Raw genomic sequence first — 114,953 nt, 5'->3', positions numbered from 1 at the left:
CAATATTAGCAGTTTCTTCTTAAAATATTCACTACCCTTCCCTGTGAATGTTTCCATTTCCCTGAAATATCAGCATGTTCATTCCCACACTTGAAAATCATAATATGTGGGCTGCCCACTGTGCATAACGACAGTGATATCAGAGCTCAATTTTGTCCTGTAAAGGCAAAAGTATGGTGGCCAGGTGAGCTCACTACACTATAAGGAAACATCATTAATTTTTCATTGAATGTGCAAAATACAACATAACCAAATAAATAAAATCTATTTATTTAGGAAATGGAGTAACACCTGCAAATTGCATGTGGCAGAGCGATACTCGTCAGTGGTGCTGAAAAACAATGAAAAAATGTCTTTTGTGTTTCCTGAAAAATTTTCCATTGTGTTCTTTATAGTTGCGCTGTGTATATTTTAAAACTATGTCTGAAGTACTCTCCCCGGCACAGCGTTTGATCTGATGTAAACACACTGAAGAGGGTTTCTCTGAACCGCTGCTTCTGTTTTTATGTAGTTTTGTGCTCATCTCTCTCTACACAAGCCTTTTTAGAAGTAGGGCTGCTATGCGGTTGTAGTGGTGGTGGTTATTCATATACTGAACTATTTAATGTCTCAGAAAACCTCCAACCAGAGGAACAAACAAATGCTTATGGAAGATGATAACCTCTTATAGAAATAGCTGACCAGTAACATAACAGTGGCAGCACCACATAAGAATGTGCACTCTTGCGTTAAACTGTTTTCCTTTTTAAGTTTTTTTGTCTTGTTTGTTAGAAAACCAAATAAAGAAAAAATGAAATTGTTGTGAACTACATTTGCCCATTTAAAACAAGTTGATCCAAACTGTATGGCTCATTCAAAACACAGACCACAAAAGAAAAATGTCACTGAAATGCAAACTTTGGATTTTAAAACTTTATTCACAATTTATACACTTTCTTTCCATCACATCATATAAACCTACTCTTCAGTGGCTCCATCAGTGCCCAACTTTGGAGCATCACAGTTCAAACCAGTTACCGCTGTATCTGATCCATCCAGGGTTAGCATACAGGATATCTAGTGTAAGCACTTAGTAAATTCAAACATTTTTCTCTCACATCCAAACTTTCGCAGAAACCCAATGATAGTCCTGTGAGCACACGGATACTTCAAAAATGTCCATTTTAACAAGAAATGTGTCTCAAAATAAAAAGAACATCAGTGACTCAATAGAAGCCCGTCTGTGTTTAAAGTTCAATATAATTCAGAAACTTCATCTTGATGCTGGGAGTTTCCTACACTGCAAATATGTTCTATTACTACATCATAATTTAGGTTTATCTATACAGAGTATTTCTTTTCTCATCGTCACTTAGCCCTGGTTTACAATAACACAGCTTTGGAAATTAAAATATTGAAATAAGATAAATAAACTGGATATTTCAGTCATATTTCTGATGCTAATTCATTGATGCCAATGTTAGAGACAAATATTCTTATCACTTTATTTTCCCCTAAATTAATGATTGTGTGGTACTTGAAAGAACAACTGTGCTATGTTAACAGAAATATATGTTTCAGTGTTAAGATGGACATTTTTTTGAGAGTGTGCATCAACACCATGCTGTGCAAAACATGAAGCATGCTTATTTTTCTACTCTTGATTGACAGCACTCACTATTCCCAATCATGGATTGTCTAATTTCTTTTCGCCATCATTACTCTGCTAACAGCAGCTGCAAATCTAACCTGTAAACATAAGGGCAAAGAGAGTGGGACAACTGGATCTGTTTGCCCGTTGCGTTACACATAGATTTCAGCATATTTCTCAAATTCCATATCAAGCAATGTGAAATAAAAAGAAAATAGCTCTTGAATACATTCACTTTTTTCATAGCTTTAAATGTATCCATAGCTACTGTGGGTTTATACAAAGCAGAGGAACAAAATAAGCACATAGTTGATAGACCCCTAAAGACCTGAGAACTACAGTTTAAAAAAAAAAAAAGAAAGAAAGAAAGAAAAGATTTGGCTTGAGAATTATTCTCCACTGTAAAAGTATCACCACTACGAAAAAACAAATCATAATAAAAATATTATGTTAGTGAACTCAACAAAACTTGGTCCCATGTGACAAAGGATTCAATCTGCCACACAGGGAACCTAAAAGCCAGACATATGTCTGTTTGTGTTTTGAATTAAGTCTATGATTTAAAGGGAAAATCCACCTAAAAAAGCTTACACTGTTGGAAAAAAACTGGTGTGATTTTGTTTTATGGTGCTGAAGGTCTGTCCACATCAGTAACATGCTATATGGGGATGAGACTTCCTCAAGGTTCTTGTATACCTGAGATATCCAGAAATTATTATCAAAACAAGGGCCGAGGAGGTGGGGGGTTAGCCCCAACATTTCTGCCCCATAGTACCATTAAAAAACCAGCTTACCTAATCTATGAGGTTTCATTGACCCATCAGGAAGCATTTAAAACCTAAAAGATTAAAACATATTCAGAATTTGAATTGGAGCAATCTTATTCCCAGGGCATCAAATACAGTAATTTTGTCTGAGATGCACATTTTGAATGTAGGACGTTAGTACTGAGACGCACCGGCTAATAGTGAGATGAGTGTTGCTATATGGACTCTTAATTACAAGAGTCCAATTAATATCATTTTTTTCAAGTTGCAGCGTTGTTAAGGGGAATATTTTAATCAAAACGGCCATTTTTTCCTAAAAATAACCAGCTAGTTCTCGTGCCTAAACCCAACCAAGCACCCAGTGAAGGTGAACGTAAAATGACAACAAAACGGACATGAAACACAAACACTGGAAAACCTGTAATTTACATCATCACCACCTTGCCTCCCACATAATAAAGATGAATATCCTGGTCTCTCAGTATCAAATATTACAGTCAGTGCGTCTCCATATTAACACCACAGAACACCTCGCACGGATCAAAGAGGCCAGCAGCCACAGACAGAATGGCGGTGTTTGACACCCTGGGAAGATAATGCATGAGCAAAACATACTGCGGACATCATCGTCACAGTAGAAAGCATTACAGAATCAGTTTGTTACATTTCATTTCATCTTTTTGAAATAAAGTAATATAACATCCCCACTGGATACAAATGACTTGTTTAAAAGGCATTCTGGAAAAATGTAGGGAATTGCCACCTGTAGATGTAGATGACACAGGGTGCGGGAAGATAGGTATTCTAGGAAAAAAAGAGTACAGTTTGGATCTTTACTGCACAAATAACTCCCAGATTGTTGATTTTCAGCAGTGTAAGATTCGCTGTTGGCAGATTTCCTCTTTTAAAAAGTAGCAGCTCTCAAACTCCATACAAAGGCAACCAGTCTTTTGTAATGCGCATCAAACCAGCAAAGATAAACGTTCCTGTGATATTGTAAACATTTTAAAGAGACTAATGTTTTTGTAGAATACCCCCTAACCTCTATTTTACCACTTTACTCAAATTCTCAATCATGAAGACACCACAGATCCACCACTTCACACATGCTGCACTTAAAAAAAAGTATTTGCACTATTCAACACTTTTTAACAGACTGTTATCGTTAATTTGCATTCATCACAGATGTAATGACACACTAGTTTGCCACTAGTTTGAGTTGAAAGTGTCACATCTCTTTTTAAATGCAGGAAGCAGGAGAAGGAAAAATAAAGAGTCCTCTGCTTGCAGTTACCTTCGTCTGACCTTCCAGCTTTTGTTTTCGTAAGCACAAAGAAGCACATTAAAATGAACAAGCATCACAGTTAATGTCATGTCCCGTCACTGAATATTTTTCTGCTTTGTTTCATATCTGAACAAATGTAAACGCAGACAAAGCAGTCCTTTACAAAAAATGCAGAACAAGCCTGGCTCAGATTGATGCTGAGGGGAGAGGAGTTTGATATCCTGCAGGCTGTAACCGTACTGAAGGCCGAGAAGGTTCGGTTCATCGCTGAAGATAACGCCTGCAGGGCAATTGTTCTTTTGTTGTGAGGAAACCAGCTTTCACTGAGCCTCATCTGGTCCAAGGATTTAGGAAATTAAAAGCTTAAAAACAGATGAGAGAATAACATGCTTTAGTTAGTCAACCCCAAAAAAGACACCTGGTGGATGTGATGCTGGATAAAGTTAGTTCATAAAGTATGTAGACACAATCACGTTTTGCACATTTTACTATAATGTACTTTACTGAACTGAAACATGCGTTTAAGAAAGTATTTCAAAAGGTATTCAGACATACAGACATAGATCAGATCACAGGTATAAGCCTATTTTTAAATCTTTAAGCAGGGTTAAGATATATGCCCAAACTGTGTGAAGAACAAGCAGTTCTCTCGTCAAGGAGATGACTAAAAATCACTCTAACAGAGCTTCAGTTGTCCTCTGCACAGATGGACGACAACTCAGATAAAAATTCAACCTCTTTCATTTATCAGGTTTTTACGGTAGGGCAGGTATAAGAATATTCCTTTGAGAGTGAGATCCTGGATTATCTGGGCAGAACTCCAAGGATGATATTAGTTGTAGCTGTCAGGGTCAAGTGGTTGACCGTTTGGTCAGAGTGGACTAGAAACTAATCAATACAATGTCAAAGAAGCTGCCAAATGCAACTTGCCTAACAACAAATTCTAAAAATACTGTGAGTACTGTAGTAGTGAGTACTGGCATTTGTCCAGATTTGGAGCTGAGCATAGTGCTACCTTACAGAAAAACAGATCTGATGCAATTTGGATTTTGTTCACATAATTCTGCAGAAACAGCAAATTGGGTCTTTGTCTTTATCATTAAACGTCCATCCTCATTTATTATAATGAGCAGGGTGGCTATCAACCTGCAGCTTTAGCATCATTGTCAGGGTTTCCTTTAGAGCAATTTGCAATCCCAGCAGTAGTAGCGCAATGTGACCAGACTGCTACCACTGCATTGCCAGCTCATTTTGGCTGCTTTCTAAACATCAACTTCAAGTACTAATAGTTCAGTTGATACCTAATATAGCCCATCTTTTGACAGATGCCACTGTGACGATAAGGGGTTTAAATCTTATGGATGATTGGTGCACATTCTTCTCAACCACTGCCCTTTTTAAAATGATAATTATTTTTAAAGTGTAAAGAAGCTACATAGACTCATTGCACCACATAGCACAAATCAACATTTTCAAAAATAAATAAATAAATGAGATCTAAAAATTACCCAGGCCCAAAAGAATTTTTGTTATCTTCATAGTGATGAGCTGTCAAGTTACTATAACTACTCATTTTGCAAACTTTCCCACTTCCTTTGGGGAAAATTGGATTTGCAGAGTGTAAGCTGCTTGTTAAATTGTCACTTTAACAGCAACAGTACTGAACTACTTTAATACCAACTATTGATCCAGGAATCGAAACTCATTCTGTTGATAAAGCCACTGTGGATTCAATTTAAAATGTAAAAATAGTAAAAAGGCAAACCTACTATGACGTATTTCAGTTCCAGTTTTGGAGGGCACTGAGAACACAAATGTTAAGAGAAAAGAGAATTAAGATTTTGTTTTTTAAAACAATTCAGTAAATAACTTAAAACATACTGCATTTCTTGAATGAGATTTATGGAGCTCTGGCTGCTTTGTAAAGCAAAAAAAACAGTCTGTCATACTCCAGAGAATATTTTTAAAGACTACACCGAGCCTTTTGTGGATACAATACTCGCATGAAACCTGCTTTCCACAGAGCTTAAAGCATTTTCCCTGTTTTTGAATTTAAAATGATTCTGGAAAAAATTTGATATTTAATGAACTGCAACTCAAAGATATCATGATCATGTACCAAATTTAAAATGAGAATAAAAGCAGGTCCTTTTTAGTTCTGCAACTGTGAGAATTATATAAAAAAAAATAGGAATATTTATTTCAAAATAAAGAAAGCCTGCAAGTGTTGAAAATAAGTTTTTTCTCAGAAATAAAATAAAACTTAATAAATTAAGAAAATAACAATTAATTGTGCAATTCATTACATCTAGCACTTGGACTGCAACAGTATTACCAGCATGTGATGTTAGCCATTACCCAGCTGGCAGTTTACATCACTGTAAAAATTGCATCAGCTAGTTTTCAGATACTGCAGCTTTTCTCTGTGCTTGTTCTGCTTTTCCATGACACAAGTACTCAGTTAGGAACAATTCAGTACAATACAGTCCAAAAAAACAACACGGCCATTATAAAGTGTCTAGACATAACACTGTAAAAAAGTGCAGCTTGCAGCAGTGTGAGGTGTTGATGGCATAGTAGAATGCACAGAATTTAAAAGTACTCCTATTATTTTGTAGGTCCCATTAAGAAACCCAAGGAGAATAAAATATTTGGAGAAAAGCACATTATATCCACTAAAAACACAAGCTTTTCATCAGAGAAGTGCAGGTGTTACCACTGCTTTGTTGTATTCACACGTCTCAGTTTCAGGAACTTAAAAGCTAAGTGACTGAATGTATTTCACGGCTTGTAATTGTGACACATTTAACATTTTCTCCGAAAAAGGCATAAATGCAGCGTTTGTCAAAAACAAAACAGAACTTACAAGCGACAGAGAACAAACACAGCACACCGACTAAGCAAGCCGTCACACTGAATAAAGATGTTAATGATTCCAAAATTAGTCATTCTCACCATGATGGTTCTTCAGTGAGCAGAAATGCACTAAAACAAGCTGTAAAGAGGTGTTACAGTAAGAGAATTAGGTCAGGGTACAAATACAAAAACATAAGACCAAAAACAGGAGAGAGCACGATGGCACAGTTACTGCAGACAGAACGTCAGGATAAGATGGCAGCTGTGAGAAGGAAAGATGTGAGACTGGAAAGAAGGAGGATTAATTAAAATCATGTTAGAGAAACAGTTGTCTGATTCATTAGCTTTGCAGTACCTTTCAGGAGCCAGAACAAGAGGCGGCTCTGTCACCAGTCGATGTGCCTCGGAGGAGCCGAGGCCCGCGGGAACCTGTTCATAGTATCATAGGTAGGGATGCTACCAGCACAAGAACACACAAGATACACAAAAAGGAGACAACGTTAACAGCTAAAATTCAACAAATCCATCATCGTTTTGTAAAGCCGCCGGTTTCTCCTCTTCATTTATTTGAAATGGAAGAGGAAAAAAGACGAGCGGCTCACAAGGCAGAGAGCAAAACAGCTGCATCGATATCGACTCAGTTAAACTGGACGGCCAATTAAAGAGGCATTAAGTACAATTACTGCAAATGAGAAATGTAGTATTTCACGAGGCTGTTGCCGTTGTTATTGATAATACCTTCAGATTACCAAAAACTGATGCAAAAATCTTTCCATCTCCTGGACTGTTCCGAACAGCAGAGAAAGGTCATCAGGTTGTAGAATACTTACTGCCCCTTTATTTTTTTAGAGAGCTTTGGCTAGATCTTGGACTTTTAACTGGATAAATAAAGGAAAATGCAGGTTTCATTCCATCTCATATTTGTATTTAAAAGAAATATGAACTGCATCTCATATGAAATGTAGGACAGTGAGGAAAACTGCACAAGCAAAGACCATCTTGAGACTGGACTCATCTGTAATTTAGCTGTTTTGCTCTCTGCCTATAGCTCCTGTTAAGGTTGGCTGGTTGGCCAAATTCATCCTCGTCCAAATGCAACTTAAAAATACATAACATGCAATTAGATGTTTTGTTAGTTTAAGGGAAAACAAATAAAAGGAGCATTTCCAGCATCACACAAAAGCTTGACATGCTTGCCTCTCTCTGAACATAATGATCAGGTGTACATTCATCGGACTTTGGCTGACTCTAAACGAGAGGAAAGAGGAAGATTCTTCACTCCACCAGAACGTGTGCACAGAGAGCATGCCTAGTTAGTAACATATTCCTCAAAAGACACAAAGTAAAAAACTGGCAAAATGAGAAAGTGAAAAGCAATCGCAGCAGTTCCTAACTAAACATGTAACTAAAAACATTAAAGGTGGAGGAAGAAGAAAAACTACATCAACCAACCACAACACTTTAGTATCTTAATAAATAATACTATGTAAAGCACTTGAATACTCCTCCACCTCCAACACTGGTTGTTTTGCATAATAGTTGAGCATTAGAGGCCCGGGTAATTAGATTTTTTTCATCTTACACAAAGCCGGGCTATCCATTTTCCTTTACTTCCAGCCTTTAAATTACACTAGTACCTCTTGCATTGCTCAGTGCTTGCACAGAAGTCATGGCGTTACCATCCTGTTCTCCTCTAATCCTACAGAATCTAGATACTGCAATTCATCACACAATTTGTTGATAATACTCTGCTGGCCTTTTTAGGTTTTCACGTTTTCTGCTGCCATTACTTTTCAATTTTATGACCTCCAGATATTCAATATGTCTACACGTGTACATGCAATGAATCAGCTCCCCTGCAGTCTTGCACTATGCCAGGCCAAGCTCCTCCGGCATGCTTCCACCTCCACCATCACATGCACTTAACAGGATTAATGTAATGTTTACCTTGTCATCATAGGATTAGGAATACCTTGTAAGTGCTCACTATGATAACCATTATTACCAATTTCCATACTGAAAACAAAATATTGTAAAAACAAAAACAAAAACAAAAAAAGAGCGATGAAAAATGTAAGGTAATACGCCATGCTGAAATGCTTGCATACAAATGCTTTCTTTTTTTTTTGAGAAGCTAAACTTTTCAAAGATGTTAGGAAGTACACATATTTGGAGTAGAAACCATGTTGTTGTTATTTACACTATAACTTACAAAAACAGGTGGACTTGTAAGGTAATGATTGCAAGAGCCCTTCATGAAAGGTAAGGGGCACTTTTCAAAAGGTAGCACATGACAAGAAGCCACACCATCCACCCATAAGAGCAATTCCAAGCTTAGAAATGCAAACCAGCACCAAGAATTTAGTAAACAGTTCTATGTACAAGAATCAGAGAAAAGCACAGAGTGAGAGACGTTGAAAAGGAGAGGGAGGTGGATAAAATGTCTTACGTTTTCATGGGAATTGTCTCAGGGCTATAAAGATACACACAAAAGAAAAAAAAACCAGCAACATAACATCATTAAGTTGGTAAAGGAAATGCACCAGATAGTTTCTTGTAATCAGTCAGATTACAAAGTAAGGGATGCCATTGATCATCCGAGACGTTATAGAAAAAACTACTGTATGACTGCAGAGTCAAAGAACGTTAAAAAAATGTGTGTAAAGAAGAAAAATAAACAAACAGATGTGCCAATGCTTCTTTTTAAAGTGCCAAGTGCTTGATAGAGAGTGATGGGGAAAAAATGAAAGTTTAAATAAGGGATGTGGGAAATGGAAATAGTAGAAATGGTTATCACAAAGTGAAATGCCAAGTCCCAGAAACAGAGGAACTACAGAGAGGAGAAAAGGGAGGAAAAGAAAGTCAACTGTAAACTTGTAGAGCCAACGTGACAAACAAGACCCATTCAAAGTTCATTTGACTGCAATAAACCCCAAAAATTCAGCTAAAATATTTATATAAAAAATAAAAACTTGATTCCTTCATATGATTTGCAGCTCAACATGCACAAAGCAGATAGAAAAGACAGAATAGAAATAACAGAAGGATGTCCTGCAACCATTATCAAAATGTGACATATAAACTGTCTTACAGTATGTGGACATTCACAGGGCAGTGTAGATGTTACTTAACTTTACACTGACTAGGTATTTAATATGAAAACTATAAATACATTTAAGGGAAAAGTAGAAGAGCATGTACAAATACTCACTCATCGTAAACATCCTCTGTGTCCATCCTGCGGTAGTACTTGGCCAGTTTTACTGCTAGAATAATGCTCGGGAGCAGGAGGAGAGTGCTGCAGCCCAGGCCCATCCAGAAAGTGTTCTGTTGGAAAGGCAAGTACTTAGGGTGGAAATGATAACCCATCAGGATATAAATTCATAATTATTTTAGCCTTCTGTTATTACTGAGGAAAGATTTCATGCAAAAGTTCAGGCTATGCAAGTAATATAAAATATGTCTTCCCTCAGGACATTATATAAATCAAATGAATAATAGATTAAGATAGACAGTAGTCGCTCCAGTTAGAGCCATTTAAAACTGTCACACTTTTGCTATGCTCATAACCATCCATCAAAACAGTACTGGATGTGACTTTTACAGTGGGAATCAACCTTCTTTACTCAGTTATAGAGTTTTTAACCCAAATATAATCTGTTACAAGTCTGTTTAAACAGGCTCTGTCTTCTAATATTGTTACCATAGAGTCAACCACGAAACTGCAAGCCATGATTTCTGCTGTGTCCACCATGTTGCTGAAGGGCTTGCATGGTGCAACTTCCATAGCCAGCTACAGAGGATATAAACAGGAAATGTCAACACACAACAGATTCAGTAACACTGTACAATTACGTTGCACGTTAAAGTCTGTCTTGGAGATGTAAACAATTGCACAACGTCTCCCTGCAGTGTTCTTGGCAAACAAAAAGAGACTTCTGAGATCAACAGAAAAGCTTCATGATTCAAGCATCTTGTTTTTTTTACTTTCATTCCTTTAGTTAACTAAAGCAGAAACCAACATGCCACAGAGCAAATTCCTCAAATTTATAGAGGTCGTAACTGTTATATTTGACTTTTCTTTATACACTCCAAAACCTTTATGCAACATGCAAAGTTTTGCAATGCAACATTCGCTTCAGGCTAAATTAACACTGTGAGAAATAGACCCACACCTTCAAAGGGAGACAGAATGTTCACATTCCAGCAAGTGAAATATGGTGTTACTGAGAATTATTTCTTGTAATTCCTTCTGAATTTTATTCTTTGTAGTTTGAAACATTTTATTGGAAGACTTGAAGTGATTCCAATGGAATCAATGTGAGTCGACAATATAAAGTCTCAATGTAGACGATTCAAGTAAAAGGCAGATTTAAATGCGATCTGACTACTGTAGAGCCTGAGACCTAAAATGTCTTGTGTGTCCAGCTCTCTAGTGTCGTAGTATCTAAATCTGCCTGAGAAAAGAAAGATTTAATATGAGCTTTACATCATTCCTGAAATAAGACAAAGAATGAGCCGTGTACTATATATCAGATATGATAAACATCATATCTGCTGATTGAAGTTTTCATCGTTTGTGGAAGTGCTATCTAAATCTTGGTGCAGGTTCTTAATGATCAGTAACAGGTTGATATTTGCTTAAAAAAACAAACAAACAAAAAAAGCAAACAAACAAAAAACAAACAAACAACCTTTTTTGCAAAACTGTAATTTTGTTTCCCCTTCTTAGAAAAAATAGCAAATTAGAACACCAAAACTTACAGATGTTTTCACCCATTCAATGTATTGATGAAAGTAGCCAATAATGGTGTTGGTGTACTTTCTGGACTCCTAAGGAAGATTAGGACACAATGTAAGTACAGCATTTTATACAAATCAAGTATAAAAGCAAAGAAAAATAATTCAGCTGTTACCCGATTTATTAAATGCGTAGCGTTCTGCGAGATGAGGAACTGCGCAGCTTTGATGGCATCAAGAACAGCTAAGATTTTGTTCTACGGAGAAGAAACAACGGGTTTCGTTTAGACGATGATGATTAAATTATTTCTGACTTAAACTTGAGGACTATTTTACTTACAGGAAGATCAGAGGCTGTTCTTTCCAGGAACCTCATACTCTGGTTCAGCGCACTCTGTAGAGCACCAAAATTTTAGGTATAAAGGTCAAAGTTCAGAGGTTAATGACATCCGTTCAAAAAATAAGCCAGTGAAACAGAAATGGAAACCAGAATCAACCGACACTTGATGAATAACATCTTTGCATGCTAAAGAGTTCTGTTCCAAAATTAAATATCCACAACGAAAAGAAAAACATGATTCAGTTAGCTTCAAAGGCCAATTAATTGTAACATATGCAACAACTAACCGGTCTTTCCTTTGCTTCCACTAGTGACTAAGTAGATAGGGTTGCTACACAACATTTCTTTTCTTTAAGTGGATATTTCTGACATTTTAGCACAAAACTCTTCACGTATAACACCAGAGTACATGAGTATAATGTACATTTAATAAAAACACACAATGCAGCCTAAAATTGGACTTTTCCCACCTCTTTTTTAAAAAATAAATAAAATTGCTCTAAATGATGTCAGTGTTTGTTAATGTTCCACATAACGAATGGGGACACTTATTACACAAGACGAACGCATTTCTGCTTACCCTTGCTCTAACATACTTCTTGAAGTTGAAAGAGGAAAAAGAACAACATAAAAAAAAGCAGCTGTAAAAATCTGTGTTGAAGAATATCACTGCTCGTCTGAACTGCTTGTAGCTGTAAATAATTGCTGTTATTCAGAAGAGTGGCATAAAACTGAATATTTAATTTGTTTTTCACAGTCATGTCTTAGATGACACATGCCTGAGGGTCAGAATTTCCCATTTAAATTATATTAAATGAATCATATAAATGTCTTATCTCTGTCAAGGTTTATGTAATTCTCTGAAATATATATTTGCAAATGTTAACAGAAAATACTCCTACTTGGTAGCTTTGAGTTTGGGATCCTGACATCTAACACATATCGATATAGTCATTTATAACAAAATAAATCTACAGGGCTCATGTCTTTTAGCTCTGTTGTGGTCCCGAGTAGAGCAGGGCGATATGACCAAAAATATTTATCACGATATACATTTGTAAATTTGCGATAACGATATAACTGACGATATAATTGACACTAAACAAAATACTTTACAACTCCACAACTTTATTAGTGCAAAAAAACCCCAAAACCATCAATGTATTTTCACTTAAACAAGCAGCTGTTTTTTTATGTGCATTAAAGTTATATATAAATTTAACAGTGCAAATGCAAATTCCTCGCTGACAGTTTAACCAAAAGGCATTTCCAGTGGAAATTGGCCGACATATCCTCAGCATAACCATGTATAATATCCACAAAACTTAAAAAGAGGTTATACACACACAATACGGCAATATTATGTTGAAGCACAGTACGTATCACTCCGCGAGGCTCCGCCTATGATAGCCGTAATGCTCCAACAATCCATCAAGCGGTGCGGGTTTGTAGCTTAGCAAAGTCGTACTAAAACATTTGACAGATTTGCGAGCGCTGTGTAGCACATAAAATCATTTCGAGGTCAGTAAACACAACCAGAATTCATACATAAGGCACACGGGATTATAAAGGGCCACTGTCGATTTTCAGAAAAATCAAAGGATTGATTTAAAGTGTGCCAGTTCCACACCACTGAAGCTGCAGTATTTTTACAAACCAATTCTGGTTCATCCGTTTCATTCAACGATCCGCTTTCGCCTTCCTCATTCTCCGTCGCCGCCGGCATGCTTTTTCCCATATGCGTATGAAAACAAAGGCACCGCGCATGCGCATTTTACCCAAATTCTATCGCGATATTTCATTTTCTTGTTGTTGCCCAACATTATACCGGTATTACCGTGAACGGTATGATATGGCCCAGCCCTAGTCCCAAGTAAAATATGGAGCTCAACTAGCCACTGGTTGCTTATGTCTCTGTATTTTGGCACCAGACAAAGTGTTATGTTAGGCGTCAGTAACACAGGCCTAGAGACCAGTTGGCGATCCCCAGTCTGACTGAGTGGTCCTCAAGGTTACTGTATGAAATAGGTTGTAAAAAGGGTGCTGCAACAAACTCCTCCTTGTAAATGGACTGATTCCCATATAGCGCTTTTCTACTCTCCTGGAGTACTCAAAGCGCTCTATTCAACATGGTGCATTCACCCAATCACACAAGCACCGTCTTCTAAGTTTCTTAGTGCGAACATATCGGAGAGCAATTTGGGGTTAGTATCTTATCCAAGAATACTTGGCATACAGACTGGAGGAGCCAGGGATCGAACAATTAACCTTCTGATCAGTAGATGACCTGCTCTACCTCAGTGTTGTGATAGGTTATATCACTAGCAGTCCATGGTACTTTGCATGGATGACACTAAATGGTCCGCAGACACTCATGAGGCTAACCACTAAAAGGTAATGACACTTGAAAAAGTGTGTCACAAATTGGAAATCGAGACTGTATGCCTATCTTGGAAACCAAAATGTTTCAAAAGGCACGACATATACTTTGAAAGCAAATGATGACGTGACCCATTTCACCAAGCGACTGCCAGCAAACTCCAGCAACAATTCACCAACTTGCTGGGGAATGCACATTTTTTCTTACCGACCAGTAGTTACCAACCAGTACACAGTATAGGCCTGTGCAAGTAGGACCTCAGGTTTAAAAAGCCTAAAATCAACTACCCACTGAGGTGGGAAAAGTAAAGACAGTGGACCGAAAGATTTTAAATATTCTTTAGAGCTTAAGAGAACTGAATTTTTTGTTTACGATCATACAATATATACATAGCAAACAATATATATATAGGATGCTGCCACCATAATGACACCCTATTTTTTGTCAAGTAAATATCTTATATCTTATTCCGCTTCTTTCCCCATCCTCTTAATTAATTCATTTTTCTTCATTTTTTTAAAGTTTGGCCACTGTTTAGTTAAAATGAAGATTAGCTTGTAATACTTACTGACTAAAACTAACTTAAATAAACACACACCAATAAATGCATCTAACACATACTTTTATCACTTCTATAATTCACCTGAAAGTCATATCAATTCCTGTCTGAAGGGAGGGGCAGACAAACAACCATGACAACTGAATACACCAACTTAATGCAAATTAAATCAGCAACCACTGGCACATAGTTTTGAAATGATGTAGGACGAATCTTTCCTCAAAGAGAATAACTAAATGAATCTAAGCAGAAAACAGAAATAGCTATCTCAATAGTAAACAGAGAAACACAGTAGGGCATTACCATGGATTGCTCCATTGGGACGATCTGTTGCCTGTGGATCTGCCGCAGAGTGCTAACGTGGCCTTTCAGAGCAGACTGCAGATTACTTTTGGGCTGAAACGCACAAACAACCACACAATCTTGAAATATATTAAGATAAATATATCAAAGGCTTAGATGGAATTGAAGCACATATATTATACATTCTTAATTTTTTCCTTGCCTTTTATATAACAGTACATTAGAATATAGTTCTTTATCCCTTTCATCCAGGAGAGGAATCAAATTATTGAATTTACGGAACAGCTGGGTTTACTTCAGGACAACAAACTTATGGGACCTTTAGATTAAAATCTCTTTAAAAGCCCCTTTCTCTAAAATCAACTAACTACAAACTCCATCTTTCTACAGGACCCTAATGGACTTAGAAATTGAAAGTGAATGAGCATGTTGTGCTGCCCTAAATGCAATGGACGGCAGTCACACATCATTGAGAGCTTTTATTTGTTCAGGCAGAGCCGTTGAAAGAGAGCTTAGAGAGCAAGAACACACGTATTTTCTTTTCATTTTTTGCCATCAAGTGCTCCTGTGGCATTGTAAGTACATAAGCAAATTAAATCAGTGTGCACACAAAAGAAAACACTTTATACAACCACTACTGGGTGCTTGTATAAAAGTCAGATTCTTACCATCAGGTCTGTCTGGGCCTCCAGTTCTCTGGCAAATGAGAGTAGATCCACTACAGTGACCCCCTTATTCACCTAAAGACATCAAAGTAAAAGAGAACAAAATATAAAAAGTAAGGTTGTTTTCCTTTATAGTAGCAAAGTTAAATTAAAGATGTTTTTTTGTCCACTCCTTTTCTTTTAGCTACATTTTCACCTTCATCCTGTAGTTTCTTCTGTAGCAGCTTTTCAACTGCACAGATTCCAGTCAATTAGACCGCTAGAAAGCTATTTAATATAACTTTTTGTCACTTATATTATTTCCAACAGACAGCAGAGAGACATGCTGCACATAAAAATGTGTCAGCTTGACTTTTGCAGGGTGTGTGCGTTGAGTATCAGTCAGTCTTTAAAGCTTTTTTTATTTTATTTTCAGTCACTCTGGGGAAATAATTCTAAGGGAACCTGACGGGTTGTGTTAGACAAGACATGAAATGCCAAGTCCCTGCCTGTTCCTACATCCTCTTTGCCTTGGCAGGATCACCTTTGGATAATTGAGCTGCAGTGGTCCTCGACGAAACCCACTGTTCTGTATCACACTGAAGCTCTTATCAGGCGAAGCATGGCTGCCTGTTGTATGTTAACTGACAGCAGTGGAGGTGCCTCTTAGACTGCGCCCACAGAAGTGAGCTATTTCTGGTAGCACACCATTAAAGCACAGCTGAAATATGTTTGTGTGTAATTATGTAAGAATTTATAACAATTCATTATTATTTGACTCCCCACTCTTTCTACTTGGATTGTGCTTTCTCAGATAAACCGGTGCATCTACAGAACAATTCAGTCTAGTAATCACAAAGAAATACCTTGGTTGTGTAGCTGTTTTACACAAATATTGTGTGTGTCTCCTTCTGTGTATTGCTTCTTGTCTTTGTTGTGTATGCTGGCCTGTCCCTTGCAGGCACACAAAACCACACTACTTCCTGCGTGGTTTTGTGTGCCTGATTATCCAATTATGCCCTTCCCCCTTCATTCATGCATATTTTAAGGGATTTATTTGTGTTGCACATTTTTTTCTTTCCCGCTGATGTGTTTGCTCATTCCAGTATGCTTGTGCTGATGCGTCACCTCCTCCAGGTAGTCTGCGTAGTTGATCTCTGACAGCCCTGCTTCAGAGAAATCCAGGAGGTTCTGCCTTCCCTCTGCCTCCAACAGGATTATGCCTCTCAAGTCGATCTTAAGACTGTCCAGCTGACTGACCACATCCTTTGTGAACTGTTAACACAAAGATATAAAATACTTTTTTGTTTAGTTGTTCTAGAATGTATATATTAAATGTTATTCATGCATATTTTATGTGTATGTTCCAATTTTCTTGACATAACATCAGAAAAAAAGACAATCTGGTAATCTTAGGACTTTGAGTAAATTTCCAGTATTGTGACTGTATAGACATGAAAATAATGAAAGGCTTCCAAAAACACAAAACAAATGTTGGCACACGAGCGACCCAAAATCTTAAAGATGTGGTTTGGATGGAAGTCTACATATACCAGTGATGTTTTCTCTTGATTTTTTTTGTTTTACAGTCCCCAGTCATACATTTCTCTACATAATCCTTTCATTTAACATTAAATAGTAAGAGTACTTTTGCTTGCACTGGACTGTATGCTTTAAGGACTGTTGTCCCAAAAAGCAAAGCCATAGCCGTACCGAGACATATCTTGGCAAGTGTGATTTTCGTGAAGGATGTCGTGAATAGAAATATGTAATTTCACAACCAAAAAAGAAGTTGTTGTTTTGTGGCACTTTAAAGACAACCAGACCAAAAATACTGACAATAAAAGCTGTTCTCAGATGACATGGTTGTATGTTTATGTGTTTCCAATAACACTAGAAATGTCCTGCATGTGATGGGTTGCACAACTTTTATTTAATATAGAAAATTCTACAAAGAGATGAGCTGTGCAACACTCCATACACTGAATCCACATACGCCAATGACACCCCCATTTACTGCCTGAAAATATTAATTTTTTTAAAACTTTTTTTTTGTAATGAATTTTGAAATGTGAATACTTATGATCAATTCAAAGGTATATATCATAGACTATATAATATAATATTTCATGTCACCATTTGGTGTTAAAGTTAGCACCCATGCTGCATACAACCTAGAGCCATGTGAGAAACTGCTGTGCATTTATACAGTGAGATAAATTAGAGTTACTATGGTGATAACAAGCATGTTAGCTTAAATGAGGGAAGCTCTCCTTAGAATAGATGTATATTCACAATAGGGGGGGGGGGCTTTTTAGATTTGCTGCTTATAGCTTGTATGATTGGTAAATTAACAGAATAAAAAGTGTCAGACTTTTAGAAAGTTTTTCAGGCTTTAATGAAGAAAAATGAACAATATCCAGAAGCCGCATGGAACATATCATCTGTTGGTGACAATGAGTCAAGGCAATTGTGCCAAGTGTCAGGAAAGTGCTGAATGTAGAAGTGGCTGGCTTAAATCAATATAATGTCACACAGGCATACACTGACTTAAGGGCTAAAGCATGCTGAAATTATCAGCTGTCAGCATCCCTTTTAGTTTGGGACCTAAGAACTTATAATTAAGGTAATGCAAATGAAGTACTGCATGCGACTCTACAGGAAATAAGGTCCCAGACATCTGCAGTCAAGGACCTTATTTCCTGTAGAGTCGTTTTTAATCCAGCTGTTTTATCATGTTTTGCGAGTGGGAGGGAAGAGAGAAAATGTTACACGTGGACAAAGATTACCCTGACTTTACCCTAATATGTGAGCAACATCAGAGTTATTCTTTTTCAGCTGATTAAAATTTGTCCTATTAAAGGTTAATATCATGTATCTTTATATGAACTAGTAATGTAAAGTGTATAACACTTTAGGAGAAAAAAAGTAGCTATTTTAGTTGCTCAGCTATTATAAGACAGCATCCTATCATAATAATAACTACAACAGAGTACGTAAAGGTTACTAACCACTGTGGTGTTCAGGTAAGAGGAAATATTGAAGACTTTGTCCAGATGCATGGCAGAGTAGATGCCTTGGTTCTTTTTGCAAGTACTAATGAAGACAAGTACACGAAAACAAATACACACAGAAATATCAGAAAGGGGAAATAAAAGAAAGAGAGAGAGAAAGAGAAATATCAATATGTAACTTTCTGTCATAGTAAAAATATTTGCTGCCACCAAGTGAAACTGACTGGAAGTACATGACTAATATGTCCATTTATGAGAGACAGTGTATTATTCACGAAAAGCTTAAAATGTTTGCAAATATATTAAAGCTAAAAATGCCTTGAAAGCATTTAGGTAGCCACATATCTTAGACTTGCTTTATAAAGTGTGAAAACTTGAAAACACATTCTGTTTGAAAATGGTGACGATGAATCTGCCATCCCAGTATACTGAGAATGTGCAGCATCACACTGCAGGAAGATGATGAAAGCTCATGTAATCACTAAGAAAGGGGCTGCAGAAAAGCAGTGCAGACAGCGTAGAAAAAAATGATCCTAATTAGCAAAGCCAGGTTAATAGTAACCCTCTCCTTCTTTCTCATTTGCATTTCCATCAATGGAAACAAGATACTCAGTCACATGCTTGATGTCTGACCCTAAGCCAAATGAAAAACAGCATCATCGATTAATTTTGCAGACTATACTTAGATAAATGGGTTGTCTTGCTGAAAAAAAATCATTCATATTGTTGTAAACTAGTGTATGCATGAAATATAGAGAAGACAGGTGGAGAAGGGTGTGAGAATAATGGCATGACAGTGTCATCTAAATACACAAAAAATCATTTTCTTTGCCTGTATAAGCTCTCTGTTGTCAACTTCAGCTCAGAGTCGTTGTACATGTAGCCAGGGATGAAGTTCTTCCACTCTGGGTTGATCATATATGGAGTATCCACAACCTGGTGAATTAGAGAGCAGGAAACAGGATGTATAATCAATAATTCCTATGGAGAAGCAAAATGAATCCATCAGTAAATTCATTATTATAAATTCAAATTAGAAACAAATGCACATCATCATCCACGATGCAGTTCGTCCTCACTGAGGCGGCAAGAAAGTCGAGAAGAGCAATCATGGAGGCACAGAAGAAAATGCTGAAAATGAATTTCATTTGCAGAAACTTCTATAAATTACTTAAGAGACCCCGCTCCAAATCTGACAAACTTCGTTCTCTTTCATGAGTGCCGATGCACCATAAATTAAGAAAAATGGCAGAATATTTCAGCCTTTTTTTGCCCATTTCTTTATTTGTTTTTTAAACTTGAGGCAAAATTAGATCTTCTGAATTATGGATGGGTTGAGTGCAGATGCATTCAGACTTAACGCACATAACAGCTTGCCCTTGACAACTGGTAGCAAATGCTATTCCAATGAGCCCACCTAAGGGACACCAAGTTTTATGTAGTGTGCTTATACTAACAATTATCTGTGCCAGTGGTTCCCAGACTGTGGGATCTCAGAATTATAACTCGGGGTGGAGTGAAGCTGAATGAAAATGACACATTGGTTCTGCACTGCTAACAATGCATGGACACGTTTTTGAGAGGACTGCCCAGTAAAGCTAAAACAGATTAATCTACACCAAATGTCACAACCACCAAAACAAAAACTAAACACTATGACGAAGCACATGCCGGCCTCAGCTTCACCACAGTGGGTAATGAAGAGAGATCACAGTGTGCTGTGTCTGAAAATATTCACTTCTGAATGTATGAAGCTAAAGTGAGACTGTCACTTTGTTCACTATTTACATTTTTAGTTGTATCACACACAGATACACACGTTGGATTTTTCTATGAATTACAGTCAGTTTTCAAAGAAAAATATATAGAATGTTTCTTTTACTCTTCAAGTAGGACTTTTATTTAATAATATATATTAATCTTTGAAAGCAGGGCCCTTTGTATGCTTTATGTGTGGGATCCACTTTTACACAATCAAAAAACACTCTGTTTACATTTTATCTCCCTTATCATTGCATGACTTGCCTTGAAAAGCTCTTTGGTGTGGAATGGTTCGCACACAAGTTTCTCCATGTTCCCTCCAGCCAGGAAAATGATGGTCACCACTCCCATCAGTACCCAGGAGAAGAGAAAGCTAAATCCAACTCCACTGTGGAGAAGAACAAATAGTCCCTGTGGTACAGCTGATGTCTACAATTCTAACACAGTGAACTGTAGCTTTATAGTGAAACAAGCTGTCTGTCATAGTACAGTTTTAATAACTGTAAAAACTACTAGAACATGTACAGTTATACTACAGTTGTACTTGTAAAATAGCAACATAAACCTGAGTTGTGGCAGCTTTTTACACTTTGCATACTGGACTTACGCCATAAGCATCGTTCCTCCCGTATTGGAGATGCAGCCCCGTGTTGTAGGTGAGGCATGTTTGTCATAGCCCAGCGTGCCGCACAGCAGGCCCAGGTAGTTGAAGGCCAGGACCAGGACCACCATGCAACAAAGAGCAATGCAGCCAATCCACCTGAAGGCAGCAGGCAAAGCGAAACTATTAGAGATCTCACAGAAGGTGGTTTACCAAAATATAAATAAGCACAGTTCCCACTGTGGTTTATATCAACAAACTGTCAAAGCATCCTCGAGAAAGAGAGCTTTGCTCCACTTGCTTATACAGCCAAAAAAGCACATAAGCACAGAAACTAGGATGGGTACAATGAAAATAGAACACAAAGCTTACTAAAAAGGAAAAGAGAAAAAACATAAAGCAAGATAAATGTCAAACATCAGGCATATTGCATTAATATAGTTACCTCGTTTCAGCACATTTACATGATAGTTTCTATTTAATAAAAATGTTTTTTTTACTTTTACCCTTAGAGGTTTTCCTTTTATGCAAAGCACTTATAAATACACAGATATGCTTTGTGAAGTGAAGAAGAATACCTGTAGAAGTCCATTTTGTCAATTTCTGGGTAGTAGTCTTCAATCTTGGCGTGCACATGGTTAATGAAGATGGTGAAGTTGGACAGGCAGCTCTGCACTGGGAATGCCTTGGAAAAGCTGCTGATGTTATTGCCAATGCTATCCACCAAATTTGTTACACCTGAGAGAAATCATTTTTTCAAAACAGAAAAAATGAAGAGTGTAAAGATACTTGAAAAATAAATAAATTCATCAGTTTTACCATTTTAGGAAAAATATTAACCCGGATTTAAATTTAACATTGAATTAGACTACGATATCAACAAATGTTTAAAGTGAAATCTGTGCAATTCAAAAAGGCCCCATTCTTGCTACAAGAAACAAACTTACAGTACATAACAAAATAAACATAAAGAGAAACGCAGAGAGTGCAAGGAGAACACAAAAATCCATTCATTTATATAAGCACTTATTGTAATAACATATATCAAGAGTTATTAACTTTTGTGTTTGATTTCAGAAAAACATCGGTTCAAAAGCCACTTACTCTCAACAACACTTCTGGTCTGTTCAATCACCATATGCGGCGTGTCATTCAAAGAGGAGAAGCCCTGTGAAAGGAGGAAAAACAAGAAGGAACACCAAGTTTCTTTGTCCATTTTGTGGTTTTGGTTGGATTTGAAAAAAAAAATCAGGAACTAAAGATGAACAACTAAACAAGAAAACTGACAAAATACATCAGAAAATAGACTGGAAGACAAAAAAACTCCAATTAATGTGGTTCATGCTCACCCTCTGAACGACAGCGCTGAGGTCTGTTTTCAATACATCGTTCATCTTTTCCAGCTGTGCATTCACATCGGGTAGCTAACAAGTGAAAAACACAGCTTTGATAAGTATTTGCAATAAGAAATTATCAAAATGTAACAATTCCTGATTGCTGTTCAGAAATCTATTTTTTTCACTAGTTCAAATAACTCCTTAAAAAAATAACCTAAACCTTTCTATTGCTGTATTTCACTGTGCAGCACACTGCATGAGAAACAATGGGACAAAACAATTATTTCTAATGCTTAATATAATGCATAATCTTTAGGGTCAATATAGAAAGGTAGATGATTACTTTAAGACAGACGCAGAAAACGTTGAACTTATCCATTAGCCCAAAGTACTTAAGCCTGATTTTTAAGTGTGAACAATTTTATTGCAAACACGTGCCAAAAAGAGCACCACAGTTACAGTTTTGTACCCGTGTGAAATTTGAGCTGATCTGCAGCTGGGACAACGACTGGCGAATGTTGCGGCATAGCTGGGCTGTGGTAGCATCCGAGTCTTCATCATGGCAGTCAGTGTCATTTAGGGTGTGGTTGATGCTGGTCCGGACTTGGCCCAGGTTTAGGCTCAGTTTCCCTGTTCCATCCTGAAGCACCTCCAGAGATGCATTAACGCTCTCCAAGGCCTCCTTGGTTTCTCGCATGGCTGAAATAACGAGACCACAAGCGACATGGCAAGTGAACTGGGTTTAATATATGAGGGAAAAACCAATAAAGGAGAAATGCCCAAAGCAAAGTACCTAAAAAGTAAAAATGAAGAACAGTGGTTTTTGGGACTGTTCTCGCTGCAGTCACATGTTCTTCCAAAATGTAAATAAAGTCAGCTGGATTGTCTTATATCCTCAGAAAAATAAAAATGAAGGTGTTTTTTCACTAGTTATCTTGAAGAAAATTTTTAAATTAAAGGAGTTGTCATGTAGGGCTTTTCGATTAACTCTATTCCCATTGGATACTACTATGTGGTTTGGCTTCAGATGACTCAAAGAATCATGAATACTTTATATGAATCTTTCAGTTCTCTTCTGGAAAATACTGTAACAGTAAATGTGTGATATTAGACAGCCTTTGATTTCACCAGTGAAGAGGAAGTATGGAGCTGTTTTGTTTGTTTTGTTTTGCTTTTTTTAAACAGTGTATTGGTAACACAAATCGGGTAACCAGAACAAGGCAGTGGAGGCCAGAGGAAATCATAATGGTTGACCAGAAATAGCAGAAATACAGCTTAGAAACAGATATAGCATGATTTTTCATGCTTGTGTGCAACCCTGAACCCTGTTATAAAAAGCATTATGTGTAAAATGGGACTACGTAGGAAAAGAAAATTGTTTCATATTAAATAACTGTTTTGCTAAGTGGTAAAGGAACTATTAAGACCCTTTACCTAATTAAAATCACAATCCTACAATGTCAAAAGAACACATTATGCTGCTTGAATCATTGGATCATAATTATTGAAACATTAATGCGTATTTCATTTTAATGTTTCAGCTGGAGGTTATTTAAATTGCTAATATAGTAATAGGTAACTTTAGCTATATTAATAAAACATTATATATTAGTGACTTTATATAGTTAACATCTGCAAAATACTAAGCATTTCAAGTGTTATGTTATGGTATAGAGTACAAAGTACAATGTTTGTTTCAAAATATAATGTAGTTGAAGTAAAAGTCAGCAACAATGAATTATTTAAATAAAGCACAATGATATTAAAACTGTACTTTGTTTCCCAGGCACATACTAAGAAATCCTTACTATCAGCCCAAACTCCACAATCGGTGTATCCCTAGTAAAGCCCAGGCCTGATCCAAGTATATCTTTTGAGTTTCTCATCCAAGCTAATGGGGTCTGACATTTTGAGTGTGTCTGTAGTGTTCTCATATACTAGTGTGAATCTCTAGCATCTAAAATTACACTGTTAACTGCACTGCATGCAACAGAATCGCTTTTGGCGAACATTAAGCAAACAGGAATGCTATGAATAATATGAGCCATTATTAAAGATGTCGCTGTTCAGTAAATGACGCTTTTCCATGCATTTGGGTTCATTGTAAGACAGCAGCCAGTGTTAGTATAGAGTCTGTGAGCAGCCTGCAGAGGATGCTTAAAATTCAACAGGATAAAGAAAACAAAAACACTAGCATCCTTGAACAGAGGCATAAAAGGTGAACAACAGGAAACGGTAAATACACTCTCACATAGTGGCACGATTAGCAACACTGTGAAGCCATAGATGGACGCTTAAGCACCATTTTTAATTGTAGTAGTATATATCTCTTGGTTTTGTATTCCCTTTTTCTATCTTGTTACACTCTGCATTCTCAGTGAATAATAAAAAGCTTTGACAACTTGGCTCAAACCCAACAGAAACCCAAAAGGATATGAATATTAAAAACCCAAATTACAGTACAATCACTGCCATGCCAATGGCCAGACATTTTACCAACTTTACTTTTTTCATGCTTACTGACAGATCTTTCATCTTTTCTTGCTGATGTGGTGCAAGCCTATATATTTGGGTCAAACATCCACACAGTAGGGGTGGGGGAAAAAATCGATACTGTGTAGTATCGTGATAATAATAATAATAATAATAATAATAATAATAATAATAATAATAATGGATACTTTATTGATCCCCATGGGGAAATTACTTGTTTTTCTCTGCATTTGACCCATTCACTCAGTGAAGCAGTGGGCAGCCCACTAAGCAGGCGCCCGGGGAGCAGTGTGTAGGGACGGTACTTTGCTCAGGGGTACCTCAGGGTAGCCGTTAAGTGGATTCGAACCGCCGACCTTCCGATCATGGGGCGACCACTTTACCTACTGAGCTATCCCTGATATTTTGTTTGCTAATAATGTATCGATACAGGGACAGCAGAAATCGATATTTTGTTACAAAAAAAGTTTTTGTGGACTGGAACATGCTCTGACTTCAGAGCATGTTGATCCTTTTTCTGAGCAAGAATCCTGACATTCCTTCGCTGTCCAAATGTGTTTAACTTTTTTTATTGCAGCAATAAACATGACAGTTTGCTTATTTTAATTTAAGACATGTTTTATTTTAATTAAGTTTAAAACTTTTTTATTTAATGTAAAATTATATTTTGTTTTAATTTACTTTCAAATTCTTCATTTGCTGAAGGGGCTGCATAGTTTTCACAAATTGCATAGTTTAGAATAGCTATAATTGTACCAGATGGTTGCATTCAGTTAAGTTGGACTAGACTGTAATACAAACCGTTCAGTTTGTCAACAATAAAACTGACTGAAATGAGAGAATGACTGAGTGCGAGACTTTGTTATTAGATAAAATGAATATTGATAAAGTTTACCTTTATGTACAGAATCTGAATATCGCAAAATATTTTAAAAAATTGCAATAATATCGTATCGTGCGTTAAATATTGTGATAATATCGTATCGTGGGATATATGGTGATTCCCACCTCTACCACACAGCATCTAGTTGTAATTCAGAATTTAAAAAACAAGAGAAAAAGAAAACAAGGTATTCTCATAGTTACATATTCAAATAAAAAAAAAGAAATAAATAATAAAAGTAACATGATTGGTTACACAAACATGTTTTTTATGCTCACATCACACTGGGGTAACACAGTTACAGTATAAAGGGTTTGGGGATTTTGTCAAAACACCATGAACTTAAAACTGCACTAGGCTGGATTTTTTTTAATCATTTCCATTTATATTCATAAATGGAAAGAAAATTGAGAGAATTTATTTGTCCAATTTACCTGGTGACAACAGAAGCAGACATTCACATAAAGGAATAAAGCATGAATCTAAAGTATGGATGCCTTATAGTAAAATTATATGTATGTATGTATGTATGTATGTATGTATGTATATATACTTCCACCCCCACAAGAAAAAAACCTTTCTACTTTCTTCACTCTGTGGTCACCAAAGTAAGATATAGCATAGTGCAGTTTTTATATACTGACTGTTTATTTTTCATCAAAAACTCAAGAACTGTAACTCGGGGCTCAGGTAGGCATCAAGGAAGAAAACAAAGGGGACGAATCACAGTAGCAACAATGGTGTCAAAATTCACAAAGTCAAGGGTCAAAGGACTGTGGGTCAGTTACTAAGTTATCATTACCTTTAATGGCCCTCTCGATTTTCACTTTATAAAAAAAAAAAAAAAAGCATAAAATACAAAGATTAAGGATTAATGAAACTATTATTATATGGTGGAGGACTTATTACTTATAGGAAAATACTGAAACGAGTCCTAAACCTGTATTTCCACCAAAAAAAGGTTATTCACACTTTAAATCACACATTTAAGGGAAAAACATTGTATTCATCACACAACTGGCAGCACTGCAATGTTTGCAGTGAAGCTGTAGCTGGCATTTAGTAGCTTAGAACCTGCAATATTTTGATCTTAGCTAGAGGAGGAAATTAAAAGTGAGCAACTGTACCTCCAGCCATATTGAGAACTTGGTCCAAGGCAGGACGGACCTCCTTATCCAACTGATCATGTATTCTTCCACCCAATAATGGACCTATGTCTGTAGAAAACATCAGCATAGACACGTTAGTCCAAGTCACTCTTGTTCCCAATTTTGTTCTCTAGTAAACTTGTGTTCTAATGGTTTGAGTATACAAGGCATAACTTCTTCCTTTTTTTGTTTTTAATTTAAAAGCTTAAAATCCTGGCTCTGCTTTTGCAAGTCACAACTTCTAGGAAAGAACTGCCTCCAGAAGAAAGTAGCAAGAATACTCAAGAGATGTTTTTTAAAAGTTGCTACTTTGCCTATGGAGCTAGTTAAGTCACAGTTGTGAAAACAAGTAAAGCAGACACATTAAATTCACATAATAAGCATGCTACACAACTGAGTGTATAAACTTAGTGACTTGTCTGTGTCTACCTAATTTACTATTGGAGAAACAGAGAAGAACTACTTACTATCTAGGTCATAGATGACTTTGTTCTTGGCCGTGGCATACTGTGATATTAGGTATTCAATTTGCTGCATAGAGGAAACACAGAGACGAGCAGAGTCTTAGAAATAGCTGCACAAAAGTACTTTATTGGTCTAGACACCAACAAACTACTTCCGTGTTACACAATTTCATTAATCCACTTGAGAATCTGGTTGGAGTTGGTTTCTTCAGCAAATACCACCCATAAGAGTGAGACTGATTGTTGGAGAAATTTCACCGTATGAGAACAATCTTTTCAAAAGCAACTTTGCAGGTGTTGCGTGCACAAAAGGTGAGAAAATTCTCTTTTCCCGTGTGAAAGGATTACACAAAGCCAGCATGACAAGAAACCCCAGTTTCAACAAAGAAAAAAAGAAATAATATGCACACTGATTCACAAGTGTACCCTCAAGGAAAATTCGTAACTGAACCATCTATAATGCTTCACCCCAATTCTTTATGTAACATCGTGTTTCAAATGGAAACTTTCTGCCTCACCATCGGTGTGTCGTTAGCAAAGGTGTGCAGATCCCTCATGTTGCTGTTGACCAGTCTCCGTACGTTCTTCACCTGAGAGCTCAGGTTCTGGTTGGCAGCATACGCACACAGCACTCCAATCCTAATAAAACAGTGGAAACAAGAACACAAACATGTAATCTGCCTGCTGTCGGACATGTCTGAGTGACCCTGCTGCCCCTGTGTCAGTCAAGAGTAAGGCAGGGGCGAGCCATGCAGAGCAGGGTGATGACAAGCCATCAGCAGTAGGGGTCAGTGTGCACCACCACATTCACTTTACTTTGTTTTTGCAACTGCCACTGAGTGCACCTGTAGAGTGCCTTCATTCTTTGAAAGCCAGCATTACATTGGACTATTCTCGTACTCAAGAAAATAAATTTACCTTAAATCCATTTTAATTAACTGTTACATACAATTTCATTCATTTAATGTAAGTGTTGACATGAAAACACAATTTCCTGTTCATCAACAATGTTTTTAATAGGCTAGAATAAGGTAACATAACAGGCATAGAGGTCTTGTGTAAATGCATCTTTACAATACTGTATGTGTGTGTCATATACTGACATGTTCTGCAGTCTCAAGATCTAAACAACTATTATTTCCCCAAGTAATTTAGAAATAGACTCATAGCTATAAACCCAGGTGTCTTATCTTTATAATCTAAGGTCCCTGGGTTGTAAGCATATTCAAATTGAATGTGAAAACACAGAATCGCATAGAGCAGACCATTAAAGTGAATCTCTTGCATACTTCAAACAGACCTGAGTAGCTTACTACAAGGCTTAATTAGCTTGAACAACATCAAGGGAAAGACAGCCCATAATATTAAGCGGTTTCCATGACTCACTCTCATCCCAGCTGAATTTTCTCCTTCAGCACCTCACAGCTACTGCAGCACTACAGTGTGTGCACGTATGTTCTTACTGCTACTGATGTGTGTTATTGAGGTTCGCGCGTGAGCAGCTTAAGGAAAGGCGGTCAAAAAGGAAAAAAAAAAAAAAAAAAAGCTTCTCTACAATTGACTCTAAGGATCAAAAACTCCCAAAGTAGAGTTGTATGACACAGTGAATCCCCTTCATGGAAATGCTTCAGTGGAATAAGCAGCTTTATGAATGATGTAAGATGACTGGCAGAGAGGAGTAACAAAAGAACTGACTCAGAAGCTTCTGGGAAGGTTTAGATCAATGGTGTAGAATCGGGGTGCTGTGACTGACTCTATAAAAAAGGCAGGGGTCTTTATGTGTAAGTATGACAACAGGTTGTACGTATGTGACCACAGTGCACCCAGAGATGGGGTTTCTATTGTCTTACTGCTAATGCATGAAGACATTGCTGGGCGCCGTTCTTCTTTACAGAGCAGTAAAGTACAGCCACTGCTGTAATCACAGTTTCCCTTTGTGCATATAATCTAATTTCTATCCTGGATTATGCTGTGGACATTTTGCAACATTAAGCATTGCAGTGTGTTTGCACACTTAGTGTATGCATAAAATGTTTTCTACTTTCAAAAAATGCAGCGCATTGGAGCACATTTCCTTCCACTTTGTTAAACGTATGTATTTTTCTTAATTTCTGGCATGGAAATGCAGGGGAAAAAATGTCTTCAAATATTGTTACACTTTATTCTGTATGCAGACACATGCTTAAGTTTAGGCAGTCTAAGTCAGTACTTGTCAGATATCACAGCATGTAGCCAGCTAAGAGTCAGCATGTTTAGGATTTTTTTCTGGGGTTTAAGTCAGAGGACTGAAGAGTTAATGATTCAATAACAACCTAGTAAAGTTTGAATATTTATAAGCAAGAGGGACAGTTTCACAGATATGCCACAGATACTTTGAGTGGGCCAGTCAAACACCTTGGTTATTTTCTTTTTTAGACAGTTAGCTGTAAATGTGCTGGTGTTCTTGGGCCAAGAACACCTTTAGCTGTGGTTGAGACTGACTCTAAAATATTTTGGTATACACAGGAGTTCATGTTCAACTCAGTGAATGCAACAAGAGGAACCCAAATCATTATGTGGTATGAGGTATTTGTGCTGATATACTGTGCTTGGTTTTTGCCCAGCGTGGCACTGTGTATTACATTCTTGTCAAAGTCTTGCCATTTGTTCAGATGTAACTTTGCAATCCTTTGCAAACTTGCTACCCTGTTCACAGGATTCCCTCGACATAGGGCTGGGCCATATTATACCGTTCACGGTAATACCGGTATAATGTTAGGCAATGATAGGAAAATGAAATATCGCGATAGAATGGGAGTAAAACACGCATGCGCAGTGCCTTTGTTTTCATACGCACATGGCCGATTGTTGAGTGAAACAGATGAACCAGAATTGGTTTGTAAAAATGGTGCAACTTCAGTGATGTGGAACTGGATTGGTGTTTGTCCGTCAGATACACAACAAAGCACATTTTTTTTGCAGAACATGCAAGCGGCCGTTGTTATTGTCGTATTTGTCGGACTAAGATGCTCTTAAATCTGGGAGTAATCTGGGTCCTAAACTCTGTATGCTTCAGGTCAAACAACACTGCAGCATCACTGAGAGTTAAAACCTGTCTAAATTCTTTCATCTTTAATAAAACGATCAGCATTGCTGCTTTACCAGGTGTAACTATAAAGTTTAACTTCCAGGCATCCATGAAAACAAAAGTTATTACATTTAACAGAGTTAGAAGTTAGCAGGAAGCTAGCGGAAGTTAGCTCGCTAGTCTCGCTAGTTACCTAAGCATGATATTGCATGTTCTGACTGAGAGATTTCTGAAAAAAAAAATCAAACGTACAGCTCTGCTATCACTTCCAACATAAATGAAGACAGGAAACTAAACAGCAGTGACGTTTGTAGGGTTACTGAAGTTGGGCTAGCTGGTATATAATGATGTGCTAGGTGATCGCTAGCGACACAGCTATGTTAGCATAACATAAACAGTGAAGCTGGAGGATGAACACTAACTTTTTTCCACTTATAAAAGTTAAGGGGAAGGTTCCTCATGGTTAGAGACAAATGCAATCGCATGGCAGGATGCTGTAAACGGACCAAACTTCAGTCAGGAGAACAACTGAGATAATCCATCCACAATACCAGGTAAGTCATTAATATACTGCAACAACATGGGAATAGAGCAGCTGCCAGAGATTTCAACATTAATGAATCAATGGTACAGAAGTGGAGGAAGCAAGAAGAATGAGTTTAATAAAGTTTGATTTATCTGACTGCTTTGTTTCGCTTAATGTGCCTTATAATCCCGTGCACCTTATGGTCCGAAACATACGTACTGCACACTGCAGTTTAATGTTGCAAAGCACCTCTTTTTAACTTCAGTGGATATTATACATGGTTATGCTCAGGATATGTCAGCCCATTTGTACTGGAAATGCCTTTTGGTTAAACTTTCAGCAAGGAATTTGCATTTGCACTGTTACATTTTTATAAAGCTTTAATGTACATAAAAACCAGCTTCTTGTTTAAGTGAAAATAAATGGAAGGTTGTCTTTTTGCGCTAGTAATGTTGTGGAGTTGTATTTTGTCTCGCATCCATTATATCGTCAGTTATATCGTTATCGCAAATTTTCAAATATATATCGTGATAAATATTTTTGGCCATATCGCCCTACTCTACCTCAACATATATTTGGTTTGTTTCTAAATCAAAATGAATGTAAATATTCACTTGCTGGCATCTGAAGGAAATTCATAATGAACATCTTTCAAGATAAAAAAGAGCCTTCTAACAGCATTGTCATGGTCTTTAAAGAACAAATGTGTTATAGGATGTGCTGCCCTCGGGAGAAAAATTCGCTGATCTGCATGGCATCAAGCTGCACCATCTCTAGTGGATGTGTGATAATGTTTGCCATAAATAGTGAGTGTGCCAACAGAGTAAACACTGTCACCGTACAAGTGGCGACTTAATGAGAAACTAGGCCAAACAAGTAGGCTGGGACACAGTGAAGTGGAGCCATCCGTAACCAGGGGAAGATTCAAAATGGCCACTTTCACAACAAAAGCCTTTTGTCAAACACTTTCTCTGCCCTCCCTCTGTATCTTTCTCACTCACACTTCATACATTTGCTTTCCTCTTTCACACACAAATTCACAATCCCGCACTTTTCTTTTCTATGCTTGCTTTTGGTTGTCTGCTTGTCTTTATTACTTTACTTATGAAGCCTCTATTCCACACCCTCGCTAAACTATTTCTTTCTCTACACCAGTATTTCTCCATATATCTCCCTTGATGAGGTATTTTTGTTTGACTATGCTTTCTTACTCTATCCCAAAGTGAAACGTAACTACCATTTTCCTACTCCACCCTTTCTCTTCTTTAATCTCCTCCTCGGTCTCCTGTTTTGCCCTCAGTTACCTCTCTCTTTTCCCTCTTTCTCTCTCTCTCTCCCACTTCCTACCTCCTGTCCCTTCCTTTGTCTCTCTCACTCCCTCTCGTAGCTGAACAAAGACTCTTTGAGGAAACAGCCTGGTGCTTTGCAACAAGCTGTGTTGCTGACTGTCCACCATATTTTATGAGAATCATGTTTGAGTTTAGCTTGAGTTTGCTCACGTTCCAGTTTGAGTCTGTTTTTTAAAAAGTGATTAAATTAAATGAGGGTCTAAAGCTGCAAGAAGACAACAAGGCATACACACATTTGTATTTGAATACGAAATGATCAAACAACCATCAAACTTAAAATGACAAGCAGGGCTTGCTAACCCGCTTTCTCACTTACAGCGTCTGTATCCACGAAACATGCCACTAAGGACTCAATCCCCCTGCAGTGTCATCTTCATTTCACCTTCTATTTAGTGGTGTTTATTATATCACATGTGACAGAGAAATATTCCATGGCATTCAGCTGATGATAAGCCAAACTATAAAATTCACTTATGAAAAAAAGATGTGAGCTTTGCATGACAACAAAGAGAAGATCTGAAATTCAAAGCAGATCAAACAGGCATCAGTTCATTATATATATCTCCGATTGAGCTTCTAGCATTTATTCCTATCCTTTAGTCTGTTATCTAAAGTTTTTGTCCATATAAAAGGTTTTCAAAGTTATAAATGCCAGACTCCTCTCTTATGTTACTTATCTACATCATCATATAAAAAGCCCTCAAACCAAGAATAAGCATTTGCCTCCCGGAGGAGCCAGCAACCTTTAGCCAGAGCTGCTTTATTGCTGGTCAGCACAATTTTTAGTTTTGATGACCATATCCTGTTTGCAAATCAGTTATAAGAACATGTGCCTAACATGGTTTAAAATGTTTACAGTTTCTCAGGGATCCTGGATTTGTTTGAATGTTTAGTGTTAGCACTATGTTCACCTAATGCAAATAGACCGGCACTTATATATATATGTATGCTAACTGAGCACTCACAGCCCCTTTTTTTCTACAAGCCCCTAATCACACACATGTACTTTATCTAAGCACCTTTTTATAACATTCAAATTAACACTCAATTCAGTATCTTGCCCACACAGACTGGATGACTGTCCACAGCCACCACAAGACATAGGCTACTGTTCCATCTCTTTACCTTTCTCCTAAGCTCGGTATTTTCATGCAGCCAAATTCAGAAAAAAAATAACTCAAAATTACAGTTTTTCCACTTCTTTTTTTTTTAAGTCAACAGAACAAGTATGAAAGAATAGCAATAATGAAACTTATTCAAACTAATGTAAACTAGCTCTCACTTTGAAGAGAGTCGCTGATTTGTTGCACTGCTAAAATCCTCATGAGATTCATCTTTCAAATCCACGATGTACTAATGTGCCACCAACTGTTTTCTGTAAAGTACTTGGTGACTCCTGTCTATAAAAAGCATCAATATTGTTTTGAAATAGGAATATAACTATTGATTGCTTATTTGCATTTGGAAACTTTAAAAACCTTTGAAAACTGTCTGGCTTGTACCAGACTAGTGTGACGGCTTTAAAATTGACACCCTCATAAAAAGAAATGTTGCATTTCAATGAAGCAGGTGGCCTTTAAAAATACCATTTGTCACCTCATCTGTGCACTTCAGCCATTGATCTTTTGTGCAGCATCATCACATTTCACTGCTATCAGCAACGTCTGAACTGCACAATCAACTCTAGCTATCAACTGTATGGCTGCTTTTTGACTGCAGGGGACAATTCAAACACAGCAGGAGGCAGATTTACCTCCAACAAGCTTGAAAAAGGGCTTTAATTCCTGCTTGAGCAAAAGCCAAATGACACATGAAACTGCCCCATGACAGCAGACGAAGAAGAGCAACAAACTAATGCAGTGCCCCAGAATCTAGGGCACTACTGGGGGCTGGGCAGTGAGTGTTCCATGGTCTGGTGGTTCCATAGCTTTTACAAACTTCAACAATGGCCTGCATTCAGTGTAACTGTAGTTCGGAGGCTGGGACAGTCCCCTTACAGCCCCTTCCTCTTTTAACACTGCCGGAAATGTCTCTTTATTGTCCAGCCTCAGTAAGAAAATGATCATTCTAGTCACTGTAATAACTACAGTGATCATTTTAGTTCACACACATCGATAGACAATGGCAGCGTAATCAGCACATGTGCATAATTAAATATTCTGAGTGCAATATAAAACAGCTACTGTAACTGTCAATCAAAGCCTTATCCAGAATAATCACTATAAGAATAATAATTAATATAAATAATTTTTTAAATTATTATTAAATCTTTATTTTTGTGCCAGTCTGACCTGAATGCAAACGCTAACGAGAAGTGATGCATTTTGGTGCATATGGGACAACAGAGGTGTTGACTGAAAAATGTCGGGCCTAAGCAATTTGTCCTGTCATATACTGTAGGTTATGTAGCAAATCTTATGTAATCTGAAATAATTCATTAGACATTTTATTGTGCCAACAGGTCACTGCCACAGCCAGCAACTGCAACTTTTTCTCATTTTAGCCACTTCGTGATCTCATTACTCCACTTATTTAAATGTATATAAATGTAATAACTGAATTGCTATTGCATTCATTTTAGTACCTACATAAAGCCTTTGGTTTGCCTGTTTTCATTCCATTAAACTGCCCTTTCTCCTTCAAGTGGCTATTGTTATGTATTTTTATTTGCTGTGTTATTACTGTCCTCAGAGCTTGCCAAGTCACATTCTGAGCCCAACTTCCCATTGGAGCATTGTGTCCTGTGAAGAATTTAATCAAGCAATGAATGCTTAAGCTTCCTGGCTTCAAGGCCTTTGCTCCGAGCATGACAGCCCAGTAAAGACAGTGCTATTAGTTCTCAGTTTTCTTCCTACTCATAAGGATGCTGCGCAAGCTGCTGTCAGTTGCATGTGAAGACTGTCTGGACTAGGTTGATGGGAGACAACAGACCATTAATTTCACAGTAAACAGTCCAGGAATGATATGAATACCAAACTCTGAGCCAAACAGCCTCACGGGGTTGTGTAAATAACACAGAAGGTCACTGCAGCACAATAGGATTTTTATTTTTTTAAATCTGTAGAAGGGCCAAAAGACAAAAAAAAAAAAATCTTCTGCAGTGCATGCATTTTTCTGATTAAATTGTCAAACAGTGTAACCATTGATTAATCATTTTTCCGTCCTAAAGCATAGCTTATACTAATATTTGTTTTTCCTTCAGTGACTGAGTTTGCTCAAATATGATGCAAATGACACATTGTTAAGGACACAACCCTGATTACCTGGGCAAGGACTCTGGTTATCTGGATATCTTTGCTTTTAAAAGTTAAATAGTAAAGTTCTCACAGAAGCAGTCTTTCTATAATTTGTCTTCTTAAGGATGTCCAAAACGCTTTAATAGACATCTGTGTTGCTCAGTAAACCATCCCTGGATAGGCTAAGTTTAATTAACCCCCTTCAAGCAAACATTAGTGGTTTGATTTAAAAATAAATATCAGCTGTCCATAACTAAATAACTTGTGATAGCTAATGAAAAAATGAGGAAATTCAGAGAGCAGATTATTTAATCAGCAAATGCTAACTTCATAACACATGAATGCACTTTATGAAGCATTAACCAGTCAAACCTAAGCGTAATTAACTATTATTTGCATATAATTAATCCACTTTGGAGAAGAAGACGAAGTTTAAATCTTTTACACCTTTTCAGAGGTCCTGGTTTTCTCTGAAGTTAGAGGTCAGCTGAATCACACTGATTTGCTTTGATCGTGCCATCCTCAGTTATTTAGCGAGTTCATCCCTAGTAAAATAATTTTAGTTTGAGGTTTAGCGTCCACTGAATGTGAGAAGAATTCAAAGTCATTCAGTGTTTTCACACAAAATCATCATTAATCCCCTTTCAGATGAACTGCAGTGCAGTTTGTAGGAATTGGCAAAGAAAATTAAAGTATTGACAAACAAAATTACAACTCTAGTGTCTATCAAATATCAAATACAGGTGCAGGTAATTGTGTGGATATCATTGCTTTCATGCTACTGTTCTAATGCAACCATCAGTGGCTTGGTGCTTAACAAAGCACACAGGTCTTGGTTTGAATCTGCGGCCACAAACTTCAGCGTGAAGTTTGTGTGTCCTCCTTCCGTCTGTGGATTCTGGCTTCCTCTCACACTCCAATGATATGCATGCTAGGTTAACTGGTCAGTCTAACTTGGCTGGAGGTGTGCATGTGAGTGTGGATGTTTGTTTTTCTCTGTGTGTTAGCCATGGGATGACTCTTTTCCTATCCAGGTGGCATTTAACCACTGGGATAAGCTCCAGTTTTAAGGGATGGGATGAGTTTGTACACTGCTAGTAAAGATGGCCCTTTGTACATATGCTGTATTATCCTGTGAGTTCTTGTACGTTTCAAAAATCAAATGGTTAATGTTCTGCTGATTACGTTGATGACCTTTTTCTTGTTCTTCCCTCCCAAGCTTCTAATAATTTGACATTGTTAATATTGTTAAGCTGCTATCATCAGAACCCTTGTTTCTACACTAAACGAAACTACAAAAAAACTACTAAAAAGCAGTTTATTCTATTTGCACTGTTTCTTCACCACTCACCTTTCTTCACTTTCTATTATGAATCACTTTACATTTAATCATTAGTTACTATTAATAGGGGTCGTCTGATTGTTGGGGTTTTCAATATATTATTGTAGGATCTTTATCTTACACTATAGATACCCTGGAGGTGACTGTTGTTGTGGTTTGGTGCTATCAAAATAAAATTGAATTGAATTGTATTATATCTGAGTAACACTCCCAATATAGCCCCCAAAATACTATTTGTTCTTTTATAACCACAAAGCTCTCATACAGTGGCTCATTACTAGTGAGCCTGGTTAGTATAAAGTTGCCAGCCTTCATTTTGCTGGGGTACACCCTGATGACCACAAAGTGACACAAAGACATGTATGACAGATCCATCTCCCAGAAATGCTGATATTTCTGGGTTATACCTCCTACTCGTAAAGCCATCACAGATCCCTGCAGCTTTGCCTTCTCCTATCTTTTCTCTCCTGTGTAACAATGTGCCATATCATCACTACTGTAACATAAATGTCTCCTATAAATTTGAAAGAAAGCCCGGCCTAGCTAGGAAAGTCAGTTAGCTTCACAATATTGAATTCTTCTAAATCGTGTGTTGATTTGTAAGGTGTACACTACAAGAATCCACGACCATTAGCATCCCAGGGTGAGAGGAAAAAATTCAATTAGTAAAAAATAAGGCGGATTTCAGCTATAAATGCAAAATGAGGGAAAATTTGAATGATTAGTATGAATGAGGTCTCTCCAGGGGATGTGATAAATTATGGGATGCACTGCAAATTCTGAGAACAACCCCTCCAGTTAATTAGCTTGGCTGTGGCATGTGTAAAGCTGCCATTGTTTGGTGTTTGTGTGCTGTGAACAGGAGATGATAACTTTTTTTTAGTTTATTAATAAAAAAAAAAAAACTTTAAACAGAGACAATTCAAGAGAAAATAAGGATAAGGCTTAAGGGCCAATCAACGTAAAAGAAGAGCGCAAATACATATTTATGAATCAGAAACATAATTCTCAGTTGCAGCCTGAGAAATTACACAGACTGAAAAGCTGTATATACAAAAATAGCCAGAGGTAAGTGGTTAAAAGCTTTTTGATAACAGTGATTTTTTAATGGGTGGAGTTCAATGAAAATCAAAGCATTAGATGTCCAAAACAATTATTTACTTTTTTATTCATTTATTTACTTATTTTTTTGATGAGAGACTGTTACACACTGCAATGTATTAAAGTGAGATGTTTCACGCTGTTCGCTTGTGCACATTTTCCCCAACACATTAGGTAACCCACATTTCCATGAGCTATGTGTGATTTTAAGATGCAAAAATAAAATAAAAATCAATGGAGACAGTTGGATAATGCACATAATGCATGTTAGTAAAGAGTAGAAATCCTGTGCAGATCTCACCGATTACCTGCAAGCTTTTGTTCTCTTTCTAGTCTGCAGATCAGAGGGGTGTCCAACTCCAGTCCTCGAGAGCTACTGTCCTGCAGCTTTTAGGTGCATCCCTACTCCAACACAGCTGAATCAAATGGTTGGACGACCTCTTCAGCATGCCATCAAGTTTGCCAAAGGCCTGATAACAAGCCATTCATTTGACTCAGGTGTGCTGGAACAAGGATGCGTCTAAAAGCTGCAGGACAGTAGGTATGTCCCAATTCATAGGCTGCACCCTTGAAATTGAAGGCCGAGTACGTCACAGCCAGGCAACGAAGGCTGCTCCAATTGCGGCCTTCATTTCATTCAGCTCTCAAGGGCTGGAGGTGGACACACCTGCGGTAGATTATGACATGCCCACAGATTGCACTTAAGTTCACACTTCAGGTACATTTTTGTTCTTGTTGATGGTTTTAAATTCTCAGGATATCTACCTTATTTTATTATCATTTTAGATTTTCGAATTTTGTTCGACTCAACACTAAATATAGAATGGAGTACAAGAAAAAGGACTGGAAGCCTAGCAAAAACCACCTGTATGGCATTTTTTCATCATTATCATCAACAACAAAACAACAGCGACAACTACTACTACTACTGCCTAATGCATAATGCTATATATAATGCTATACATTATACTGTAACTATACTCTCCAATATATACAACAAGAATCCTGGCTATTGCTGGAAAAGAACGGAGCATCAGGATGGGTTAGTTTCTTCATTCTGTGCATATAATCTCAGTCAATCATACTGAAATAATTACTTTGCTTTACTGTACTTTTAATTTTATTTTTAACATCAAAATGTGTTTTTTGGGCTCTCCTTTCACACTAGAATCCTGTTACTTTTGCTGCTACTACTCCAAATCCCCTAGAGGCTTTTAAGTAAAATGTAATTTTATATTTTGCTAGTGTAACAGCACCCTAATGCCGCTCTGCACTGAAAATAAATTACCTCCCAGTAGCCTGACATTTAGTGAACAAGTGACATCTTCATAGTTGTAGCTTCTTTCGTGAAAGAGTTGATGCTCATCACACTATTAATGAGCCCCTAAAAATAGTCCTGCATGTGATTTCTCCCCAGGGAGGCTGTTAACTGAGCAATGTGTGGGTTACAGAAGGTGCAGGATTGAGGTAAAAGTTTACTTGGCTACTTGTGTTTATACGTAGCTAATTGTGTGCTAGTTTTTTTATGTGACAGAATGCAAGAATATGTTTGATCTGTTATCAGCAAGTGAGTGGTTTATAATAAATTCAATGAAAATACTTTTGCAGGTAGATAGATGGATGGATATTGGTTTTTCTGTTTGATCAAAAGGACCTTATACAAGAACTCTTCACAACCACGTGCAATTATTTTGTACAGAACACAGCACATCTGTGAGACAAACTTCAAGGCTTTTTGAAAATCTCACCATTTACCAAACCTCTCAAAGAAAAAACCCAGACAAATTTATTTTAATTTGTTGTGTTTATTTTTAGTATGTATATTGATCAATTTTTATTTTGTTTGCTATTCTATAGACCTATTTTGCCTCATTTTATGAAGCAACGTTACTTTGAGCTATTTAGTTTTATATTATTGATTTTTTTTGTGATTTCTCATTATTGTAGTAAGCATTTACCTCTCAATATAAACCACATTGAGGTAAATATATATATATATATATATATATATATATATATATATATATATATATATATATATATATATATATATATATATATATATATATATATATATATATCTGAATTCAATTCAATAAAACATTAGAATTCTCCAGTTTTTGGGATGAAAGTCACATCTCACAGATTCAATCAGTGATGGAACTTAGGGTCATCGGGTATTTCAGGTCCAGCAGGAACTGTTCATGGTTCCATACTCTGGATGCAAAGCCACCCAGTAGCCTTCTCTGTGACTTCAGATGCTCCATTGCTAAATGATTGCCCTGCAAATCCTGTTCTCTTCTCATTGCAATTTTAATTTCAACATGATCAATTAGTTGGTGGATTTGAATATGATGATCATATCTGGCTGCAGCCATGATGGTGTTATTTGGGCTGCAAAATTCAGCTGCTTGCCAAGGTCCCCTTCCATATGCCAGCTGTTGGAGGCAGTGAGGAGCCCAGCATTTGTTTAGCTTGTGGGTCAGGTTTCTCTCCAGCGCTAACAATGGCAATGGTCTTTGCCTGACGGTGGCCTCTGATGCCTTTAAAGGCCACGGTCCTCGATAAGGACTTAGTTATAGTGTCAGTGATAGAGCCAATGTCCAAAGGTTTTTAAAGCGTTCTGCAAAACAGGTTACATGTGTCGAAACAAATTAACTTACGCAAAATGAGCTGTGATTGCCAATGGTCAGTCTTCTACATTTGTGCATTATATTATATTATATTATATTATATTATATTATATTATATTATATTATGATTTCACAAAACATCAGCGTTGTAGAAACATTTAGCTGATTAAAATGTTGAAATTAGACTGCCATCTTCAGTTTTGTCTTTCAGCTGGTGGAGATATGGATGTAAACAAAGTAGTCATTGTGCACAACACTGTCAAAGATTGTATATGTATTAAAAGATGGATCACTCTGTAACAACACTGTAATAAACAGTTTCCGCAGGCCTTGAAAATGCACAAAGATTTTCTTACTGATCCAATCATGTCTGCAGTTAATCTCTCATTTAAACTTTCATTCACTTTTTTTTTAATAAATAAAACTTTAAAAAAGATCAGCTTTAAGCTCCAATTCAGTACTTTCAGTACTCCGATCAAGTTACACATTGTTAGAAGATAAAATGTGCTAAAGGAAGCATACGCAATAACTTTCCATTCCATTTTAATGAGCTGTGAGAATTTCAGTGGGAGGAATTATATTTTACAAATAACTAAAGGAACATGCTGGTATACTGACAAGTTTGTACTTTTATTTCACACACTTTCCCCTCATTATGTGAGAGGAGATAATACTACGGTTGAAGTCTTTTGCTAGGAATGTCAAGGGTTTTAAGGGTTTAAAAGCTCCGAAGTCAAAAAGTTAATCTTATGCGTTGCATTTCTAGATTAATGTATGTAGTATTGCAGAAGTAATTATTTTGACTGTGGCTGCTGAGCTCCTGGTGATGTCCCTTCTGTGTGTTGTGCTCCAACAACTTAAGAATTAATTGGGTCACTTTATTAATAATTCAGCAGGATCCAGTGCTATAACTCACACACCACATAAACAGAAGTGGAACTTGTGTTCACTTTGTTTTAAACTAAACTAAACTGACCCATTAAAATAAAAGCAACTACTTTTTGTGTTTAGCCTTGGTTATAAAAGAAAACACACACACACACACACACACACTAGAACAGAGCTAAGCCGAACACAGAGACCAGTCTTTGCATTCCTTCACTCCTACTTTGGCTAGAAAACTGTCTGATACACTGGAACTTTTATGAGCTTTGCTTTTTTTGTTTATGATTGTGGCGTGTATTATCATTCTGCGACACCACTAATCTATCTACCACTTAACAGGCAAAGCTGCAACAGTGAGAAAATAACAACATAATATCTTTGAGAAGGTAGGGGAATCTGCACAAGCTTGTCCAGTAGCATAGCTGTCTGTGGACAAGCATGTGCTCAGAAATTTAAGTTTGGTCCAACATAAAGGCAGAAAGTCTTAGCCTGGTTTAAAAAAAATCAAATTTGAATTAACTTGCATACTGAATTCACAGTGGTTGTTTTTCATTCAAGCAGTGATTTCCCATGATATACGAGTATTTTACTCAGCACATCTAACATGGTTTTGCAAGGTCATTTGCTGACCTTCTCTTCCTTCATAAACGTAAAATGATGCACAAAAAGATTACCAACCAAAACTGAATCAGTACAAGATATATTGTACATCGCTTGGGATGCCCATTTATAGATATCCCAGACATCAGATAGCTCATTTACAGACAAACCCTTCAAATCTAATCTGGGTGCCTGAGATTTAAAATTCAGCTTGCTGAATGCTCAGTTCACTGTCGCCTGTATTATCATTAATAAGACCCCATATAATTAGCATGGATTACTAAGTCCATAATATTAGGACTTTTTGTGTTAATAATATTGGACACCCAGCAACTGAAATAGACTGCTGAAGCCCATACTGGATAACAGCATGGGGCAAGGGTCTTCCACTTGGTCAGAACAGAAGCAAAGATCTTATGTCTGTCATTTTCTTATTATAAATCCATGCGGGTGTTGTGCAGAATCAGAGCTGATTAGTAGAAACTGAAATAACTCCTGCTGTTCTTTTAATAAAACAGAGTGGGAATATACAATAGCTGGCAGATATAACAAAACATGCTGTTTAGCATACAGTACACATGTGAGCTACGATATATTAATGGCACAGTGCTGAATGGCTAATGCGTTGCAAAATTACCCCAGCGGTGGCAATCACATTCACAAGAGAAGCATGAGGACACAAACATTGACAATTAGCCCTTTTCATATAAGCAGGAGTTTACCAATTTGCTACTGACATGATACAATCTCTCTTTATTTTAGGTTAGAGATATTATAAAATAAACACTAACCATAAAGAAGCAAACTCAAAGAGCCCAGATATCCCCAAATGATAAGGATCCAATCATATTAAAAAACATATTAATCAAAAACACCACACACACAAAGGAATTATGTAATATAATCTCACTGTGATGCTAATTCAAACTCTGTAGCACACCCTGATATTATTAAACAACTGATGTCCCTTCCTTCCCCAAGTAAGTCTCCATTAAGGCATCCTTCCACTAAGATGACATTGCACCTCGACCGCAGGTTGTTTAAAAGAGGAAAGGTGAAATTTGTCAGCCCTTGGTTCCCCCCAGACTGCCCTGAGCCCCAAGCAGTTGTGTATATATATTCACAAGCTGATGGGGTGACTACATTAAAAAAAGAAAGAAAAGAAGAATCAATAATAATAATAATAATAATAATAATAATAATAATAATAATGACAACCAATTATCCAGACCTGCAAGTTTCCCAAAACTTGGCCAGGTAGAATTTTTTTGGACAGATGGACAAAAACCTGAATGATCAAACATAATATCTGTGTGAAAGGTATTAATGCATATTCATTATTTCTAAAGGTTTAATCTCACTGTAAACTGAGTTGGATTCTAACTTACTCACTGTGAGTTTTCCATGTTTCTTTTGTTTGCTTTGCTTGTGTCTTTTCCTGCTATGTACCCAAATTTAAAGCCCTATGAGAAATCAGTTTAACGTGCTTACACGCCACAGTAATTATCAATTTCTCAAGGCCTGTTTAATACATCATTTTATGCTTAATTAGATTTCAATATTCCTTCACCTAAATTAACCTGGTGAATGTGTTAATAGTTCAGCTCCACTAATTGGCAAATTGCTGTAATATGTTTCTGATTAAATTATGAGTATGTCCACAAATGTAATTAATCATTCTCATCATGTTTGTTCCCACAAAGCCAATCCAGTGTCTCTGCCTGTAAGATACAACATTAAAAGTCAGTGATGAACATCTGCTTTGTGTTTGGCAGAGTTTAGCACACAATGACAACAATCCTGCCTGCTTTTACTTGGGCAGTACATTTGTAGCCGGAGCAGAAGTGCATGCATTTTCAGCATGACTGGCATCCGTGTGAATCAAACCCCATAGCCCTACAGCGCTACTCTAACCCAGTGAACATTACTCATTCACGTTTACAACTGCAGCTCATTGGCAGCTCCTCTGGGATTTGACCCTACCACCTTCACAGTAGGAGGATGATATAAGAGGGAAATTTTCTCATTAGCTTTCTTGTTACAGATTTTTTTCTTCCCATTTCTACCTGGTTCACCGATTTGCTTTATTTGTTTTGCTTTTTTTGCCTCCTTTATTTGCCACAGTGGATCCAGGAATGCTCAGTCTGTCGCACATACGCCAGAAACCTTGGCTACATATATACAATTCACTCATTCAGGAGGAAGTCTTCACCACACACTTCACCGGGTAAAACTGGTAAACTGCTTGTTAACCCCTATCAGATAATCATAGGAAAGTAAGCCAAAACATTTAGATGTACACATGAGGTTCATACTGAAGATTGAACTGAGTATGGGAATGGGAAGAAAGATTATTTGCGTGACTCTGAATGTGGCATGTTTGTTGGCGCCAGATGGCCAGGTCTGTTTTTTTCACAAGCTGCTGATCTACTGGGATTTTCCCCATACAACCATCGCTGCCCTCCACAAACGGCCTCCACAGACACCAGGTCTCTCTCTAATAGAGCACTTCTGAGAAGTGGTGAAACAGCACATTCAGTTCATGGATTGGCAGGGAACAAATCTCCAGCAACTGCAAAATGCCAAAATTATTCCGATTCCTATTAATGTTTTTGGCATCTTGTGGAACCTGTGTTCTGCAAGTGAACAATGTTCCAACAAGGAACACCTCATGGAGACACTGGTGTATGTATATATTGCACATCAATCACAATTACAAGTTAAAATATAGCACTTGTAGCTGGTTTTAAACCCAAAACCATAACTAGCTTTGCATGTCTACAGGTTGCCATAGTGATCTAGCCAGGTAAAATTTGAGGCGCCTGCCTTTTGTCAGCCACCTGTCAATGTTTCCTTTTTGCTCCCTTAGATGACTGTTGTTTCTTTTAAATGTATTCTTTTGTATAATTTTACTCTGAGGTTTTTATTTTATTGATTTTTGATAGATTTTTTTATATTATGATTATTACATTTTTGCTTTGCTTTTCAGTGTATTCATGTTTCTGTTTATGTGGGCTTTGTATTTATATTTTTAGGGACTTGAACTGTTAATATGTTTTCCTCGGCTGGAAAGCACCTCAGGGCAACTCCTGTTGTTTTTACATGTGCTAGATAAATAACAGTGACTTGACCTGACTGCAGAGGCCCCACTGCACAACCTACAGGACCGAAATAATCAGCTGCCAACGTCCCAGTGCGAAACACCACAGGACACCCTTCTGTGTTTAGGCAGGTGGTGTACAATAGCAAAAATCTGACTGATACCAAATTCTCCTGACTCACTTTTTTACCATTCTGTTTTTATTTCTTAATTCAGGTTGCCTTCACATTTGGCATGGCCATTATTTAGAGGCAACTATGACTGCTTTCCACTCTGTAATTAGGATAAGGGTATGGGATTCACCTTTTCAGTAAGGGCATGTTATCTAAACTCAGGAAAGTGTAGTGTCTTCAGGCAACAGTCAAAGGCTTGTTTGACATTTCTGGCAGAGTTGATAAGCCCTTAAGCCTATATGGCAGGCTGGATTGTGACAATGTTATCTGTGTGCTTGGGTGTATCTCCAGTAACAGCAGCTTGGTAGCCATCCCGACACTGAAATCCACTTTGCATCACTCGGTTTTTATAAATAAAGACACAATCCTTCATAAGATCTTGTATATTGAGAGATTAAAACCTTGCTGAGTTAACTGACAGCAAAGCAAGGTAGTAAGAGATTACATCTCTGTCTATACTACTTAGATATGAAGGGATGACTGGAAAGTGCTGCGAAAACTTCCCTACAATGAATGCTTAGCATCAAATATGAGTTGACATAATGCATAATAAAAAGTTACTTGCACTATATTATCTCACAGTGCAACAGAAGGTGATGCCCAGGTTCTGTAGCTATCATTTAGCTGTGTTTATATCTCATTTGTGGTCATTTCGATGTTCTCACCCTTACCTGGGAGTCTTTCCCCTCTCTTAATCCGATTTTAACACTTCTTGGAAAATAAATGTCACCCCCGCCACTTTTCTGTGCCTGGCTGTCAGCTTTTTAGTGGCAGTAAAAAGCAGTCTTGGCCTGGGCTTGGAACTCATCCCTCTCAAGCCTGTAATTGCTTCATTAGAGCCTCTGCTGCATCTCTGCCTGGTAGCTCGGGAGATTTAATAAGAGCTGTGAGGATGCTCTCAGACTCTTCTGTCTGTGCTGCTGGGATGTTGCTGGGGAATTTCATATAACTAGGCTCTGTTCCAATGAAGACTGAAAGTCGAGGAACATCAAACTAAGTACACTCCTGGATGCCTTCAGTCTAGCTCAACTGTTGTTTTCCCACATCTTTTGTAGTGTTGCTATATCCCCAGTGGCTATGCTTCTTGTGCTGCTGAGACTGTAAACCAGAATGGAAGGAAGATTAGGTTTCTTGTGGTCCATTTTCTGACAGATGAGACTCATCAAGTTACAGGACAGTCTGATGGGCTCATAAAGAAGAAGTACAGGGTGAATGTAAAGCTTTATTTCATCCATTTTCAACTGAAGGCAGCTGAAAAGACTTTGTATTCCCCTCATGCCATATGTCTGAATGAGAGCATGAATTGTTGTCCGTCTCTGTGTTAACCCAGGAAGAGATTGCTGACCTGTCCAGTGTGTATCCTGCCTCTCGCCCTATGGACAGGCTCCAGCTCTCCTGGATTAGATAAGCGGAAGAAAATGGATGGATGGAAATCTATATTTTTGCCAAATATGTGCCTGGTTACATTATAATCAGTAGTGATTGGTGATGTCCATCAGTCACTGACTGAAAATGATTTTCATCCAAATATTAAAAACAATCCCCACATTTAAAGTTATACTAGCTTGTCTAGTTATTTTTTTAGCCTCTGAAAAACAGGGTACTTTGTATATTGGAATACTTATAGACTTAATTGAATGTCCCACTTTATCTAACACGATTTTCATGTCAGAATTATGCTCTTAATACACATAGAAAATGCTAGCTTACAACGAGGTTACTGTCCTGCATGTACTTCGGGTGTAAGTAACAAAAAAAAACAAAAAAAAAAACAACCTGGGAAACAACAGCAGATAGCTACACTGGCAGATTACTGGCTGCCAGATTAGTATTAGCACGATAAAGCAGCCAGATACACTCACATCCTATCATCTATTTGTAAAAGCATGTGTTTAAACTGACATGCATGCTTATGTGGCATAACAAGCAGAACAATCCCAGTTGCGATCAGCATTGCAGTAATGTGCAGTTCCATTTCCAGAGATTTGCACGTCACGTTGCAGTTGAAGCTAATGAGACTGTCAAAGAAACGGCTAGACAGTATATCTGAGGCCGATTGGTCAGTTTGGTTACGGGGAAAAAAGGGAAAGTGCCGCTAAAGAGAACAGCTCATTCCAAATGAAAAACTAACACTTTAAACTTCGAAAAAGTGAAAGAACTCATATAGCATCTTAAAGCTTTATCACTTGCATTCGTTAAAGCTGAGCTAACAAATCCAATCTAACATTATCAAACTTGGCACATCTCCTGGATAATTGAGAATGCATCAAGACAAACTTGGCACACTTTTAAAGCAGCAAACTAACTCATGTTTACCAAGAGTTTGACTTTAGCCCATAGCTACCTTTTCTATACACTTCTTATATAAAACTTTTCTATCACACCACAGCAAAAAGAGTCAGACTTTAGAGAAACAGATGTGTTTCTGTGTGTGAATATGCAGAATCTGTGGGCAAAAAGGCCCACAGATTTTTGTTTTTGTTTTTTAAAATGATCTGGTCAAAGCAAGTGAACAATGGGGAAAGGAAAACAAAATATATTTTTTGAACTGAAATCTTGAAAATTAAGTCTGCTTTTAAACTCACCGCAGTCCTATTCGAGAAAGCCACTGCTTAAAATGTGCATATAAAAGACAAACAATGACGACTGTGCAGTAATGTGAAAAAAGTTTAACGGTATTATATTCATTACAATGAATACCAAGGAGTACAGGTCTAGGTGAAATTGTGTGTATTGTCAAAAGGTCAGAAGTGTTTACCAGAATTATTGCGGTCAAATTCCAAAGCATATTGCGGCTTTATCTTCGATTTGTAGTATTTTAGATGTGCACTGAGACATTGCCACAAGAGTAAATGAAAGCTTTCAGTCTGGATCCCCAGAAGGTTATAGTGACCAGAGCTTTGAATGAATAAAAGAATGAAGGGTGCTGCCACATGCAATCTACAGTAGGACTCAACTATATATAGCAAACAGCATGGGGGAGGAGGAAAACTGATGACTGTGTGTGTGTGTGTGTGTGTGTGTGTGTGTGTGTGTGTGTGTTACTAACATGTGTACACATGTGCATGAGAGTATCGCCGTAAGAGACAGACATGCATCTTGTTTATAACCCCAGTGTATGCATACATGCATGTCTGCATGCAGAATGTGCACGTCTGCTTGCAAACCGATTTCTGAATATTTCACTTATGTGTGTCATTTCTGCATGTGTCATACTCACGTGATGACCAGTGAGGTGGAGAAGAGCAGCGTTCCCAGGAGGCCACGCCGGCAGTCTGCATTCTTCCTCTGGCGTTGGTGCATCTCACCACCACAGTTGTCACAGCAGCGGCACATGCAGAAGAAGAGCCCGGCTATTGGCATCAGAATGGTAAAGAGCAGGCCCACTGCTGCACAAACTAGGAAGCCTATCTCATAGTAGATGGCCTGGGGTCGGGGGAGAGGAGTGAAAGGGAAAAAGAAAATGAGATGCAGAAAGATGGACAAATTATTTATGAATAATAACAACAAAGAGAGGTGAGTCAGTAAATGAAGAGATGAGGATTGGTTTGGTAGAAGAAGGAGGGGGTGAATGTTTAGGAGTGAGGGAGAAAATGAGGAGAAAGGGATAAATTAATAGCAGAAAACACAAAAAGACGGAAGGATGCACACAAGGAATACAAGGATAAAATGATGAACAAATCTAAAAATATCTGGTAGAATCCCACCGCTGCGAGTTCTCTCTAGTTGTCCAAACAGGATTTGCAGATGAACAAAGACATTGCGTAACACTACTCACTGCAGGAGAATCCTCTCTTTGTTAAATACAGCAAGCTAATTCAATAATTCAACTTCCTGACTGCATTTTTACACAAAACAAATGCCAAAACTAAAACAAAAAATGAGTAGGATGAAGGTTTTTGTCCCTGCACACGATAGTGCAAACTGAAAGTGAAAGGGGAAAATGTGTTGAGACTGTTGCAGAAAGCAATTGTTGGACATTGTTTTTGCAAACATTTTAACCCAACAGCAAAATGCACTGGCAGGATAGTAACAGATGAAGCATGATGGGAAAATACTCAAAGGAGCTTCCCCTATACAGTAGGCCTGTGGTACAGTTCTTCCCACTATAACGAAGCAAAAAGACAGCATTTCTGATGAAAAACCTGCTTCAATAGGAATGGATTGCAACGCAGTTAACATACTAAAGGGAACGACTTCCTAATCTTTCTTCTTTCAAGAAAAATCAGGCCCCAGAGTGAGATCATTATACCTGTTTCAGTGGAGCTCTGCATTCATTGAAAATAAGGTATATGCCTAAGACCATTATAATTTATTTAAGTTTAGGGAGTCAAACCATGAAGCAAGCGAAATCATTTGTTGGCAGTGGATGATTCTTCTAACTTCCAGGATTCAGGAGAGGATTTTAGTAAGTAATGGTGAGGTGAAGTTCTAAAACAAATAAACAAAAATAATTAAACTTAGGTGGCTGAAACTGAAATTTTACTGTGAAAATTTGTAGCCGGTAATCAGAAAATGTAACCATTTCCTCCGCCTAGCTAAAACTTGCATGCATACTCAATCAGTCAGGTAAGTAAATCCCAAAAGGTTAATCTGTTCATCTGGACATAGCGTTTTCAGTGGGAGAAACGATTCGTCACTCATCCAAGTCACTTCTTCAGTTTCATAAAACAACCTTACAAACTTCGGGAAGATTCTAACGAATGTGTCCATCTTTATTAGACCGAAATACTCATCTTATATCAACTTCATTAACTTCTTAGCATAAGACAACACAACAAGAAGTTTTAAGTTCTGCACCTGAAAGAAACAAAAAACGGACCTGGTTTAAATTTGTCTCTGCATTGCTCTGTTTGTGGTGCTCCTGCTACATTTGAATTGCTCCTAGGAAGTCCTGCTCTGACCCCTTGCAGGTGCACAAATTTTATACCCCAGAGGTCAAACTTGAGCTCTGTGGCAAAGCCTGTGGCCTCCAAGCATAACAAAGCACTCTCATCAGTAGCATCATATCAAGAGTGCAAGCATGAGCATGCAGATATTTTTTAAATATATTTTTAATATATTTATGGGTCTATATGTGGTGAATTCATCCCCTAGGGTCAGACTGTCAAAACTGTGAGAAGGCACATTCTCCTTCACCACTCAGTATTTTCCCGAGTCAGTTCCTGCAACTTTAAAATGAAATGCATGTTAAAGGATCACTGTTGTGACACAGTGGAGGAGATTTTGCATTCGCTGTAGATGTGCACCTCCACAGCACAAGGGCAAGCCTGGAGACGGTGCTTTCTATTACTGTATTTACTGGAATTAGAACCCTTTCAACATCACCTATGAAATCTGCACATCATTTGTCAATGACGGCCTAAATAATCCTTAACTTTCAATATTCAATATGACAAGCTTCTTTAGCAAATTCTTTCTGATATACTGAGAGTTAAAATGCTGCTGTTGGCAGCTTCTCACTTGCTCTTCTTGTCATGTGCCACAGTGCTCCTACTTAATCTGCCCCTACCTAAACTGCACGCAGCATAGGCTCTGGAAATTGTCAAAATTAAATAGGGGATTGGTAATTCCCACACCATATGTAACTTGTCACAATGATGTTCAATAGCTTCTCGTTATGAAAGGATCAAAGCAGCACTGCTATCACTGCTTTGAATAGAGGAACTGCTCTCCCAGCTGATTTTTACTAATCTTAATCGCCCTCACAAGTCAGTGACCTGCCTCCTTCAGGGACTCCTTCATTGGCTTTTGGCTAAAAGGTAGGGTAGAAATAGATTCTGAATAAGACTGAGAGGAACAGTCTTCTGGTTCATTTTTAAATCTTTACGCAAACATGGAAAACTCGAGTAAAGATAATAACCCACAGTCCTGTCGCTAATGTTTGGAGGAGTGAAGGCTCCAGCTGTGTGACTACATTAATTTCTAAGACATCAAAAAAGTCTCTTAATCGCTTTCTTTATGACCTTAAAAATATAGACTGCAGAGTCCAAAGAGAAAAAGGGAAATCAGAGATTCTGAAAATGCTGTGAGGCAAAAACTAAAGGAAAGACTGTGTGTCTGCGTGGGTGTGTGCACATATGTGTATGTGTATCATCTAAAGGCACCAATGTCAGCACAGTTGTTGAGGACACTGTGCAAACTGTAGTGCTTGCATTGTCATTCTCCTTCTGGGCTCTGCTTGTTATTGGGTGAATCTTCAGCAAAAAAAAAAAAAAAAAAAAAAGGTCAAAAATGTGCCGTTTTTTTTCCACCGCCACTCTTAAAGGGCCTCCAGCTCTTACTATTTTGGGACTATAGCTTTGTCTTGGCAAGTGCCCAAAAGAAGAAGGTGACCTTCCAATAAGAACAAACTGGATGATGGGTTGGCAGCATGTCTGAAGAGTGAAGATGTGAATTTCTTTAACATGAAACAGATTTAATGCCAGCAGCAGCCATGAGGCATGCTGAAGCATCCTCAAGCAAGAAGCCGTTTCCTTGATTCATTAACAGTTAACTTAATGCCCAATAAGAGCTCAGCCTACTTCTCTGCTCTGTTTTTCTGGGATTCTGTATGTTTACTATTAGAGTGGATAGATCTAAAATGGCCATGTTTATTTATTTATTTATTAACCTTTATTTAACCAGGAAGATCCCATTGAGATTAAAAACCTCTTTTTCAAGGGAGACCTGGCCAAGATAGGCAGCAGCAGATGTCTCACAGTTACAGAAATTACTCAAACACAGGCAGCAACAACACACATGCAACAATGAGGCCATGTGAGGCCATATGAAGCCCCACTCACCTATTCAAATCAACACAAAGCTTAAGAAGAGCAGCCTATTTTAAGAAAGCTTTGTTTAATACAGGGGAACTGAGATAAAATGAATAATAAATGGTGTTGATATTGAAAGAGTCAGTGAAAATAAATTTCTGGGGGTAATAATAGATGAAAAACTTAACTGGAGAGCTCACGTAAGATATATTCATTCCAAAGTATCACGAAGCATTGCAGTACTAAACAAGGCAAAACAGGTATTCGACAGAACATCACTTCATATTCTCTACTGTTCACTGGTTTCACCATACTTAAGCTATTGTGCAGAGGTCTGGGGCAATAACTATAAAACCACATTACATTCACTTTTTACTCTTCAAAAGAAAGCAATTCGAATCATCCACAATGCAGGTTATAGGGAACATACAAACTCACTATTTTTGCAGTCTGAAATATTGAAAATTGACGATATAGTGAAATTCCAAACAGCACAAATTCTATTCAAAGCAAAAAATAAAGAACTGCCAGGTAATATTCAGAGTATGTTTTTTTTGAAAGAAGGAAGTTATAATTTAAGGGGTTTTTGTAACTTCAAAACAATGAAGGTACGTACTACAAGAAAAGGCTTTTGTGTTTCTGTTCAAGGAGTGAAACTATGGAACAAACTGAATATGGAATTAAAGCAATGTCCAAACATAAAACTGTTCAAAAAGAGTTATAAAAATATGATCTTCTCGATCTATAAAGAAAAGGAAAATATTTAAATTAAGTGAATGTCTCTATTTAAAAACAAACAAACAAAAAATTCATGATGTGATATTATAGTATATAGTATATCAGAAATCTGTTCACTATTTTTATTACAAATTATATCAGTAAGGAAGCTGACTAAATATTCACTGATAATTTATGGGACAGGGGTGGGATTAAATAAGTGTATACTTCTTCCCACTCCCTTTCAACATGTAAATTAATCAGAATGTTTTTTTGTATGTAATTTGTATAGTATATTTTTTTTTCTCTCATTTCTTTTCTAAATGTACTTGTATATTGTTCACATGTTGAAATAAATTACCAATCAATCAATCAATCAAACTGTAGCACGGTTGAATGAAGAGGTAAAAGTGTACGATTTGAAGAATTTTGTCAAACTGATTTTTAAGTAGGTGTATAGCACCCACTAACACAGAAAATACCCTATAAAGTCATGAACATACATTTATGTATAAGTACTCTTTAACATCATATACTTGCAGGAAAACATGTAAATACACACACTCTCAAACACACGGTTGGACAATTTAAATCCACCGTAAGCAAACTTTGGTTAAAACTAAGACTACCGTACACACTGCCAGCTGTGATTTTGCATTAAATAGTCTTTTAAAGCCTGATGATTGATTTGCTTTGCATTTGTCTATGAGGGCTATGAAAGGCTGTTCTTAAAAAAATAAATGTTAAAAAACAAAACAAAAACTGCAATGCATTGGGCCTGATGTGATAAGCAATTTCCCCAATATGAGGAAGAATTTATTTTACAAAATGTTCAAGGTAGCAGGCATGACACTGGATAATATCATGCTGGGACAGAGTCTATTCTGCTTTGCTCTTCCAATAAAAGTTTGAAATCACTGCCTTTTACAGGCAGGCTACAAGCACAAATTCAAACCATTTAAAAGCTCTGCTGTAGAATCACAGTAAAAATCACTGTTACAGTTTGTTGACCTGTGAGGTAGTCCGGCCTGTTTATGCTGATATAGAAAAGATTTTTAAACCAGGGAAAATGCTGCACTTAATGCATACTACAAGTCCAGGTCCAGAGTTCTGCCACCATCAGGATCCCAAACATAATGTATCTGTTGTGTTACATGTGGCTTTTACATGCTGTGTTTTTAAGTGGATGTCAAAGTAAATACAGCTGAGATGCTGACTAGTGAATACAGAGATATTCACCATGAGCACTGAACACTGTTTATGCACTGATATAATGAACATAAGTATAATATCCTTGTTAATCATTATAATAATAAAAACTAAAGGAGGAGACTACTTTGCAGTTCAAAAAAGTCAAATTTGAGTGACGATGCTTGGATTGATATGGCAGTAAGTGTCCCGTTTTGTGCTACATATTAGCCTCACAGTAGGTCCTCAGGAGCCAGTGGAGAACTATAGGCAATATTTTACCATAACCCCTGTAACACGAAGTTCAAACTAGATGAAATTCAAAGTAGAATTCTCTGACACTTAGTGGTATAAAACATTTTTTCTATGTTTCTCTATCCAGTCATCTCTGTCACTTCCATAAAAGTGAAAAAACAAAACTCTGCACGAGGATGTGCTTCAAAAAGAAAGAGGGGCTACGGTTTAGGTCAAGCTAAAGGGAAGGTTCCAAGGTGGCTGTGAGGTTGATGGGATGGCTGAGAGAAAGTTACAAGGCTGCAAAACTAATCCTGTATATTCCAATTATCAATATGACAAAATAGACAAAATATACAAGATTAATATCTCAGCTATGATTGTGCAGCCTTGATGACTTTCATAGTGGAGAATTATGGGAAGGGGGGGATCGGTTAGACTTTAAGTCCAGTGTGCAGACTTTACCTGAAGGGTCAGCACTATGTTCTCTGGCTGAAGGAGGCCAGATCAGATGAAGAGGGCATGCAGAAGACAAAGGCAATGCAGCATCAAAAAAAAAAGAGCAAAGCCACAAAGTGAACACATGTGATGAAAGAGAACAACAAAAAGAGAAATTAAAGTCATGCATTTCCATACATAGCACATAAATAAGACTGCAAATTGCACTCTTTATTTAGCTCTCAGGCCTAAAAAAGCCTTTGGTTGTCAAACCTGTTTGCTCCAATGAGCTCAAATGATTTATCTCTCTAAATTTATAGGTTGTGCCAGAAGCAATAACCATTTTTTTCCCCTGGAATGCCGGTAAAAAGATGGCATTGCCTTGGCTAATGAAAGCTATTGACACCTTGTTTTAGAGAAGTCACAGACTACTGCGTTTCTACATTTCTAATGTAATGTATTTCATGAGTTGCTGTTTCCAATCAGTAAAAACATGCAGCAAGGAGGATGAAAGGCACAGAAAAGCAATCATTTCACCACACAAACAAGCACACACTCAGTTACCTTTTGATATTCCGTCTGAATGGCTCCAAACTTGTCCTTTGCCAGTTTGACAATAAGATCTGCAGCGGCATAAAGAAAACAAACACATGAAGAGAACTTTGGTGTTTTCCTGTAATAAAAAATGACATGCATGGAGGATTCTTTTATCCAGCAGATTATATCGCACTCTCATTAAATTGTATGAATTTCTAGCATCCGTGGCAACGTTTTTAAACACATCTGCCTCTGTTACAATTTAGACATTTGATATTACTACAGGATACAACACAAAAACATTACATGTCCCAAATTAGTCCCAAATAAATACAAAAAGTGTTCCATACTCTATACTAGTCTTAATTGGGATTTTTTTAGAGTGGTACACAAACATCTTTATAGTTCATGCTCAATATTACTGTTCAGCATATTGATTGACAGTTTGTTTATAACAGTCTTAGTATTGACACTTTACTTAGGTAGGAACTGGAGTAAACTGTAGACTCTGCACATTTTGAGAAATAATTTATGCCAGGCTGAAGAAGGAAGTTGACATTTTTGACAAGAATGTCAGGAAATCCAGAGCCACACTGTGACACTGCAGCCTCCTCATCCCCAACTCTTGTGCTGACAGTGTGAGGAACTTGTATTTTATTTAGTTGTAGTCTGTCTATATGTTTGGACTCTGTTGTAGCTATTTGTATCCTGATTACTTAAAATACTCTACCTGGTGGATGTCAGTATCACGATTTTGTTAATCAGCAAAACCACCAACATGTCACATTATTGATATTAAATTAGATACCAAAAATCAATCAAATTAAATGTTTCTCTCGATGAATTCTTAGCTAAAAATATGAGTGTGCAACACCCAGCTCACTTTCTATTTTACTGCGTCTTTAAATAATGAACTAATGTTAGTTATTGCTTTAGCACATGCAGTAGTGGAAATAGCAATAACAGTCACGCTATACAAGAATAAAAATATAAATATATATATATATATATATATATATATATAAATAAATAAAGTTAACTGAAATGGACTCATTTTCAACTTCAAAAGCAGAGTTTTTCCTTTTACCTTTCCCCAAATAATCTGAGTAACAAAATATCTCTGTACTAAAAAAATATTTGTGAAATGATCTTTTTGGATGATTGTTTTCTTTTCCCACTTTCCCACATTTGTCATCAAACCATTGCAGAACCTACATAACTATAGTTCTATGAAAAGAAATGCTTCTTGGCAAGAAATCTTATCTTATTTCCTTATAAATAGTGCCACATTTATACGGGAACTATATCTGTGAGTATGTAGACCCATGAAAAACTTGCCGAACCTTTCGTTTAATCTACCTCTTTTATTTACAGTGTAATTCTGATGACTTTTGGTAACATTTTAAAAGCCTTAATTAAAGCCATCCATATGTATATAGAGCAATATGAGCCATTTAGATTTTGGTTAGTTTTCATAACTACGTGATTACTTGGTATCGTGTGTATTTTGTATACATATATACATAAAACGTAAAAAATTTTTGTTTTTTACACTTCAACTAATAAAAACAGAGATTGTAACAAGAAATGTGCAAATTTATAACAGATACAACTAATAATCTCAAACATGACTTTCACATATGGAAATACATTCAGGACCAGAATTTCTGACCTCACTTTGCTCTGTTATACTTCTTTAAAGTTGTGATAGCAGTGTAAGTATGTAGACATTTGTGTTTCTGTCTGTATGTATGGTACTGTTCATTTAATTGGTAACTGTTCTGCTAGGCATTTAGTAGAGCCTATAACTTACAGTCAGACAGAATTTAAATATGAAATCTTTAAAGAGATTTAGAAAAGAAAATGTTGTCCACCTACAGATTCTTAAAACTCTGAGGAAGGATATTTGTTATCTTCCAAAAGTAGCCAGGAAAGGAAATGAAAAGGCACCGTTTGTTACAAGAATGGAGATGGGGTATTTCCTGATACAGCTGAGTAGCTAAGATAATTAGGTGTTTTCCCAGCAACAGTGATGCATCAGCAGTAGTTTCAAGGTAGACAGAGCACATAGCTCACTGTGTAAATGTTGAATAATCAGTAACATTGCACACCTTTAGGAAGAGTAAGAGTAGTAAAAAGAATATGCAGGGGGAAAACAAAACAATTTGCTTTGCATTTTGGCTCCAGGCCCTTTCCACGCAAGATTTGTCTTTGCTGTCCACTGAAGAATAGCAGCTTTGTGACACGTATCTAAAGATTCATGTCTTTTTGTTTTGTTCTTAAGAAACTTAAAGTGGTAAAAGTTAAACAATGGTAGACCTGTAGTGACCTTACCAAGAGATAAAACTGTCCTCAAGTGGACCCTTTCCACTATGGATGAAGCCAATTAAATACAGTACAGTTGTATTCAATGTTAGAAAAGGAATTTCATGGGTACATCCTAAACAATTATATCTCCTGTCAAACAGAGCATCTTGGTGTTATCTTTTTTATCTACACCTGGAGCTGGCTGTGACTCATCATGCAATGATGACAGAGACAGCAAGGCTTCTTGGAGGCAAAGGGTTTCCAAAAATAATGATGTCAAAGCCACAGCTTGAGTTTTCTTCTGCAATGCAGTGAATACAAAAAATATCTTATGGAATTGTTGAGAAGAATTACTTTTCATTCTAACAACAGATTGTTAGACATCGTATGCTTGCGTCTTGTTCACAGCCAGATTGGTATTAATGGGAAGTTGCTTTATAATAATCTTTAAACCATATATTATGGCTGTTCAGAAACAGGTTATGTCCAATTGTTCAATTTACAGTTAATTATGATGAACATGAATTTGACTAAGAGGCTTCCATGGGCTTCTTTTTTCACATTCATCTGTCTGGTATACCTACAGGCGTCTGCTGGCTTTTGTATTTGATGCCTTGCAGCAGCAATTACTGTAACTACTGTAATTGAAAAGCTGAGCTTTGTGATATACTTTGTCTGAATTTTTTTCCACCACATTTGGGAAACATAATTCTCTATTACAGGTCGATCGTGTCAGTGTTTCCAGCTTTCAGGGTAGTTCCTACACTCCTGCCAGTCACTATTGTGCATTTTGAGCCGAGGTGTAAAATAATCCAGCCTTCTGGAGGAAAACAAGTACAGTGAGTCAAGCCCAGCTATTATCTTTCCTTGTGCTTATGCACATTTGAAAGAAGCTACTGACCTTTTTATAAGGCGTGTTCCCTTTTATTCAGAGAGGATGAAACCTGTGATGTTATCATTTCAGGTAATAAAATATCTCCAAAACAAGTTTTGTGAGGCCTGTACAGTATGTTAACGTGTAACAGCACAAGAAGCGAAACTTCACTTTTGTTGACTTCAGTCAAAAAGTTGAAATTAAGGAAAAAAAAGGGCAAATTATAATAGCAATATTTAATTTTGACTTACATTTTATATCTCAGAATTTGTAAACAGTTAAACAGTTATTCAACTTAATAGCTGGAGACGTTCTTCTGATTAAATTAGGACTGCTACTACATCCATAAATGTTTTAGTTTCCTATTAAAAAGCGACAAAAAAATTAGAATATAGTTCACAAAATTATCATCACGCTGCATTTGACAAATAAATATATAACTATTGAAACTATAAAATTAGGAAAATGTTTTCTGCAACTGTAGAGCAGATTTCAAATAATCATCCCAGCTGTTTAGTGTACAATGATTATCTTTAACACTGAATACTGACAAATCCAATGAATAATACTGATCATCTCATTACAATGCAATATTCTGATAGGTCCGGGCATTCAGGTGGATCTTTTGACATGCACCATCCACCTAAACATTGTTCTAAACAAATCCCTACTCCCCAAAGGAAATGCTCAGGATTTGGCCAAGAAACACAACAAAAGAGGCAATGATCTATGCTTTAAAATCCTTTCCAATCTGACATTCACATGCTCAAGTCCCACCCCGCTACTCACAAGACTCCAAGAACGTGCTGTATAAATCCAAGTGCCTGACATCACAGGACACACTTTAAGCTCCAGTGTTTTTACCCCTTTGGGTCAGAGCTGTTTAGGAAGCTTGAGGGAGACCTCCACAAGATTAGAAAGATGTTGTGGTTGATTGGTGTATGAGTGTGACGAGCAAAATGAATGAATGAAAAGCAGATTCTGTTATTACTATTGCCAATAAATGAATTGATGAATGAAAATGGGAGCGATTTTCAACCATAAGGAGTAAAAGAATGTCTGCAGACTAGAGGAATAGAACACAAAGGAAGGAGAAAGATCAAAGACTGCAGGATCACAAAGGAGAGAAATAAGAGGTGAAAGAAAAGCAACAGGGAGAGAGTGCTGGACTGAATCCATCTTCGGCAGTGAGAGGCATCTAATCCTATGTGAACGAAAACCTCACTTAATTCTAGTTTCAACTCACGCTCCCTCTCCTCTCAACCCTCCTGCTGGTACTTGTCATTTATTAAACACATACATATATTAGCCAGGATTCTTTGGCCTTTAACCCCACTAACCTCCTTGTCATATAAACTGTGGCTTCAGCAATTTAAACGAATTGTTCATGGATTTTGAACTGCTTACCCTACAAAAATGTGTTACAGTAATGAATGCTATTTAAAAAAAAAAGTAAATGCCAGCAGTTGAAGCTCCGTCAGTATCTTCTGAACTGAAAACAAAAATCAAAGTAGAGTTTTTCCAAAAGATGTAATGAGGCTTTGCAGGGAGCTCAAGATAAGCAGAACCTGGCAAGATAAATTTTTCATCACTTTGACTAGAAATGAGTCACCCGCCCAGAGGACTCCAGCAGGTCTCTATCATGGTTCCTCTGCTCAGTGTTGAAATGGGAGAGGAAGAAGATTTCTGGACAGCAATGAACAGTGGGGGTTTTCAACCTACTGTGCTTGCTTGGACCGGAATTTTGATCTCACTAGGGTGGAAAAGTGAATTATTCAGCCAAAGCATATCCTCTGGCTTTCCAGCGTAATTGTATAAAATCGTTTTAAAGAGTATTCTTACCTTGTGGAGCATGGATATGTATATTGAACAGCTCTCTGTGAGCTTGACAACAGGGAGTCAAAACAAATCTGATCGCAACACATCTAACCTTAGTTCTTCTGGTCTTTAAGCCAGCATGAAATGCATAAAAAAGGTTTCAGTGTTACCAGCTCAGATCCACTTTACTTCAATTTGACATGTTTTATAATTTGCTTTTTTGTGTTTTATCATTTCTCAACATGCTGCTCTTTGAATGGACTTAAAATCAAAATTCAATACATGCATTTTAAAGGGTCAAAACAGACAAAACATCTTAAAATACACCATCCATCTGTTATTGGTCTACACTAAATTAAATGTTTGCTTTGAGAATTTGTGTTTTTTACAGTTCCATTAATTTTGCCACCAAAATGTACAGATTTAATCAATAAAAATAGGCTGGTTAATACATAATAAAAAGAGTGTTGTGACAGATGCCAAGCACAATACTTCCAACTGTAAACATCATCCATAGCTCTTTACTATAAGAGCTTGCATTTCATTGGTTAATTAGAGTAATACATAAGAAAAGCAAATTAGATGTGTGACTGGTAATCCTCTCAGGAACTTCTCCAGAGTTCCTGAGAAAAAAACAACAAGAAAACACAAAACAAAAAGGCGATTAGACCCATGGATTAAATGATCTGACAGGAGTGTTCAAACCTACACATTTAGTGACTGAATATAATAAACCCCAAGTTCTGCTGTGCATTGATTGTTTGTAGGGATTTAGGGCAGTTTCAGATTTAAGGCTCCAGTGTTGGTGAATAGTATTAAGGCACACTCGTATTTTCACCATATGCTGTATTCCAGTTATGTAATTAAGAACACAAAAAGCACTTCTAAATGGCTTTGGTTTAATTTTAAAAACAGCTGAGCTTACAACACACACACACAAATGTTGTAGTTGTCCTTCTTTGCCACAGTGATTAAAGTAGGCTGCCTATAAAAAGTCTGTTGTCTTCATCTTAACTAATGTCTGTTTCCTTCTTCTAATTTGTTATCCGTGTAAGTTAAAACTGTGTCAAATTCTTCATGTCAGTGTTTTTGTGGTGGATTTATCCTATGAGGTCCATCATCAGTGATGACCCCAACCCTTCTTCTAACGTCAAGGTCAGGGGTGTCAAACTCCAGTCCTCCAGGGCCAGTATCCTGCTTGTTTTTAAGATATCCCTGCCCTACCTGCTGCTGATTACCTGGACCAGGTATGCTTTGCCAATAAGAAGCTACAAGGCCAGGTTAGTTGGAAAACAAGCAGGACAGCGGCCCTCGATGCCTAGAGTTCAACACCTGTGGTCTAGGTAATCAGATTACATAATTTCTGTTCATTATTATATTATTATCTCAAGTCTTGACAAACCTGGAATAAAGAAAATAATCGTGTAACTGAAACACAAGGGAAAAAGAAAGGTGTACTTTTTACTTTTCTCAAGAATATGCAGTTAGCATAAGGTTAATGTTACACTTACCATTTATGATGGCTTGGACCTCAGAGGGTTAACACTTTTGATACCAGGACAGTAAAATATCATACCATCCACAATAACATGGTATAGATTGATACACGATTAAATAAAATGTCATCTTGCAGTATCAATGGTATGATGACACCACAAATTTACAACCCTAGCACACAACACAACATCTGGTAATGATTTAGTGTCTAAACAGACTTATGCTATAGCATTATACTTTAATATTGCTGTTGCTGGCACCTTTTGGCAATAGATTTACACTTCGAATTATGTAGTTTGTTAGTAATGATAGCAGCTAACTAGATAACAACGATGGATAGTACCCTTCATGTCCTTACAGTCACAAATGCTGCTATTTGATCAAGATCCCCAACTATGAATTTATAAAATCTTAGAATTAAAATCATATCCTGTGAAGGTCACTTTAATAGAGAGACAAAGATCTTTCTTTCAGCCTCCTATCAAATAAAATCTGCATTTATTAATTCAGGCTTCCTGTGAAACTTCATTTACTATGTTGGTCGTATCATATGATGACAAACATTAAAAAATATTTATATATTACTGTTTCATATAGGAGTATACATATTAATGGATATATGTCTGTGATCACAACATTCATATTCAGTTTTGTCACTTATCAAATGTTTTTTCCACCAACAGTAGTTTTTACAGTGTTATGGAAACAACCAGCCTTTCTGTTACGAGGCTGTCTGTGTAACCAAGAGGACATCCTGTGCCTGTTATTGAAGCAGAGCTGTTGAAATGACTGACCTTTGTAAACGCTGCGCTGAGGCTCAAACAGCATCAGCTATTCAGGACTATCATTTAACACAGTCTTTGAAAAACCAATAACCTTTTTCCTGTGGGGAACTGGAGCCTTTTTGCTCAAATAAAAGACACAAAACAGAGGTCCAATTGACCATGAAGCTGCCTGTTGGGGGTAGAAGCTATACAGGACTTTCCCGCTATAAAAATGAAAAGAAAATGCTGCAACCACGCTCAAGTTTCACCAATTCAGTGCTCAATCGTCACCCATTCATCAACTATGGCAATTCTGTTGTTTATTAATGATATAACCTTGTCAGAGATGTAAATGTCAATCTGATGTCTTGTACTATGCACAAATCTTTAGTTACCGCTCATTTCTTTATACACTGCTTCAAAGGAATTAGACTTTTTTTTAAAATACATTTTTAAGTAGTCTCGAATGATGGTTCTTCAGCCTTTCTGAAAGTTTTTCAAAGTTTTAGTTTGGAGATTGACTACTTCTTCACTCAGTGTCAGTTCAGTCCTTGGACCTGACCATTTTCAGAAGAGTCGGTTTTTTGTTAAGCCACTTAACACTGATCTATGAATCATTCAAGCATAAAAAGAGATCTAACGTATTAAGGCACTTAAGAAATAAACCAATGTTGTGTCTACATGTAACAGACAAAAAAGCGATTCTAAATTATATCATTAGGGACTTTGGTGTCTAATGGTAACTGTATGATAAGTGATGACATTTTTGTAGTTTATTTCCCAATTATATATACTAAGAAATAATGAAAAAGGTTTTTCACAAATTCATCTGTCTAGAAATTGAAATCAAATACAGAAACCGGACTTTAAATGGAGCAAATCTCGACAAATAAGACGAAAACCCTGGCACACACACACATGTTCACTGCTGCTGGGTTTCAGAATTTATGCTTATTTTACATACAGACTTATTTTAAGTGGTTCCGCAAAAAAGCATAAGCTGAACTGCTAAAATGCAAAAGCTGAAAGTGTGAAAGAAGAAGAGAAAGACATCTAAGTGTAACAGAAGGATCTGAAACAAACCAAGACAGATGGACAAAGAAAAACAGCAGAGCAAGAGTGTCAGAGGCAAGCAGAGAGAATACTTAAAGGAGCGGTGAACGTATCATGGAGAGTTGGTAAAAATGCACGAGGTGGTAAAATGGGAAGAATTATAGTTTACCTAGATTGTACAGTATTACTGCTCTTGTCACTGCATATACAATAGAGTACAGAGTATTTACTGTTGGCGCAAAAGATGGCAGAACTTTTATGAACTACACACAAAAAAGGAAAAAAGAAAATTCCAATCAACTTGCTCCAAAAGCCACTAGCCGAATCAACAAAACTCTAATATTTCCTCCTGCTAAGCCCCGACAGTCGTGTGTGACAACATCCATTGCTAACAGGCTTATTATAAAAAATAAATAAATAAATAAGTAAGTAAGCCTGGCCATGAGATACACTTCCACACCACAAAACTCCATTTAGCCCTGCTCTGCTTGTGAGGCGAAAGGAGCAACAAAAGCAGACAGCCAGTTGGGGATTTTTCCTGAACAGAGGGACGCTGTTGGCAACTACATGGATTCATCCTCACAAAGTTATCTGAGGCCACATACATAAACAGGGAAGAGATTTGTGGTAAGGAATACATTCAACAGGAGTTGTAACACTAATGCAGAATGGAAACTCTGCATGGACCTCATTTTTTCCCCCTCCTGCATAATAACTTCTGATATTTACATACAAATAGAAGTATGCAAAGCTGCTATAATCAATATTTTTTGGATCAAATGATGATGAGCATGTGCAAAAGGTCACATGAATAGATAAGTTATCACCTGACTGCAGTTTCCTCTCACCTTTAAGGGAATTCTATGGTTTGGGTTTTGCCATCTGAAACCTTTCATTGTATGGCTCATTCTGACAAAGTTTCATTTGGGGTTTATTTGGAACCAAGAAAGAGTCTTAAGGGCTTTATCTGCAAAATAGTCATGTTCAAACACCACAAAACCTGTTGAAATGAATGGAAGGAAAGGACAGGAAGGAAAAAGCTGATGACTGCAGCCTTGAGAGGAGTAGATTATAAGCTGATTCAAGAACTTGCCAGAGCTTCACAAGGAGCCGACTGAAAGCTGTGTCAGCGCATCAAGAGCCACCACACACACACACACACACGTGTGTATTTATATCCTTGTGGGGACATCTCATTAACATAATGCTTTCCCTAGCCGCTTACCCTAACCCTAACCATCAAAAATGAATGCCTGACCCTTACCCTAAACCTAACCATAACCTAATTGTAACCCTGACACTAAAACCACATTTTGAGTCTCAAAAATGCCTTCAAAGTCGTGGTCCCCATGAGGGCTGTTTGTCCCCACAAGTATAGTAAACTACCAATTTTTGGTCCCCATGAAGATGTCCTAAAATTAGGTCCTAAAATTAAAAAAGAGTGGAGAAGCACAGAATCAAATGTGAAGTTTCATCAGTCTGCGATAATTCTGCTCCAAAGTCCACACAGATGTTTAGCAGCAGGTCAGGCATCAGGGTTTGTAAAGATGCTTATTTCATTTTAAAGCAGGGCGTTCCAAGACAACTACCAAATGGTTTGCTCACCATGTACTAGGCTGGCCAAATTGCCTGAACTGAGCCCCCATAGAGAATCTGTGGGATGTGGACAAGAAAAAGATGAAAATTCCAGACCCCAAAACAAGCTGAAGACTGCTATGAAAGTAGTCTGGGTGTCAGTAAAGCTGATCGCCTCCATTCCATGTTGTACTCATTCATTGTAAAGGAGTGTGTATAATGAATGAGTACATTTTTATAAGTTGGATGTATCTACTGTTTTATAGTTGACATTTCTGTATTGTGAATCCTTTTTTGATTGATCTTAGGAAATGTTCTAATACTATGCTGGACCCAACAATATATCTGAACAGATTTTTCTGCTTCAAACACACAATTATCGACAATACAATATACCGAATATTTCTTAATCGTCATACCATTGTTATTTTACATAATATGCTGTGGTTGTATTGTATCATTAATTCTGATTCCCATCCTTAGAAGCAAGCCACATGTTTAAAGCAACACCAAGTTATCGGTACAGGAAAGTCTATTTTGAGTATAGCCTTTAGAGCTTCTGCTAGAATTCATAGGATATCCAATTTGACAGCAAGAGTTGAGTTTCTACATAAGACCTGGCATCACACGTCTTCTCCATTTTTTTGTTTGTTTTCGTGGGTCTAGTTGCACCCACTCATGACGCCAGTGGCATCATGAGTGGGTGCAGGCATCTGGTACTTCCTGTGAATCAATATTTTAGGTTCCAAACTGATCCGTTTTGAAATTCTCTGTTTGTGGTGTTGGGGCGTGAACTTTAAACCACAGAAAAACTACTTAAGTACATCTACTCACTTCATGATAAATGTACATTTCACTTGGTAAAATTTATACAAACCCGTGTAAATATGAAACCTTTGGACTGTGCTGAAAATTATCAGCTAGAAACTAGAAACTTTAAAGTCATGTAGGTTACACAAAATGGGAGAGAACAGAACAGAATAAGATCTCATCAGGCGGACAGAAGAATAACTCTAATATTGACTTAGATAAACTTGTTCATAGCTTGATTCTTCAGCCTACAAGTGAACAAAAAATTGAAAAAATAATAAATTAAAACATAAGCTTGCATGGTTTACCAATTCAATAACGGCATGTGTCTTTCAAATATGTTTTCTCTACTGAGGCATGCTAGTATCCAAACCCACCCTCTCACACTTTCTGGAGGTGTCTGAACCTGACACGATAATCAGACATGAGGTTTTTCTCCAAGTGTTTCTGTAGATGGCTTGAGTAACACAAGGAGCTAAAAGCATACAAGGAGCATTTCATCATCCTTCAACCTGTTGCTATGCAACAAAAATGTTTTTCAGCACTTTTAGAAAATGGCTTTGTCCTTTTTGTGTTTACTATCTAGTTCAAAGTGAAGGCAGAAAAGATAGACTGAGAGAGAGAGAGAGGTTCAAAGTTGGCCGTTGTAAACATCCTGCCACCAAAGAAAACCTCGAACTTCTGACAGTGTCGTATTTTAGGATGATCCTCTTAAAATATCACCCGGACATAATAAAATCAAGGTGTAGCGTTCAATAAGCCTTAACTGGAAATCTAAGTGAGAACACCTAAGAAAAGGGTTATTTCACACTGAATCTGGAAGATATTAGCCATCCTATTACTGCGTTGACGTATGCGGCGATTACAAGTTTACTATAGCTTCTGCTGTTGTGTTCCTTTATTAGTTATTGTTCTTAAATTATTTGTTTAAGACTTTCTTTACTTAGAAGTCTGTGTTTATAATGGTTGAGCAGAAAAGAAAAAAAAGAACTGTACCAACACTGGATATTTGTGAGGAAAAAAAAAACTTTTTAAACCTTTTATTCTGGGTGAGAAACAGCATGAATTTCAAATCTGTTTTTTGTTGTTGTCGTTTCTCTACATGCAGTTTTTATGTCAAGGTGACCACAGAAATTAATGTCGAGGCTCTCTCATTGTTCATTTAAAAAGAGGCTTCAAAATAGAACTAGTGGGAAATGGTAAATTGCACTTTTCTACTCAATTTATGCACTCAAACCGCTCAAAGAATCCTGTATTAATTCTGTGTAGCAGAGTGCTCAGTGACACATTTAAAAAGAAAAAAGAAAACAAATCTAAGAAGCTTGGGAGAATAAAACCCACACCATGTTCCCTATAACCATCCCACACTGTGGCCTGAAGTAAACTCATTAAATTGAAAAATATTTCTGTTTGCCAGCATTTACCTGTCAGGTTTGCAAAATTCATTATTCAAAATGTTCATCTATGAGCCTGGGTACACCTATTCAGTTCATCATCTGTCTGAAACAAGTATTATAGCTCCTTTTCCTGTCTTTATGCAAGTTTCCTTTTGATTGGCTGACGCTCATAAACAGAAAATTTGTGCAACTGGTGGTTAGGACCTGTATGGTGGCCCCGAGCGGTCAAAAATAACAATATGATGATTTACCTGCTTTTGACAGCTGAACTTCTGTTAATAGGGTTTATTTAAAGCTGTGGTACAGTATACACCATTGACCTTATTATTTGAAACTTCAGCCATCTTAAATATGAGCATCCATTGTAACAGTATAAAAAAAATGAGCCTTTTGGCAAGAGCCTGATTACTTTATACCAAGATGTTGAATTTGGCATACAAGAGAACACTCCACGAGGTGTCACTTTTTGGTTTATCTGCTTACAACTAATACAACATATTGAGTTTACGAGAAAACCATTTCACATGACATCACCTTGAAGCCGTGTGGTCATAAGGCTACTATATATGTATAATAACAAATTACCAACCTATAGAAAGGAGGCAGATGCAATACTTGGTTTGGGTTATTCTTCCAACACATTCTGCTTGGCAGTAAAATCTTTGCTGACATTTAACTTAAAAGCTCCCAGTAAAGTAGAACAGGTGTATGTGTTTGTGAGTGTGTCCTGGGGGCTGACTGTTAGCATCCGAGCTGACTTCCCATGAGCTTCATGTTAAAAACACTGGATAAACACACTGTTACCATAGAACCTGTAACTATGGAGAAACAATCTGGCTTAACTTTACACAACTAAAAAGACGACAGGGGAGAAAACACACAGACACACTCATATGAGGTGGAGAGGCATTTAATTTAAAAGTGCTAATCTTTTACTTCAATGCAACAATGTTCCCACCCGTGACATATGGAGAATTAAAGTGATTGAGAGGTTGAGAGTGTGTGTCTTTTCTTGTGTGTAACTAATAAAAAAGGTATTAGTTGAGAATTATGACTTAACCTGCCATGAGAAAGTCATCTCACATTTCAATTAAACAGAATACTCCACAGCCTTACGATAGATCTTGATGTTAGTGCATGAAAGATGATGGGGATGGATTTTTCTGTCTAGATACATAAAGTGAGTGTGTAGAGGACAGTTCTATGTGAACAGCTGAGGCTTTTGACTACATATACAGCTGGACTCCTACAGTTCTTATAAATATACTCACCTCGCACAGGGGCCAGATGAACCCATGACTAAAACATGTTAATAGTAAAAAAGTCTGTGAACCAATCAGCTACTCTGATGGTTTAGCCTTTGGGGTCAAAGAACACATTTTTGGGGCTTCTCAAGTATCCAGAAGATACCTGGATCAAGAGTTTTGCATTTCCGTCCACTGGATATGGTTTAGATTGTGGTAAAGATATACAGATTAAAACAAACATTTTTCCTGTCATTTATGGCTATTTGACAAACAAAAATGTCTATTTATTTTAGCCTTCCTTTCTTCAACAGGACAGCATGGATGGCAGAGAGAGTAGCAGGAATGACACGCAGGAAACAGAAACTCAACAGTGGCCCTTCTGCACATGGGTTGCACACTCAGCCCAGCGAGCTATACTGATGCCCTAAAATCACTTTGCTTCCTCTCTGAACTTCCCCAGGTAAAAACCCTGCTGTCTCAGATGTTTCAGTTGCCATTCAGTTAAGGAAGACACGCTTATCAGTTATTAGGAAGCCCATGCATGATCATTTATTTCATGTGATAAAAAGAAAACTGATTTAAAACTATTTTTGGTTAGACAGCGTATTTCTTTTACTGCACCATGGTTTAAAGTCCCATATATTTGTCAACTCAACCAGTTAGTCATTACTCTCTTCTCATGTAAAACTGACAAATAGCATTTAAAACACCTCTGACACATTAGAATGTAAAGTTTGCTCAAGTTTCTTTCCATGCTTGAAAATGGCTAATTTTTCTCCTTGTGACTGTTCACATAGTAGTGCCAGAGCTCAGTAAACCAGACTGAAAGAGAAAATGTATATGTTATCAAAAGTGTTTTCAAAAAGGGCCGTTTGGTTTTACAAGAAAAGATGGAGTTTAGCAAATATGGACTTCTTTTATGAGACCAGACCAGAGCACTTCCACCTCTCCACGAGTTTATGCCCAGCACAGTGGATGAGAGCATTTGCTGAATTAAATCTCAAAACAATACTAAAATGCTAAAAGGTTGCAAAGCTATCTATTAAATAACTATTAAATAAGTCACCATGGAAAGATTTATTTTTTAAATTGCTGCTTTTGCGTTAAAATGACACAATATCACCGTATAAACTCACTCTTTAAATGCTAATACTGCCCATGTTTTTAAAGTACATTATTCTGGAATTCAGATGTAAGAGAAAACAATCAAAAGACTGTAAGGTTGAAATTAACTGCACTATATTATATTACTGCACTATATCAATCACTCTATATTAATAAAAACAAAAAGTGTGTAGTTCATTGCACATGGTTTCAATACTTTTGCCTCCAGTGTTTTCCCTAGTGTGACATTAGCATTACCTAATCTGAGTGGGAGACTGACGCAGGCTACGAGCAGTAACTGTTAAGTGAGTGCCAACAGCAGCCAAAGGATTGCATTATTATTTAAATCAGTAATGATAAGTACTGATTGAAATGGAATTTATGTGTAACAGCTCAGATAATTGGCCAGGCTTTTAAAATGTGGACCACTACTTAGACCATTGTCCAGATTTCAATCACAATCCAAGCAGGTGACTCTCTTTGTTTCCCCTCTCTCGTTCTGTGTGCAAAGGTAACAGACCAGATTTAAATCAAATGAACACAAAATATGGTGAAATTGGCTGGTAGCTGAGTTAGTCTTTAAAAGAATTTAAAATCTTCTCAAGCTCTCTGTTTACATTCTCAGCCTCTTTATGAGGATAAACCTTATTGGATTGTCACAAATGCTTGAAGAAGGAACATTGAAAAGGTGTGCACCATTATTCTCATTTGTATCATTCATTTTCACGATACTCAATGCAAAGAGACTCATAAGATAAAAGAGCAAAAAGGTCAGAAAGGCAGTGTGATGCAGCCGGGAGAAGGTTATAATCATAAGCTTTTAGCTCTGATACTGTGTGACTTTTATATCTGACCAGATATAAAATCTGCCTTTAGATGTAGTCAAAATTTCTACTTTCTTAAAAGCCCCATGTTCGAGCCAGTTTTTGGCGACATTTTGTATTGTAAAAGCAAATTACTATAGCACAATGTTACATGAATTAAAACTGTAACAGAAGTGATTTTGAGAGGAAAAAGAACCTCAGCTCTGTATATACTCACATATACACAGTGAGTCAGAATTAAGGTCTTCCGGTCATGAGCCTACTATTCTAACCTTTAGCCCAAGTAGTTAATTGAAAGTACCAAGGCACATGTAGTCTGTAGTGGAGTCTGGTCAGCATGTCTACTGCCTGACAACCAAGAGGATTGTCTCTGCAGTCTGGCCCAGGTAAACAACGACCCAGATTACCATCAGCTAATCAAGGCTGAAGCAATGCTGCAAAGGTGACAATGACAGACAGGACCAATGACCTGCAAAGGGTGAAGACTGACCAATCACAGGAGACAATCTAATGGCTGCCTGGTGACAGATAACAGGAGAAAGCACACACACACACACACACACACACACACACACACACACACACACACACACACACACACACACACACACACAAACTTTCATTCTCATTCCAGTTGATGTAATTTTTCTTGTCAGATATAAACTCAGGTTCTTTCTTTTTTTTTTTTTATTAAATGCTTGATCCATTCATGCTGATGACTACTGTCTGTCAGTTTCCCCACACGTCGCCATAACTACAGTTTGCTCCTAATTTTTGTTGTGGATGTATTTAAATTCTGTCATGTTCTCTCTAGAGAAATAGCCACAGTGCTCCGAGTGCACTCTACATGCCAAAATTATTATTGTCAACCCACATCACAAACAAAGCACAGTATTTGCAGCACATAAAATTATTTTATCCTATCTATTTTATAGAAAATTATACAGTAAAGTCAACAAGCATGAGCAATACGGTTCTCGTTACAATGTCATAAAGTTCTCATTGTGATACAATTTCCACGCTTTGATAAGAGAGGAAGCCCTCAAGCTGTCACTGAATGTGCCTGCTGTTATAAAGTAATATACTGATATCAAATTCCCAAAGGTTTGGAAAACATACAAACACAGTTAGCCTATCATTTCTACATGATAGGGCATGTTGATTGTTGAGGAGATATACAAACTAAGTGCTTCCCACAAATTTGGATTCTATTTGTGGAAGATGAAGGAGGCATGTGCGCAGTGAAAAGAGGCACACACACACTTTCCTAGAGTGAGTTATTAAATAAGTCCCTTCAAAAGTTTCTGCTGTAAAAATATATTTGCCAAGTGCTTTGTGACAAACAAATAAGCAATACATTAGTTCATCGTCCTGTGGATAGTTTCCAATGCCAGTAACTTGAACAGCAGTTGGCATTGGTAGTCTTTGTTCTACAGCCTCTTTCAGCTTGGTGTAACTGCACATGAACCGAATCTCCACTTGCAGCAGTTTATGGTTTGAGTACCAGCCAGCTTGGAGCAGCTCTCCAGAAAATACTAGGATTACTGTAGAGTGAGGTTTGAGATTCAATCTGAGGAAGCAGTTAAATGATACACTGAAGGCTCCCACAACAATGCAAGCCGATCGTTAAGATGGAGACAGGAAGGTCTTGGGCGTGCCAGTTAACTAGGTGTTTGTCGACTACTAAATCCACCACAGATAGCATCTTTCATTCAAATGAGGAAAAATAACCGTTATGCACTTAGGTGCAATTAAGTGGACAACAGAAGACTGGAAAAACCTTTATGCGTCCTATAAGTCTGGATTTATTCTGCAATTTTCAAATGTTAGAATCAGAATTTGATGTGAACAACGTGAAAGCAAGGATCAATCCTGGCTGATATCATCTACCTAGTTGCTGACTGCTGGTGGTGGTAGTCTAACGATTTGGTTTATATATTCTGGCAAAATGTCAGGGTAAAACCTTGTGTGGGAAACACCGCAAAGTGCTGCTTAATCAGCTAGCACTTGACTTTTTGCCATCCTTTATTGTAAATAGTAGCTGCATCGACATGGTGTTAATTAGTTTGGAGCCAACTCAAGCGCCAAGCTTTACTTTCAGTAAACATTTTACATAAACCAGCTGGACTCAGCAGTCCCCATACGGTAAGTTCGGAGCAAAGGAAAACACACAATTCAGCTGCACACCAAAAGTCTCTGAGTGTGGCATAGTCGTCTTACTGTGACACATCCCACTCAGTGAAACAGTCTCTGGAACGCTGAGTGAAGGGTGCAAGGATATTGCGAAGCGTTGTGACGAGCGGCTAAAGAAGGAAGAGCACCATTTAGAGTAGTCATCCTTGGAGTTGGCAGGTTGACCCTCTTTCGCCACACATCTGCAATTACAACTCACCATGTCCCCAGAGTCGACTCGTAGCAGGCACCGCTGCACCCACCAATGAAGCGGAACAAAGGGACAGAGAATGCATGACTTGCCATCCATTCAGCAGGACTGAGCCGCTTGCTTCGTCTCGACTCTCCTGCTTGGCTACCCAGGCCTGACCCAAATATGACGTTCCCGAATGAAACAGGGCTTTAGCAGCAGCTGGGGAACCGACAGCTCTTTCACCAGCAAACTCCCTGCATTTATTTCCTTTCAATTTTGCTTCTTTCTTTAAATAAGCCCATATCTCCACAGCTTTTCTTACTACAACGATCTTTAGATTTTCTACCTGTGCTGTCCCCATGTATGGCTTTGCCACATTTCTCACCTGCACTGTCAGATAGCTGGGAGCTTAAGCTGATGGTGGCATTATAATATTACCCTGAAATGTCTCAACTTATCTTAATGCCACAGCTCTTATCTCCCCTTACTTCATCTGCTAATATGCCAGCCGTTAGTGAAGCAAACCTTCTAAATGAGATGCATCACTTTTCTCTCATAAACTGCCTGTTCAGTCTATTGAAGTACGCATTTCCCTTTAAACCGGATAGAAATCTTTCAACACTGAGACTGAAAGGTATACTGAATGGCTTTTCATTTCAAAAGGTTCAAACCAACACTGTGATGTGCAGTGCTGCTAGAGTCCTACAGTTTCTTCAGTATTGGACAAAAACGAACGAGTGCTGTTTCAGTGCTGCAGCTCTAATTATAAAATCATTTGCTTGATGAGCTAGTAGTCCGAATGGTCTTAAAAGCAACAACTCATAACGATTCTCTTGTGTTGCAGTTACCACCAATAATGAGAACATATTGATGGAATTTGTTAGGCAATTTAAAGATCCTCATCTCTCTTTGTCCTCATTTTCTGTCATATAAAACCATGTAATTTTAATGATAATTATCCTTACTCTGGAAAACAATTTACAATTTTCCAATTATTGTTAGTTTTAACAAAATTGTCAATAGGAAATAGGAATACATTTGCTCTTAATTCGAGGCGATTCATTGGGAGGTTAAACACTGAATGCCTGCACTAGCAGGCTGGTGGAAAGCCGAAAGCAAACTTGTCAGTGATGGTTCACACATTTAGTCCCGAAAATAGAAGAGTGTCAGTCAACAAATCCCTTACATATTTTTCCCAAGCGAGACATCAGACTCTGTATCCACCAGCTGATGCTCTGACCTCAAGTAAGAGCAGGGTGAAGGTTAAAGATTGTTGCTAATGTAGACTTGCTGTAACGATGTCACCTCTGACAGTATGATTGCCTCAATATTAATCTAGCTACGTCTCATCATTTTACTCAAGTCAATTTATTAGAGCAGAAAAAACTAACAATTCATCTCCCTTTACTAGCAAAATTAATAATATCATGCCCATTTTATTTATTAAATGATTTTTCGCAGTTCCTCGGGTAAGCTTGGATTTGTTGGTGTTTAATAATTTGCTGTTAAACATGTCTTGTCCTCTTTAAATGGCTGTGTAATATATTTAGCATTGAGGCAATTCATTTAGAGCTGGCTACCTCACCTGCCTCGCTGAGCCTTCAGAAAGACTAATCCCAGATTTGTGGATCCATTTCAAGTGTAACAACACGTAGCTAAAGGCTATTTTGATATCTATTCACAGGGCTAGAGCTGCAGGCAGGGAATTAAAGTGCTTTACAATATTACTTTTTTGTTCTCATTATGCAGTGTGATCTTTTCTTACAAAGCTGGGGCAGCAGCAGCTTAAATGGAAGACATCCTGTTGTGCGACAAGAGCATTAGCAGTCTGTATACTCTACCTACTAGACATGTTTAAGATAGGAAGAAAAAGCATGTTTCTTTCATTGATCCTATCAACCTATCAGAATACTAAATACCACAACAAACACATGGTAAAGATATGTTCCTTTGGCATTAGGAGAAAAATCTTAGGTAACAGAAAACATAATTTATTGATCCAGATTCAAAAAAACAATCAGACCAAGAATGTGTTGATATTTATAATAATATTGCTATACATGGCAAGCATTGTTGTCTATGTAATTACATTGATGCAACCCTGAAAATGTTAAATCCTGAAAAACTTTAATCTTGGGAATCCTGAGATACACCTGTTCAGCTTTTCATCAACACAAATATCTAATCAGCCAATCAAATGACAGCAACACAGTGCATTTAGACATTAAGGCATGGGGATGATGACAGGTGACCTATCTGTGGGATGCTATCTTGACAGCACACACCAAAATCTCTGAGGAATGTTTCCAGCATTAACATTAAGGTAGTTCTGAAGGCAAAAGCTGATTCAGCCTGGTCCTATCAATATTTGCCAAACAAACTATACAGTGAACGTATATTACCCCACTCACAAGCTCCATTTTTAAGCAGCCCTAATATGCTTCTGTTCTCAACCAACCATCTGTTGTGAAATTTCAGGAAATTCGTCTACGTTGTCCTGGTTCCAAATGTAAAGTATCAAAAGTTGAGACTGGCATCAACCTCTGCCGACTGCACCAAGTATACATGGAATAAGAGTAAGTCTGTGTAACCCATGACAAAATATCTGAAACAAGGAGATCTGTGTGGCCGAGTGTACATTTTCACCTGTGATAGCCTCTTTAGCACTGTGCTGCACACAGTGACACATCGCCTGTGGCAATCAGCTGCCATTATGCTACAGGCGACTAAGGCTGTCCCTGTTTGTGTCCTCAAGCATCCCAGCACTAACAACCATCACTGTCAGTGCAATGACACAACTGTGTGTGACAGCACAAAACCACAGCAGAAGAACGATACACATCACTTTCTGTCATCCAGATGCTCCAAGAGTATGACTGGGCCAGGGAATCATGCAGTGATGCTAAATTACACAGCAGTTTATTTATAGCCTGGCAGTTTAGTAAGATTGTTAAAAATGAACCAGATTTTGCAAACAAAAATGTATCTTTCTGTTACATTAAGGATTTGTGAAACATACAGATCAGTTGAATAGATGGTTAGATAATGAGATGATAATAAATCCACACACAGTCGTATCAGATCTTGTTTAGTAACAGATGGAAGCTATGAAAAGTTTAAAATACTGGAGGACATGAAAGTGTTCCTCACATGTTTGCATCATGGGCCTCAGGGCAGTAGTTCTACAAAATAATGAAAAAGGCAGCAACGTGACCCTGTTTCCTCTACATATGTGTTACAGAAGCCTCGATAAACATGATGCAGTTGCCCCAAATCTGTGTTTTTATAATATTTTAAACACTCTACACACAGTAATTAATTATAAACTGAATATTGCACATATATCCGCTAATATTGTACATATTTTAGCCTGTCTGCAGACAAAAACACAAAAATTCTTAGCAGATGATAAATACTTATAATGTAAGGAGGAAGGTGACAAAATATTTCTTAGCAGTCCTTGTGTTACATATGTTGAAGTGCTTTAATCAGATCATTATGGCTTATAATATGTTTACGAAGGATCTTTAAAGTAGACTCAATCTGCTATTTTTCCCTGAATACATGATTCATTAGCTTTTTGGGGTTCTCCAAAATATTATGCAGTAGGGTTAATTTCATTAATATTGCAAAAAAATTTGATATTAATATCAATAATCAGAGATTTGACACTTGAAATCCCAGTAGGATGTGACAAAAACACCTTACCCAGGAGGTGTCCAGGAAGCAACCTAGTCAGACACCAAACCATCTCAGGTGGCTCCTTTTGCTGAGGAGTAGAAGCTGTACTCTGAGCCCCTCCAGAATGAGCTTTTATGTGCAATCTACCCTTTTGGTCACTATCCAGAGCTTGTAGCCATAGGTGAGGGTAAGAACCTATGTTGACAAGTACCACAGAAGACCAGTACAGCATCCGCATCATTGAGGACATTGACAGAAGGATTGGCCCACTGTACGCTCACCTCTTGTGAGCAAGAGTTTAAGACATATCTCCCCCCCCCAAGCATTCCCCACAGATTGCTCCAAGGTACGCAGTCGAATAGCATCTCCAAGTCCCCAAAACACTCAATGCCAATTTCCATAAGGCCAAACAGAAGAACAAAATTTCCCATTCAGTCTGTGCTCAAATCACCATTATTCATAATTCTCTCTGTCGGCAGATAAAAGATTTATAAGGGATTTGGTATTCCTTTCTTGCCTTTGTAAAACAGAAATAAAATATTTTGGGGGGAATATTTTTTTTGCAATAAAAGTGTACATTTTTATTTTATTCCTGGAATAAACGGTCTCTTTCCTCTATGGTCTCTATGCCTATGTTGTGCTTACAGATGCACAGCAGGTAGCAGCAGCAGGTTTCTTATTCAATTCAGTTCAATTTTATTTATATAGTGCCAAATCACAACAATAGTCACCTCAAGGCGCTTTGTATTGTACAGTAGATCCTACAATAATATATAAATTATTATTAAGATTCTTATTACACATATGCTTAACAGTAGTATAACAATAGTAACAAAATTACCAATAACAAAAGTAATAATGATTAAAGAATTCTAACTCAAATATGTCTGAAGAATTTCATTTGTCTTTGTGACCACAAAAGTAAACTTTCTTAAAAGCCCCGGCAATGTTAGCATACCATCCAACCATTCACCCACACCACCCCCTGTGATTAAGGGCCCTCTTACCTCACACCAAGTCTCTCTCCCTACTGTTGGATAGACTCTGAACTACAGCTGGTAACAGAAGTTCATGTTCTTGCGCTTGAGATCTGCTACAAGCTCTAAGTAGAACATACAGGAGGTGGAGAGCTGGTTCTGCTACACAGAGCAGAACATGGACTACCATTTGTTGGTGTATTACCATCTTCATCTCACAGCAAGAGGGGCCTGGGTTCCAATCCAGCAGCCAGATGGGGTCTTTCTGTGTGGAATTTGCACTGTCTCCTTGTGTCTGCTTGGGTTTGTTTTTTTTTGTAATTTTGTATTTTTCCCCAGAAAACAGTTCAGTTTCCCCAAGTTTAACATTGTATTTGTGAACAGGAGGTTGGCAGATTTTTAAAGAAAGCTGACTAATGAACATTACCACTTAACTTTGTGACAATTTAACAGAGCAACAATCACTGCCTGTCCAGTAAGTTCTTTATTCTGTGGATGGACTTGCGTTTCCCTGTTTTGGACTACAGCTGCAGATGGCAGTCCTTGTTCTACTCTAGCACCAGCTCTCCACATATGTTCTACTTGGAGCTTGAAGCAGATCTCAAAGGCAGAACAAGAACTTCTGTTACCAGCTGTAGTTCAAACAGAGCAATTAGAGCCTGTCCAACAGTAGGGAGAGAGACTTGATGTAAATGAATGATACTGAGTACATTGAACAACTTGACCAACCTATCCCCAGGGAAACACTAGATAGTTAAGACCAGATATAGCTGGTTACCAGCAACTGAACTTAGACAATAAAACAGAGACTACTAAATCAAACATGTGAAAAACTTTGAATATAAAAAGCAGCTGTTTGTGAAAATGTGTCGTATCTACTGGACCTGCCAGTACCATCAACAAGCTATCCTGAAACTGAGATCTGTACAGCAAAATTTAAGTACGGGTTGCATACATAGTTTATACTGGTTTCAGTCTAAACTTTTTCGGGATGGCTGTAGCTCATGAGGTAGAGCAGGTCATCTACTGATTGGAAGTGTCTGTGAAGGTTCTCAGTCATCCAGGTCATCGTAGTCAAAGGAGCTTGCAAAGAAAAGCGTCTGGACTTTAAGTTGCTTGAAGACGTTTCACCTCTCATCCGAGAAGCTTCTTCAGTTCTAAGGTCAAATGGTGGAGAGTCCCAGATATAAACCTAGTGGGAGTAACCCCCCACAGAGGGACAAAAGGACCCCCTGATGTGGGGGGTTACTCCCACTAGGTTTATATCTGGGACTCTCCACCATTTGACCTTAGAACTGAAGAAGCTTCTCGGATGAGAGGTGAAACGTCTTCAAGCAACTTAAAGAAGTCCAGACGCTTTTCTTTGCAAGCTCCTTTGACTACTGATTGGAAGGTTGGTGGTTCGATCCCTGGCTGCTCCAGTCTGCATGTCAAGTATCCTTGGGCAAGATATTAACCCCAAGTTGCTCTCCGATCGGAGTGTGAATGTACTTAGAAAGCACTATGTATAGAGACAGTGCTTGTGAGAATGGGTGTGATTGGGTGAATGTGGCATGTTGTATAGAGCGCTTTGAGTACTCCGAGAGAGTAGAATTAAGTATAGTATATAGGTTCTATATAAGAATCCATCCATTCACTTTTTTACCTTTATGCACAGTGCTTCCACTGTGTCACCTACTCAGCAAGACATGTACACAGTAAAGACTTGAAATACTTGTTGAAATTGGTCTGGCAAGTAAGCCTAATTTTTTTCACTGGATCTTTGTGTCTCATAACAAAACGTGCAAAATAGGACACCAGCCCATCATGTGGGCACATATTGTTCTGGAAGTCATCTGTTTATCCACTGACTTGTATTATGAATAGAGAACTGATTCAGATCTGCCAAACATCGTGATTGTAAATTTAAGCCCCTTTGAGCGAATCACCACAGCATCTAATAGTAATCTCCACAGATGTGCCTTCTGCTGAGAAAATCTCTAATTAGGAAAATGTTTAACTGGCTGGAAAAATGCTGAAAAAAAATAACCACTCATGACTTAGTTTCCCATATTTCCTTCTTTACTGTGATCCCCCCCAGTCACCCTCCTCAACAGAAACGATGGGGTCAGTAGCAGATACACTCAGTATCTTGCTCAAGGACACTTCAGCAAAACAGATGCTGGCTGTCAAGGGGCTCAAGCCACGACCTTCCAAATGAAGGACGCTCTCTTTAATCACTTTAGCGCTAGACTGTTATCTGACAAGGCCTTTGGCATCACCCAGTCATTCTCATGTGCTATGAATGACCTTTGGGCATGTGCAATTCAATATCCAACACTAGCTTTTTGGTTGAGTCAAATTAAACCCTGAAGAGTGGACAGCCTCAGCTGTATTCAAGGTCAAACATCAGAAATAACCTAAACCCTGCCAACCTCTCTCTCATCTGCATATGTCATCTTTTTCCCTTCATTTTTTAATGTATCAAACAACCTCCAAAAGGCAGACAGATTCCAAATATTACTTTTGTAAAGCCACATATATTGGAGAGTAATGAGGATGTAGTGCCATAATCAATTTTACAAGCAAATCAGTATTTCGTCAGCAAATTCTCAGATTTGTAAACCTAGTAAAACATTCAGCTAAAAACACAGAATGCCAAAGGGTCAGTGTCTGCAGTCTAATCCCACCGCAATAATCTGTTATTCCTATCATTTTACTTTTTTTCATAAGCTATAATAATGTTAATCAGCTTCTGCAAAAAATTCAAGGCAAGAAATAATGTTCACATTAGTAGAACTCTCTTAATGTGACTAAAAATAACTAGCTGCCTTGGTTTTTTAAAACTGAGTGTTTGCTGCTATGGTAAGAGAAAGTTAGAAAAAACTATATGCGTTTACCAGCAGGATCAATTCTTCTGTCATCAGAAACCATGTCTGAATAAACAATTATTCAAAAAGTATAAATACCCATCTTCTATCAGTCTAGTTCATTATACGCAGCAACAATCATGGGGAGACTGCTGATGTCCAGTTGACTGTAATCAACACCCTCTGCAATAAGGATAAGATACAGTAGGTCATTGCTGAAAAGGCTAGGTGGCCACAGAGTGCTGTATGCAAGCATATAAATGGAGAGCTGAGTGAAAGAGAGAAGTGTGATAGGAAAAGGCGAACAAGCAATACGGATGAGATGGACATGAGATGATTGTCAAGGTGATTCAAGATTTTGAGAATGCTTCACAAAGAGTGGAATGATACTGGTGTCAGTGTATCAAGAGACACTACACATGGATGTCAGGAAAAGAGCGGCAACCGTCGGACTCCTAATATCAAGAAACTCCTGAAGAAGAGACATCATGAGTGTCTTACCTGGACTAAGGAGAAAAAGAATAAGACCACTGCTCAGTGGTCCAGAGGCCTGTTTTCAGATTAAAGTAAATGTTTTGCATTTCATTTGGAAATCAAAGTCCCGGAGCCTGGAGGACGAATGGAGAGGCACATAATCCAAGGTGTTTGAAACCCAGCAGATGAAATGTCTGCAGTCTTTAGAATGTCATTTCATCTGCTGGTGTTGCAGGTGGTGGTCCACTGTATTTTATCAAGTCCAAAATCAATACAGCAGTTTACCAGGAGATATTATGTTGACAAGCAATATGGAGATCCTGTGTTCCTTTTCCATCAGCATTTGTCCACAGTGCCAAACTACTACCAAATTGTTTACTCACCATATTACTACTGTACTTGACTGGTCAGCCAACTTGCCTGACCTGAACCCCAAAGACAATAGCCCATTCTCTACAGGGTATTGTCTCTAGAGGAAGATGAAAAACACTGGAGCCAAAAATACAGAGAACCTGAAGACTGTAATCAAAGCTCAAAAATCTCAGCAGTGCCAATGATGCATTGATGTAGAAATTCATTGTAAAGGAGCCCCAACAAAGTAGTGAGTGTACAAATTAGCATTAGATATATACAAATCGAAACTGCTCTGTTAAGGATTACCAATGACCTTCTGATGGCAGCTGATTCTGGTCTCCTATCCATTCTCATCCTTCTTGATCTTAGTGCGGCGTTTGATACCATTTCTCACAATATTCTCCTGAACCGGTTAGCTTCCATTGGTATTAGTCATACCCCACTTACCTGATTTACCTCCTATCTCTCAGACCGCACTCAGTTTATCCAACTTAAATCCCATTCTTCAGCTCTCTATCCTGTTTCTGCTGGTGTGCCCCAGGGTTCAGTATTGGGGCCTCTTTTATTCATTATTTATATGCTTCCTCTTGGTTATATATTCCGAAAATATAATATAAATTTTCACTGTTATGCCGATGACACCCAGCTCTACCTTTCTTCTAAACCCAATTCATCCCTCCCACCTACCTCCCTCTCAGACTGTCTTATTGAGATTAGATCCTAGTTCTCCTCCAATTTCCTCAAACTTAACAGTAATAAAACTGAAGTTTTACTTGTTGGTACACCATCTATCTTAACCAAATCCCACAGCTTTTCCATTAACGTTGAAAATTCTCCCACCCTTCCCTCCCCTCAGGTTAAGAGTTTGGGTGTCATACTTGATAATACTCTTTCATTCCAGTCTCACATTAATTACATAACACGGTCTGCTTACTTCCATTTACGTAATATTCACCGACTCCGTCCCTTCCTTACTCCCCATGCTGCTGCCATCCTTGTCCATAGTCTTATTACATCCCGTATTGATTACTGTAATTCCCTCCTCCCTAAAAGGTCCCTTCATAAACTCCAACTTCTTCAAAATTCTGCAGCTCGGGTCATAACTTGCACTCCGTTAAGTGCTCATATTACCCCAGTTCTTCAGCAGCTTCACTGGTTGCCCATAGAAGCCAGGATAAATTTTAAAATCTTACTTCTTGCATACAAGTGTATCCATAAATCTGCTCCTTCATATTTGTGTGACCTGCTCCATATCACCACTGTTTCCCGCACTCTCAGATCATCATCTGCTATTCATCTTACTGTTCCGTCCTCACACCTTATCACTATGGGGAACAGAGCTTTCAGTCGCTCTGCTCCTCGGCTCTGGAACTCTCTTCCTCCTGCACTAAGAAATATTGACTCCCTCTCCGTATTTAAGACACAGCTCAAAACACATCTGTTTAAACTGGCTTATTCGCTTTAATGCTGATTTTATCTGTTGTCACGCTCTGTTTTGTAATTTTAACTTATTTTATGTATTTTATGACTATTGTTCCTTTTATTAATTGTGTTTTTTGTAAGGTGACCTTGGGTTTCTGAAAGGCGCCCTCAAATAAAATGTATTATTATTATTATTATTAAATCAAATGGAGAGGGATCTAAATCAGCCACTCAAGTAATCCGTGGTGGGGCAACCATAAGAAAGCTTGTAACAGTAAACATAATGGGACACTTAAATAACCCTCACCAAGGTAAATATATAATTTAAAGAAGATTAAAAAAAAAAGCAAAGTTGCTAAAGTTGAAGCTATTCTGAGTTCAGAGTGAGCCACTAGCCAGCAGCCACAATATGAGCAAAGAATCAAAGCAGTTAGACAAATGAGGAGATAAGTGAAAAACAGAAGAAGGTTGCTATCCTGTTATCTGCTGAAACAAATGTAAGTAAATCACATGCGTTTTGTTATACCAATCTTCTGTGCCTGATTTTGGTTGGTATACTAAAATGCATCAGATAAAGGTGGGTGTACGTCAACAAATTTTCAGTTAATTATTTGTACCAGTATGAGAGCACAATTTTCAGTTGTTGTTTTTTTATACACCTTTCCCTCAGAGTTTTAGTGTGTCCATTTTATTTCTGTAAACTAATGTGTTTTTATATCTAGTTTTAGTTTTTAGTTTAGATTTCGTTAACTATAAAAACCTTGGTGTTACTGTAAATCCCAGCAAATCTTGTAGCGCTCAAGAATGAGAGAGAACACTAACATCTTCTGATTAAATCCTAGTTATTCCAACCTTTTACTTTCATTTAGCTACTTAATTGAGATTTCTCATCATTTAACTTTAAACAAACTCTGCTATATTAAGATTTCTTCCAAAGAACATGAAAGAAAGAAAAAACCTCAGAAATGCAGCTCACGATGAGCTTCCTTGTCTTTGTCCTTGGTTAGAAATCTTTTGAAGTCTTCCTCTTCAGTTTCTTTCATGTCTACCTGTCCCTCACTGAACACTAAAGTCGCTTCATGCCTCTTTGCTGGAGAAAAAAAAAAACCCACCCTGGGTTCCCTTCGAATGAGTGTTAAATAACAAACATTAGGTAAGACCATATACCCTGAGCTGCATAAATCTACATAACTCCACAGTACTTTTCATGATCATGATGATGCAGTAAGATACACAAGCCAGCGAGGTGAAGCAAATCACACAGGTCATGATCACTGGTGATGGGTTTCCCTGGCAACTGTTAGGTTCTTTGAAAAACGTCCTCTGTGGTCTGAATTCCACCTAAACATGGTTTCTTGAGAAAAGGAAACACTAATGAGGAAACACTTTCCAACAGGGATCTGCTGCACGATAATGGCTGGCACTGGCTTCCCAGCTGCGCTCACCCACAGGCATGAAATGGTACATTTCAAAACCGCAGACGCAACTTAATGCACAGCTATTCTCAAGCGATGGCTGACTTACACCAGGATTAATTAGCAGACATGAAAACCTAAATAGATGCAACTAAATGCAACTATTATGTCATGTTTACATTCTTACTAATTCGGGAAGGGGAATTGATTGAATGCTTTCTGATACTGTTGATATCAATATTGTCAACCTACATTCATGTTTTCTACTGAAATGCTTTTGAGCAAAGCATGTCATTGCTACTTAATCATTCCCCTGACAGGCAAACTGGATGAGAGTAAAAGAAAAAAGAAAACGTTTCTAAATGAGCTTGCAATATTAGGATGAGTGCGGGCACTATGAGGACACTATCTGAAATCTACTAGTGTATTGGCTCTTATTTTGAAAGTTCAGACGCTGCCTAGAAGAAAGCACAGTCCTTTCCTTTTCCTTGCGATTTCCCTACCAGCTGGCTCGTAAACCAGTTTGCTGCATTGGTCTTGAGATCATTCACCTTTGCTTTAACAAACACAGATGATTCAGTGTCCTGCTCAAGCACCCTTGTGCATTTGAGGGAGTAGGGCTCAAACCTCTAACACTGCAAACTTTTCAATTCACAACAGCGATACTACTACTTCCCCTGCATCTGTAACCTCTGGTGTCAGAGGTTACACAGGACCCTGGGCTTTTTTGGAAAGTATCCATTCACTTTTGATGAAAAAAAGTCAACATCCTAATGAGAAGAATTCATCACAAAGCCATAACTGCTGTGAAATTGCAGTGTAAAAAGGGTTTGTGATCCTATACATCAGCTTGAGTATTGGATTGTAGCATCTGTGTGTCGGTGAGAGTGTGGGTAAGTGTGAGGGAGGCGTCAACAGCTCCTGGAGGCTTCCACACTGCAGCTGTTGGAGACAAAAAAGTTAGAGAATATGTCGCTGTTTGTTCGATTTGTGTGGGTGCTGATGAAAGACATTTGTTGCTTCTTTTCTAATCAAACCTCCTACGAGCTCGGAGCCGCTTGCCGCACATACAGCGTGATGAACACATCAGCTGACTAAATTGAGCATTCATGAGATTATAAAGACATTGCTCAATGTAATGTGCTATGCGCACTGATAGTAAGAGATGTGATGATGGAGCGTCGCTAATTACTCATCAACATAATGTTCATCTCACACTTGTTTATAGGGTTAGCCTAACTGGCTGTTGACTGTATTGGATAAAAATCCACAAGGGTCGAACAAGCCTCGGGGATATAGCACATGTATGAAACCTTTGATATTGGAGCTATAATTTAAAAAAGGAAAACAGTTTCATTAACTGACATTAACATGAAACACAAGTACTCTGCTGTCTATTCAAAAATCTGAAAATATGACAATAATTGTGTTTTCTGTGCTACCAAAAGCAATGTTCAGGTAGATGTAGTGGATAAATGAGAAAAGTAAGACCTATATACGCAAATGCCTGCATGTTAATGTAAAGCAGGGGTGGGGAACTCCAGGTCTCAAGGGCCAGTATCCTGCAGGTTTTAGATATCAGCCTGGGTCAACACAACTAATCCAATGATTAATTCATTACCAGGTCTCTGGAGAACTTCAAGACATGTTGAGGAGGTAATTTAGCCGGTTAACTCAGCTGTGTTGGATCAAGGACATCTAAAAACTGCAGGACACCAGCCCTTGAGGTCTGGAGTTCCCCACCCCTGATTTAAAGGATGGTATGCTATCCTTTTCTGTAGCTCAACCTTCTCCTTTTTCCATCAACAAAGGTACTGCGCCAACTACACATTACTCCTGCAGTGCTCATCCATGGAAACCAATGCCATGAAGCTCATGACACATAGTTTCGGTGCTGATGTTATAGCGAGAAGAGGTTTGGAATTCTGCATTTATTCAGTGAGCAGAACGTTGTTGACTTTTACCATTTGCACTGTGCACCTCAGCACTCGGTGACCCTGTTCTGTAACTTTTTATGGTGTGTCATGGTCTAGAATAAAGGGCTATTCTATTCTTTTCTAGATAGGAAGAAATATTATGAACTGACTTGCTGCACTGGTGGCTTTCTATTACAGTACCTCACTCAAATTCAGTCAGGCCATTCTTTTACAATTGTCTTTAAAGGCAGACTACATGGAAAGGTGCTTGATTTCATAGACCTGAATTCAAAGGTTAAAGGTGTGGCCCGATACTTTCGCCCATATAGTGCTTGTCAATCAACTGTAAATAAATTACAAAAAAATATTAAAAATGACTCATTCTCTGCTAATGCTCTGAGTATGGTTTTGCTTTCAATTATGGGTTTGAGAAACCTTTGAAACAAACACCTGGTCCAGATGTTGGGGAAGGAATGAGTGGCTGACGCTGCTCGTCTGTATTGGGATATGAATAACAAGATTTGTCATGGTCCAAATGTATCCACAAAAATAAATACATAAATAAAGTCACATCCACAGAACTAGTGTGTGTGTTTGTGTGTATATATAGCAAGATGTTCATTTGCACATTTTCTAATATCTTCATTTTCTAACAGAAAATAGAAAATTAATAAAACATTTGTTGTAGCCATCATCATCTCAAACAAATGCCCAACAAATGAATGGTAGTTAGTAGTGGGATCACTCCAAAAGACAAGATGTTGTTTTGTTTGGGAGTGAACTGTCCCTTTAAATCAGATGTGATTAGGAAACAGATGAACAGAATTTAAGAGCCTTTTTTGCTACAGGATTCAGTGATTCATTCTTTAAAAGCCTGCTGTAACAACGTTAACACTGTATCTTATCACAGGCTGAAGAGAAACGACACCCAGGTCGACCCAGCCTAAACAGTGCTCCACTCTGACATCTGCGCCACTTCAAGTCACAAACCACTGGAGTGGAAACCGAGTGCAGATCTTTCTTCTGGCTCATCTTATAGATTTTAACATAACTCCAAGTTATGTAATGGCGCAGCACAAGAGATGTAGTTGACAAGCCGTGAAAGGCCAATGGTTTCCTGCAAACCAGCTTGTAGCCTTATAATCAAAGCAGCCCTGACAGAATTGGATTTAGATATGCAAACATGCACAGGTTCTATTAATAACCAATGACCTTTACTTGCAAAATTTCCTTTCATGACCCCCCCCCCCCCCAAAAAAAAAGAAAAAAGAAAAACATCTGCGTGAAATTTCTAGTCAAAGAAATTAAACATACATGTCTCTGAACTGTCGTTTATTATCCTATCCCACTGTTTCCACATGACTTCCACCCTCTTCCTTGGATTATTTAGTGTGTGCACCCATGAATGAACTAACAGCTTCACTGCGCAGTGGTCTGTCTGCTCCATAGGATTAGGCCATGAGCCCCCAACTGCCGGTGACAAACTGAAAACTAAAAACGCCAACAGCATATGGCGCAGGGGTTTATGGGATTACTCAATTAACAAGGTGACTCAGAGAGATACTAATCTGCAAAATGTTTCTTCGACTGAAATGCATGCAGTGGAGTAGAGTCTTTTGAGCACCCAATACCCAATTAAACACACACAGAGACACCTCCGTGTGTGGGGGTGTGGTTAAGCAGCCAGGTATAATTGTATTAAATGTAAAGCCATGCGCGTTCAAGCTCTTCGGGTGCTCATACCAACAAACTACCCAACGACGTTCATTCACAGAGGCAAAAACAACGTGCACCGCTGCTGTCAGCGGGAGGCTCATTAATTGTAATTATCCTGACACAAAGTGCGCCGCAGGCAGAAACACCACCTTCAAGTGCGTGCTGTGAGCGCTGAACGGGGCGCATGACGCACAACTGGACCAATCCGCAAGTGGACACCTTTTTCACGCAGTGAGACCGAAGAAGCGCTATAAAATTCAAAGTTTTGATTCCTAACCCAATATCCACAAAACTAGAATAAATATTTATGTGCCTAATTCATAAAAACGTTTAAAAAAGTCAATTTGTAATCCAGTATAATAACCTGCAGTTTCTCTCTTGTTCGTGTCCCTGTTTGCGTCCCACAAGACAACCAAGCGGGAACAACACTCATAGATTCTCATAACTTATTCCCCCATGACTTCCATATACATTTCAGACACGTTGCCCAGGGCTCGGTCTGCATTTGTTGTGCTGTAGCCACCGTGAGCTCGATTGGGGATGCTTACCGTGTGGAAAAGCGTTGGGTTGTACCGCATACAGGAAAGCATGGACCATGTGGAACAGAATCCCTATCGGTCCAGGTTCGTAATGGGCCAACGTCTCGTAAACTCCCGCTGGCACATAGCCGAAATTCAACTTTCCTGGGGGTGGGAGTCTCCGCGGCTCCGTCTCTTGCTGGAGTTCGCCGGATGCCAGCCACAGCAACAGCAGGAGGAGGGTTCCCGGCTTCCACATCGTGTCCAAACGAAACACCGACCTGTCGTGAAAGTGGAACTAAATTCTCAGTGATCGAGAAAACTGGACGGCGACTGCCCGGAATCTTGATTATTATCGGAGTGGGGGAAAAGAGAGAATACAGATAAAAGTGTTCCGCAGCTTTTTAAGTCCTGCTTCCCACCGAGCGACTTGTTCCGAGCATCGTTCCCCGCGGTCTGGAGCTCTTAGACGGACGCAAATCGGACGATCTTCTCCCACGTCCCCTGTGTTCGATGCGTTTGGATGAGCGCGCCTGTCGCTTCCACTCCGGCATCTGTGCAGCACGGGGATGCGCTGCGTCACGGGAGCGGGCGATGGTGCGCGCCGCCGTTTGCAAAGGGAGGACGGGTCCAGAGGGAGGTGCTCCTCCTGCCGGGGAGAGGAAGTAGAATCTTAAAGATCTAACCTACTAACGTTTTGATTGGAGAGATTAGTTTGGGGCAGAACACGTTAAAACCACCTTTAGACAGTTTACATATATTGAAATGCCGTTTTGAGGCACTGTTCCCTCGGGTCTGCTGGAAATCATTCGATTTTATATTAGAAAATCATGCTTATCCAGCAATATTTGACTTTAGTATCACTTAAACATGTTTACAATTAATTCCTCACCTTTTGATAGCATTGGATTGTTTATAAGATCCATCTACACAACCCACATTAAGCGTTATTTTTAAAAATGCTGAGATGTGAGCTTGAAAAGAGACAATGAATGTTTTTTTTCCACAACAGGAATTCTAGTTGTGATAATAATGAAATCTTAGCTGTAATAAATATGCAGTGTTACTGTGTTAAGAAAGCTGATTAATTTTCAAATAAATACTTTAAACAGTTACAACTTTCATTTTCTTATATGACATTTGCAGCTAGCTTTCACCCACTAGTTAGTTTTAAGAACTAAAAACAATTTTTTTAGGGGGACACTATTGTGGCTGTGGGTTAAAATACACTGCTCCACAGAGGTAACCCTTCAAGTTGAAACATGCCAAGTTGGGAGGAAAAGTGATGTCTAATGCCAACTTTATGGTTTATGCACTAGGACACCTTGTTCCCTAAAGTAAAGTAGATTTGTTAAAAGCAGATTATTTTATTCCCCGGAAATGAGAATGACCGATTACATGTACATTTTCAGACCAGGTATTAAGCAGTATAAAGTCCATGTCGAATGTAATATGTGGTGCTCCAGTGGGTCAGGCAGAAGGCTTTTATCTGGGAGAGTGGGGTTGGGGTCCTGTGTGAAGCCAAAAGCAGCACTGAATTACATTTGCCAAGTATCAAACACCTGAGTATCCATGCACTGAAGAAAAAAGAGGAAAAAGGCTTTTTTTTCTCTTTCACCTTTTCTGTTCACTGCAGCTTTAAATTGTCAGTTGTGGGGGAATATTATCATTATATCCACTACAGAAGTATAATTACTCTTATTTAAGTTAGACTCAAAGTTAATAAGCTGATTACAGCCTTAGATGTTCATGTGGGGCCATTCTGGCTGTTCCCAGGCTGAGGTTTAAATCTGAAGGTGGTTGTGTTTTCGCCATCTTAGATTCTGACTCCGGAACAACCTTCCTGAGGAGATGAGGTTTATGGAATGACTGACTTCCTTCAAATATCTTTTGAAAGCAGAGTTTTACTTACTTGCCTTTTTTCATTTCAGAAATTAGAAATGTAATTGTTATGCTCTTCAACATGTTCTTTAAATGTGAACAATACAATATCTTACATAATTTCTAATGTAAAAATGTTTTCTTGTATCAGCTATTCCCTAGTCAGCTTTCTCTTCTTCCCACTATCAGGCTCTTCACCTTCTTGACCTTTGACCTTTTCCCCCAGAGGGCAGACAGAGGATACCTGCGTGCAGCTCATAGGATTGATTTCATTGGCAGAGAAGCAAACAGGTGGGTTTTGCTTCTGTCTCTTTACACAGTAACATCCTTGTCCTCTTTCTGGAGTGCATGGGGCCCCAGCTCCTGGTGACAGAGGGGCCTCCTGTTTGGAAACCTTTGATCACTGATTGTGAGCACATTTCTTCAGTGACAACACACACTCATTAGACCTGCAGAGGAGCAGATGAGACTTTCAGTTTTACAGACACATGATATGCTAGACTGAGGCAGTAGAATTAATTAGTAGATTCATTAAGAACAGTTTTTAGTGTATCTACAACTAAATGATCTCATTAAAAATATAAATGCAAGATTAAATTCTGTCCTCCTTTTTCATACTGCTCTAGAAAGACGATAAATTTAACACTTGCTGCATCATGACTACAGATAATTTTTCTCTTCTTTCAGCTGCTGATAGTCTTCCCTATATTGGTTTTAATAATTTTATCAAGTAAGATGTTTCAGAAATTGGAATGTAAATGACCACCATATCTTGCGTATGGATGTGGACTTTGTCCAAGTGTCACTATCATTCCCGTCAACCTTTCTCAAGACAAATTCCTGTCAGATCTGACAGAGCTGAAGCTCGTCTCAGTTCTCAGCAGTGTAAGGAGCTTAGCCCTCTAAGAATGTCTGTTACAGATTTACTCTGCCTGTCCTTCACTTCTGAACAGGTACTCAGGTACTGTGCAGCCCAGTATCAGGTCAGGCAGGGTTCATGAATAAAGCTTACAGGAAGTTTGACGGGGGGGAAAAAGAAGCACCTTGATGCTTCCTGTCATCAACAAAAAAAAGGAAATCCTAATCTGACTTTGTACTCTGAAAGCTAAAGCCACTGATGAGTGGTTCTTTAAATGGCTAAATTAAAAACATTCACTCAGTGACATCAGTTTATTTTCTCTTTATACTTCTGGAAGCACTGTAGGCCTGCATCTTTTTGTAGCCTGCATCCTTATCACACCACTGGTATCCGTCAGCAAAAAGTTTGCTCAACTGTCCTGCAAGCAAAGCAGTTTCTATGATTTCATTCATAGAGCTGTAAGAACTTTTTACCAATGAACGTTCGGTCTTGACCTTACAAAATCCCAACTCAAGATCCAGTTCCCAATGTTCATCCAGAGTTCGAGTGTATCACAGGGAGCGAGTGATACAGGTCAGGATCATCTGAAATGATGGATCATTAGATAACAAGCATTATCATATAATTTAATACAAAACGTTTGATGCTGCATTTGGGTAAGTAAAATAAGCTTGCGCATACTCACAGTGAACTTTAAAACATAGTTTCAGACTTGAAGTTTGAATAATTCTGATTCTCAGTCATGAACTTGAGTTAAACAGCAAATAATTTGAGGTTCGAAAGTGAACTTTTTCCAAATACATACCCTCAAAAACACAACCCAGAATGCTTTAGCTCTGCATGTAGCTACAATAAAACAGCACACTTAAGAAATCAACTTTATTACTCCAAATGGGCAAGTTCATACAATATCAAGGTAGGAATTAAATATGGAATCAAACTGAAGAAACAAAGCAGGCAGTGTACTGGACCATCGCAGCTTGCATAAGAGCACTTCTACAGTGCTTCTATATCCATTAACCCCGTTAAGCTCAGGTGTGCTCAGCTGGGCCCAGTTGAGGTTCGGTCAGATCTCCACTGCACACCTGGAACATCAGCACCAACTCTGTGTACAGTGAAGACTGAACCAGCTCCATCAGGCAGCTCCAAAAATAGATCGTCCTTATTACAATAAAGAAACGTTTCTCCAAAATACAATCAAACAGATGCTGATACATGTAAACACTATATACACCTTCTGTTTAAAAAAACAAAAAGCAAGCTTTCTTTGCCAAAATAACATTAAATATATCACTGTTAAGTATTTTACAACCAAAAAAGTACTTGTTTTTACATCCCCAAATAAAAGAAGCGATGGGCAGAGTGCGTCAAAAAAGCGGAACGTGAACACAAGTGACCTGAGTTTTTAATCTGATGATTATAAAATAATTAGTGTGAGTGAAGGGTTTGTCTAACTCTGCCATTTTTGATTAGCTGCTGTCAATCAAAATGCTAAGATCAACTTTGTAAACATGGAGGAAACAAGAAAGTGCTCAGTGATATATTGCCGTAATTTTACAATTCAGATCTGATGAAACAAAAGTGATTGAAAGATTTGGCACGAATTTGAATCGTAAACTTCTAATAAAGTTACAAAAAATGTATTATGTTTAAACTAAATTACACAAATGGGTGTCAAATTAAAACTTGATGACATTCCTGGTCTCTTTAAGGTGTTTTTACTTTTAGATGATTCACACAATTTACAAGAAAAAAAAAAAAAAAAAAAAAAAAAAAAATCATAGCGAACAACTCTGCAAGGTCAGTCAAAAAAAAAAAAGTCTTAAAACACACACGCAAAAGGCATTTTGTTGTGTAAATATTGCTTCTATTATCCTAAGATGTAAACATTAGAGCATCACTAGAGTCGAATGAGAAACATGACCGTATTTAAAGGCAATACGGCCCATCAGTGCATTCAAAAGTAACTAAAGATTAAATACCATTCATCAAAAAATTATGCTCCAATTTGAGGCACCCCACCAAAAGAGAACTCTTCCGATTGATTATGTCCATTTAACAGATAGCTGCGTGTAAACTGTCTTAAACTAAGTGATTGGAAAATCAAGATTATAATGGGCTATGACATACAAATGCACATATTTCCATAATTTTAAAAGGACTTCTGCTCTATGACTGGCTATGTAAGTGGGTGGTAGATGCAGCAGATTTAGAGTCAGCAGTCATTAACTGCTTTGGCTAATACTGTACGCTGACTGGGTTGTTTAATGAAAGGCTGTTGAGTTGGCGAAGGCGCAGGATGGCTGCAAATGTCTTTAGCTAATGGCTGTGTAAATGAATGTTTTTTAATCTAAAAAATAATCACTGTTTTTAGCTGTGTTTGCAACACCTGTAATTCATACTGGATTGAAAAATTTGAACCAGCTTCACTGAGGTACGGACTTTAATCAACAGATCTCTAATATTGACAGTGTGTAACCGTTCAGAGCCATGTTTCCTAACCTTTCAGTCATGTCAGTTTCAGTCTCTTAAATCAAAACAATGTCTGATTAAAAACCCTTCATTATTCAGTTTTGACTCCAGTTTTTTCTGCTCTGCTTTTTAAGTTCATCTGAATATTTTCTAGACAACCACAATGTAAAAAAAAGATGAGAATTTTGCGAGCCTTGGGTTGCAAACTGCCATATAATAACAGAGCTACATTTCTTAGCTCAGATGTTTTAAATAACCTCTGTTTTTGTTTTCTTGCAAATTTTCATATGTTGAATGTTTAGTACTTAGTACTTAAAATAAACCCCAACACTTGTTTTCTGGTGGAAAAAAGCAAATTCTCATCATTCAAGTGTCACTTTTGATGTCAGAGTTTGGAAGTTTTTTCTGGCTGCTGAGCGAACTGAGAAACTTCTCTCCTTCTGGTCCCACTGCTGCTCATACAGGAAGTGCTAGAGTGCCTTCACACTTACACATATGCTCACTCGCACACACTCTCGCACCCCAACCCTGATCCTAAATCGCGTACACACACAAACACACACACACACACACACACACACACGCTCTGACATATGCCAGTTCATCCTGACAACTCGGCTGCAACACTCTCACTTTCTGTCCTCTTCTGTTTTATCAGCCAGGTGAAGTTTTCCCTGTGAAACTTCTCGACTTCAGCTTTCAACAGCAGCAGGATTGTCTGACTTTTTCTTTTTTTTAACAATAATTTACTGTAATGTCACTGATTTTATAAGTACTCAGCGTTCTGCTGCTGTTGGCCAGGAGAGCCAGGCTGGGAGGCCATTGGTCTCCGTCTTTCCTGAGTGGTTAGTCGCTACATCAGTGTCTGCTTGGAGGCTGATCAGTCAATGCGGTTTCCACAGATTGTGAATCGGTCAATCTCAAGGAGGTCTTTTTTGGAGGTCTTGTGCTTTGTTTCAGAGGGCAGCTGTGCCTCCTCCTCCTCTTCCTCATCCTCGTCATCTTCCTTTAAGAGCATGGATGGAAGTTGTTCAGCATCAGCATCAGGTGGTGGACTAGGTGGACGGCTAGCTGGTTTAGCAGGTGAGGGATAGGTAAATGGTGGAGGAAACAAATCAGTCCTAGGGATAGGCTGAGTGGTCACAGACGAGATGGAAGAGGATGTTGGGCTGCAGGGAGTGGCAGGGATCTGCACCACCTTAGATTCACCTGTGAGGAACAAATTTAAAAACACATTTAATGACAAAACAAATACCATGTAGATGGGTTCATTTATGCATAGGTAATTTGCCACTAAGACTGGCTTTAACAAAGAGCCAACCCAGCAGCTTCAATCCCGCTCGTCTCAGTTCTACACATGAGCTTAGGAACAGTGCTCTGTGCAGTCCAATCACTGTAGGAAGTTGAGTAAAACACAAGTAAACAAATCTTCACACCTACAGTGCAGGCAAAATGCAAGCTGTACAGAGTAGACCGCTAGATTTATTCAAGCATGTCCCTTTCATCAAACAAGTGTGAGGCAAGTGAAAACCGATTAATGTCTGTGTAGACAAGCTTAACATTTAAAAGACATAATTCCACTGGTTTTTCCAGTTATTAAGATTAATCCCACCGTTATACGGTCCAGCTGTGTACTAGTTCAGTTTCAGAATCACAATACTTTATTAATTCTGATTCTAAAATCGAACTGATAGGCGGGAGGAGGTTGACTGCATCTGCACGGACAATAACTGGACAAACCAGTTTCAACACAGCAGGAGAGAAAACAACCAGAAAAAGATGCTGATGTAAAACATACACCAGCACAGCTGGACCTCACAATTCACTTCATTATGTTTAGAGAAACACTGCAAAGGCTTTTCACTTTGAGAGCAGACCACAGTTACTTTAGGAAAATCAATTAAACAGAATAATTCATCATATCAGAGAGAATTGAGCAAGAAGACTGTCCACAGAGACGACTGCCTCGCCCCGGGCTATCTGACTACAGCAAACTTTTGGTTCTTTCTGTAGACAGAGATGAATAGACATTTAACTAGAGAGAAAACTACAACACACTGAGCAAATGGACTGTGTAGGTTAGACACGCACTACATGTGTGTGTCTAAGCTATCAAAGAAAAAAAACATCAACCATGATAAAAGCCATGAAAAAACAAAAATCAAAAAACAAAAAAACAAAAAAAAAAAACCCAAAACAAAAATAAAAGAAAGCAAATGTTTTAGGCAAACAGAATATAGGAAAATTCCACGTTCAGTTCCACCTAAATAATTTAGCATTAAATCAGTGAAGAATATAAAATGAGGCATACCTGTCAGTGGCGTGCACACCCTTTCTAAGCTTCACCATTTCATTTATTCTGATGGGGTCAGGCTTCACAGTACTGCTGTTTTATTAGGTGGTGAATGTCACATATTTGAGAGTCTTAAATTCTTCCCATGACAGAAAAGGTGGACTCTGACCAATCAAAGCTCCTCATTTTCACAACTTATCTATTGTGTGGCAGTTCAAATTTTTTTTTAAAAAGAAGCCATTTTCTACTGAGACCTGATAGCATCAATGATATTTTTTGATTTGAACTGAGGAAAAAAAGTATATATTTAAACTATATGAATGAAACAGTCATCATTTGCATAATCACAGCTGTTATAAGAGAAACATGACACTCAAAGAATCCTGAACTGAAACCTAGGAAAAGCAAAGCAAACTATTTTATCAGACAGGCAATAAAAACTATAAATGTATTTAAAAAAAAAGATTGTTCAAATGGCTTACTTTTAGAAGCATTTTCTTATTAGCAAAATATTGATAAACTGATCAGACAGAGTCTTCTACCTCAAAACATGATGTAGTGAATGCTCTGCTGCTATAGTTGTACACTCAGTTATTCTTGTGTTCCTCATTAACACAGAACTTGCCAATGATGCTGAGGAAATATGTAAAAGCAGTTCAGATTCTACACCGAAGATGGAAAAATCGAAACTATCAGTTACCCTGATGGCAAAAATCACTCTGCAACAAACAAAGAAGAAAAAAATACAGTATCAGTTGATAGCCATCCTCTCATCTCCTTAACCACTTCACTTATCCAAATTATGGTCACAGGTTCAATTCAATTGACTGATTCTTATATAGCGCTTTTCTACTCTCCCAGAGTACTCAAAGCGCTGTATACAACATGCCTCATTCACCTATTCACACCCACTCATACAAGCACTTCTAAACTCAAGTGCAAACTAATAAACATTCACACAGATTCACACTCCGATGAACACATCAGAGAGCAACTTGAGGTTAGTATCGTGCCCAGGGATATTTGGCATGTAGACTGGGGAAGCCAAGGATCGAATCACCAACCTTCCAATCAGTAGCTGATCTGCTCTACCACCTGAGCTACAGCCACCCCAGGTGGGCTGTGGTTTATCCTAGAAACTGGTTGATAGGAGGCTACAGTCTGGACAGGTCAACAGTCACACTAATAGCCTCAACTCCTTATAATCAATGGCACAGAGCAGGAACAAAATCATAGCATGCTAGCCTTAAGCTGTCTTCCACTATAAAGCAACCAGGCCAGATGCTCATGTCAGTTTTGTCAATGTCATTTAGCTGCTAAGGAACCAGATATCGGTTTCACTAGCTTTTACATTACAAGGATATGTAACAAAAAAAATCAAGCGCTAAATTAGCGCTTCTTGTGTATTGTGTACAGACAGACAGATGATGTCTGTTGTTATTAAATATCCCATTATCTAATTTTTATATTAACTTCCTAACTAATTTTTCCAGGTATAGTCGAGGGGGCTACATTCCCTTCAACCCTAGAAAAAAAAAAAAAAATCTATAGATCTGTTATTTGAGTCACACATTGCAGCTTTCTCCATTTCTCTGGAGATATGTGAGCTTTAATAAAAGTTAACCACCATCTGGCTTGAAATGGCTACTGTGAAACCGCTCATTACACATTTCTCCCCTTTGGAGAAAAACATGCAGTATAGACAGATGGCAGATCTTCGTATTATTTGAAGGCAGAGCATTGCAAAGACAAAGACATAGTGCAGTGAATCCAGTTGAGCAGCAGGTAAAGCTTAAGGCGCCCACCAAAGTAGTTTAATGTCAGAATAGTGAGCATGGTATTTAAGGTCGACGGTTCAAATCCCAAAAGCTAAATATGAAGAAAGCATAAAGAGACTTGCATTAGCTTCCCACAACCTCAAAGCATTTATTATTATACTCTGCATGCTGGAGCGTGAAGCTGTAAGCCATGTTGCTGGAGCTCTGTGAGAAACCAGATTCATTAGAAACATGAATGCTTTTGATGTTCCATGACATGATGCACCATCAGGATCTTTGTCATTTTAAAGCTCCTGCTTCGGCACAGCAGGCGGGTCTGAGGCACACACGGGAGAAAAGATCTGCAGGGATTTGGCTGAGGATGACAGGGAGATAGTGTCACCTCCAAATCTGTTTCATCAAACGTAGGTGCGGGACCAGTGAAACTCTATGCCAGACTATGAACTAAACTCTTTTGAGGAAATTCACGTGTAAATATCAGAATACAGAAAAGGGTTTGCTGTGTACTTTTTTGTTGAATAGTCTTTTTCTTAGAATATGACATAAGATGACGATCCAGTACAAAGTGCTATGACAGAACACTGCAACGTTGTATGTTTTACTACATTAAGTGTAGTGCTGGATATGTCTGTATAATTTACCAGAGAATACTGTGCCCACCTTTGTCCATTCTATCAAATATAGAAGACAAATGAAGAATTTGTTCAATAAGTTGAATAACAAAACACATTTGATAAATGTATGTTTTTGAGCCCAGACAAATTAAATTCATCACCTAATCAAAAGGTTGAAGTTCTATACTGTAGCAAATCAAATGTTGCATTAGTAGTTATTAATTGCTTGACAAAAACATCTCCAGGCATAACAGATTCATTTTGTAATTAACATCATAATGTACCAGGTTACACAATGACAAATATCAATTCATTGCAGCTCTGGAAATAAGCATCAAGGAAAGAAAAGGAAGTAGATAAAACATTATGTATACTGTTTGATTTTTTATTTTTTATTTTTTTGCCCCGCAAAATAGTTTTGGGATCACAGAGTTGTGTTTTGGTTTTTTTTTGGTTTTTTTTAAATGCTGGGAGAATTAATCAAGTGCTAACCTGTAATCTTGAAAAGACTTACCTGACCCAAAAAAATCAAATCAAATCAAATCAAGGTTTCAAGGATCCCCACTTTCTGCTTGTTTCCACTAAATGTCTGAAGCTGAGCCGGGGCTTTACCTGTTGCCACATTTGTCTGTACCTAAATGTCAGCTAAATGTCCAACATTTACATTTAAGTGCCAACTAGATACCTAAAAAGATCAACGTAACTCTGTTAGGTGGGGGGCCCATTTGGTAAGACTTTAGAAATTGCATGAGACTGAAAGCAATATCTAGCATCACTTCAACAAATATGTAAATTGCTATTCTGAATGGTAGTCTGAGACATAAAGAGTAATAAAACATTGTTTTCTTTTGAAAACCATTACAGGTTTCTATTGCTGAACAAAACGAAAGAAAGAAAGGAAGAAAGAGAACAACTGTGTAGGAGAAAGAGCAATACGAAACATTCATCAACAAAATTAAATCCCAGGACGTCTCATTTACAAGATATCTATTCCTGCCAGCCAAACAACACCCTCTCAGGTCCCAGCATTTTTCATATCTCTAAAATAAGATTCAGACTTCAAAATACCACAAAAGTTTCAACCAAAAGTTTTTTGTTCAAAGGTGGTGTGTATGTAATTCCAAATAAATACTTATGATATATTTGTACTGTAGCTATTTAAATATTAATAATTTATGTCAGTGCTTCATGTTCTGCATGTTCTTGACTGTTGGAGACCTGATAGATACAGTGTAATTAGTAAAAGTGAGTATAATCAAGCTGAGGTGAATGTATAATTACGTAAAATGACTGGTAGCACTGACCATTAGACAAGGTCAAACTCTGGTTTTCTTTGCGCTGAATGTTTGATTATAATTTATTACGGACTGGTTAAGCTACTGGTGACATGCTCTACGCTTGAGGTCACAGCTGATGTCATCTTGTTTAGAAAGCATCACATTTATAGATATAAAATGTAATTGCTTTTATGTGTAATTTACAATTATCTATTAAATTCATCTTTAAAAAGAACCACTAACACAAAAACTGTTTTCTGTTTGACTTTTCACATTTCTCTGGCATGCAAATGTTTCATGAGTCATGCTGAATCCCTTCAAGAGATAATTAGTGTTGTAGTCATAAATCCCATGGGGACTCAAACCTATGGATCCTTGTGGGTGTAAATAATAGCTTTTACAAAATATTAATCCATAACATATCTGGGATTTTTATTATAACCAAGGTTTTTTCTCATCTTAATCTTTTGAGGGGTTTTTTTCTTTACCTGAAGGTGTGCGGCACCTGGCTGGGTCAGCTTTGCTAGGGCTCTTGGCAGAGGAGGATGGTGCAGTCGAGGGCCTCTCAAACAGTTTGTCCTCCATTTTGGCTCTCTTGACATAGACACATGATTTCCCCAGGAGTACAATACTGTTCAACACTTTCAGTGTTACCAGTCTACAAAGGGAAAGGGGAGGGAAAGGGGATATTTGATTAGAAAAAGACTACATTTTTTTCCTGTTCTTCAGGTAGTATTACAGAGCTTTAAATGTACCATCCAGCTAGTCTGGACAGATGAAAGTCTATTAAAAAAAACTTACTCTAACTTAAAGAGATGCCATAATTTAAAATCAGCTTTAATTTCAAACATATTAAAGCTTTGTAGTTTTTTCCAGTCTGCGGGCGAAATTAAATAATAAATACATTAGGTGTCTACATTTTGATCAAAACACAGCCTTCTAATGCAAATTACCATTCATATAATAGCTTTTTGAATCTTTCTTTGTTTTATTTAGTGCTGAAATTTTATCACAATGCTATCTTGAACTAGGGCATAGCTATAATGAATCTCTTACCATCTGGCTTCAATCGCCAGTGTTCACATCCCACCACCAACGCCAGGATGTTAGTGTGCACTGTCTTTCTGTGTTTGTGGGCTTTGCTATAAGGCCGAGAGTCTGGTACTGTGATGAGTGAGAGACAGACACATTTGGGTCTGTGGACCACTCCTTGCTGTGACAGAGCGTGTCAGCGCAGCTGAATCTTTGCCAAGGCACAGCGGTCTGTTCAAGCTAGGGCTATTTTTAAATCGGAGGATAGGGGAGGCCAGAGATGGCACTAGAGATGACAACATTGTATTCTTCACCCTAAGGGAAACTCTTCAATGGTACGTGCCCCGATGGGATCCGGCAAATGAGAATGAGCAAGGCTATCAGCAACTCAGCACAGGGTGGATGTGAGAGCACAATGTTAATGCTTATGTAACTGTGTGTGTCTCTGAATATGAATGTGTGTTTATGACAGTGCCTGCATGGGTGAGTGTGCATCCATGAGACAACGCAACCATGTTTTTACCTTCACCATGTGACGATGTTTGTGTGAGGTTCTCTGCATATCTAGCACAAGTAAATTAAAGTATCCCAATATTTTAGTCTTTACTGACTTAAAAAAACATGTCATGTTAAGTGGGTTAAGCATTTAGTTTACTAAACAGAAGGGGTTATCACAAAGACCAGTTTCAGTCATCAATCTTTCCTAAAGATACTTTTCATGGTCAGATTATATTACAGCCGAGCCCTGGTATTCGTGGGGGTTAGGGACCACAACAGCCCGCGAATAGCTCAAATCTGCGAAAACTTTAGACCCCATCTAAAAACGCTTATAATTGCCTATATTTTAATTTTCTGAAGGCTTTGTATTTGAAATTTGCATACTGTTTGGAGAATGTTCTTTTTTAAGAAAACAACATTTTCTGTACAAATACAGAAAAAAGTGAATAGGTGAATATATGATTACTGAACTGCAAATGGCTGGGGTTCAACTACACTTGCATGTATTTAAAACAACAACAACAACAACAACAAAAAGATCTTCTGTGAGGTAAAATGGCATAATAAGGATTAAAAGCTCACTCATTTTGCAGGATGTATAAAAAAATCAATACAGGACAACTCTAAAAACTCACCCAAGATAAAAGAGCAGTACACAGGTGTATGATAGTGCTCCCTGCAACCTCACTGAACTCATCACCACTCTGATGAGCTGTTAAAAAAAACCAGAAACACCAGTATTAATGGAATTATTTATCCATTTTGAAAACAAAATGGAAACATTTCATTTTAGCAATAATAAGAACCATTAAACACTTTTAGAACATCGTGGAGTTTTGAAACTTGCTTGTGTGCCAACAACCAACTCTATTCTGGTATTACTTCCTGAATATCAACAACAGACTGCATTCTCTCTTACCAGAACAGCCAATGGCAGGGGGATGAAGCCCATCCTCCGGGCCACTGAGTCACTGTAGTCAGTACAAGCCTACACAGTGACAGACGAGCATAAATTACAGCACTTGACAAAACTGAATTGATTAGCTGCGTGGGCTCCACGCTGTTTATGTAAGTATAATGATGGCAATGTGAAAAAACGAGGCAGTTGCTTACATTCTTCTGCCGACTGCTGACGAGATCAAAAGCCAAACTGGCTCTATATTCACTGTACACCTGGAAAATGGACAAGAAAATAATTCAGTACAGGAAAAAGAAAAAGGCAAGGTATCCCATATAGTATCATACATGTTCTCATGCAAAGTCACGGTGATGACTGAAAGAAAGGACACCAGGTTCTGTTCTTACATCTGCAGTGATGTCATTGAATTTTGTGATAAAGGCATGTTTGATGACATCAACTGCAACTTCAGAGGTGACAACCATAAAAACGTCAGGGAACAACACCCACAGGTGATCTGAGAGGGGAAAAAAAAAGTTAATTATTTTAGCCAAAATTTTTGGAAGGATCAAATAATCCTTCAATATTTGTATATGTATGTTTCTCCTTGTTTTGGTCGTGTTTTATTTTTTTCTATGTTAATACGCTACACCATTAGCCAAATTATTGAAGTCATCTTCTAATTGTATCTGTTTCTCTAGTGGCTGCCCAAAAAAAATTTACATTACTGCAAACCTTCACTGAATATACTGGACTTGCAGCACTGCAAGTTTTCTTTGGGCAGCCACTGGAGCAATTACAAAAATAAGTTAATTAATTCAGTTAATGGTATAGGGTATTAAACAGAAAATACTAAAGCATAACCAAAATAAAAGGATCATTTTCCAGTGCGTTTGATTCATATTGATACAAAAATACCAAAACAGCAAATCCTCATATTAATTGAGATGATGGCCACCTTAATATTTTTACTGTTTCACTAAACCACATCAGTTTTGCGTGATCAGCAGGTCAAAATATTCTTTGTCTTATACTCATAGTCAGTCTGTCCTAAACAAGACTTTCTAACAACTCCCTTTTTAAGACCAGACTCTCCCTTTAAGGCAGCTTGCTTCTGTTTGACACTCCCATATGAACACAACGAAGCAGGAAAAACAAGGGAAGCAAGTGTGAAACTGAGTATTTAAAGCAATATTAAGCCTGAGCTTGTCACTCTTAAGAGAAACATTAATGATTTTTTAAAGGTGTTCACTTAATGGCATTTCCATTTAATGTACAAAACAGCTAAGCTTTATCCATTAGGGCTCAGTAAATATTGTGCTGTTGTACTGAGAAAAGCTCAGCCCATTCTGAGCCACACCTGACAAATTATATGTTGTTTGAAAGTTTTTGTGATTTATATACCTCTTTAGCAACAGTAGCTCTGCTGGTATTAGTAAATCAGTGTTATGATTTCAGCTGACAAGCCACATCTGTCATCTACTGTGTGTCTGACTTTGAGACTGGCAGGAGGAGCTGACTTTTCAGAGAGCTGTCATAGAGAAATATCCCAGCCCTCACTCCTCACTTTGCTCCGTCTCATTGACTGAGGTTTACTGGAGAAAACTCCCCAAGGTGTTGCAATGTATCAGCTGAAACAGCAAGAAAGGAGCTGCTCAGGATTTTTGTAAACATTTTTACCATGGCAAGCACTGACCCCAGTCTGTTTTTTTCCTGTTGTTGTTGTTTTGTTTTTTTTTAACTTTTAAAGACATTTATGATAAAAAAACAAAACAAAACAACAACTTACTTTTCTAGTAATATAAAAATGTGCATAAAAGTATAGTTTAAAGGAGGGAAACATGATTACCGGGGTTCCAGGAGAACTGCTCCATATTTCTGAGACAAACGATGAGTAGAAGGACATAGCTGGTGAACCGTTCTTTGATATCTGTGGGAAAAAATTGTTATTATAGTCTCCCATCTATGGAGAAACCTGTGTAAGAATATTAGATAGATAAGCATCTCCATTTTAGCTGAACACATGGTCTTCAGTCTGCTGTAGTTCAATATCTAAACAGCTTGAGTCAACAAGACAGATCTGTGAATTTTCAAAAAGCATTTCATGTTACAGTGGATTTTGCGACAGCAGTACATCCTATAAGCATCGCTGTATTATAATTTTAATAATGTGGCTACAAAGGTTTGGTTATTATCCATACAAATGATCTTATGGTAACAAGAGCCCAGCTCCATGACCAGCCATTGTACTGGGATGGAGTAACCAGAGAGGCAAATGGCAGATGATTCAGGGTTGTTGTGTTCCCCTGTCATCTGATTACAATAAGAATGATCAAGATAAAAAAAAAACCCCCAAAAAACAGTGCCTTTGGGAATACAAAAAGAGAACCAAAGTTTTTAATCAAATACACTGGCTGTACTGTTCTTTCAAAATGCAAAATGAATTAACTTTCCCAATGAAGCAAGATTAATTCAATTCTGTAACTTAAATCCATCCATCAGTTTTTTAAAGATATCCAATAGAAATGTCATGAATCTATCTAACTACAGTATTTTTCTATCTATCGCCACCATTCTGACTTTGGTACAAGTATTTCCAAGGGATAATTCAGTTTTAAAGAAGCTTCAGAGAACTTCGAAGTATATAATTTAGTCTGGATTCTAAACTTTTCCTGTTACTACGAACAAATCATTCTTACTGGTGATTATTTTTGTAGTGTAATTGTTGACAGTGACAAAGCAGATGTGAAATTCAATAAAATACATGTTTTATGTATTTTTAGACCAGTACTTTTCTAAAATAGTACTAATAATGTACTGCATTTTTGATAAAGCGCTGGATAGCTCACCACTGTTGGACATTTGGAATAAATTGTTCTTCTCAAATTTCTTGAACACACTTCCTTTGATTTCCACAAACTATGTTTGAGAGAAAAGAAAAAAAAAGACAGAAATGTAGTCAGCACTTTTATGACAAAAAATAAAAACAGAAGACGGTCATGTTGCAGGTACAACATTTCATCACTAATATACCAGCGTTAATGTTTCTGGATACACCATCATGCAAATACTTTTTTTTCTGTTTGTATAAGTGTTTCATTGCAATTCAAAAAAAACACTTCAGGTGTACACTATTGTGTTTTATACTACAACACTGTGTGTGTGAGTGTGTGTGTACTAACATTGTTGGACATCATGATGGTGAGCAGGGACTTGTTGTGAGAATTAAAAGCGACATTCAGGGTAGAGGCTTGGACCATGATGAGGATAGCATGAAGGACTGAGGAAATGATAATCAGGAAAACAACATCCGAATCAACCTAAACCAAACAATATGATCACTGAACTCAGTCACATTAAAAATGAATTAAAAGTAATGTAAGCTAGTGCTTAGATCAACCCTGACCTGAAACAACACATTCAACACTTAACTTGGCATCTTGCAACTATAACTGGGAGTCATTCCTTTGAGATACTCTTGAACAGCATTACGTCTAGTCCTTTCACTGAAGGCTGTTTAGTAAATAATAAATACAAATCTCAGCATATGAAAACTTACATCAAGCAACAGATGTATTAAATGTAACAGTTATAAACTTAAGGAAACTATAGCTAAAATTATATTGCTTCAGTCTTCCTCTAGACTACAGCTAAAATTAATCTTTGTTGCCTTTCAGTACCAGTCTGTCACTCAAGCCAAAAGAAACTCAAAACAAAATTTCACTCTAGTGGCACTTGGAAATGAAGAGTTCACAATGAAAAATAAAAACTACAAGTATTATGTGAGACTATAACTGTATATCATCTGTCAAAAATAAAACTGAAGCTAAAAAAAAGAAAAAAGAAGAGACTAGAAGATGCCGCCCTTAAAATCCAATTTGGTGTACTTTACTGATGACTTTAAAACTTGCCTCAAAACTCTCACAACGCTGCTATGAAGCTTTAGCAGGAAGGATACAGACATAAAAGACGGCCATGAAAAAGTGAGGGATGACTCCAATATTATCTCTTTTCCGTTCTTTGGGTTCTGTGGCTGTCCAGTACAGAGCATCCAGGATGTCTTGCCCAAAAGAAGAGAATAGACGGTCTGCAACCTAACAGTGGAGGGAAGGATGAAATCACAAGTTAACTTGATATAACGTAACTTAATATGACAATAGTTACATTAGTAATGTCTAATATAATATATCAATATCTTATCTGTATGAACAGGTAAGATTTTAGCAACAAATTCACTGACGTAACACTATACCTCTTATTAAAACTTTGGGATTAAAGCTGTTAGAGGAGCTTTTCAATCAGAATAATTACACTTCCCCCCAAAAGTAGAGCATTGTAATATGACAGATACACAAATTCATCAGATGTTCACTATGACACAAATTAGATCAACATTTTTGCAGCTCTGTCCTTATGCTTCATATGGTTGTCTGTCATTACCATCATTAGATATTTTTTGGTCTAGTAGGGTCTTATAAAACCACATAAAGCTCATGATCCACAGAGAAGTGCTAAGCTTTATTATGTATGCTGGTGTTTCCCCGAGGTTGACTGCTTGTCAACCTCAGGGAAACACTGTGCTAAAATGAGATGAGGGCACACAAATTAAGTAAAAAAATAACAATTTAGTTTTAATTTTTTTATGTATTTATAACCCCTTTGGCTTCTTTTTGGGGTGGAGGGTTATTTTGTAGGGGGATGGGCTGCCCTTAAATGAAAATGGTAACACTGGATATCAGAAGAAGTAGACCACCACTTGCTGTACACACTGTTTAAGTTCTAACAATTAGTACCGTATTTCCCGGACTACAAAGCGCACCTGAATATTAGCCGCACAAGCTAAAATCAGGGGAAAATCCTGTTTTGTACATACATTAGCCGCACCTGACCAAAAGCCGCAGGTGTTTCAATGTTGACTTATCATATGTAAGAGAATATGCACAAAGGGAATTGTCAGGAAAGAGATGGCTGTTTGGAGACACACCCCTTTTATTAATATTTTGAAAAACAAGTTATGGGTACATATTTGCATAACTTTTTAGGTATATGAAGTGACACGGCTTTAACAAGAAGAAAAGTCAGTCATTCACCACCATCTTCCTGCGCACTAAAACCACCAAAGTCCTCTTCTCCGGTGTCGGAAACGAACAGGCTCAGGGTGGCTTCGTCATCCACTCTCAGCTTCTTTCCTTCGTTGTCACTTACTAAACCAACCAAAGAAATCCTCGTTGTCAGTGTCGGAGTCGAACACCCTCAGAAGGGCCGTGGCGGTGTCCTCCTCTCCATGCAGCAGTCCAGCCCTTTGAAATCCGTTGGTGATCGTGGATGTTTTCACACTTTTCCACGCTGTCAGAATCCACCGGTGGAGTTGAGCATAACTTGCTTTTCGCAAGTTTATCAGCGCTCGTCATCCACGCCTCCCGCTGAACGCGTAGCGCTACTTTGAAGTTTGTTTTTCGCGCTACTTGTACAGCACTATGTTGCCTGGCGGATGGACATGTGACCAACATACCACTCTTGATCCCCGATACTGTGTGTCTGATCACATGCCCTTCCGCCAGGCAACGTAGTGCCGTACAACAGCGGAACAAACAAAGCAAATCGTCTTACGATATGACAAAAATCATGGACAATCCATAGAAAAGCCGCACCTGACTAAAAGCCGCAGGGTTCAAAGCTGGTGCAAAAAGTAGCGGCTTATAGCCCGACAATTACGGTAATAAAATCCATCACGTAACATGACCATCACTCTTTAGTGTAGTAATCCTTGGGTACTTCCCTAAACTGGCAGTGTATTAACACACGGGCTGCATAAACAAACTGACTATTCATATAAAACAGATGGAAAATAAAATTACAAGTAAAATTTGTTGTAAGGAGGCAAAACAAGGAAAGTAGAAGTAAGATGTAAACAAAGACAAAATATGTCTATACAGTTTGTATTTAATAAGTACATGTTTTAATAATTGAAACATGTATTCACACTAAACTGTAAAAACTAATGTTAAAATTCTAGTTTGTCTCAGATGTAATGTCTTTGCAGGAGCAACATCTGCATCCTTGCATATAAGCATGTGATCAAAGTATAAACTGACATCAGTTTTTAGACATCAATGTGTGAAGTGTGGGTTACCTCGAGCATGTTGTAGATGATGTAGAGTTTGATGACGGACTGTCCTCTGATCAGGTGGTACATCATGGAGTAATCCACATAATGCATCATGGAGAAGCAGAGCACCAGGATCAGGCCTCTCAGCATGTCACACACCTGCGCTGGCTGCAGAAGCCGCGACCCACTGACCCCACACACACACACACACACACACACACACACACACACACACACACACACACAAAGTATTGGCATTAATACTGAAAGACAAGAGTGCACTGCTTTGACCATTCCTGTGTATGTAAATGCACTGTGCCATGCTAAGACATATATCAACATGCACACACGAAAAAGGTTAAACGTGTTATTACACCTTATAACACCATGCCAAAAGGTACAAATGCTTACAAATACAAACACATTTTTACCAGGGGAAAAGTGTGAACATGAAGACATACAAGCATTTAAAGCATCAACACATAAAAACACCCTTTTCTAATCTTGCCATCAGTAAGAGCTTTTCTAGCAAACAGTGTGGTCAAAGCAGCTGAGTGAAGACCAAGTACACAGACAGCTGATTTAATTCACTACCAGAACGAGCTCTGTTTTCTTTCTTTCTTTTTTTTTTTTATCTCACATGAGGAAACATAAGACCAACACAGGCAGGGAACAAGAATTCATTTCTGTTCAAAATGAGATAAACCTTACAAAGGAAAAGGGAACCGGGAGTGATAACACACAGAGTACATGATGAAATATTAAAGATAGTATCTCCTTTATACTAAAGTTATCTTATTCATAAGATTTATCTCTTTTTAATATGGTTCTGTCTTTGTTCAGTCTTGTCTTTGAACATCTGTCTTTATGGACAAATTAGTGCAGCACTTTGAACAGAAATGTTTAAAATAGTGAACAAGTAAATGAAAGGTGAAAAAAACAAAACAAAACAGGCTTCAACATCACATACTGCAGTGATAGTAGTGTGTTCATGTCTTTTATGACCACATGTGTCAGAGTTGCATTTTTTTTTAATACTAAACATCTATGGCTGGCAGTGGCAGCGTGTTAAGAGGAGGGCAGACAAATCCAGAGGACCATTTAGTATTTAATATGTGGCTGGGAAGAGCGGCTGAGAGCTTCATTCTAACACATCCTGCATATTTTCCATGTAAACTGTGACTGGTCTGTATGCGCAAAACTCCCCCTGACTACTGCAGTAAAAATACATTGCATTCATTAGATTTTTTTCACAAAGGGAAGCAGTTTCCATAGATGGACACTGATGTGCTGACTTTTAAAATACGATGAAGCACAATAGTTTAACTGATCTTAATTACGAGACTTTCTTGTAATGAAGTTATTTTGTTGTTATTTGAATACAACTTACAGTACAAATACTATTTAATGGTCTTCAACTAAACTAGTATAACCTACACTAAGAAATTCACAAGACATGGCAGTACAACAGTTAACTCTAACACCCATCATTACCTTCAGTTAGTTTAGCTGAAGCTGATTAATTAAAAATAAATAAATAAAAATCACACGTGAACAGAACATGTTTTGAAATAGCAGTGCTGGAGACATTGAAAGTAGGGCTGGGCGATATGGACTAAAATTCATATCGTGATATAATTTGAAGCACGTGCGGTAACGATATATATCACGATATATTCTTTTCTTCTGTATAACGTATTTTCCACACTATAAAGGCACACTTAAAATCCTTTAATTTTCTCAAAAATCGAGAGTGTGCCTTATGTATGAATTCTGGTTGTGCTTACTGACCTCGAACCGATTTGGGCGTGCAGAAATCTGTTAAAAAATGTTTTTAGGGACAAATGCAATCGCATAGCAGGATGCTATACACGGGCCAAACTTCAGTCAGGAGAACAACTGAGATTATTCATCCACAATACGAGGTTAGTTATTAATATACTGCAGCAACATGGGAATAGAGCAACTGCGAGAGAATTCAACATTAATGAATCAATGTTACGGAAGTGGAGGAAGCGCAGTTTTTGGCTTTTCCCTTATTTCGAAAGTGCTTCATGTCTTTGCTATGACTGTCACCCGGCATAATTTGCAGATGATAATGGTTGTAGCCGGTGCGATGCTTTCGACTAAAACAGGCGCAGCTTAATGACATCATCAACATGCGCTATCGCGATAGAGATTTTGACTATATCGCTCTATCGTTGGCCAAATTTATACCGTATATCGTTTATATCGTTTATATCGCCCACCCCTAATTGAAAGTTGTAAAATATGAATTATTCTGGGAGCTGACTACAAAATGAGTGTTTAAAAAAAAAAAAAAAAAGAAAAAAAAAAAAAAGAGCTGAGCTTGTGAAGATGTGATGTGAACCAGTTTTGTCATGACTCCCTCTCTTTTTTAAAATCACTGCACAGCTGAGCACAAAGCTAAGAAAATAAGATAAAGAGCTGTGTTTTTTCTGTTAAGCAAAAACTACAATGGTTGTCCCAACAGTGAAGAACTTGGATGTTTACACAAAAAAAATTGATATTCAAACACAGTTGTTTGTTGCGGAAACAACTGTGCAAAACCAGAGATAAACTTATGGCACTGATGAGTTCTTCCCCCACTTCTCTGATGCAATACCGCCATCCAGTGGTCACACTAAAGTCATTCATTAAAAGATGTTTGAGTAGAAACAAAAGCATCAGAGATCCTGAATTCTTCATTATGAATAGTTTTACTGTTGTGCACCAGGATAAAAATGTGCTGCCAAAAAGATAAAGCTCAGTTATAGACGCAGTTGCTTAGAGATATAGTAAGTGTGTAAGGTGAGTGTAAGAAGAGTAAACACACATAAAGTTTATGATAATTTTATCATTTTTCCACTTAACTGGATAATTGGCTTTGTCTGCAAAAGACAAAGTGAGTTATTAAAGGAAATGACTCCAAATGTTGTTTTGTCTACAAAATACCTCAGGCATTCATTTATAACTATATAAAATAAAAGCAACACGATCTCACACTTAAAAAGTCAATTTAAAAGACTATTTATCCTGTCTTATTTGGCACATTACTTTTGCATTTAATAAATTGTTGAAGACTTTATTCCAATCCAAAACAGTTGTACCCTGCTCTCTAAAATATGATTAAAGTGCTAGCAGAAAACAAACCCCCTTACCACACATACTCCTCTTATTCTAAATAGGGCTGCTCGATTATGGCAAAAATGATAATCACGATTATTTTCACTGAAATTGAGATCACGATTATTTGACGATATTTATTTAACCCTTTAAGACCTACTATAGAACCAAGTCCACCAGAGCTTATATTATTTTTATTTATTTTTTTTACATGCTGTAGTGCCATTTGTGGGAGCATTTCAAGTTGCTATACATCAATACAACTGTTATAGCCCATATTTTAATAATATGTATGCATTAAGTGCATAGTAATTACATAAATTGCAAAAAAGTGCAATAAACTACAAAAAAAATTGAAAATCGCTTTTGTTTTGTTTACATATATTTCTACTTGGAGAAGTTTAAGAGGTTTATCCCTCAAAACTTCAAATACAATAAAGTTGCAAAAAATAGTTTCCCACCACAGGAAATTTATTTTGAGTGTCTTCATAGTTTTATTTTGGAGATACAGCAATTTTTATATACTGCAGGAAAAACGAAAAAACAATCCTATGATGCAAATTTGCAAAGAAAACAGCAGGTGCATCATTTCACTGTGGGAAGTGTTACGAACAGCTGATAGGAACGGCAAAGCGTGTTTCTGGAATATTATGTTTTTGTTCCTGCAAGCGCTTTTTATGCAGTTTTTGCAAAGCTTTATGTGGAAGGAAACCGTGACCGAGGACAAGCTGATGGCATCAGATGTAAGTACAACTCCTCCGGTTTCATATGCAAAACAAATTATTGCGCTAGCTTACACGGTTCAGATTCTACAGGGGTTTAAAAATAGTTACGCAAAACGGAGCGTGCTGCTCTGACCGGCTTTAAAGAGTTAACAATGACTTTAAAAAAATAATATAAATAGTGTGCAACACCACTGAAGTTTTTTTTTTTTTAAACTCTTTTCAACCAACGGCAGTCACTCTCCAAATAACTTCTGCTTAGCTTTCCGAGCTTCCCTCGGGTCCTCTTAATCAGCGGTCTCCACCCTTTTTTGCGCCACGGACTGGTTTCTGCCCGACAATATTTTCACGGACCGGCCTTTAAGGTGTCGCGGATAAATGAGGGAGGGGCTAATAATCGGCTCAGTCATTTTTAATGATCGTTGAAAGCCCAGATCGTAATCGTGATTAAAATTCGATTAATTGAGCAGCCCTAATTCTAAACATACTTTCTAGATACAAAGCTGCTTCAGACAGCTGGTAAAGCACACTGCGCAAAGTAGTTGTCATAGTCTTTATTCTAAAAGCATTATCTCCACAACACACATGATTATTATGTTTTATAGTTAGCTATGCGCTGCATTTAAAATAGCCATCACTTTGTGCCAATACAAGACATCAGCCTAAAACAGTCATTCAAAAGCACAGACCAGACATGAAGAGCGCTATGATAGAACCTTGCTAAAAAAGCTGAGTTTTTTCCTACCAAAAATAACAACTGAAAGCAAAGAAAATAAGCCCCAAACTGCTCCAAACAGGCAGCCTTCCAGTTTGAGCTAGTGTAGTCACGGTCACGCAATACTGTGACAAGAACACAGTCTCACAACAGTTTGTGAAAAAGTCACAACCTGTAATCTACTCATTCATGTTTCTGGACATGAATTTTAATATTCTTTCGTTTTGTGTCCCTAAACATGACTTTTTCAATGGTCTCATATGTACACAAACTTTATATTGACCGTTTTTAAAAGGTTAAAAAGTTCAAATGTAAAAAGTTCACCTTTGAATGGTGGTGGATTTGGTGGTGGAGTGAATAATTTTAACACCCACACACAGGACATATTTTTGGTTATGCTTTTTACTTCATGTATCTTTGGTAAAATGCCTTGGTTATGTTTCAGCATTACAAAACAAACAAAAAAAAACGCCCAAAACTGCTCATATTTAGAAAAGAACACTTCTTTTAAAGCCCTGTGGTGTCATATCTATGATGGAAGAGTTTGGACAACAGTGCAACAGACACAAAATATCATTCTTACTAAAACACATTCGTTTTGCCCAAGTTGTGCCAACTGTCACGAAATAAAAAGAAGAAAAATGTGACAAGTCATATCCATGAACACAAACAGATAGGTTTTTTTGTGACTATTTCACATTTTGTTATGAGACGGGGCTGGATAAGACTACCATGCACACTTATTCTTTGGATCAGTGTTTGGGGGGGGGGGGGGAGAAAAACATAAGAGACCAACATGGAAGCTTTGCCTTGGAGACTGGGACATGATTTGCGGTGGCAAGCTATATATTAACAAACATGACAGACATGAAAAACCCATGAATGGATGTCGGGGACAGTGATAATGTTTATGAATCCTTAATGCCCTTGTGGGAGCGTACCTGCTTCTTCTGCAGTAGGGGCATGTGCGTGCCCTGCATGGGGAGGAAGGCAAGGGGAGACAATATACTATCAAGTACTACATCACGACAATGTGACAGCTGGCTTAAAGCTACACAGAGCACTGGCACAAACCAATAATTTCTATTTTGTTGTGGTGAAACCATTATCAAATAAACTAATTGCTAACTACTAAATCTGTAAATAAAAAAGAAAAAATGTTGGGAGTTAAATTGCAGAACAGACACCACAAGATGTCTGGAAGACCTATTTTTAGACACAAATTTCTGAAAGTTTCTAAAAATACTGAAAATTGGTGGGTAGACTGGTAAAATCAGGTGTTAGGTGTTTCTGTTAATAAAGTAACTGAGTACATATGACCTACAGACTGTATATGGAGGACTGATAGAGATTAGTGACATTCCGGGCATTTTGATCTGACAGAGAAATCATATGGCATTTCCCACTTATAGGGTATAAACTCATCACAAGGTAGCCCATCTTAAAGCACACTGTGCTTTATCCTTCTTCTTCTTCTATTTTTTTTTAAAACACATTTAACATCATGTTGTACTTAGAGGTATTTGAAAACAGCAGCGACCTTTCCTTGTCTGAGATCACAAAAAAAATTAGCTCAAGGGATGTTTTCTCATACACTTTTCTAAAACTCAACTTCTTTCATTTAGAAAGGTCGGGAAAGAAAGCAGGTTTAAGGCCTTCTGCTTCACTTTTCACACTCGGGCACCAACTCCATCTTTAATATACAGTCTGTAATATGTTCATGCTAAAAGAAAGGAAACACAAACACACTGTCAAAACCTGTACTTGAAGTTCAGGTCAGTATTATAAAAGACTACGTGATTAGATTCATAATAATATCAAGGTAAAGCTCAAAGACAACTCATCAAAAAAGGATCTGTTCAAGATCGAGAATCATTAGAAGCAAACACCAGGACAAAGTATGAACTTACATTTAACAGAACAAAACCATCTGACCAAAACTTCCATTATCAGATCAATATATGTTTGTATATGTATCTAACCCTCAAAAACACAAGTGCTTATTTTCTTTCCTACAGTGTATACATAGAAAATATTTACAATGTTATTTCCAGAATGCTACTTATCTTATTAACAGTGAGTCAGCAATATTACCAAATGACAAAAGAAAGAGCCTAAAACTGTGGCTCACTCTCTAAACAACCTAGGGAAGGGGGTAAATTAATCATCTGAATTAGTTTGCCAAACTTTGTAGTTAATAAAAGTAATCCCGGTTTTATTTTTATTTTTTTAAGCAAAAGCAAAATTTGGACAGATTACTATATCCGAGTCATATCATATATACTTATTTCACCACACTCTGAAAAGCTACAAAATACAACAAAGACAGCCAGATATGCCTAGTGTTAACGCTAAGAAGCCAAAACAAAACTTATAGTTTGAAGTTTACAAATATACCCAGAAATGGAAATAATTAATGTGGGGTGGTTATATCTTATATTGTGCTCCATCTTTTGTGTCATTTTATCTTATTAAGCTTTTTTTGTACTGTATAGCTTATAGCTCATTTTAAATGATCTGGTTGCTGTAAGACAGTAGTTTCCCAAAAATAAAGTACTTCTTGTCACATCTCATCTTATTCCTTTAGTAAGCAGATATAAGCAATGAATTTTACCTGAAGCCACAGCAAGGCAGAG

The 114,953-nt window shown here is 37.7% G+C and overlaps 2 protein-coding genes across 19 annotated transcripts in view; both read right to left on the bottom strand.

Annotated features, from left to right (window-relative positions):
* Positions 1-897: 897 nt before the first annotated feature.
* Positions 898-88,954, bottom strand: prom1a (prominin 1a). 17 transcript variants are annotated; one of them, XM_026183095.1, is made up of 31 exons: positions 88,074-88,954; positions 55,114-55,172; positions 54,577-54,603; positions 48,438-48,643; positions 27,724-27,844; positions 27,209-27,272; positions 26,721-26,810; positions 26,396-26,419; positions 22,687-22,916; positions 22,230-22,304; positions 21,985-22,048; positions 21,459-21,618; positions 20,887-21,039; positions 20,544-20,667; positions 19,351-19,454; positions 18,516-18,600; positions 16,633-16,779; positions 15,529-15,600; positions 14,861-14,953; positions 12,199-12,216; positions 11,619-11,672; positions 11,455-11,535; positions 11,303-11,371; positions 10,242-10,331; positions 9,750-9,865; positions 8,988-9,011; positions 8,486-8,554; positions 6,894-6,994; positions 6,638-6,677; positions 5,452-5,484; positions 898-4,044 (listed from the first exon to the last, which is right to left on the bottom strand). In XM_026183095.1, exons 1-28 carry the CDS (start codon positions 88,300-88,302, stop codon positions 6,925-6,927), a joined length of 2,718 nt encoding a protein of 905 aa, XP_026038880.1. In that variant the 5' UTR covers positions 88,303-88,954; the 3' UTR covers positions 898-4,044; positions 5,452-5,484; positions 6,638-6,677; positions 6,894-6,924. The 17 variants fall into 17 exon arrangements, with proteins under 17 accessions (XP_026038880.1, XP_026038890.1, XP_026038871.1 ...); XM_026183105.1 differs by having other exon boundaries at positions 5,448-5,484; positions 6,638-6,994; XM_026183086.1 differs by having other exon boundaries at positions 6,638-6,994.
* Positions 88,955-93,208: 4,254 nt separating this feature from the next.
* Positions 93,209-114,953, bottom strand: part of tapt1a (transmembrane anterior posterior transformation 1a) — a 25,455-nt gene continuing 3,710 nt past the window's right edge. The window contains exons 3-15 of one of the 2 annotated variants that reach the window (XM_026183071.1): positions 114,932-114,953; positions 113,259-113,291; positions 107,779-107,941; positions 105,604-105,739; positions 104,828-104,925; positions 104,495-104,564; positions 103,495-103,575; positions 102,053-102,162; positions 101,861-101,920; positions 101,667-101,735; positions 101,383-101,459; positions 99,706-99,875; positions 93,209-94,464 (exon numbers count right to left, since the gene is read on the bottom strand). The exon at positions 114,932-114,953 is cut by the window's right edge and continues 97 nt beyond it. In XM_026183071.1, the coding sequence (XP_026038856.1) occupies positions 94,136-94,464; positions 99,706-99,875; positions 101,383-101,459; positions 101,667-101,735; positions 101,861-101,920; positions 102,053-102,162; positions 103,495-103,575; positions 104,495-104,564; positions 104,828-104,925; positions 105,604-105,739; positions 107,779-107,941; positions 113,259-113,291; positions 114,932-114,953 (1,418 nt within the window). In that variant the 3' untranslated portion in view covers positions 93,209-94,135. The remainder of the gene's footprint in view (positions 94,465-99,705; positions 99,876-101,382; positions 101,460-101,666; positions 101,736-101,860; positions 101,921-102,052; positions 102,163-103,494; positions 103,576-104,494; positions 104,565-104,827; positions 104,926-105,603; positions 105,740-107,778; positions 107,942-113,258; positions 113,292-114,931) is intronic. The other variant, XM_026183077.1, reaches the window with a different exon arrangement.

Source organism: Astatotilapia calliptera, chromosome 2 (genome assembly GCF_900246225.1).
Source record: "Astatotilapia calliptera chromosome 2, fAstCal1.2, whole genome shotgun sequence".
Lineage (NCBI taxonomy): Eukaryota > Metazoa > Chordata > Actinopteri > Cichliformes > Cichlidae > Astatotilapia > Astatotilapia calliptera.
This window is presented reverse-complemented; position numbering and strand designations above follow the sequence as displayed.

Excerpts from the sequence above, each read along its gene's own strand:
- prom1a (XM_026183105.1), bottom strand. The coding sequence starts at position 88,302 with ATGTGGAAGCCGGGAACCCTCCTCCTGCTGTTGCTGTGGCTGGCATCC. Across the intron at positions 27,273-27,723 it reads TTGCTAACGACACACCGATG|CAAATTGAATACCTAATATC; the intron begins GTGAGGCAGAAA and ends TCCTCTATGCAG. Across the intron at positions 26,811-27,208 it reads AGTCATCTATGACCTAGATA|ACATAGGTCCATTATTGGGT; the intron begins GTAAGTAGTTCT and ends TGTTTTCTACAG.